The sequence below is a fragment of the Staurois parvus genome, unplaced genomic scaffold, assembly GCF_062004578.1.
Source record: "Staurois parvus isolate SC_StPar_1 unplaced genomic scaffold, SC_StPar_1.0 ptg000372l, whole genome shotgun sequence".
NCBI lineage: Eukaryota > Metazoa > Chordata > Amphibia > Anura > Ranidae > Staurois > Staurois parvus.
The window spans coordinates 3,984,115-4,128,293 of NW_028318168.1; the positions used below are offsets into that span (position 1 = coordinate 3,984,115).

The 144,179-nt window shown below is 42.4% G+C and overlaps 3 protein-coding genes across 4 annotated transcripts; 2 read left to right on the plus strand and 1 right to left on the minus strand.

Annotated features, from left to right (window-relative positions):
* Positions 1–15,982: 15,982 nt before the first annotated feature.
* SMPDL3A (sphingomyelin phosphodiesterase acid like 3A) lies at positions 15,983–73,305 on the plus strand. The gene is made up of 8 exons (XM_089685358.1): positions 15,983–16,509; positions 27,735–27,948; positions 30,082–30,226; positions 40,681–40,777; positions 43,510–43,688; positions 52,400–52,577; positions 54,952–55,076; positions 62,861–73,305. Exons 1-8 carry the CDS (start codon positions 16,413–16,415, stop codon positions 63,203–63,205), a joined length of 1,380 nt encoding a protein of 459 aa, XP_089541484.1. The 5' UTR covers positions 15,983–16,412; the 3' UTR covers positions 63,206–73,305.
* A 1,484-nt stretch (positions 73,306–74,789) lies between these two features.
* LOC149456172 (A-kinase anchor protein 7-like) lies at positions 74,790–96,311 on the minus strand. 2 transcript variants are annotated; one of them, XM_089685359.1, is made up of 6 exons: positions 96,185–96,311; positions 91,209–91,329; positions 88,053–88,186; positions 86,837–86,997; positions 82,245–82,357; positions 74,790–77,902 (listed from the first exon to the last, which is right to left on the minus strand). In XM_089685359.1, the coding sequence occupies exons 2-6, from the start codon at positions 91,290–91,292 to the stop codon at positions 77,747–77,749; spliced, it is 648 nt and encodes a 215-aa protein (XP_089541485.1). In that variant the 5' UTR covers positions 91,293–91,329; positions 96,185–96,311; the 3' UTR covers positions 74,790–77,746. The 2 variants fall into 2 exon arrangements, with proteins under 2 accessions (XP_089541485.1, XP_089541486.1); XM_089685360.1 differs by having other exon boundaries at positions 96,238–96,271.
* A 23,220-nt stretch (positions 96,312–119,531) lies between these two features.
* On the plus strand, positions 119,532–126,111 carry FABP7 (fatty acid binding protein 7). Its single transcript, XM_089685361.1, has 4 exons — positions 119,532–119,705; positions 120,001–120,173; positions 121,921–122,022; positions 125,862–126,111. Exons 1-4 carry the CDS (start codon positions 119,633–119,635, stop codon positions 125,910–125,912), a joined length of 399 nt encoding a protein of 132 aa, XP_089541487.1. The 5' UTR covers positions 119,532–119,632; the 3' UTR covers positions 125,913–126,111.
* The last annotated feature ends 18,068 nt before the right edge of the window (positions 126,112–144,179 follow it).

Consider the following 144,179-nt stretch of genomic DNA (forward strand, 5'->3'; position numbering starts at 1 on the left):
ACCTTTAACCTGTACAACCACTTTAAGTTAATGACACTGACAATGTCTCCGTGGGAGAAGATGAGTCATTATTAGTAGAGATGAGCGAATCGAAGTATCCGAAGTGGAATTCGAGTCGAATATCGGAAAAATTTCGATTCGTGCCGAATCCGAAAAACAGCCTAATTCGGACGCGCGAATCGAAATTTTTCCGAAAATGGCGGCTGACATGTGCGGCGACGGAGCGGGGATGTCGGGGAAGGCGCGCAGACAAGGCGCGCTGCCCCATAATGCATTCCTCAACGACATGTGATCGCATCAGCCAATCAGCAGCCAGCCAGCCAGCACTGTGTAATGGTCGAGGTATATATAGCGGCCATTTTGGAAATCTTCATTTGCCTGCAGTCATTGAACAGAGGCAGACCGCTCTGTACTAGGGACAGGGACAGAGTTAGGGCCACAGAAACGAGAATTGGGGACAGAGAGAAGTTACTTAGGGACAGAGAACCATTACTCAGGGACACAGACTTGTTAATGAGGGCCACAGAATCGTTATTTAGGGACAAAGAAACGCTAGTTAGGGCCACAGAATTCATACTCAGGGACAGACAGAATTGTTACTCAGTGCCAGAGAATTGTTACTTAGGGCCACAGAAACGTTATTAGGGCCACAGAATTTTTACTCAGGGACAGACAGAATTGTTACTGAGTGCCAGAGAATTGTTACTCAGGGACAGACAGAATTGTTACTGAGTGCCAGAGAATTCTTACTCAGGGCCACAGAATTCATTCTCAGGGACAGACAGAATTGTTACTCAGGGACAGACAGAATTGTTACTGAGTGCCAGAGAATTGTTACTCAGGGACAGACAGAATTGTTACTGAGTGCCAGAGAATTGTTACTCAGGGACAGACAGAATTGTTACTGAGTGCCAGAGAATTGTTACTCGCACAGACACAAAATTGTTACTTGCACAGACACAGAATTGTTACTCGCACAGACACAGAATTGTTACTCAGGGCCACAGAATTCATACTCAGGGACAGACAGAATTGTTACTGAGCGCCAGAGAATTGTTACTCAGGGACAGACAGAATTGTTACTGAGTGCCAGAGAATTGTTACTCAGGGACAGACAGAATTGTTACTGAGTGCCAGAGAATTGTTACTCAGGGACAGACAGAATTGTTACTGAGTGCCAGAGAATTGTTACTCAGGGACAGACAGAATTGTTACTGAGTGCCAGAGAATTGTTACTCGCACAGACACAAAATTGTTACTTGCACAGACACAGAATTGTTACTCGCACAGACACAGAATTGTTACTCAGGGCCACAGAATTCATACTCAGGGACAGACAGAATTGTTACTGAGTGCCAGAGAATTGTTACTCAGGGACAGACAGAATTGTTACTGAGTGCCAGAGAATTGTTACTCGCACAGACACAAAATTGTTACTTGCACAGACACAGAATTGTTACTCGCACAGACACAGAATTGTTACTCAGGGCCACAGAATTCATACTCAGGGACAGACAGAATTGTTACTGAGCGCCAGAGAATTGTTACTCAGGGACAGACAGAATTGTTACTGAGTGCCAGAGAATTGTTACTCAGGGACAGACAGAATTGTTACTGAGTGCCAGAGAATTGTTACTCAGGGACAGACAGAATTGTTACTGAGTGCCAGAGAATTGTTACTCAGGGACAGACAGAATTGTTACTGAGTGCCAGAGAATTGTTACTCGCACAGACACAAAATTGTTACTTGCACAGACACAGAATTGTTACTCGCACAGACACAGAATTGTTACTCAGGGCCACAGAATTCATACTCAGGGACAGACAGAATTGTTACTGAGTGCCAGAGAATTGTTACTCAGGGACAGACAGAATTGTTACTGAGTGCCAGAGAATTGTTACTCGCACAGACACAAAATTGTTACTTGCACAGACACAGAATTGTTACTCGCACAGACACAGAATTGTTACTCAGGGCCACAGAATTCATACTCAGGGACAGACAGAATTGTTACTGAGCGCCAGAGAATTGTTACTCAGGGACAGACAGAATTGTTACTGAGTGCCAGAGAATTGTTACTCAGGGACAGACAGAATTGTTACTGAGTGCCAGAGAATTGTTACTCAGGGACAGACAGAATTGTTACTGAGTGCCAGAGAATTGTTACTCAGGGACAGACAGAATTGTTACTGAGTGCCAGAGAATTGTTACTCGCACAGACACAAAATTGTTACTTGCACAGACACAGAATTGTTACTCGCACAGACACAGAATTGTTACTCAGGGCCACAGAATTCATACTCAGGGACAGACAGAATTGTTACTGAGTGCCAGAGAATTGTTACTCAGGGACAGACAGAATTGTTACTGAGTGCCAGAGAATTGTTACTCAGGGACAGACAGAATTGTTACTGAGTGCCAGAGAATTGTTACTCGCACAGACACAAAATTGTTACTTGCACAGACACAGAATTGTTACTCGCACAGACACAGAATTGTTACTCAGGGCCACAGAATTCATACTCAGTGACAGACAGAATTGTTACTGAGTGCCAGAGAATTGTTACTCAGGGACAGACAGAATTGTTACTGAGTGCCAGAGAATTGTTACTCAGGGACAGACAGAATTGTTACTGAGTGCCAGAGAATTGTTACTCGCACAGACACAAAATTGTTACTTGCACAGACACAGAATTGTTACTCGCACAGACACAGAATTGTTACTGAGTGCCAGAGAATTGTTACTCAGGGACAGACAGAATTGTTACTGAGTGCCAGAGAATTGTTACTCAGGGACAGACAGAATTGTTACTGAGTGCCAGAGAATTGTTACTCAGGGACAGACAGAATTGTTACTGAGTGCCAGAGAATTGTTACTCGCACAGACACAAAATTGTTACTTGCACAGACACAGAATTGTTACTCGCGCAGACACAGAATTGTTACTCAGGGCCACAGAATTCATACTCAGGGACAGACAGAATTGTTACTGAGTGCCAGAGAATTGTTACTCAGGGACAGACAGAATTGTTACTGAGTGCCAGAGAATTGTTACTCAGGGACAGACAGAATTGTTACTGAGTGCCAGAGAATTGTTACTCGCACAGACACAAAATTGTTACTTGCACAGACACAGAATTGTTACTCGCACAGACACAGAATTGTTACTCGCACAGACACAGAATTGTTACTCAGGGCCACAGAATTCATACTCAGGGACAGACAGAATTGTTACTGAGTGCCAGAGAATTGTTACTCAGGGACACCTAATCGTTGAATTAAATAGTATGTCAGACAACATGCAGAGGAGTGGCAGAGGAGGCAATGTTTTAGGAGCGAGCAGACGTGGCAGCAGAGGAAGGGGTCGAGGCAGCAGTATTCGCAGCCAGAGGCCAGTGCTCCCGGTGTCATCCAGCGGTCGTGTCTCCACCGACAACCCTGCCGTCATTGATTGGTTGGCTCGGTCGTCTTCCTCTTCCCAGGTCACCTCTGACACCTACAGCCAACGGTCGGTGGGTACGTCAGACACAACCGTTAGTTGGCATGGCCCGGGACCAAGCCCACTGAAATCACGTGTCCTCTACCTGCCCCTGTCCTTTGCTGTTCCCTCACCAAGCGAAGTATCGCATGCTGTGGGCTCAGCCCCACTGTACAGTGAGGAAGAGCTAACAGAGGGCGGTCAGGAACGGGGGGAGACATCGGCCTTTTCAGCAGCCAAGCGAACAAGTACTGGCGAGGAGAGTGGCTCGGTAGCCGGTCTAGAGACAGGTCTGTCTCCTGACCCAGACGCAGCCGAGGGGGCTAGTAGTGAGGCGGAGACCCTACTTGATGATGAGGAGGTTGATCGCACTTGGCAGCCTCGTCGTCATCAGGCAATTTCTTCCGCATCATCAGGAGAAGAGGGTGGCAGCTTGGCAGCGAGCAAAACAGTCGGTGGGTTGCCCAGGAGACAGCAGCAGGGTCGCATCAGTGTCAGTGGAGCCAAACGTCCACGGAGTAGAGCACCAGCTCCACTGCAGCCTACCACCACGGCCAGTAGTGGTGCCGGTGCGCACGGAGGAAGTAGCAGTCAGCCAGTGAAGAGTAGCGGGGGCAAAGTTTCCTACTCGGTGGTGTGGCAATTTTTCCTCAAGCCGCCCGAGGAAGTAAACGTAGCCGTATGTCGACTATGTGGCCAGAAATGCAAGCGTGGCCAGGGGGCCCATGTTGGGACTACAGCGTTGCGTCAGCATATGCAGCGTCACCATTCGGTGGCCTGGGAAAACCGTGATAAACATACGGCGGTTCTGCCTGCCCCAGCCCCCGCTCCATCACCCGCTCCGTTACTTGCTCCGTCACCCGACGTCGTCAATCGCCCTCTATCAGCCAGTCAAGGCTCCAACACCTCTGCTGAGGGGAGTTGTCGCTCATTGGCATCTTCCGCTCGTTCAGATGCTCCTTCTCCTGCTACTCCTCTTCTCGGATTCCGTCAACAGTCTTTCTTGGAATCCGTATCCAAGAGACAACAGTTTGCGAGCACGCACCCGACGGTGCAAAAGCTGAACGTCCTCCTGTCCAAGTTGCTGGTGCTGCAGTCCCTCCCTTTCCAACTGGTGGACTCAGCACCTTTCCGAGAAATGATGGCTTGTGCCGCGCCGCGGTGGAGAGTGCCAAGCCGTCATTTCTTTGCCCAAAAGGCAGTGCCAGCCCTGCATTCACATGTAGAAGAGATGGTGGGCCAGTCTTTGAGCATGTCGGTCTCTGCCAAAGTGCACGGCAGCGCCGACGTGTGGAGCTGTAACTACGGTCAGGGACAGTACATGTCATTTACGGCCCACTGGGTGAACGTGGTGCCGGCACAGCCGCACCAGCAACTTGGACAGGTCACGACGCTTTTGCCTCCACGTTTGCACGTCCTTGGTCCAGCAAGCATGTCCGCCTCTACCACCTCTTTTTCCGCCGTGTCCTCAGCCGCCACCCCCGTGCCAAGTCCCATTACCCGACCGGCATATCACATGTGCAGGGCGCAACGGTGTCACGCTGTGCTGCACCTGGTATGCCTTGGCGAACGTAGTCACACAGGGGAGGAACTGCTGAGTGTAATGAACAGAGAAATCGACAGATGGCTGTCTCCGCGCAAACTAAAAATCGGAACCATGTTGACTGACAACGGAAAGAACATGGTGTCTGCTCTGCGTCAAGGAAGGTTGTGCCATGCGCCATGCATGGCTCACGTGTTCAATCTGGTTGTCAAGCGGTTCCTAAAATCCACCATCCCACTGCAAGACATCCTTAAAATGTCACGTAAACTGTGCATGCATTTCAGCCATTCCTACACCGCAAAGAACACCCTCATTGAGCTGCAGCGGCAGAACGGAATTCCACAGCATCGCCTGATCTGCGACGTTGCAACAAGGTGGAATTCAACCCTACACATGTTAGACCGCCTTTACGAGCAGCGAAAGGCCATCACCGATTTCCTGATGTTACAAGCGGATAAAGGTACTCCCCTGTGTAACTTAGATGTCAGCCATTGGCAGCTCATGCGTGACACCTGCCGCTTGCTCAGGCCCTTTGAGGAGGCCACTCTATTCGTGAGTCGGCAGGACTATGGGATGAACGACGTCATTCCTCTGTTGCACGTCCTGGAACAAATGCTGTTAACAATGGCTGGTCAGGGTGCGGTAGACGTGGCGCACAGATCTCAACGCCACATGACCCCTGTGGGGGCAGGACAGGAAGAAGAGGAGGAGGTAGAGGAGGACATTTGTGCTCAGGAATTATTGAGTGAAATGGGTGGTTTTTCCACTCAGCGGACAGGAGTGGAGGAGCAGGAGCATCTGGTAGAGGAGGAGGAGGAGGAGACAGAGGACCCAGACGCACCGTGGCAGTATGCTGTGGAGATGGAGGCAGGGAGTCCCTCGCATTCCTTGGCACAAATGGCCCATAGCATGCTCGGTTGCTTGCGTAGCGACAGCCGAATAATAACCATCAGACAGAGGGATGACTTTTGGCTGTCCACCTTGTTGGACCCTCGCTACCGGTCCAAAATGGTGGCCTTTTTCACACCTGCTGAGAGGGAGGCCAAAATTACGTACTATAAAAACCACCTATGTAGTCAGTTGGTCTCTGCCTTTGTGCGCCAACGTCCATCCTCAGACACTGTGGGCCCTGTGCGCTCGCGTTCCGCTGGCATGGCAGCAGGGGAGGGGTGGGGTGGTAGGAGCAGTGGCAGCTCCACCAGCAGCGGCTGCCTCAGTCTGCAGTCGATGATGAGTAGCTTTCTTCACCAGCGCAGTGAGGAAACTACTAACCAGCCGCAGCAGCAGCAGCAGCATCAGGTGGACCTGGAGCAGGAGCTCAAACAACAGGCTTGGGCCTACTTGGACAGCACCCTGCCAACCGAGGTAGACAATCCCCTTGACTACTGGGCAACGAAACTTGACCTTTGGCCCCAACTAGCTGAATTTGCCCTTGAAAGGCTGTCATGCCCGGCCAGTAGCGTGGCATCGGAGCGCGTGTTTAGTGCGGCAGGAGGTATTGTAACTCCGCGGAGGACACGACTGTCCACCCAAAGTGTGGAGAGACTCACGTTTGTGAAAATGAATCAGGCGTGGATTAGTCTGGATTTCAAACCACCAGTTCCTGACACAACTGACTAAATCCGCCATGAATCATGCCTCAAACATGTGCCACTTTCAGGTCTCCTCACACTGCTGGTGTGTTTAATTTTTTGACATAGGGTGCTGGCAGATTACGGGCCTCCTATAGCTGCTGCCAGGCCCCTAATCTGCCATAGGCCCCTATATACCGCCTCCTCATGCTGCTGCTAGGTCCAGAGTCTCTCATGGGTCCCTGTACGGCCTCCCATTGCTGCTGTCTCCATCGCCACACTCTGCTGCCATGTGCCACTTTCAGGTCTCTTCACACTGCTGGTGTGTTAAATTTTTTGACATAGGGTGCAGGCAGATTACGGGCCTCACATAGCTGCTGCCAGGCCCCTAATCTGCCATGGGCCCCTATATACCGCCTCCTCATGCTGCTGCCAAGTCCAGAGTCTGTCATGGTCCCTGTACGGCCTCCCATTGCTGCTGTCTCCATCGCCACACTCTGCTGCCATGTGCCACTTTCAGGTCTCTTCACACTGCTGGTGTGTTTAATTTTTTGACATAGGGTGCAGGCAGATTACGGGCCTCACATAGCTGCTGCCAGGCCCCTAATCTGCCATGGGCCCCTATATACCGCCTCCTCATGCTGCTGCCAAGTCTAGAGTCTGTCATGGGTCCCTGTACGGCCTCCCATTGCTGCTGTCTCCATCGCCACACTCTGCTGCCATGTGCCACTTTCAGGTCTCTTCACACTGCTGGTGTGTTAAATTTTTTGACATAGGGTGCAGGCAGATTACGGGCCTCACATAGCTGCTGCCAGGCCCCTAATCTGCCATGGGCCCCTATATACCGCCTCCTCATGCTGCTGCCAAGTCCAGAGTCTGTCATGGGTCCCTGTACGGCCTCCCATTGCTGCTGTCTCCATCGCCACACTCTGCTGCCATGTGCCACTTTCAGGTCTCTTCACACTGCTGGTGTGTTAAATTTTTTGACATAGGGTGCAGGCAGATTACGGGCCTCACATAGCTGCTGCCAGGCCCCTAATCTGCCATGGGCCCCTATATACCGCCTCCTCATGCTGCTGCCAAGTCTAGAGTCTCTCATGGGTCCCTGTACGGCCTCCCATTGCTGCTGTCTCCATCGCCACACTCTGCCATGTGCCACTTTCAGGTCTCTTCACACTGCTGGTGTGTTAAATTTTTTGACATAGGGTGCAGGCAGATTACGGGCCTCACATAGCTGCTGCCAGGCCCCTAATCTGCCATGGGCCCCTATATACCGCCTCCTCATGCTGCTGCCAAGTCCAGAGTCTGTCATGGTCCCTGTACGGCCTCCCATTGCTGCTGTCTCCATCGCCACACTCTGCTGCCATGTGCCACTTTCAGGTCTCTTCACACTGCTGGTGTGTTAAATTTTTTGACATAGGGTGCAGGCAGATTACGGGCCTCACATAGCTGCTGCCAGGCCCCTAATCTGCCATGGGCCCCTATATACCGCCTCCTCATGCTGCTGCCAAGTCCAGAGTCTGTCATGGTCCCTGTACGGCCTCCCATTGCTGCTGTCTCCATCGCCACACTCTGCTGCCATGTGCCACTTTCAGGTCTCTTCACACTGCTGGTGTGTTTAATTTTTTGACATAGGGTGCAGGCAGATTACGGGCCTCACATAGCTGCTGCCAGGCCCCTAATCTGCCATGGGCCCCTATATACCGCCTCCTCATGCTGCTGCCAAGTCCAGAGTCTGTCATGGTCCCTGTACGGCCTCCCATTGCTGCTGTCTCCATCGCCACACTCTGCTGCCATGTGCCACTTTCAGGTCTCTTCACACTGCTGGTGTGTTAAATTTTTTGACATAGGGTGCAGGCAGATTACGGGCCTCACATAGCTGCTGCCAGGCCCCTAATCTGCCATGGGCCCCTATATACCGCCTCCTCATGCTGCTGCCAAGTCTAGAGTCTCTCATGGGTCCCTGTACGGCCTCCCATTGCTGCTGTCTCCATCGCCACACTCTGCCATGTGCCACTTTCAGGTCTCTTCACACTGCTGGTGTGTTAAATTTTTTGACATAGGGTGCAGGCAGATTACGGGCCTCACATAGCTGCTGCCAGGCCCCTAATCTGCCATGGGCCCCTATATACCGCCTCCTCATGCTGCTGCCAAGTCCAGAGTCTGTCATGGTCCCTGTACGGCCTCCCATTGCTGCTGTCTCCATCGCCACACTCTGCTGCCATGTGCCACTTTCAGGTCTCTTCACACTGCTGGTGTGTTTAATTTTTTGACATAGGGTGCAGGCAGATTACGGGCCTCACATAGCTGCTGCCAGGCCCCTAATCTGCCATGGGCCCCTATATACCGCCTCCTCATGCTGCTGCCAAGTCTAGAGTCTGTCATGGGTCCCTGTACGGCCTCCCATTGCTGCTGTCTCCATCGCCACACTCTGCTGCCATGTGCCACTTTCAGGTCTCTTCACACTGCTGGTGTGTTAAATTTTTTGACATAGGGTGCAGGCAGATTACGGGCCTCACATAGCTGCTGCCAGGCCCCTAATCTGCCATGGGCCCCTATATACCGCCTCCTCATGCTGCTGCCAAGTCCAGAGTCTGTCATGGTCCCTGTACGGCCTCCCATTGCTGCTGTCTCCATCGCCACACTCTGCTGCCATGTGCCACTTTCAGGTCTCTTCACACTGCTGGTGTGTTTAATTTTTTGACATAGGGTGCAGGCAGATTACGGGCCTCACATAGCTGCTGCCAGGCCCCTAATCTGCCATGGGCCCCTATATACCGCCTCCTCATGCTGCTGCCAAGTCTAGAGTCTCTCATGGGTCCCTGTACGGCCTCCCATTGCTGCTGTCTCCATCGCCACACTCTGCCATGTGCCACTTTCAGGTCTCTTCACACTGCTGGTGTGTTAAATTTTTTGACATAGGGTGCAGGCAGATTACGGGCCTCACATAGCTGCTGCCAGGCCCCTAATCTGCCATGGGCCCCTATATACCGCCTCCTCATGCTGCTGCCAAGTCCAGAGTCTGTCATGGTCCCTGTACGGCCTCCCATTGCTGCTGTCTCCATCGCCACACTCTGCTGCCATGTGCCACTTTCAGGTCTCTTCACACTGCTGGTGTGTTTAATTTTTTGACATAGGGTGCAGGCAGATTACGGGCCTCACATAGCTGCTGCCAGGCCCCTAATCTGCCATGGGCCCCTATATACCGCCTCCTCATGCTGCTGCCAAGTCTAGAGTCTGTCATGGGTCCCTGTACGGCCTCCCATTGCTGCTGTCTCCATCGCCACACTCTGCTGCCATGTGCCACTTTCAGGTCTCTTCACACTGCTGGTGTGTTAAATTTTTTGACATAGGGTGCAGGCAGATTACGGGCCTCACATAGCTGCTGCCAGGCCCCTAATCTGCCATGGGCCCCTATATACCGCCTCCTCATGCTGCTGCCAAGTCCAGAGTCTGTCATGGGTCCCTGTACGGCCTCCCATTGCTGCTGTCTCCATCGCCACACTCTGCTGCCATGTGCCACTTTCAGGTCTCTTCACACTGCTGGTGTGTTAAATTTTTTGACATAGGGTGCAGGCAGATTACGGGCCTCACATAGCTGCTGCCAGGCCCCTAATCTGCCATGGGCCCCTATATACCGCCTCCTCATGCTGCTGCCAAGTCTAGAGTCTCTCATGGGTCCCTGTACGGCCTCCCATTGCTGCTGTCTCCATCGCCACACTCTGCTGCCATGTGCCACTTTCAGGTCTCTTCACACTGCTGGTGTGTTAAATTTTTTGACATAGGGTGCAGGCAGATTACGGGCCTCACATAGCTGCTGCCAGGCCCCTAATCTGCCATAGGCCCCTATATACCGCCTCCTCATGCTGCTGCCAGGTCCAGAGTCTCTCATGGGTGCCTGTACGGCCTCCCATTGCTGCTGTCTCCATCGCCACACTCTGCCATGTGCCACTTTCAGGTCTCCTCACACTGCTGGTGTGTTGAATTTTTTGACATAGGGTGCTGGCAGATTACGGGCCTCCTATAGCTGCTGCCAGGCCCCTAATCTGCCATAGGCCCCTATATACCGCCTCCTCATGCTGCTGCCAGGTCCAGAGTCTCTCATGGGTCCCTGTACGGCCTCCCATTGCTGCTGTCTCCATCGCCACACTCTGCCATGTGCCACTTTCAGGTCTCCTCACACACTGCTGGTGTGTTCAATTTTTTGACATAGGGTGCTGGCAGATTACGGGCCTCCTATAGCTGCTGCCAGGCCCCTAATCTGCCATAGGCCCCTATATACCGCCTCCTCATGCTGCTGCCAGGTCCAGAGTCTCTCATGGGTCCCTGTACGGCCTCCCATTGCTGCTTTCTCCATCGCCACACTCTGCCATGTGCCACTTTCAGGTCTCCTCACACACTGCTGGTGTGTTGAATTTTTTGACATAGGGTGCTGGCAGATTATGGGCCTCCCATAGCTGCTGCCAGGCCCCTAATCTGCCATGGGCCCCTATATACCGCCTCCTCATGCTGCTGCCAAGTCCAGAGTCTGTCATGGGTCCCTGTACGGCCTCCCATTGCTGCTGTCTCCATCGCCACACTCTGCCATGTGCCACTTTCAGGTCTCCTCACACACTGCTGGTGTGTAGAATTTTTTGACATAGGGTGCTGGCAGATTACGGGCCTCCCATAGCTGCTGCCAGGCCCCTAATCTGCCATGGGCCCCTATATACCGCCTCCTCATGCTGCTGCCAAGTCCAGAGTCTGTCATGGGTCCCTGTACGGCCTCCCATTGCTGCTGTCTCCATCGCCACACTCTGCCATGTGCCACTTTCAGGTCTCCTCACACTGCTGGTGTGTTGAATTTTTTGACATAGGGTGCTGGCAGATTACGGGCCTCCTATAGCTGCTGCCAGGCCCCTAATCTGCCATGGGCCCCTATATACCGCCTCCTCATGCTGTGACGTTGCAACAAGGTGGAATTCAACCCTACATATGTTAGACCGCCTTTACGAACAGCAAAAGGCCATCACAGATTTCCTGAGGTTAAAAGCAGATAAAGGTACTCCCTGTGTAACTTAGATGTCAGCCATTGGCAGCTCATGCGTGACACCTGCGCTTGCTCAGGCCCTTTGAGGAGGCCACGCTATTCGTGAGTCGGCAGGACTATGGGATGAACGACGTCATTCCTCTGTTGCACGTCCTGGAACAAATGCTGTTAACAATGGCTGGTCAGGGTGCGGTAGACGTGGCGCACAGATCTCAACGCCACATGGCCCCTGTGGGGGCAGGACTGGAAGAAGAGGAGGAGGTAGAGGAGGACATTGGTGCTCAGGAATTATTGAGTGAAATGGGTGGTTTTTCCACTCAGCGGACAGGAGTGGAGGAGCAGGAGCATCTGGTAGAGGAGGAGGAAGAGGAGACAGAGGACCTAGACGCACCGTGGCAGTATGCTGTGGAGATGGAGGCAGGGAGTCCCTCGCATTCCTTGGCACAAATGGCCCATAGCATGCTCGGTTGCTTGCGTAGCGACAGCCGAATAATAACCATCAGACAGAGGGATGACTTTTGGCTGTCCACCTTGTTGGACCCTCGCTACCGTTCAAAAATGGTGGCCTTTTTCACACCTGCTGAGAGGGAGGCCAAAATAACGTACTATAAAAAACACCTATGTAGTCAGCTGGTCTCTGCCTGTCTGCGCCAACGTCCATCCTCAGACACTGTGGGCCCTGTGCGCTCGTGTTCCGCTGCCATGGCAGCAGGGGAGGGGTGGGGTGGTAGGAGCAGTGGCAGCTCCACCAGCAGCGGCTGCCTCAGTCTGCAGTCGATGATGAGTAGCTTTCTTCACCAGCGCAGTGAGGAAACTACTAACCAGCCGCAGCAGCAGCAGCAGCATCAGGTGGACCTGGAGCAGGACCTCAAACAACAGGCTTAGGCCTACTTGGACAGCACCCTGCCAACCGAGGTAGACAATCCCCTTGACTACTGGGCAACGAAACTTGACCTTTGGCCCCAACTAGCTGAATTTGCCCTTGAAAGGCTGTCATGCCCGGCCAGTAGCGTGGCATCGGAGCGCGTGTTTAGTGCGGCAGGAGGTATTGCAACTCCGCGGAGGACACGACTGTCCACCCAAAGTGTGGAGAGACTCACGTTTGTGAAAATGAATCAGGCGTGGATTAGTCTGGATTTCAAACCACCAGTTCCTGACACAACTGACTAAATCCGCCATGAATCATGCCCCAAACATGTGCCACTTTCAGGTCTCCTCACACTGCTGGTGTGTTCCATTTTTTGTCATAGGGTGCTGGCAGATTACGGGCCTCCCATAGCTGCTGCCAGGCCCCTAATCTGCCATGGGCCCCTATACCGCCTCCTCATGCTGCTGCCAAGTCCAGAGTCTCTCATGGGTCCCTGTACGGCCTCCCATTGCTGCTGCCTCCATCGCCACACTCTGCCATGTGCCACTTTCAGGTCTCCTCACACTGCTGGTGTGTTCCATTTTTTGTCATAGGGTGCTGGCAGATTACGGGCCTCCCATAGCTGCTGCCAGGCCCCTAATCTGCCATGGGCCCCTATACCGCCTCCTCATGCTGCTGCCAGGTCCAGAGTCTCTCATGGGTCCCTGTACGGCCTCCCATTGCTGCTGTCTCCATCGCCACACTCTGCCATGTGCCACTTTCAGGTCTCCTCACACTGCTGGTGGGTTCCATTTTTTGTCATAGGGTGCTGGCAGATTACGGGCCTCCCATAGCTGCTGCCAGGCCCGTAATCTGCCATGGGCCCCCGTACCGACTCCTCATGCTGCTGCCAGGCCCGTAATCTGTCATGGGCCCCTGTTGTCGCTTGTTGGCATATTCCGCTCGTTCAGATGCTCCTTCTCCTGCTACTCCTCTTCACGGATTCCGTCAGCAGTCTTTCTTGGAATCCGTTTCCAAGAGACAACAGTTTGCGAGCACGCACCCGACGGTGCAGAAGCTGAACGTCCTCCTGTCCAAGTTGCTGCTGCCAGGCTCGTAATCTGTCATGCGCCCCTGTACCGCCTCCTCATGCTGCTGCCAGGTCCAGAGTGTGTCATGGGCCCCCGTACCGACTCCTCATGCTGCTGCCAGGCCCGTAATCTGTCATGGGCCCCTGTACCGCCTCCCCATGCTGCTGCCAGGTCCAGAGTGTGTCATGGGTCCCTGTACGGCCTCCCATTGCTGCTGCCAGGCCCGTAATCTGCCATGGGCCCCTGTACCGACTCCTCATGCTGCTGCCAGGCCCGTAATCTGTCATGGGCCCCTGTACCGCCTCCTCATGCTGCTGCCAGGTCCAGAGTGTGTCATGGGTCCCTGTACGGCCTCCCATTGCTGCTGTCTCTATCGCCACACTCTGCCATGTGCCACTTTCAGGTCTCCTCACACTGCTGGTGGTTTCCATTTTTGTCATAGGGTGCTGTATGGCCTCCCATTGCTGCTGCCTCCACCGCCACACTGTGGCTCCACACTCTGGTTTTGGCCCCGTGACTGCCCAAATGAGTGAAGTGTGCGGTGATTCTAAGATCGACGGCACTCATCTGCATGTCATACTGACTGACAGTATTATTTCTCTTCCCCAGCAGACTCCAAGGGCATTTAAATTAAAGGTACAGTGTTCTGCACTAATATTAAGTCTCTCTGAAGCCTAGAAACACCCTTTTTTAAGTTAAATTCACAGCGAATTTATTCGACTCGAATCGAATATTGTCCACGAATTCGCCGAATCAGTCGAATCGAATTTTTCATTTCTTCGCTCATCTCTAATTATTAGCAACTCAGATTCAAGTATAGACAACACACAGCAAAATAGTCAGTAACTGACAGTCACTCAACTTCCTAGAGTAAGTCATTCACAGCCATTGGCACACTATGCCTTACTGGTAACAGGCAACCAGAGCTTCAGAGCAGACAAAAAGCCTTCCTGGATAGGGATGAGTGAACCAGGCCAGGTTTAGTTTGCTGGAGATTTGGTGAAACACCCAACTTAGCGGCAAGAATTGTATAGGAGAAAAAAAAACCCTAAATGGGACTTTAAAGGCATCACCAAAATTAGTAAAAATGACATCAATCATTATTGAACATAGATGAATATCAGCCATAAAACATTAAGCAGGCAGTAATTTGCAAATAAGTACAATTATATCATACAAAATTGTGTCAACATAACAGAGTTCATAAATAACATGCAGCACGTTTCAGAATAAGTCTACTCCTTCTTCAGGGTCGAGTCTCTGTGCATGAAAAATATGGCCTCTAGAAAACTTAGCGGCAAAGTCCATTGAAATCTATAAGGAGTAAAAACAAGCTATATTTTTCTGGCATTTTTTAAGACTACTGGGCAATCTATAGTTAAAAAAGTGCATAGAGGAGCTGGGCACTCTTATGGGGGAACATGCCACAATGAAAAAATAAATAACGTGGTTGGGGATGCTTTAAAGCAGCACATGAAGTTACAGAATAGTAAAGTGTGTTCCCTTTAGAATGACAGAAAAAACAGGAAAAAGAGACATGGGGTTCCCCTTAAAGTTCAAACTGGAAAATAAGATAAAGAGCTCTGAAGCAGGGGGTGCATCCCCCCAAATGCCTCAACTTGCCAGCGTAGTGTTATGATGTGTTTGTCCATGCTATTTCCGCACTGGATTGAGATTTAGTGTCATACAACACCTATATATATTTATTTTTATGAGTTGTATGTTTTATTTTATATAATAAACCTTCGGTAATGCACTAGGTATGTGCACATTCCTGTGTGCTCTTTTACAGTTGTCTACTAGATTTCCTGAACTGAGGAGGGCTGCATATGTGAAGGATATTATTCTATTGCTTTTGATGACCCAATGCACAAGCAGACTTTGAGGCAAAACTGTATGTGCTGGAAGTGTTTATGTGCTCTGTGATTTATTTGGGGGGAATGGGTAATAGGAGTACTAATGCACCCCTGTATTCATTTCCAGATATCGGGGAGCCATCTTGTTCAAAGGGTCTTTTCGTTTCCTATAAGTTTCCTATCACAAATCCTCACATCCCTTTTGGGGGACAGGAAATGAGGAAGAGACTCCCTGTCTTTCAACATTGAGACAAGGTGCCTTGCAAGGTGGGGAGGCTTAACTGCTCCCCGTTCTTCACATTGCAAGGTACAACCCCCCAAAAAAGAAGTAGTACTGACCAATGTCCATATGTAATTATGTCATCATTTCAGAAACAGAAACCAAAACAGCAAAGTGCACATGTATTTAATTTTACACAATGGAGAATATCAGGACTGTCTTGCAATATATGGGACACCTAGAAACTGGACAATGAAATGGGCTGAGTCAGATCTCTTGTGGGATGAACCAAGAGATTTTTACTTTCTGCATGGTGACAGGCTGCAATAGGTAAAAAACATGGGGACACCCTGGATTTAGGGTCAGCTGCTTTCAAATAATAATTCTTATAAAGAAATTGATTGAGCTGAACTAAACAGTATCTTTGAGAGAGAGGGAACACATCTTGGTTACTGAGGCAACAGCAGAAGCAACAACACATTAAAGGCTCGGTCTTTGCTTGAGTTCCTCATTATACCGCTTTAGGTTAACAAAAATGCCTTGCATAAACTAAATTCACCCCAGTACTTCCACTGCACACTAATGCAAATCTACATTGAGTAATTGTCTCACTTCTACCATACATGCAAGGGTTAATTTTCTGTAACTCAGGAACTTCCACAGCACACTGGGTAAACAAGGAAGTTTTCAGAGCTAGTCTTGTACAGAAGATTTCCTTGGTTTGAACCGGTCTGCAGCACAAGAACACGGGGGCTCTTGGTCTGCAGCACAAGAACATGGGGGCTCTCGGTTTCTGGCTGTTCTTTATGGCTCCTCTGGTTACTTCAGCTCTTCCAGTGAACTCCTGGAGTGACAGACAACAAGGGGTTACAGGTCAGTGACTATCTGGCTCATAGTAGCTTTGTAACATGATATACTAACCATGGAAATAAGCTGACACAAACACTCTAAGTGTATGATCCTTGCTGTATAAACCTTTACACACTGAAAGAAAGTATATTTTGCAAAACATGTATTTAAATTTGCCATGTACGTGAAGCCATTTTTAGCTGATTTTTCTTTCTTGCTTTTACTTTTATATATATATTTAGCTTTTTTATATGATATAAATAATGTAAATGGTAAAGCCTGAGTTGCAGTACCTTCAGAATACAGTGTTTGTTTCGTGTCATGTAAAATATATCCAGCGCTAGTTTATAGCAGTGTAAACTATACAGGTTAAAAGGTTGCAAAGCCATAACATACATGACTGATTGTTAACTGATTGTTAACCGAACTGCTACAGGGCGGCACAGGTGCGCAAAATCATGTATATTTATACGTGATTTTGCAGTTCCTGGTAGGGGGCACGCACCCTACCCGTGCCGCCATTCGTGGCCTTGACTGTAAATCACCAGGTGCCGGGACCCGGTGGATGACAGCCAATACTCAGTGATCGCCGAGTATCTCCAACGGGGGAGAGACTTGTGTATAAACAACACAGATCTCTCCCCTGTTAGCTCCTGCACACTGCTTTGTATGGCTCTGCATAGCAGAGCCATACAAAGCAGTGTGCTTACAGTGAAACACAGCTTCATAGTAAAACAGCACACAGTTAACCCTTTGATCGCCCCACATGTTAAACCCTTCCTGCCCAGTGCCATTAGTACAATGTCAGTACTTTTTATTAGCACTGATCACTGTATTGGTGTCACTGGGGATGTCAGTAACACCAAGTCAGTTCAGTTCCCCCCCAGTGTCAGAATGCTTGCCGCAGCCCAGCTATAAGTCGCTGATCGCCATCATTACTAGTAAAAAAAAAAATCCCAGTATATATACTGCCATTTGTAAAAGCTATAACGTTCACGTAAACCAATTAATTTACACGTATTGGAAATTTTGTTTTAGCAAAGAAATGTAGCAGAATACATTTGGCCTAAATTTATGACAAAATTTGATTTCTAAAATTTTTTTACTGGACATGTAATAATAGCAAAAAGTCAAAAATATAGTTTTTTTCTCAAAGTTGTCGGCCTTTTTTGTTTATAGCGCAAAAAATAAAAAACAAACAGGCGATCAAATGCCACTGAAAGAAAGCTCTATTTGTGGGGAAAAAAAAGGATGGAAATTTCATTTGGGTGCAGCATTGCATGATTATGCAATTGTCAAATAAAATAATGCAGCATCATATCGCAAAAAATTGCCTGGTCAGGAAGAGGGGTAAATCCTCTGGAGGGCAAGTGGTTAAACACAAACATAACGAGAGAAGGGAATGTGCCAGGGACAGTCCCAGTTTCTTTTATAACAAGTCAGCAATAGAAGCTACTGTACATCTCTTCTGCCAGGTTCCCATATCTAGTAGGGCGCAGATTTGACTATAGAAAGCCCAAGGTGATTACATACTCTACAAGAGGTTTGATGTGCAGTAGAAGAACAGGGACTGAGGCTCTTTAAGTATTATTATTATTATTATTATACACGATTTATATAGTGCCAACAGTTTGCTCAGCACTGTACAATATAACGGGAGACAATACAACAATAATACAGTTCAATACAGGAGGGTTAGGAGGGCCCTGCTCCTTGGAGTTTACAATCTAGGAGCAAGTTTAACTGGGGATTACATAAAAGGCTTGATTTACTAAAGTATATGAACAAAAGCAGGGAAACAAAACAACAAATGGGAATACCTTGAGAAAAATAAGACACTATACACACCTTTCCAGCTGCTCTTCACCCATTGCAAGTATTCAGCTATTCCAGGTGTGTGAATTAGCACTACATGCAGTGGTTGTTCCCATTGGTTCATACATCATTACAGAATATATGAGCCAATGGGAGGAACCACTGAATGCGACGCAGTAGACAGATATTTAGCTCATGGGGCCAGTCAAATATTTGCAGCAGTTGAGGGCACAGAATTTCAAGACATGAGTAGAAAGAACTGGTGAATGGCATCACAATGGTTTCAGCCTTTAATACTGACTTGGAGGCTAAGAGTAAGGCTGAAACCATTGGGGTACCATTCGCCAGTACCAAATTTCTCTGCAAGGTATCCACTGTAGAGACTGCATGTGAGGGAACTTTTGATGGAATCCCTTAAAGTGGTTGTAAAGGGAGAATATTTTTTACATGCATCTTCCCCTGCAGCCCCCCCAAATTCATATCTGTGCCCGATCATAATCCAATGATCTGCATGAAAGCCGAGGCTCTCTCGGGTCTCCTACTCCTCTTTGGCTCAGATACAGCAGCAGGAGCCATTGACTTATGGACACACAGAGCAGGACTTGGGAGTGAGTAGTTTGCTATGGGAGAACTTGGCTGGGGAAGGGGAGGGTGGACCCCAGAAAAGGAGAATTGGGACTGCTCTGTGCAAAAACATTTTTGATATTTTAATTTAAAAAACACCTAAGCCTTACAATCACTTTAAGAGAACCAATTGAGGCTAGCTTTTTGCAGAATATTCAGACCAACTGGAATTTTTTTAAGGGGAATGAACTCTCACATGATGTGACAGGTACATATACATCTCCCATTCCTATAGATTTATGATGGATACATGTAGGGCCGGTGCTTCCACTAGGCAAACTAAACCACCTAGGGTGCACTGCCACCTAGGGGAGCCTGGGCACAGCACAGGCCAGCACTATCTCTGTGTGGTACACCGCCATGTCATGATTGATCCTTCACCTGAGAGGAGGGGCGGCAGAGGGGAGAAAGAAAGGGCAGAGGAAGATGGCAGGTGTCTGGGGCCAGTGTAGCAGCTGCCGCTCCTTCCAGTGTTCCTCTCAGACTCTGCAATCTGGATGGCGGCTGCTGATCACTGTGGAGTTCAAGCCCTTCTCTTCCCATTCATCAGTGGAGGCGGTGCTGCACCTGCAGAGAAAAGTAATGTCTCTCTCTAATGTTTTGTGTATGTGTGAGTGTGACCCCGCTGGCTGGCTGGCCAACCGTCACATATGCAATGTGTCAGTGAGTGATGACATCATCAAAATCCCAAAGCCTGCTCTTTTAGTACCTGCTGGGCCTGCCAATCTGTGTCAGTCTTGGTGGTGGTGTGTTGTGTCAGATCTGTCACTGTGTGGGATCGCTCAGTTCAGGTGTTCTCTGTGTGTGTGGGCTGTGCTGCCTGCTGTCACAGCATTTTATCTCCCCCCATTGTCTGGGGAATTCCAGCCTGGGATCTGTCAGAGTGTGGATCCATCATCCTCCACTCACTGCAACTGTCACCCTGCCACTGCCAGCCACAGACATAGTCCATCCGTGACACTGATTTTGTCTTAAATATTGGTGCTGTTGGCATCTTATGCCACTTATTTTTGCAAAATTAAAATGAATGTAGCACATTTTCATGTTTTGTTGATTTAATATTTTCTACAGTTTTTTTATTTTATTTTTTTTTTTTTGGGGGGGGGGGTCGCAAGTAGCTGGTCTTGCCTAGGGCGCACAATAGTCTTACACCAGCCCTGGCTACATTTATTATGATCCCTTAGGGACAATTGGCTATAGAAGTATATTGCTCCTGATACCTCCTTTGGTCTATGGAATTCTAGCCTGGTTGCTAGCCTAAATGCTTACTTAGATTTTAACTATACTATTATGTTATAAATTATGCTGTCCTGAATATATATCTCTAATATATCTCCTGAGGAAGTGGATCATTGGTCCAAAAAATGCATAGAGAAGCTCCTCCACTGACCACTCAGACATTGATATGATGCTAATTGTATTATAATTATTATATATATTATTATACGGAATTTATATAGTGCCAACAGTTTGCGCAGCGCTTTACAATATAAAGGGAATCAGCACAATTCAAATACAATAAAATACAAGAGGGTTCAAAGGGCCTTGCTTATAACAGCTTACAATCTATTATAAATTTGTTATGTTATTTGTAGAGGTTTTGAATGTATACACACTAGACTGGAGGTATAAGATACTCATTCTTTATCTGTAATTGAAAATCACTGATATTTTATATGTTTTAGGCAGATCAACTAAAAGTAAATGAATTTTAACAATTTATTTTTCTCAAAGAATCAGTACCTAAAAAGTACCTAGTTTCTGTTCATATATTTTGGTAAAACAGGCTTAATATGTGTTTACACTATGCAGCTACAAACATTGAAAGCAGCACTGGTACTTCCAAACCTATTTTGTGAGCATAATAAGACATCAAGTTTTCTAATAAATTAGCTTTTAGTGCCAGGAGATTGGGGCTGTTAGTATTTGGTGCAGCACTCCTGGTACAGTGTGTTGCCCTAACCCTACGGCCCCCTCAAACCAACTCCCTCTTACCTTAGCATTAACCCTTCCTTATTTAAATGTAACCCCTTTTTTATATAATTTCCTCTTCTGCACCATTGTCCTTTGCACCAAAGTCTGATCCTTCCTGTGCAAAACGATGTTAGTAGCATCAAGGTCCCAACATTGGAATCTAGATCATGGTAAAACCACTATCATGAAAAACTGTGGTCTTGCTTAACATCAGTTTCATATTAGTATACACTGTATATAGCGAAAAAAGGGTTAGTGTACTACATAACTTCATATTGTTATTATTATACAGTATTTATATAGCGCCAACAGTTTGCTCAGTGCTGTACATTATAATGGGAGACAGTACATGAGACAGCACAGTAACAATACAATACAATACACAAGGGGTTCAAGGGTCCTGCTTCTTGGAGCTTGCAATCTAGGAGGGAGGGGATAGTGGTACAGGTTGGCTCTGTTGAAGAGGTTGTGTCCTCGAAACGCGTTAGCCAGTTGGTCATCCAGGGTTCCATTGTATGGACTCAGATGTTGTTTGGATCATACAACTTGTTCAGTTTGACATGCCTGTGTTATTATGTCCATTGTGAGTATGATACCTATTTTTGTTACTTTAATAAATTATTTTAAATGATAATGCACTAGGTCGGTGTGCCCTTTTTCTGTTTCTCCATTTGTGTACAGGAAGAAATAGCTGTGGGGGATGGAGTGGTGGGAAGAGCGGAGGAGATCTGCAATTAGGTGAGGTAGGCTTCTCTGAAGAGATGGGTTTTCAGGGTGCGCCTAAAGGTGAGGAGGGTAGGTGACAGTCTGATGGATTGGGGTAGTGAGTTCCAGAGGATGGGGGAAGCCCTGGAGAAGTCCTGGAGACGGGCATGGGAGGAGGAGACCAGGGAACTAGAGCGTAGGAGGTCTTGTGAGGAGCGGAGAGTACGTTTTGGATGGTATTTGGATATCAGGTCGGTGATGTAGTTTGGGGCAGAGTTATGAACAGCTTTGTACGTCAATGTTAGTAATTTGAATTTTATCCATTGGGCAGGCAGGTAATAGAACAGTAAATAATGCCTTCACGTAAAAAGACATTTCCCCAGTTACAGCAGAGTGGACAGGATTTAATTTCCTTTATGGACTGACTGTGAGGAACAACACCCACCACTGCAACCTTGATTTTATCAAGAAATCAATGCATTTGAATTGTCAGAAGTTTAAATACTTTTTTTAAAAACTTTGTATTGTAAAAGCAATGGCAGTAGAACAACCTATATATCTCTTAGATTGTAAGCTCCAAGGAGCAGGGCCCTCCTAAACCTCTTGTCTTGAACTATATTGTTGCTGTATTGTCTCCATTTATATTGTAAAGTGCTGAGCAAACTGTTGGCACTATATAACATCTGTATTATAATAATAATAATCTGCATTGGAATTTATAGACAAAACCAGTGACATTCTTATCCAATGTGCTGTCGGGAAGCCTAAATATTTATCAACATAATCAGTGTCCTAAATACATATTGTATGTCAGGCATTGCTGTATAATTTGATTCCATTGCAACCCAGACCACAATATAAGTACCTGAAAATGGCACTGGGCACATCCTTCATATAAAAAGTACAATACACATAAAAAAATGAATGTATAATTTAGGGGTTTCGAAAATGCAATTTCACATTCATATTTCTTGAGATATGAGTAATTACCTGCACTAGCTTCTGTTCAAATACCCATTCAGGTTCAGGAGAGTTAAAAATAAATGTTTCCTCTAAAGCTGGTTGGGTGTTAAGTGTGAATACTGCAAAATAAATCAGCATCTTAACTACCTTGTGCTGGTAAGAAGCCGTATCTGAAACTGAAATACCTTACCATTAAAGCTGAAGTTTATTTACTCTTTACTTTATTTTTTGGGATGCAACACCAAACACATTAGTTATGGTTATTGTTGTATATCCCATTACCTGCAGGCTGCTGCTTCTGGTAAAAATCCTCTCTCCTGTGCCTCCGTCATAGCTCATACTGCCCTGAGTGGCTGTCTTTCAGAGTTTGAATTGTTAGAATTTTAACTACTTTTTTTTTAAAACTTTGTATTGTAAAAGCAATGGCAGTAGAACAACCTATATATCTCTTAGATTGTAAGCTCCAAGGAGCAGGGCCCCCTAAACCTCTTGTATTGAACTGTATTGTTGCTGTATTGTCTCCCGTTATATTGTAAAATGCTGAGCAAACTGTTGGCGCTATATAAATCTGTATAATAATAATAATCTGAGTTGGAATTTATAGACAAAACCAGTGACATTCTTATCCAATGTGCTGTCAGGAAGCCTAAATCTTTATCAACATAATCAGTGTCCTAAATACATACTGTATGTCAGGCATTGCTGTATAATTTTGATTCCAATGCAACCCAGACCACAATATAAGTACCTGAAAATGGTATTGGGCACATCCTTCATATAAAAAGTACAATACTCATAAAAAATTAATGTATAATTTAGGGGTTTCGAAAATGAAATTTCACATTCAGATTTCTTGACATATGAGTAATTACCTGCACTAGCTTCTGTTCAAATACCCATTCAGGTTCAGGAGAGTTAAAAATAAATGTTTCCTCTAAAACTGGTTGGGTGTTAGGTGTGAATACTGCAAAATAAATCAGCATCCTAACTACCTTGTGCTGGTAAGAAGCCGTATCTGAAACTGAAATACCTTACTATTAAAGCTGACGTTTATTTACTCTTTACTTTATTTTTTGGGATGCAACACCAAACACATTAGTTATGGTTATTGATGTATATCCCATTACCTGCAGGCTGCTGCTTCTGGTAAAAATCCTCTCTCCTGTGCCTCCATCATAGCTCATACTGCCCTGAGTGGCTGTCTTTCAGAGTTTTAAAGGTTAAGTGCAGCTGCTGATAAAGAGAAACGTTGTGACATTCACTTGCCTCTTTTTGCCCTCTGTACCATTCATATTTCTCGTATTACTTTTTGGCAACAATGCAATGCATTCTATGAATGGAGAAGGAGTCGAATGACAGGATCTCCACTGTCCATTCACAGAATGAATTGCATTGTGGGATAATAGTAATAGAGGCAATATAAATGGTGGAGAGAGCAGAAGGGGGTGAGCGAGCGACACACTTTTCTCAATAGCAATGGTTGCTATTAACCTACACAGCTCCAGAAGACAGCAGCTCGAAGCAGTATCTGGCAGATCTGATGAAGGCACTGAATGGAAGATTTTCACCAGAACAGTCACCTGCAGCTAATAGGATACATACTGCTATATATAACTAATGTGCTTTGTGCTGTTTGCCAAAGCAAAAAAAAATTTCAACTTTAAATACAGAACAAACATATTTTACCAGCTGTAGGCTTTCTATAATGGCCTTTTCGCAGTCCCTCACTCTGCATAATTATTGGAAAAACTAAAGAGTATACACTGTACAATTAGATTGTTATGTGGGTTGCTTTTTATTCATAACTGTACACCTACGTACAGCTGCCTAGGTTCCTGGGGCCCAATCTGCAACCTGAGGGCCACATGTAGCCATTTGGTACTTGTTGTGTGGCTTGTAAAGGCAGTGTTCTCTAGCAGCTCCAAAATATTATGGAGGAAATTTACTAAAACTGGAAAGTGCAAAATCTTTTGCAGGTATGCATGATAGCCAATCAGCTTCTAAATTTGGCTTGTTCAATTAAGCTTTGACAATAAAACTGGAAGCTGATCGATTTCTATGCACAGCTGCACAGGATTTGGCACTCTCCAATTTTGGTAAATCAACCCCTATGTGTCCAGTCATGCCTTCTGTGGCATGTTTCCAGTCTCTAACCACCCCTGAAGCATGTTGGCACTCTGTCACTATCTCCAGTTATATGTCTGCAGTGTCTGACAGTCTACTGTAGTGTTACCTACACTGAATATTATGTGCTGCCTTTTTTGTGATAGCAGGGGCTGCAGTTGGGGTTTCCTATTTTTCATATGTTGACTATTTCTGGCCTAGAGTAAGAAATTATCCGGGAGAACAGAGCTTTCCCACCTCTTTATAGAAATAGCAATGACTATCCTGCTCTATACATCACCTGTTTTCCAGCGATTTATAGTCACACATTTATACTTTGCTACACATTTATTACTTTACTGCTACTATAATATGTGTGACTAAAGCTGGCCATATATTCTGCAATTTTCTTGTTCAATTTCCTTTAGATTTACCTTGGTTTTGGTAACTCTAAAGGAAAATTGTATAATGTATGGCCAGTCTTAGATGGAAGATCTACAAACAAAACATTTTCAGTAACAAGGATATGGAAGAATTGGTGATGAAGTCAATTGGTGATATTTTTGTCCACTAATCCAATGGCACATAGAAAGTGTGTCAACATGCAGATAGTGCTGGGAAAACATGCAAAACCAATATCAGTTGGTCAAAATGTTCTTCCCCTTTCTGAAAAGGAAGTTCCTATATTGTCAATTATTTCCCAACAAGCAGAAAAATTTATGTCTGTAACAATAAACATTATCATTGCACTATTATTTACATTTGACAGGTTTATGGAGGTCCCAGAAGACAACTATTGCTTTAAAGGGGAGCTCCAGGCTCCCCCAAAAATGTAAAAGTCAGCAGCTACAAATACTATAGTTGCTGACTTTTAATATAGGGACACTTACCTGTCCAGGGATCCATCACAGTCCTCACCCAAGTCAATTCTTCAGGTTTCTAAGCTGAACAACATCTCAACATTACTAGCCTGGTCAAACTATTTGAAATGTTTTCGTTGTTCTTAGTGGAATAGTGTCCCCATCCATACCTCCATGAAAGGCAGTTGTTACACCAGAGTGTGTATAAGAGGTTCTTGGCAGTGTTTATTGTCACTGATGTAAGAAAGGATTGGTATTAGCTCAAAACAAAATGAGAGTCTGGTGGCTATTCAAGGTCTACCTAAATACACAGCCAGTTTGCACAGATTTCTCTAGTCAACTACTCCTGACTTAACCCATTTCAGTCTTTAATTACCCCCCCCCCCATCCTCAAGACATGAAGGGTGTAGCGAGTGAGCAATCTCCAACAATTTGCTAAACCGCCTTACTACTCGCCAGTTTATTAACCACTTGCCCTCCAGAGGATTTACCCCCCCCCCCTCCCTTCCTGACCAGACCAGTTTTTTGTGATACAATTATGACAAATGTGCGGTCATACAATGTTGCACCCAAATTAAATTTATGTCCTTTTTTTCCATAAATGGAGCTTTCTTTTGGTGGTATTTGATCACCTGTGCATTTTTTATTTTTTGCACTATAAACAAACAAAGACAGAATTTTGAGAAAAAAAAACTGTTTTTTTGACTTTTTGCTATTAAACATGTCCAGTAAAAAAATAAAAAAAAATCAAATTTTGCCATAAATTTTGTCCAAAATGTATTCTGCCACAGGTCTTTGCTAAAAAAAAATCCCAATACGTGTAAATTAATTGGTTTACGTGAAAGTTAGAGCATCTACAAATGGCGGTATATATACTGGAATTTTATTTATTTTTTTATACTAGTAATGGCGGCGATCAGCAACTAATAGAGGGACTGCGGCGGGCATTCTGACACTGGGGGGAACTGACTAACTGTCACTGACATCCCCACTGATACTAATACAGTGATCAGTGCTAATAAAAAGCACTGGCACTGTACTAATGGCACTGGGCAGGAAGGAGTTAACATGTGAGGTGATCAAAGGGTTAACTGTGTGCTGTTTTACTGTGTGCTGTGTGTGTCTTTCACTGTGTCAGCACATTGCTTTGCATTGCTCTGCTATGCAGAGCAATACAAAGCAATATGCAAGAGTTGACAGGGGAAAGATCTGTATTTTTTACATACAGGTCTCTCCCCCGTCAGTGATACTCGGTGATCGCTGGGTGCCAGCGGGGAATCACCGGCCGAGACCTGGTGATCGACAGCTGGGGCCTCCAATGGCAGTGCGGGTACCTGGAAATGCAAAATCACGTATATATACATGATTTTGCACAGCCCTGTCACCCTGTAGCAGTATTTCTGCTATAGGGCAGCAGAAAAATGGTTAAATAAACCACCGTAGTCTAGGTGGCAGGTAAACCCAATCTAAGATGCTGCCCTGGACCGAGTAGGACAGTTTGTCACAGTGTGTACGTGGGAGATACTTAACTTGGATTAGAGGACATAGAGTCTTTTCCTGTGCTGCAGTGAACATTAAGCTTGCCATAGCTGTTGTGAACAGACGCGGAAGCTGCATATTAGTGCCACTTTTGGAAAACTTTTCACTGTTACAAACACTGTACACACAAGCTGAAAAAATGTAAGCTAAACTCCAGGAATTCAGCAACTTTGCAAAAAGTGCTGACATACTATGAGTTAAGTCCAATGAGTTGCATGCCAGCTCCTGGACTTTCCTCACTTATTTACTTAGAACAGGTTTATGGAGCTTGCAGAATCCAACTATTGCTTTCATTTGGTTGCTATGCCCACCCCTCTCTTCCTGCTGCCCAATCACAATAGCCTATGTATTGTGTGACCTCATTCACACAATACATAGGCTTCTGTAAATGAGAAGCAGAGGGGAGGGGCAGAGCTGCTCTGTGTGCTTCTCTCCTCTCACAGCCCTGAGTGTCTCTTACAGGAGTGCCATAAACCTGTCAGATGTAAATACTAGAAATAAGTACAGGAGGTGGCATGCACCCCACTGGACTTAACTCATAGTATGATTGCACATTTTATAAAGTGGCTGAATTCCTGGAATTTAGCTTTAAATTAATTTAGACTAGATAAACCCAGAGAAAATAGTGATAAACCTTTTCTGTATTTTTTTTTCTTTCATATTTAGGACAGTTTTGGCATATATCAGACCTTCACCTGGATTTCTCTTATCACCTCACTAAAGATCATACCAAAGTGTGTTTGTCCTCTAAGGGTGCCAACGCCTCAAACCCTGGAATTTATGGTGACTTTCTATGTGATTCGCCATATGGACTCATTTTATCAGCCATTCAGTACATAAAAGATTCAAAGGAAAAAGTTGACTTTATGATATGGACTGGGTAAGATATGGACTGGCTAATGTATCTATATCTTTTATGTGGTTTAATTATAAAGATAGCAAAGAAAAGCGTCAATAGCAGTAGTGACAACTCAGCTGCAGATGTGATGTTTCTAAAGCAGGTTAGAATTTTAAAGCTAATAATGTAAAGGGAATTTATAATGTTTCATCTATCTTTTCTTTCTTTATAATGTTCAAAATGATGAAAAATTGAATGGTATTCCTTTTATTCACCTTTTATCAAATAAAAGTAAAAGCTTGCATATGAAGACTTTATATAGCGAGGGGTTAGCATCAAATGGAAAGCCGAAGTACCACATTCAGCTCACAGAAGATACACTATTGTCAGCAGCAAAACAAAGCTCAGGTCTCTGTCTGTGCTTTATTGTATGGTTTTCACATCTCAACAGCCTAACAGACACTTTGAGCTAATAGCAAATGGTATAACATAACTTAAAGCAGAAAACAAATCTGCTCATCTAAGCACTAACTGAACACATTTTAACCGCCACTAAATCAAATATTTAGCAATTCTAATCTTTGTACAACAAAGCAAAATGTATCTTGCAGTTTAAACACAGAAGATTTCAACATCTTTTGACGTGTCTCAGCAACATTTACAAACCCTACTACAAATGCAATCAGTCTCCCAAGTTCTAAAAACATATTACCACTTGTGGGATGGTGATTAAGGAACCAACTCAACTTGAAAGTAGACTTCTTACCCATCTTTCCATGGTCTATAACACACAAAACCACATCCTGAGAGATGTATACCTTCTCTCCAGCACTTCCCAGCTTTTCCAGCACTCTTTATACCATTCAGATTCTACTACATGCTACCTCTAATTGTAAAGTTTTGGGCCATGTACCTTTAGTAGTGAGAAAAGTTTTATAAAATGTCTTCACTGGGTAGACAAAAGCACATATTGTTTAACAAATTACACAAGTCTTTTATGACCATAGACTTGAAGGATATACTCTGATCAATCTTTGAATATTTCAGTGCTGATGAAAATGTAAAATTACTCCTTGGGAGCAATATATCTTGAAGAACTGCCCTAAGAAATTTATAAACTTGGCATGGTCTCGTCTTTAAGATTTAATGGGAAATTTGGCATTATATTGTGTATTCAGATTCCAGGCCATCATAATTCACAGACTGTAAGATTCTCAGCAGACTTAACAAGTGTAAAACAAACAATAATTCCCACACCAACAAGCCTGCAACAAAACCGAATTGCCCCTGTCTAACAGTTCATGTTAAAAACAACCTAAGCCTATCCATTACTCTATGTGCTTCAGCTTGGGAGACTCTCCACATTATAGTTAGAACTGCAGTACACTGTGGTGCCTTGACACGGTCACTGCAGCTTACACATATATTTGCAAATGTGTGCAAACTAAATCCCTTTTTTTGTAACATGAACAGGGTCAATTCTGTTTTGTTGCAGGCTGACTGGTAAATGAGCTGAAAATTTTTGTTTATTTTTTACATGCGTTGCCTTTACATGTGTTCCCTGCTGCAAAGGCTAGGTATAGGTTGGGGTAGTTGCCATTTGTCTGTACTGTTGGTGAATTGGTGCATGGATGCACTGGATACCTTTATCTGCCATTGTGCTATTGCTGGGTGTCCCATGCATCCCTGTGTGTTTTAGGAGGGGTGGGCTCCATCCAGGCACACCTGCCCTTAACCTATCCATTACTCTATGTGCTCCAACTTGCAAGACTCTAAAAATTATAGAGTTAGGACTGCAGTACATTGGGGGTGCCTTGATGTGGCCACTGCAGCTTACACATATATTTGCAAATATGTGCAAATAAAACCCCTTGTTTTAACGTGAACTGTTAGAGAGGGTCAATTTTACAGGCTGGCTGGTAAGTGAGCTGGGAATTTTTGTTTGTTTTTGACATGCATTGCCTGTTCATATGTTCCTTGCTGCAAAAGCTAGTTCTAAGTTGGAGTGGTTGCCATTTGTTTGTAGACTTAACAAGTCTGCATCTATACATTTGGGAACATTACAAGAAATTATAGTTCACCAATTTACCTGATTCGTGATGGCACATACTGTATATAATTATAAAGTTAATAAACACAGATATGTAACATGTCTTATTTCCATTTTTTCTACAGGGATAGTCCCCCTCATGTTCCTGTAAATGAACTATCTACAAAAATAGTAATAGAAGTAATTAAAAACATGACAGCCACCATTCGTACACTCTTACCAGACATGCTTGTATTTCCTGCACTTGGCAACCATGACTACTGGCCACAGGTATGTTTTATATTATTAAATATAATAGAAATTTAATTCTAACACATCATGAATCGAGAACCACTAATAAATGAACTCTTCATAAAACAAAAAAATTACAAATATTTTACCTTCACAGATACAAGTACGGTATACTATATCTCTTACAGTACAAGGGTGACAGCTGTTGATTGGTTTGCAGTTTGTCAATAAAGTGCAAGGGGGGATTTTAATGCCCAACTCTGGGCTTACCTCTCCCAATCGTTCTCTGTAATATTTGCCTTTTCTGAAGTTTTCAGGCCAATAATGTGATGTCACTGGATGCTGTAAGGCTCATGATGCCCTACACTCACAGTCTGTCCTCAGTATTTCAGATTAATTGTACAGTATGTCTTTAAATCCAGAATACTGAGGACATCTTGAAGAAAAGGGAGTCCTGTGGTGGACAGCTGAGGTGAGGATTTCAGCAAGAACGATTTTAATTTCTTTACACCTACAGTGGGGCATTTGTTATTTGGGTGCAATATGGTGTGGTGACATTGGACACACAGAGTTGCAACAATGTATTGTGGGAATTGCAAAATAGTACAACAAACCAGCAGGGAGCACTCATGACAGTCAGAGCAGAGAGTCAGCAGTGAATAGGCCCAAGCTGCAGACAGCACCTGTCCAGGGGAGCAGAGTGCAGCCTGGCTGGTCCAACCCAAAGAGAGCTTGGTCAGATGTAGATATAAGACCTAAGCTTTCCCTCCTCCTCCTCATGAACCTCTCCTTGTTACTTTTGCTGTCCCTGATAGATGGGTATGCTCTCCCTACACTAGCCAACTTGCAATTGCACACCAAAATCCTGGGGCAGGGGATGAAAAAGACTGCATGACCCAAGATGGTTGCAAGGGTCACCTGGATGCAGGACAGCCAACCGGATTGCTGTCACAGGGGACCGAGGGAATCATAGAAAACCCAGTTTCTCCTGATTTCCTCCTCCAACTGCATTGCTGTTCCAGGCAAACACCACCTGCAGTGGAGAATGTAGACTGCACCTGCTTTCACTATAAATGATACAGGTACTGTATATTCATCCCAACATTCTATTGAAAATGTTGCACACAAATTATAACTCAATTTCAGGTTCCCACAAAACCTGCAGTTTTGGTATATAAGCAGGCAACCTAAATACTCCTGGGCAACAGTGTCCAATTTTGCGAAACGGAAGGGAAAGTTCCTTTCTTACCCCACTGTGCAGCTAATTCAATTCTCTAGATTATTTAGTTATTGCAACTTTGAACATTGTGGGAAAACCATCCACTCCATTTTTAATAGTTATTGATTTTCGCATTTGTACCTTATTTAGTAGGACATTTCATATTCCACAATCAACCCTTACTATGGTAAAGAACTCTTTCATAAGGTACAACTTTCAGCATAATTCCAGATAACTAACGTTTTTTAAAGGTTTCTAGCATTTGGTAATGCCAGTGATTTACTGGTAAGCCATTTTTTTTTCTTAACATGCTTATTAAATTCCAAATCATAAAATAGGATTACTCCGGTTTGAAGTCACATAGGTCATGCAAGAGAATACTTATTGTATACAGACATGATTGTCATTGTAACCACTAGATGTCACTTGAGACTATGCACATAGTATTGCAGGACCCCCTGAAAGTTCCTAGGGTCTGTCGGGCTATCTCTCTTGTGTAAATACAGTAGTGGTCTTGGATTTCAGTTTATTTGCAAATTTCCATTATGTTACACTTAACACAGATATTTTTGACACCTTACCCTGTCTGTCCATTTAATGATAGAAGCCCCTATTACCAGCCATTGCTGCAATGTTATTAAAAAATACAGTAAACGCTTCTTACCTTCTTCCTCGCAATCTTCGTTACAGTGTACACTGAGCCAACAAGATGATATTCCAGCACTTTTTTGTCAATGGAGCATGAAATAAGAGAAAACTCCAAATGTGACAGCCATAAAAGACGAACAGAGGTTTTTTCATATCCCATTCCCATCCCAAAGCTAAAAAAAATTGTGGCTGGATACCAAAAGTCACAGGAAACTTAGAAAGGGTACACAAATGGGAAACTGCATAGGGTTGTACACTCCAATAACATCCACCATACCATAACAACATAACAGCCACAAAGTAAACACATGACAAAGGTTGTAGGAAAACTTTAGACCCCATTATTGGGCTTAAATACATTTTAATTATAAGCTCCAAGGAGCAGGGCCCTCCTATCCCTCTTGTATTGAACTGTATTGTTGCTGTTTTGTCTCCTGTTATATTGTACAGCGCTGAGCAAACTGTTGGCGCTATATAAATCCTGTATAATAATAATAATAATAATTATTATTTTATAATAAGTTTCAACCTTTATTACCCAAGAGAACCAGTATTAAAGCCCAACTTTGGATAGATTAAAACCGTGCCTTGCGGTGGGGCTGTCTCTGTAATTAAGGGTTAATTGCTTGTTTTGTCTAGGGGAGAGGATAAACAGCTTACCTGATCCTCTGCTCTCCTGGCAAGCATTGCAACCCCACAATCCAGAGGTGGACTGTCCCTCGAAGTCCTCACATCCAGAGTAGGGCTATAGACCCTGCTCTGATCTTGGAGACATCAGGCCATAGACCAGTGGAGCATGGGGGTGCAGAAGTTGCAGGGATCGGTCTAATTATAGGGAAGAGTGGAGGATTGGGTAAGTATATCTCTTTTTACTGTTTCCCTAGACCAAAACAAGCAACCAACACTAACAGTAGTGGCACAGATCCACTACAACAGATAATTTTGTTATTTGCCCAGAGTTGGGCTGTAACGCTTAGCAGACCAACATGCTCATTCCAGCCATAGATGGATCCATCTATGGGCAGGCTATTTGTACCCAAGTCTTTCCATTGATCCATCTATTGGCTTGGGTACAACCAGCCTGGTGGAAATGTTTTCTTGTGATCACTGTGGGTGACTATAGCTGTTAGCAGTAATCACAGGCAGGGCTCCCCACTGGCAGAACACAATAGCTCTGTGGGAGGGATTCCCCATGAACACTGACTGTGTTGATGGGGAATTGAGCAATTTTTGTTCCTGCAACCCATGGTGGCAGGAAAGAAAATCAAGTCATCTATAACTTGCTTTAGTCACCAAGACTCAAGCAGCAATATCTTACACCAGCTAAATGACAGTTTACCCACCACTGTCCATCCACAAACAAGACATAAACAGCAAACCAGCCACACAGAGTCATTTTATATGATTGTTAAAGTAGTTGTAAAGGTAGGAGGTTTTTTTACCTTCATGCATTGTATGTATGAATGAAAAAAACCTTCTGTGTGCTGCTCTCCGCACAGCCGCCCCTAATATTCACCTTAGCCCCCTCTTGATCCAATGATGTGCACAGGAGCTTCAGCTGTCCTGGGACTCAATTACATCCAGTGAGCCAATGAGGAGAGAGCGGGGGGGGCGCACAGAGCCGTGACTCTGAGTCTGATGGAGCCAGGCTCTCCATAGCAAGCATCTTGCTATTTGGGGCACTGGTAAAGGGAGGAAGAGCAAGGAGTGCTGGTAGGGGACCCAAAAAGAAGAGGATTGAGGCTGCCCTGTGCAAAACCATTGCACAGAGCAAGTAAGTATGACATGTTTGTCATTAAAAAAAAAAAATTAAATTGAGCCTGTAATACCACATCAAATGATCCTTTAGATATTCTGATCCTATTTTCGACTGGAGATTAAATGAGTCCTATATAAAATTGTTCTGTGTATGGTCACCATGGGGGTTATTTACTAAAACTGGAGAGTTTAAAATCTGGTGCAGCTCTGCATAGAAACCAATCAGCTTCCATGTTTTAATGTCAAAGCTTAATTGAACAAGCTGACATTAGAAGCTGATTGGCTACCATGCACAGCTGCTCCAGATTCTGAGTGCACCAGTTTTAGTAAATCACCCCCACAGTCAGTTTCTTGATCAGCCACATATACAGTTGAGTAAAGTGAGGATCTACTTAAATATTCCATTGAAATAATATCTAGTCAGGTAGACCCATATGCAAAAAATGATGAAAGAGCTCAAAATGTTACTGTGTGTGGTCATCTTACATTAACTGCTGTTACCTAATGTTTGTTTTAAGGGCACTTTGCTCTTTTTCATTTACTTTTTTCACTTTGCTGTCCCCAGTACCATGGGAAGGAGGTGTTCTGTACACACTGCTGTGAGTTAGAAGTGGTAATGAGATCTTGAGGGAAAGGAACAAGGAAGATCAGTTACTTTTTTAAAATTATGCAATTATGTTGAATCCTGTTAATCCTGTTCTCTCCCTTGCCTGATATGCAATAAATTATATTGACAGAAATTTAAAGTCAGCTCCAACTTTGCCTTGGTTATAGGAATTGTATAGTAATACATTGTATGGAGACTTTATAGTGATAAGTGTGTCACAGTTATTACACCTCTCAAAATAAAAAGCAAAATGTACAATAACCATCACACTTTTTACAAATATTAAATAATATCCATCATGCCGGAAAATTTGTGCAAATAACTGATCATCAATCACCATATATGCCAGTAAACCTTAAAGTGAAACTACACTGCAACTGAACACCACAAATCAAAAACGCAATTAAATTCATTTTTAATATTCACAGCAAGCTCCCCCATCCATCCATGTCTCCAAGCTTTTTTCTGCTGAGAAATCACTTTGAAAACCACCCCCTTAGCATTTCTGGTCATAGCCATCTTAAGTAAGGGCAAAGGGGTAAAGGGTACCTGTGATTCTTTGCATCGCAGTGCGACAATATTAACTATACATGCAGAATTTGACAGGGAGCACCACTTGTTAAACTCAACCATGTAAGTTAATAGGGCTGTAAACACTTGGCTCGCACTTGCAATGCATTTCTGCATTGCAAAGTTCTCATTTAGTAATTAAAAAAAAATTAAACAACAAAAAAAAAAGGCATCAGGAGGCACCAGCGTCACCACCTGATTGCCTGCAAACCTCTTTTCACCATATAGCAGATCACAGATCCACACTTGTGGCAGTTACTGCCACAAGTGTGATGTGAGCCTAAAATAGCCCCATAAATTATGTGTATGTATATATATATATATATATATATATATATTGTAAAAAAAAATATATATATATACATATATACACTTTAAGCCCAAGGCCTCACTCATACAACTTTGCATTTTGTAAAAAATAAAAAATGTACAAATAAATTTAATAAATGTACATTTATTATTTTTTCCACTGCAGCCTGTAAAGCATTGCACCTGCGATCAGCAGATCATGGGTTCATTGGGTTCATGGGTGCCAAGATCCTGCAGACATTCAGTACAGCTGTCTGTCTGTACCCTATAAGAAGACAGTTACCGAATTGCAGGAAGTATGACTGAAGTATGAGAGCATTCATCAGCTCCCTGGTAATTAATTGAGAACTACAAGGTGTCTGCCACAGTGTAGTTCATTCATTTACAGAACTGCGGCAGACACAGCCCTCACATGGGTGTACAAATGCCCATGTGAACGATTCCTAGGGATAGGGTTGCCCCTCATCCCTTTAATACCGAACAAATATTATCTACACAGGTTCTGTCACAGGTACACAGGCTGATTAAGGCGGTAATTAAACTCACTTAGTGCCTCATCTGTATTAAATTAGCTTCAGAACCTGTGTAGTTAATATGTGTTTGGATTAAAGGGAGGAGGTGGCAACCCTACTTAAGGACACGGCACAGATTTCAACTGTCACTTCTCAATCCTTTTCCAATTTCATGCCAAGATTTGAAAACCAATCCAGCATTTCTGCCAATAAAAGTGTACAGGGGTCACACTGACCCACCTTCCCCTTCAAATATTTGACCAAAGTGAATTGAATGAACATTTTAAACTCCTTTAGTAAATAAACCTCACTGTATCATTAATGGATTGTTTTTTTCTCCATGTCGTGTTGAGTCCTGGTGATGTAAATCCATATTCCCTTATTATTAAAGTGGTAGTAAACTCTGCTTTTTGACTTGTACCTACAGGTAAGCCTATAATGAGACTTACCTATAGGTACAGTGAATGTCTCCTAAACCTGTTTAAGAGATATTCATTCATGAAGCAGTCAAGACATCACCGAAGCATGCGCACAAAGCTCTGAATTTACAGCACACTGGAGTATGCCATCCATTGACAGTGCTGTTCCATGACCATGACTCTCCAGCACATGCGCAGAAGTGACATCATTGTCGCCCGGCCATTTAAACGCCTGGAGGGCACGAACCTGGAAGGAAGACCAGGTGAAGATGGAAGCACTGACAGCAGTGACAGCACGCTGCCGGAGGGCTTTGTTTTAAGGTAAGTCTGTCATAATGTGCTAGTAGGTGGTGCATACTAGCACATTATGGCATGAACTGCCCAGGGGCCCACATTATTTTTCCAATAAAGGAGTTTACTACCACTTAAAGCCTCACCTCTTCATCATTTCAGTTGTGTCACAGCTGTGCCAACAAACTGTGCCATAAATGTATACATCAGATGACAGATAAGCCAACGTTTGTGTCCAAAAGAGGAAGGAGCAACAGTTTGTGTGTGTAGTCATTTATTTCAGCTCCCTATCAGCTTTTTTTTATTACTTTGGTTTTGGCCTCTAAATAAGTAACAAAGTTAATTTACTGTATTGTCCACAGCACGCCTGGCTGCAGTAAAAAGTGCAATGCAAATGTGAATGGAGAGCTAAGTGTCTACATCCGTTACTCTTTTAAAGTGGAACTTTACTCTCTTAATCAAAAATGACTAGTTTTATGCTGCTAGCATTAGTAAATAGATAGAAAGGTATATTTACTTCCCCCCAGCCCGGACACCAACCCCCATTGACTTCTCCATCACATCCAACAACGCCACCATCAAACCCGCCCCGCAGGCCAGAGCACTTGGTGTCATTCTGGACTCCAACCTATCCTTCCAGCCCCAAGTCCAATCTTTAACAAACTCATGCAGACTCCACCTCCACAACATCGCCAAAATACACACGTTCCTAACCCCAGAAACCACTAAACAGCTCATCCACTCCCTCATCATATCCCGACTCGACTACTGCAACTCCCTTCTCACTGGCCTGCCTCGCCGCTGGCTATCCCCGCTTCAGTCGATCCTGAATACGGCTGCCAGACTCATTCACCTTTCCAACTGCTCCATTTCCGCCAACCCCTCTGCCAATCCCTCCACTGGCTTCCGATTGCGCAACAGATCAAATTCAAAATCCTAACACTGACGTACAAAGCTGTCCACCATACTGCCCCGTACTACATCACTGACCTAATATCCAAGTACCACCCAGCACACACACTCCTCACAAGACCTCCTTCTCTCTAGTTCCCTGGTCTCTTCCTCCCATGCCTGCCTCCAGGACTTCTCCAGGGTGTCACCCATCCTCTGGAACTCCCTGCCCCAACCCATCAGATTATCACCTACTCTCCTCTCATTTAGGCGCACCCTGAAAACCCACCTCTTCAGGGAAGCCTACCCCACCCCCTGCTAACTTGCCGACCTCCTCCACTCTTCCTACCACCCCATCCCCCACAGCTATCTCCTCCTGTGCCACCATCCCCTCCCTCCTAGATTGTAAGCTCGAAAGAGCAGGGCCCTCGATCCCCTCATGTTTTGCATTGTATTGTTATTGTTCTGTCATATGTTCTGTCCCCCTTTGTAATGTACAGCGCTGAGCGAACTATTGGCTCTTTATAAATACTGTATAATAATAATAATATTTAGTTGTTTTACATTTTTTTTCTTGAGTTATTTCCTGGCTTCCCAGGCTAGGCAAATAATATCATATATCACAAGATTCTTCAGGAGGGGGAGGGGTTTTCTCAATTATGCACACCTTTCTACCTGCATGCCTGAGCTAAGGAAGAAAGGATTTGAAGAAGTAAATGCTACATGGATCATCTGTACAAAAAGAGTCAAAACCACCCCAACCTTTAACTAGCCTTTACTGTAAGGTGCATGTGGAAGGGCAACACACATCACAAACAAAAGATTTCCCAGCATACTTGCCAGCCAGCTTGCAAAACAACCAAACTGACCCTGTTTAACATTTCAAGTTAAAAACAGGGTTTTGTTTGCACACATTTGAAAATATATGCATATGCTGCTGTGCCCATGTCAAGGCTCCTCTATATACAGCAGTCCTAACTCTATAATTTTCAGAGCCTCCAAAGTTGGAGAACATATAGCATTGGATAGATTAAGGGCTGGTGTACCTGGAAAAAACCCTGTTTTTATAACTTGCTAGAAAGTGCCAAATTGGTTAATTTGCCGGCTTGCCAGTAAGTGTGCTGAAAAATTTGTTGTTTGTTTTTTACATGAATCAGGATAGCCATGGACAGAAAAGCGAAGGGGGTGTTTTTCAAAGTGGTTTCTACACAATAACGCGTGTAGACATGGATGGATTGATGCATTTGCTTTGAATATTAAAATTGAATTAAATAGCATTTTTGGTTTTTAATGCCCAATTGCAGTGTAGTTCCACAAGTATAACTATACTTGTTTAGCAGGGCTGCAATCACACGAGTGTTTAACCATGCTGCAAATCCCAACGGAAAAGACACACTATGTATGCATCTAGCCACAATCACTGCAACTAATCCCAGGCTATTTGAACAGTCAAGAATATTCAGCAGCTTGTCATTCCACTGTATGGACTTGGATGCCACAGCTATTCACACACAGCTGTCAATCCCATTCACAAGAATCAGTAACACCCCTGCAAATGCAGCCTAACATTTGTTGTGTAGTGGGGGAGTGCATCCACCATCAGACCAGCACCTGGCCAGACCTAGGGGTAGTGACCATTTATTAACAGCATACCTTGGGCATGGGGCCCTCTTGGGGAACTATCCTACTCTCCTTTGCATTTGGGGATGCCTCTGGGGTGACGCATCCTGGCTTAACAGGTAACTATTGATAGTTCTCTGTACACCTGCTTCAGGCCTTACATCAATAGACTCAGCTTTTCCCACTGGACAAAAAGTTTTGTTTCTAGAAGACAACTATACCTAAATGTTAAGAGAAGGAAAAGTCCACATCAGGAATATCCTTTAACAGTTTACAGAATCAATAGAAACAAAGATACTTAAACACATCAGCCATTGCCTATAGGTGTCTGCACTCAGCTTAAAGGAGAAGTACAGCCGATGCTCTTTTGGCTGTACTTCTCATGTGTATCACAGAAGTGCAATTCATTTTGCACTCCTATGACCCATTTTCAGCTGACAGTGGACTGAAGTCCGCTGTTGGCTGATGTCACTCAGCCTGTCCAGATTGGGGAAAGATTCCGCCTTCACAGCCGGGATCCACCTCAGAATCTGGAGCGGCACCTAGCTCAGCCTCTCAGAGAAGCACTGAGAACCTGAGCAAGCCTTCCACAGCCCAGCACTCCAGTGAGCATGTGGGGGAGGGGAGCAGAGAGTGGTGACTGAGTCCCATTCTCTACTTAGAGCGGAGAGGAGAACTCAGCTATCAGCGATCATGTGATCGCTGAGTTCTCACCCTTAAAGCCAGTGGGGGATCGATGAAGCATCGCACCGATGCTTCATCCACCTAGGTAAGTATAATGGGGGAAAAAATTAATTCCATACTTCTCTTTTAAGTTACAAACAGTCCAGGCATAGTTCAGAGTGATGTGACATGAGAGGGATCTTGAGAGGCCCATTATGCACAGAGAAGTAATTCCCAGATTCCAGAATTCCTAATTAGGGAAAAAAATAGTCCCCTAAAATTCATACAGTCCTTCAGCTTCTATTGGCATCCTCCCTAAATGGGAATCTAAACTAATAAGGTCCATCTGCCTACATGTTTTTCTGGTCTGGAGCATCCAAAGAGACAACTAGTAATCATTCTCCTCATGGAAACTAACCCAAGATGTTCTCTGCCTACCTAATATATCCTTACCCAAAGTGCCTCTCTCATAACAGAGGCATCGTTTGGAACTTAATTCTACTGACTCCTTAGTCTTCTCAGACTAACTGCTTTGGGGACAGCTAGATACCTACGAAGGCATTACAAAAGGCTACCTTTGTGCTCTTCCCTACACATACATTGAAAGGCTTTCAGCAAATGTCAATACTGACTCCTACCTGCTGCCATTACATATGGTTTCCACTTGCTTCCTTCCTTTCTGCAGCTGCTTCTACTTCCTGTGTTCCAATGAGAGGGTCTTCTTCATATAATCACATTGTTAGTCCCATTGATGCAAAAGTCACATTCAGTTTTATTTTGCCAATTTTAGAAAATCATAGCTGGCTGATAACTCAGCTACTACAATGGTTTACAAAAAACATATGAACATGTTTAGCCATTGTTATGTCATATGGTATGATTTTTTTTTAAACAAAAATACAGTTGCATTTTAATGTGTATATGATTATGTTACTGTTTTTATGAGAGATTACCTGACAGAAGGTTCTTTTTTTCTGTGCTATTAGGATCAGCTGCCTGTTTCAGGCAGTGAAATTTACACAGCAGTTGCTGAGTTTTGGAAACCCTGGCTGTGTGATGAAGCTCTCACAACTTTCCGGAAAGGTGAAACAACATTACTTGTGGTCATTTGATAGTTTCATGTCTACGTGACTTTGCCCAAGGAGGAAACACAATAGAAAAAAAGAGTACTGCAATTTCCCAATGTGACACAATGTATCTCTGAATTGTGCTTGCTTCCCCTATTTTTTTTTAATGTTTTTACTGCCACACAAAGGGGATGCATAGCAAGTAACAAAAAAAATTACCATTGAGATCTAGGACAGGGCTCAAAATTTCAAGTCCCGAGCTACTAGCCAGGCTTTAAAAGATTCTCGCCACCAGTTTCCCCACCCAACCATTACCCTGCCTCGCCCCTAATTCTGCCCCTAAACACACTCTTGTAAATTATCTCATGATATGACACTGTTACATGTTACCCACATTACATCCCGGTCCCCAGAGTCCCCCCACATTACATCAGGGTCCCCAAAGTCCCCCCACATTACATTGGGACTTCCAATGCCCCACTAAACACTCCATCATACTTAGACCATGCACCGCATACAACCATAACCCCCTATAATATTTCACTCACAAAACTACAACTCTACCAAGCATATCCTACGTTCTCTCCAACCCAGCAGTACCTCAAATGCCCCAACACCCATAATAACCACATCATCCTGAACCTGACCAAACCACCCATACATGTAGGTTTACACACCGACACATATACACACACATGTGTACACACACGTACACACACAGGCACACACACACACATGCACAGAGACACATGTACACACACAGACACATGCACACACACACATTTACAGACACACACATGTACAGACACACACACATGTACAGACACATGTACATACACACCACAGAGACACATGAACACGTACAGACACATGTACATACACATGCACAGACACATGTACATACACATGCACAGACACATGTACATACACAGACGCATACACACACACATACACACATACATACACACACAGGTACATGTACATACACACATATACACACAGATACATACACACAGATACATGTACATACACACACACACGTACATACATACACACATACACACAGACACATGTACATACACACAGACACATGCACATACACACACACACGTACGCACATACACACACAGCCCTATCAAAAGTACTTCCTTACCTTCACTCACAGAGTCGGGTACTGCACTCTAGGGAGAGGAAGATAGCACAGCACACACTCCTTGCTTTGCTATCACTGCGTTAAGCTATTGAGCAGTCTGATGGCTCCCAGTGCGAGTGACAGAGCCGGCCTGAGCTCCGAGCCTGCTCAGCAAGACGGCCCTGGGGGCACACTCGCCCCCACCATAATTTCCACTCGCCAATGCGAGCAGGCAAGTGCAAATTTCAAGGCCTGATCTAGGGTATCCTTAAAACAAAGGCTATATTTATGTAGATGCATTACATGTTAGTCGGGCCATGTTTAAACATCATCTTGTCCTGGACAGACCTATATAATCTTTTCTGTTCCTTGTGAAGTGAGTTTTTTTTTTTTAAGTAAAACTAATGCTAAATAATGCTATTATAGGCTGCATGCTGTTTCTTTTATAAAAAGAGAAATTTTTTTAAAGATGAATTCTCATGCGCATTAAAAAATTAAATACAGGTCCTTGAATTCATGTCTAAATATCCATATTGGCCTGCCTTTCTATAAAAATGTGAAGGGAATCCTTTCTTCATTCCTTGATTTACAGCTTCTCTGTTCCTGCCCTGATGAAGCCTAATTTGTGGCTATTACTAATGTTGAGTTTAGGCAGAGCTCAGATATCAGCCCTCACTGTTTCCTGAGAACGGGGTGCTGTCCAAATGTGGTGCATTGTGGTACGGAGAATAAAAAAAACATCACTCGCTCTGTTTTTTTCTGTGATAATATGCATAAGGGTTATCCATTGGAATAAAATTAGTATATAAGTAAGCTTATTATCTTGTGCTCTTGCTTCATAGAGAAAGAAGAATGAATTGTTCCCATCACTTGTATTGCAATATTTCACCAAATCACAAAGCAAATTTTACAAAAATACACATCAACACAATCATTTTAGATGTGTCGTTCTGCAGGGTTTGTAATGTTGCCCAGCAATTATTGAAACATTACATAAGGATCAACCTTGATGAATTAGCATTTTCATTAACCTGATAGCCATGGTGTGAGTATCTACACTCACACATAGTTTAAATAGGCCAGTAATATCACCTAGAAAAAAACTTGCACCAATGAAAGAAGCACCAGACCGAATTATAGGAGTCCAAATTAATTTATTGGTTTACACTAAAAAACACCTAATGCATTTGGGGGGGGCTAAAAAAACTCTTTCTTCCTCAGGGCTTCAATTAAAATAAGACCTTTGAATGGACTCAAAATGGGGCTTTCCTGTGTGAATCTATGTAGGGAAGCTAATTGCTGGATTAGGAGAGTCGCCAGGCAGCAGTATCTGCATAAGGAACCAAGATAAATATATTCATTGGAGTGACAGCAACTAAGCAGCTATATCGGTTCTATATATAGGGATCATACTGGCTTCTTTATTGGTTGAATATCTGCATACTGAAAGAGGCCCTGCTGCCCTACTTGTGCCATATCCTAATCATCATAACAGTGGCCCAGGTATTTGTGTTTATTGTCCTCTTGCCAGCCCTCCCTTGAATTTTCTTTTATTTTTAACTGTTATACGGAGATAATATCCATCTCATTTTCCTATTCTTTTTTTCCCCAATCAGGAGGATACTATTCTCAGATCTACAAGGCAAACACAGTTGGTATACCTCTAAGAATAATCAGTTTAAACACAAATCTGTATTACAGTCCCAATAAAGAGACATTCAACATTACTGACCCAGCTGATCAGTTTGCATGGCTGGAGGAGACACTGCAATTTTCTCGCCAAAATTCTGAAAAGGTAATAGACACTAGAGTGTTAATAACTGTGTTTATATTCTAAATGGCAATAACCAAAGGTAATATTTATTAGAGCAATGCTTTTAGGAACTGGTAGAAATTATATATCTATAACAAAATGGTAGATCCCCCAAAAAGTCGTTTGCACAAGCATTTCAAATATAGCGAATAAGAATAACAAAAAAAACAACAGCAAGACTTACTGCATTTCATGTGTTAGAACATCCAACTACAGGAAAATAGTTCTCCTGAAACACTATCATGTCTTTCCTGTATGCTGCTCTACTCTGTTAATGTGTTTTAGGCCAGAGACTCAGAAATTGAAGGGTCAGCAACAAGAGCCAGGTAACTAAAATGTTTCAGAAGTGGTTTAATAATGGTGGTCTTTGTAGTTCTCTCATGATATATTTACTTTGTCTTTTCCTAGAGGGATCCCACAAAGCATGCTGGTATATGCATATTCTTCACATGCTGTTGTATCATTCATAGGAAAATCTGTCATGTAGCACTGTTCTAATATGCTTCTTGCAAGTTACAGGTCTTGCCTCCTATCATTTTAGTTCACTCACCTCCTAAAAATGCTATAGTGATCTTCACTCATACAGTCAAATACATAACTGAATAATATATATGTGAACTATTTTACTTGTAATTTTGTTCACTTTTGGATAGGTGTCTTGTGATCCTTCCAGACTAAAGTCTAATTCAGAAATACAACCTGGTACAAATGCAGATGTTACCTTTAGTCAAAACTGCTTGTTATATCACTATATCCAGACATAAAGGTTATATAGTAAGCCCAACTTTTCTTTTCTTCCTTAGGCATCAATTGGAAGACCTGGGAGATAGGAGAGTTGTATTTAGCTGTACCTTTAAAGGAACAGTTAAGATTTTCATATAACTTGGAGGTAGAAGCAGCGTGAGAGTAGTGCAGGGTACAGCGACGTCATATCAAAAAGATCGAGTCCCTATGCCCTAAATGGCGAGGTGACTGTGGAGTTGATTTACTAAAACTGGAGAGTGCAAAATCTGGTGCAGCTCTGCAAAGAAACTAATCAGCTTCTAACTTGTTCGATTAAGCTTTGGCAATTAAAACCTAGAAGCTGATTGGTTTCTATGCAGAGCTGCACCAGATTTTGCACTCTCCAGTTCTCCAGTTTAGTAAATCAGTTCTTGTGTCTCTTTAAGTAAACAATTGTATTTTAAGGTATACTGGGACAATCCTTGTATCCAACATATGGGGCACAATGCTCTAAGCCAGCGGTTCTCAACCTGGGGGTCGCGACCCCTTTGGGGGTCGAACGACCATTTCCCAGGGGTCGCCTAAGACCATCGGAAAACACATATTTCCGATGGTCTTAGGAACCGAGACACCGCTGCTCTGTCTCGCGATCTGTGGGCGGGATGATATGCTGCCCCTGTAACCTGGCCACACCTCCGGGATCACTCAACAGCTCCGCCTCCTCGCCGCTGATTGGCCACCGGAACTGTAGCTCAGGAGAGGCACACAGGCGGCCAATCACCGGCGAGGAGGTGGAGCTTGGAGAGGAGGAGCCGAGCGGCAGAGCGCGCAGATCGAAGAAGATCGAGGGAGCTGCAGGAGCGAGTGAAGAGGAGAGCGGCCAGAGAAGGAAGACAGCTGACAGGTAAGTGCAAATTTTGCTTCTGCAGGCTGTAGATGGGAGAGGGAGAGAGCGAGCCCAGGCTGGAGCAGGGGTCAGCAAGGTAAGTATCATTGGTGTCAGTGGAAGGGATAGTGCCCCATCATTTGTGTCACTAATACCAACGATGGGGCACTATTCCTCCCCCCACTGACACCAACGATGGGGCACTATTCCTCCCCCCACTGACACCAACGATGGGGCACTATTCCTCCCCCCACTGACACCAATGATAGGCACTATTCCTCCCCCCACTGACACCAACGATGGGGCACTATTCCTCCCACTGACACCAACGATGGGGCACTATTCCTCCCACTGACACCAATGATGGGGCACTATTCCTCCCACTGACACCAATGATGGGGCACTATTCCTCCCACTGACACCAACGATGGGGCACTATTCCTCCCACTGACACCAACGATGGGGCACTATTCCTCCCACTGACACCAACGATGGGGCACTATTCCTCCCACTGACACCAACGATGGGGCACTATTCCTCTCACTGACACCAACGATGGGGCACTATTCCTCCCACTGACACCAACGATGGGGCACTATTCCTCCCACTGACACCAACGATGGGGCACTATTCCTCCCACTGACATCAATGATGGGGCACTATTCCTCCCACTGACACCAAGGATGGGGCACTATTCCTCCCACTGACACCAAGGATGGGGCACTATTCCTCCCACTGACACCAAGGATGGGGCACTATTCCTCCCACTGACACCAAGGATGGGGCACTATTCCTCCCACTGACACCAACGATGGGGCACTATTCCTCCCACTGACACCAACGATGGGGCACTATTCCTCCCACTGATACCAACGATGGGGCACTATTCCTCCCACTGACACCAACGATGGGGCACTATTCCTCCCACTGACACCAATGATGGGACACTATTCCTGCCACTGATACCAATGATGGGGCACTATTCCTCCCACTGACACCAATGATGGGGCACTATTCCTCCCACTGACACCAATGATGGGGCACTATTCCTCCCACTGACACCAATGATGGGACACTATTCCTCCCACTGATACCAATGATGGGGCACTATTCCTCCCACTGACACCAATGATGGGACACTATTCCTCCCACTGATACCAATGATGGGGCACTATTCCTCCCACTGACACCAACGATGGGGCACTATTCCTCCCACTGACACCAACGATGGGGCACTATTCCTCCCACTGACACCAACGATGGGGCACTATTCCTCCCACTGACACCAACGATGGGGCACTATTCCTCCCACTGACACCAACGATGGGGCACTATTCCTCCCACTGATACCAACGATGGGGCACTATTCCTCCCACTGACACCAATGATGGGGCACTATTCCTCCCACTGACACCAATGATGGGACACTATTACTCCCACTGATACCAATGATGGGACACTATTCCTCCCACTGATACCAATGATGGGGCACTATTCCTCCCACTGACACCAATGATGAGGCACTATTCCTCCCACTGACACCAACGATGGGGCACTATTCCTCCCACTGACACCAACGATGGGGCACTATTCATCCCACTGATACTAACGATGGGACACTATTCCTCCCACTGACATCAGTGATGGGGCGCTAGTCCTCCCACTGCAAAATTACAGTTCTGAAGTAGCAACGAAAATAATTTTATGGTTGGGGGTCACCACAACATGAGGAACTGTATTAAGGGGCATTAGAAAGGTTGAGAACCACTGCTCTAAGCGGTACCTTACCGCATCCGAGTATGTGGTAGGATACTGCGCAGCATTTTTTTAAAAAAACACATTTCAATTCACTAAAAAATGCTACTAAAATATGCATGAGTTATTTTATCAAGTCATGTGGTATTTTAGTAGTGAAAACCATGCGTTAATGTTTCAGCTGTCAGGCGGGTTCCCCACTGACAGCTGAATGTAAAAGAAAGAATTGCCAGCAATTAAAAAATAATTTAAAAACGGGCGTGGGTTCCCCCCCATCCATATCGAGCCCTTCAGGTCTGGTATGGATTGAGGGGAACCCCCACGCCAAAATTAAAAAAAAAAAATGGTGTGGGGTCCCCCCTAAAATCCATACCAGACCCTTATCCAAGCATGCAGCCTGGCAGGTCAGGAAAGGGGGGGACGAGCAAGCACCCCCCCCTCCTGAACCATATCATGCCACATGCCCTCAACATGGGTGGGTGCTTTGGGGCACATTGCTCCCATGTTGATGAGAACAAGGGCCTCTTCCTCACAGCCCTGGCCATTGGTTATGGGGGTCTGCAGGTGGGATCCTTATTAGAATCTGGAAGCCCCCTTTAACAAGGGGGCCCCCAGATCCCAGCCCCCCCACATGGTACCACTACCCATTCACAAAAAAAAACCTGTTGTGTGAAAAAAGACAGGAGACAGGCTTTGACAAGTCCTTTATTAAAAGAAAGAAAATAAAAGAATGTCCCCCGAAGTAGATGCAACATCCATCACGATGCCCGCCGCCGACCCGAAAAAAGAAAAAAAGGCTCCTCTCCCAACGCTGGCTCCTGGCTGTCTGACTGCTCCGCTGGCTTGACAGTTCTTAAATATGTAAGGGACAGGGCCCCTTATTGACATCACCTGTGTGACCCCGCCCCATGTGACATCTTCGACCGGGTCATGCAAGGTCAATGATGTTACATGAGGACGGGGTCACATGCGTGATGTCACTGGGTGGCCCCTCCCCTTACATATTTAAGAACTGTCAAGCCAGCGGAGCAGTCAGATGGCCAGGAGCCAGCATCAGGAGCGGAGCCTTTTTTTTTTCTTTTTTTCGGGTAGTGGCAGCGGGCACCGTGATTGACATTGGATCTACTTCGGTGGACATTCTTTTATTTTCCATCTTTTAATAAAGGACTTGTCAAAGCCTGTCTCCTGTCTTTTTTCACACTACATTTTCTTTTTTTGTGAATGGATAGAGGTACCATGTACCCCCTACTCATTCACATAGTGGGGGGGAGGGTTCTGGGGGCCTTGCTAAAGGGGCTTCCAGATTCCGATAAGCCTCCTGCCTGCAGACCCCCACAGCCACCGTTCAGGATTGTGGGGAAGAGGCCCTTGTAACCATCAACATGGGGACAAGGTGCTTTTGGGGGGAGCACCCCTGCCCCAAAGCACCCCTCCATGTTTATGGCATATGGCCTGGTATGGTTCAGGAAGGGGGAGCACTCACTTGTCCCCCCCAATTTCCTGATCTGCAGGGCTGCATGCTAGGATAAGGGTCTAGTATGGATTTAGAGGGCACCCCACACCATTTTTAATAAAATCCAAACCGGACCTCAAAGGGCTTGGTATGGATGGAGGGGACAGACCGCACATCGTTTTTTAATTGCAATTTTTTTTTATATTCAGCTGTCAGTGAGGAACCCGGCTGACAGCGGATGACTCATAGGTTGTTAGGGACTCAGCGGCCACCCATTCCTTAACAACCCATGACAGTACTGACAGATAACAGTACATACCGCAAGAATGAAACAGTGCTTAATTACTGCATGCATTTAATTATTCATTTCCTTTTGTGAATTGACTTCAAGGTCTTTTTATTTGGTATTTACAGAGCGATAGTGAATTGACATTTTCAGTATCGCATGCGATATGTGGTCATGTGACTGACTTAACTTATGCGATAAGCTTTAGTGAACTGTGTCCATTACATTTCAGTACCTAAAACTGAGCAGAGGATATTTGTGTGAGGAGCCCTCTGTACTAATAAAATACATATATTTAATTGTAAACATCCATGCAATCTCCATGTTTTCACTTGTCTCCAAAACTTACCATCAGTCTAACACTCAGTCTATCTGTTCTCCTAACCTAAATCGGTTCTTCCTCCCTGTATACAAAAATTAAAAATCAGTAGCTACAAAAACTGTAGCTTCGGACACTCACCTGTCCAAGGATCCAGCAGTGTCCTCAGCTGAGCAGGTTTCTTCACCAGTCTTTGGTCAGCGGCACTGGCATCCTAACTGTGGGCTGCCGGCTGTGACTGTTTGCGGTTTCATAGCCAGCTGCCAAGTGTGCATGTGCGAGGTATGTTGCACTTTGTGAATGACCCCTGACGTGTCCCAAAAAGCTTTGGGGGGGGTACGTCTTAGGCAATATGAGCAGAAGTGGGATCGGGTACCCAAAACCAGGTACCCGCTCCCCCCCTGCATGGCTGCTGATCACTTGTGTAATGATTTGTGGCTCCAGAACCAATAAATAGTAAATGCACATTTTTTACCTGCAAAAAAATGGAATTTTTTTAATTTTTTGTTAAAAGGTGAACTTATCCTTTAGGCCTCTTTCACACGGACATTCTGATTGGGTCTGCCTGCCTGTTTTTCAGGCGAACCCAATCGGAACTTCTATTCTCCTCCATAGAGCAGCGGTTGTAAACAAACATGTGTCCATTTATACCCACCAACATCTGATCCGTCAAACAGACAGATTGGAATCCCTTTCCCCTTTCGTCCATTGGACTATATCGGATGGCAGTCAGATAGAAACAGACAGGCGGTTCATTCTGGGCTGTCTTTAACATTGATTGAGCACTGGCCAAAAATTTTCTTGGGCCCCCCCCACACTCTGAGACATACAAAAAATAGCAGGTAGACTCAAAATCAGTTTACTGCAGCAAATCACGCAGCAATTGCAATTGGTTGTTAAAGGTTACAACACATAATTTCTGCTTGCTGACTGGTTGCTAGAGGTTACTGTACATTATTACTGCTCACTGATTGGTTGCTATAGATTACTGCTTATCATTACTGCTCACTGATTGGTTGCTAGAACTTACAGCACATCAATACCCTGATTGGTTGCTAGAGGTTACAGTGCATCATTACCACTTACTGACTGGTTGCTAGAGGTTACTGCACATCATCACTGCTAACTGATTGGTTGCAAGAGGTTACTGTACATCATTATTGCTAACTGATTGGTTGCTAGAGATTACAGTAGATTACTACTGTTCACTGACTGGTTGCTAGAGGTTACTACACTATATTAATGCTCACAGAGCAGTGGAGCAATCCCAAATAATTGAGCAAGTAAAGCAGCACAGTAGTAAACATATTACAAGAGATGGTCAGAAACTGTAGACATACTACAGGAGATAATTTGAGACTGCAGACATACTACAGGAGATGGTCAAAGACTGCAGACATACTACAGGAGAAGACCAGAAACTGCGGATGTAGTACAGGAGATGACCAGAGACTGTGGATGTTCTACAGGAGGTGACTAGAGACTGCAGATGTACTCCAGGAATTGACCAGAGATTGCAGACATAGTACAGAAGATGACTAAAGACTACAGATGTACTACAGGAGATGATCAGAGACTGCAGATTTACTACAGAAGATGATCATAGACTGTGGATGTACTACAGGAGATGACCAGAGACTGCTGATGTACTACATCAGATGATCAGTGACTGCAAATGTACTACAGGAGATAACCAGAGACCGCAGATGTACTATAGGAGATAACCAGAGGCTGCAGGGCCCCCAATTTGCATGTAGCGCAAGCTCAAGGGGCAGCTGTTATGGGCTCCAAAACAATGATTGGGCCCTGGGCAGCTGCCCCTTTTACCCACATTAAAGACAGACCTGGGTCCATTTCCATCCGACCGCTCACAGAGGAAAGCAGGCTGTGTCCGTGTCTGCTCCGCATAAGTGGAGGGGACACAGACCTGTCATCTGCTTGCTCAGTGGGGATCAGCAGACAGATCCCCCATTGAACAAGAGCATCCACTGTTGGGTCTGCCCCGTGTGAAAGGGGCCTTAATCTAAACTATCCCTTTCATGTAAACTGCTAATTACTTTGTGTGTCTCGCTTTACATGAATCCACTGTAGTTTCATGCCAGCACTGATAACTGAGGTGAATATCTAAAAAGATATGCCTTGCTTGAAACTGAGCTTGAAAAATGCATATGTGCCTAAAAGGAATGTATGGTATTTTCATTTCTTATCTGAGATCGGGGCAAAGATCAAGGCTAAGAAATGAATATGTTGAACATATTTGCATATGAATATTATATTTACACAGTTATGGCCAGTAGTTTGAGCTCTACATTCCTGTATATATGTTTACTAGTCATCTTTAAAGTATATGTATAGTTTATATACAGTATATATTACACATTACACTCTGGAAAACATGCATATTTCTCTACATTTCATCTCTTTTAAAATGCTGCAAGTACAGACAAAACTGTTAATCTGCTAGAAATCTAGCCTAAATTTCCTGTTCTATGACTGATCATTCCCTTTTACCCCATAACTACCTGCCTGCTATGGAGTTTCCATTTGAAAGAAAGACATTGTGAAGAAAAACAGCTACTGCTGTGCTTTGCAGGAAACCAGTCATGCTCTGTGACACTATTGTCATGGATGCACCCAGTATTAATATTATTATTATACAGGATTTATATAGCGCCAACAGTTTGTGCAGCGCTTTACAATATAAGGGAGACAGTACAATTACAATACATTTCAGTACAGAAGGAATAGGAGGGCCCTGCTCATGGAGTTTACAATCTAAAGGAATTAAAGGTATTAAAGGTTTATTTCTATAATAAAGATATTGTAAGCGAAAAAGATAAAACGTCAGTTTAAAAATGTATAAAAACAAAACAAGAAATAAAATTTCCCCAAAACTATTATAAAACAAACAAAACAAAAGTCTCTCTCAGCGTCTGTACAGTGAAATGTCCCTATCATTTGTAATATATTTTCCTTCTTATTCAGTGTTCAACCACACGTAAAACTTAATCCATCTTCTGCTTGGTATCAAAAATGTGTATCAAACTATTATAGTTTCCGCTTAACAAATAAAGAAATAAATTATACCATAAATAGAATAAAGTAATGTGTAGTAACCTATGGCAAACCCTCAGACTTTGTCTTCAGTGATCTGATATCAGTAATCCAAGATTAAAGTGCTTTAGTTATCACTGCATGTTCTGTTTATTTACTACTCGCATTATCACTTATTTATCAGTTTTTTTTAAATACATATAATATTGTTATTTAGGTATATATCATTGCACATGTTCCTATTGGATACCTACCATTTCTAGAAATGATACCTGCAATGCGACCCCATTTCAACGAGCGGCTGGTGGAAATCTTTCGCAATTATAGCGACATTATTGATGGCCAGTTTTATGGACATACTCACCGTGACAGTATTATGGTTGTTCTGGATAAAGGTAATTTTGTTATGGAAAGTACCCCTAATAATATTTAATTGCATTTTTTTATTTTGTTGTACAACCGCACCTTTCATTAGAACCAATTTTATGAAAAATTACAGTCTCTTTAGAAGAAGAACACAATTTTATGTAAGCTGTGCAAAAAACTTAGGAAGGATTTTTTTTTAAACAAGTAACCATATCCCGGTAAAATGGAACAAAAATTTTTCATTGGGTGAGATCTCATCATTTCTCAAAATGGCATACTGACCACTTTGTGTGCTCTCATAATTTCTCAAAATGGCATACTGACCACTTTATGTGCTCTCCTTCCAGCAGTGACAGGTCCACTCCAAGTTTGCTGCCATGTTTCCTATTGCTTCTCCTGGGCCCTGTGGTGCTCCTCTTTGACCATTGGATGGCCGCTAATGATGCACCTCCTGCACATATGCATAGAATTTACATCACCCTTGGCTACCAGGTCTATTCCCTGAATGAAAACTGAACTGTGATGTACACTGCATAGTGCACAGGAAAAGAGTAACAGCATGGGACATACACATAGGATTTACATCATCCTTGGCATTCGGCACTTTTTCTAGAGGTGATTGTAGCCGTATTAGTGCACTTGCGACAGAAACAATTGAGTACTGACATGATACTTTTTTTATTTGCACTAACATCCAATTTTGAGGACAAGGTTTCGGGGTATGTCCCCTTCTTCAAGTACTGCCTGGACCTTGAAGAAGGGGACATACCCCAAAAGCTTGTCCTCAAAATTGGATGTTAGTGCCAATAAAAAAAGTATCATGTCAGTACTCAATTGTTTCTGGCACTTTTTCTAGAATGCCAATAATAAACTGGAATATACAGAAAAATGCTAAATCATGGGAGAATGTTTTTGTTTTTTTTTTGCAAAAGAGATTTTGCATGTTTAAAAAAAAAACGAAAAAAAAAACACTATAATACTTCTCCGTGGGACTTTAGTTTAAGGTTTAGATATTGTTTTAGGGGTCTAAAAAAAGTATCATGTCAGAAACAATTGAGTACTGACATGATACTTTTTTTATTTGCACTAACATCCAATTTTGAGGACAAGGTTTCGGGGTATGTCCCCTTCTTCAAGAACTGCCTGGACCTTGAAGAAGGGGACATACCCCGAAAGCTTGTCCTCAAAATTGGATGTTAGTGCCAATAAAAAAAGTATCATGTCAGTACTCAATTGTTTCTGGCACTTTTTCTAGAATGCCAATAATAAACTGGAATATACAGAAAAATGCTAAATCATGGGAGAATGTTTTTGTTTTTTTTTTGCAAAAGAGATTTTGCATGTTTAAAAAAAAAACGAAAAAAAAAACACTATAATACTTCTCCGTGGGACTTTAGTTTAAGGTTTAGATATTGTTTTAGGGGTCTCGTGTGTCATTCCTTTGTGTATTGACAAGTGTTTTGATGCTTGCTGGTACACATTTTCAATGCATTTTTGAATTTAGAATATGGAGTTGATAGGGTTAACAGTTATTGACCAAGACTTCTTAATACCTGTAGCCAATGCATCAAAACACGCTTTGATATACTGCCATTGATGTGTATGTTGCTGCAAATTAAAATGTAGAAAAAAATGAGAAGTCGTATTCTTCAATTTGCACTGTACTGCAATGCTGAGATGGAAAAAGGCACTATTTTTATTTTGGAACAGTTAGACACGTCCATTTTAGCGCATGGCGTTAAAATGCCAGTGTAGATGGACACTATTTGTAAAAAAATCACTTTATGAATGCCTTAAGTAATCACACAGCTGTCTCCTCTTAATATTGCCTTTTAAATGGCCTCTCACAGCTGTTTGTGCTACAATAAGGAGACTCTACTGGAAAAGCATGGAAGCGCATATGACTTAGTATTAGTTGTGGCAGTTAGATGGATCTAGGAACTCCTGTAGATAAACTTTAGACACAAAATTAAATCCTGATAGATTACTTCATGCTAGCCCCTTTTGCAGGTATAGCTATGTAAGGCACTGTCTCCTCCTCGGTGGCCCTGTATTCTTGGCACTCTGCCGATATCAGAGCACTGAGTGAGTCTCTAGAGGCTGATTTGCTGACAGCCTTAAGATTTACTACTGCTGAGGAGGGAAGGAAACAACAGGAATGACACAGACTGTGCCGAGGGAACACAGAAAAGAAATGCAGGAGAGGCAACAGGACAGTGACGGGACATTGCACAGTGCATTCCTGTGTGATTCAAGGTGTGAACAGACTGTAAGCGATGTCAAAATCTATAATATTCATTTGGATAAACTTGGCTTCTAATATCTTTAAAATAAACTGCTATTTATAGCGGATCTTTTATATTTACTAATATCAATTTAAATATTGGTTGCATTCTATTTCAGAAAATCCAGTTGGATCCGTCTTTGTTGCACCAGCTGTTACACCCATTAAGTCTGCATCAGACAAGGAGTCCAATAACCCAGGATTCCGTCTTTACCAGTATGATACCAGCTGTTACACATTACTGGTGAGTCCAAATGAATACATCACATATGTTACACAAGTAAATCATAATTTTATGTAAACAATGTGACCATAAACAAACTGCATTATTTTTCTTAATAAATATGTATATATACTTGTCACATACATGGTCAGAGGCCGGAGTACTGAGAGGGCTCTCCTTGCAGCTGCATGCGGAACACCCCTGGAGGTAGGGACAGGAGATGATCGGCCCAAAGAAGCATGGGTTGCCAGCTGTAGGAGCCTGAAGATCTGAAATGATGATCACCTGAAGATGTCAGGACCAGCAGGAGTGACTGCAGAGCAGATGTTTGCCAGAAGTGACAGGTAGTACTTGACAGCAGGCAGGAAGCAGAGTCAGGAGCCAGACCAGTGGTCATGCACAGAAGGTCAATCGAGAGCAGGAGCAAGAGGCAAGATCAGGAACAGGCCAAGGTCAAACACAGGTGATCAGGCAGAAGGGAGGTCAGGAGGATAAGCTGGGGTCATGCACAGGTAATCAGGCAGAATCAGTAAAACAAGCCAGGGGTCAGAGCCAGGAGAAGAGACAAGGCAGGTCAAAGGCAATCCGGGACGGCAACAGAAAGTGCAATAATAGCAATACATGAGTACAGGAACACGGTGCTGACAATCATCCAGCAACTAATGGTCAGAATTGCTGTACTTTTAATGCGAAATGGGCACCAGAATCTATTGTGCCCTGCGGGTGCCACCACTCATGCGCTCACTATTGCGCCGTGCATGCGCCAATGTGCAGAGGAGCATGCAACCTGTGGCCATGTTGGGTATTGGCGACAGTGCCAGTTTTTCTTTGATTAGTCCCATGGCAATACGTCCCAACTGTCCTTCATTTGGAACCAAATGCCTTTGTCCCTTTTTCTTCCTCAGTTGTCCCTCTGAATTCCTCAGTTGTCCCTCTTTTTGTCCTGATGTAACTCTATAAAACATGCATTGTTTAACTATCAATTTCTTATGTAACCTTTACATTATTAACTAAGTCCTGTGGGTGGGACAAAACATGTCAGTGGCTTGGCCTGGGAGAAGCCTAGGTTGAGGCCACTTTATATTTTGTTTCAGTTCATGAGCTGCTTATAGAATGTGGCATCTTTCAACTACACTTGGTATACAAGGTTTGGATGGGCAGTATACTGTAAATGTCAGCACCCAAGTGTAGTGAGCCACCAGAATGGATTGAATGGCTGCTTGGAAATTAGTCACATATCACTTCTACTTAGAGGTACTGGGCGTTTTGCTCTCAGCCAGCCGGTTAAAAAAAAAAAAAAATATTTGCTCCACACTTTTGCAATAGATGGGGGAATTCCAACCCCCCAGCCATATTGTATTATGGCAGTGTCAATTGTCCTGTTTGGGAGAAGCTGATCATGAGACTAACTCCTCCCAAACAGTAATGGCCATACATGGATCGAAATTCACCCCGTTCCCACTGAACCAGACATACTTAGATCCATGTATAACTACCTTCAGATGCCAGGGTGGAAAGGTGTAAAAGAAAGGCAAAGTAGGTGTACCTGGGAAGGATGTCAGTTAAGTGAACCTGTTGGCTTATCATGCATGCGAGAAACACTTTATGTTGAGAAACATTTTGGGTGACATTTAGCAAAGCAAATTAGTGAACAAATGAGCAAAATCAGGCCGCCTCTTGATCAGCAAAGTCTCAATAGGTTTATAGCAGTGTTTCTCAACCTTTTTTAAGTCAAGGCACCCTTTAAAATTATGGACAGTCCCGAGACACCCTTTAAAATAATGGACAGTCTTGAGGCACCCCATTCTAGAATGGGGTGCCTCCAGACTGTCCATAATTTTAAAAGGGAACCGCATTCTAAAATGTGAAAAACTATGTGACCCCAGCACTGATGGAGAGTCAAACTAGGATGCTGTGCATACAGTTGACATCCTCCTTATCAAATGATGATGTCATTAGTTGGCAGGATGCCGACACTAGAAGGTCGTAATGGTGCACAATGATAACCGGTGGTTTTGTGTAATTAAAAGGCAGGCTTGTTCCACCGCTGGCTTGTATACAAATATTGGGCAATTTTTAGACATTTTTACAAGGCACCTCCTGAAGAAACCTCAAGGCACCCCAGGGTGTCTGGGCACCCTGGTTGAGAAAGGCTGGTTTATAGTATAGTTGTGTCATCTAGGCCTGTAATAATGGGGAGTCAAATGTAACAGACTTCCACAGGTCTGTGACAAATGTATCATTGTAGATTGTTCACACTGTAGACAATAAGGAGTACTTGCACATGGCCACCTGTGACCGTTCAGTGTAAAATTCAGCCTTATTTCCCTGCAGGTGCTGCATACAGCCACTCCATAGACATTAAAGGCTAAAGTGGATTGTACTGGGGCTTATGCCAGTACTTGTGTATGCCAAGACAGACAAGCAAAAACTCCCAGATGCAGATGAGGAATTTATGACTTTGCCCCAGTTCACACTAGAACACTGTGCAGGGAACCCTTGATTCATGCACGTTTCCCGCATCATGTTCAAAACTCATTGCCCTTGCAATCTGCAGTGGTTGTCAGTGTTAACGACACACCAAACGCGGGTCGCAAATGTACTACGTTTGCCTGCAGCGGTTTGCCTGCTACAAAACAACCATGCAACCCAGCTGTAGTATATTTCTAAAAGTAGTGCATGCACTATTTTGGTGCAATGCAGTGCACTTTGAGCCCATTCAAAATAGAATCTCATTAGATTTGCACAGGAATGTGGTGCTTTTTTTGTGCAATTCTTCTGTTATTCATGGTGTGAACCCAGGCTTACACCGAACCCTTAAAGTCATTTGTAATACAATCTATTTCACTGCCCCTGTTTAGCACAGCCGTGTGATAGAATTGACAAATGTCCCCCTCGGTATCAGTGAGTATTCACAATGTTCTACATGCTCAGTTCACAGTACAGTACAAACTCAGTTCAAAAAAGTAAATATCACTTTGGAGTGTAATAATATTTTTTTTGTGCATTAAATCAGTATGATTATTGAAAACCTTAGATAAAATTGCATTTTGGCTCATAGGTCGACATTTTATCACCAATTCCAAATGGTTCATTTTCCCAATTTCCTCATTAGAACCTCATTGTTAAAATCAGCTAAAAGTTAGCATTGTATAGGAGCAAACACCAGTGTAATAATTGAGGGAAATTGAGTTGTACATACAAATTACTGCAAAGATGGATAATATAACACAGTAATTTGCAATGCTTTCTGGCGATTGTTATAATAAAACCTTTAATCATTTAGAAAAAATCTGAATCAAAAATTTGCATTTGTAGTTTGGCAACTGGGGCTAGTGCGGTGGAACGCCTTTTCTTTTCTTCAGCATTTGGCTTTCATTTTCCAATAAGGTGCTCATATTATTATTTCAGGTACTTATATAGTGCTATCAATTTATGCAGTGCTTTACATATATATATTGTACATTCACATCAGTCCCTAACCCTCAAGGGGCGTACAATCTAAGGTCTCTAACTCACATTTATACATACACATACTAGGACCAATTTAGACAGGATTCAATTAACCTACTAGCATGTCTTTGGAGTGTGGGAGGAAACTGGAGCACCAGGAAGAAACCCATGCAGGCACAGGGAGAACATACAAACTCTATGCAGGTGGTGCCATGGTTGGGATTTGAACCAATGACCCTAGTACTGCCAGGCAGAAGTACTAACCATTTAGTCACTATGCTGCTCTATTAGGACAAAAATGGGCAAATGTTTTTTACCTTCTCTGCTGTATACTACTACTAATAAAGAGAACCCAGCAAATGCAGCAGAGTCCCAGAATTGCTTTCCTATATGTATACTGCTGTGTCTGTGATGCCATTATTCCTGGCTGACTCCTGCTTTTATAATAGTACAGTGTTGTGGTTCAGTAGTGCAGTATGGGCTTCCAACAGATGTCAAAATGATGAATATCTGATCATATTTTGAACATCCAAGGTGGAGGAGGTGGTTTATGAAGGCAACATTTACACATGTATGTGATAGTATGACCACTCTGTTGCTTTCTGATCTGGAACTACACCAAAGTCTGAGGTTGTTCAATTACAGCCAATATGGCAAAGTATTGAGCTACATCACCTGCCTGTTTTATCTGTATGCTATCTGTTAGATGAGAGAGTCCATTGCTTCTCAGCAACTGCTGTCAAGTTGTTACTCCATGCGGAGAGTTCAATACTGGTTCTAATATATAGTAGATCTATGAAGACACAGTTTCCTCTAAGTTCTTCCAAGTTTTACCCTGTGTTGAGCTCTGATGAAGGGCAAGTGGTGTTGCCCTTGAAACATATTAGCTTTTTTATATGACTTTTTAAACTACCAGGTAAAATTATCTTGGGCCTTTTTATCCAGTTTTGGCCTGGTGCTCCTTTCTGTATTTCAAGTTTGAGCTACTTGCTGAAGCCTTGCTGTTTGGGAGCTTCCACGCCAGAGCATGTTTGAAGTTTTCCTTCCTCTGTCTACACTTGGAAGTCTAAAAGTTCCTAGCACCTGGTTTAGTACATTGTTAGATGAGAGAGACAGCTTTAAAGGAAGAACATCTTTGACTCTGGGATTAGGCTTTAGTGTGAAATGCTTCACATAGGTCTCTTTCTTCATGTCATACCTATTAAATGGATATTTTACTTTTGCAGTCAGCCACTTTTCTGAACATCAAATAAACAATAGAATGTTCTGTCAGCTGATGAATAAAAACATATATTCAAGAAATAGTCTAATTCTAGGAAAATCTACAACTCTATTAAAGAACCCTATGCCATATTTATATAGTTAAAGCAGATAAAGTGGTTCTAAAGGCTGAAAGGAGAAGAAGAACCTGTGTTCAGCCAACATTGGGTTAAAGTCTGCTGTCGGCTGATGTCACTCAGCAAGTCCAGAGTCTGGAGGGATCCAGACTTTAACCCCTTCACGCCTAAGGGTAAAACAAATCCAAATGCCTAAGCACTATTTTACAACATTGACATGTGTTGGTAAAACCGTACATATCACAACTACTTTGTACATCCAGGACAAATTGGGCTTTCATTTGGTGGTAAATGGTAATGGATATCTCCTGATTTTTTTTTATTATCAAAGGAAAACTGGCCTAAAATAGTAAAAAAAAAAAATCATTTTTTTATTTAGCTGTGTGTTTCTTGTTATTACCATAACCTACCATCAAAGAACAACCCAAAATAAATTTTCCAGCTCTTGACAATCGCAGGGTACCATATATGTGTATGTTATTTGTTGTTTGTACCCGTAGTACAGCCCAGAAACAATAGTGCGCATTCTGTTTTTGTCTTTTTTTTTTTTACCTAAAACACACTGACACTGACATTAACACTAACTGACACTGATACCATTTTTTAAAAAATCCTGACCTTTGACCCTGACCTTTTGACCTTGACCTTTGCCCCTGACCTTGATCCAAACAATAACCCTGACACTGAACTAGATCAAACCTTGATCTAGGTATTTTTTCTTTATTTTTTATTTTATTTGTTAATATTTATTTATTTATTTATCTTTTTTTTTTTTAACAAACATTTTTTTTTCTCTCTATGCTAGGAGTTAGAGAGATACAATGTATCTCTCTATACATAGAGAGAGAAAAAACAAGGGGGTCAGGGTGCACAGTGACTAATCACTGTGATAGCCAATCAGGTTATCACAGCGATCATGTGACCCGGAATTGGGAGTCCCGGGTCCTGATCGTTGGAATTGGGAGTCCCGGGTCCCGATCGTTAGAACGGGACCCGGGGCTCTCAGTGACACCGTGGTCTTTGTGCTGGAAATGCGCTGTGCGGCACGCTCCAAGCACAAAGACAGGTACGCAAATATGCAGCCCCACGGAAAAAAGCCCAGTTCTGTGAGGCCGCATATTTGTGTGACGTCGGCGTTAAGGGGTTAATGTCAGGATTCATCCAGATGCCTGACCTGTGTCTGTCTCTCAGCATGCCCCCCTGGAACGCTGGAATCCTGAGCCAGCTGCTCCCGCCACCTCCCCAGCCAGAGCTCCAGTGAGCGCAGGAGGGGCAGAGCAGAGAGCAGGTGTCTGACAGTTACTGGTTCTCTGTTCACTGGTGACTGAGAACTGAGCAATCAGCAGTGATGCTGCATCCACCTAGATGCGTATGTACAGTATTTTTTATTTTTTTAAATCCCATACTTTTCTTTAAGGCTCCATGCACACTGGGCATTTTAACAACACTGGTAATGTTAGCTGTGTAAAGTCACATTAAAAACAAGAGTTTTTCAGCAGGTTTTAGCATTTTTGCATTAACGCTTAGCGGCGTTTTGCTGCTTTTATTGCATTTGAGTTTTCTAATCTACTGCGTTTTGCCACGTTTTTCATTTTTAGAGCGTTTTTACAGCTAAAAAACTCTAGAAACCCACTAGTTCTGGGTTCTTTTTCCAGCCAAAAAACATCCTAGCCAAAAAACGCTGTTTACGGTCTATGTGTGCATGGACACATAGGATAACATGCTGGGGAGTTTACTTACTGTAGAAAAAAACGTCAAAAGCCAAAAACAGCAGCTGTAAAAACATCCAGTGTGCATGAGGATTTACAGTTTTTTTTATCTTAATGCATTCTCTACATTAAGGAAAAATACCTTCTGTGATCAGCTCCCCCCCCCCCGCTCCCACTAAATACCACTGAGTGCGATCTGGACCAAGCGCTGTGCCTAAAAGTGCAGTGCTGCTCTCTCTCTCTCTCTCTCTCCTCACATGCTCAGACCAGCCTCAGGCCATTGGCTTATGCTGCTGTCAATCAAATTCTATGAGAAAGGAATGGGGGTGGGGCCGATAAGCGCTGTGTGTGTCTTTGGACGCACACAGTCTGGCTCAGGAGAGAGCCCGCATGAGTGTCTCCATAGAAAGCAGTTTGTTATAGGAGCACTCAAAAGGGAGGAGGAGTCAAGATCATGGCAGGGGCAGCTAAGTATACAATGTTTATTATTTTAATTAAAAGATTCCACCTTTGCAATCACTTGCAGACCTTCACTTATAAAATTGACTTCCTCTCATCTGCTCCTTCACCCCTCCCTCTTACACAATAGCAGGCTGTTTTTTAATGGTAGGTATTGTAAATACCACTTAATTTGGGCTGTTACCTTGATGATGTAATGCTTAGGTCTCGCTGCTTTCTGTGATACCCAAGTCACTCAGGGATGAAGTATTACAGGATCTGACAGACCTGTGGTCGCTCTGCACATGAGCAGGATCTACATGCACAGAGAAGCTGCAGGTCTCTGATAGGTCCCATATATCTGTCAGGGACCTGTGGGGTGCTTGTGCATGTGTGAAAAGGAGTTTCAAGATGGAGGCATAAGGAGAACTTTAGCAGCAAGCAAGACCGCACTGGAATCATAGACACATGGACTAGCAAGCATTTTTTTCTTCTCAGACAGAGACAGCATTTATCCAGGCAGGGTGAAGCTCCTCTTTAAAAAATGATTTAAAGCAACACTATCATTACAAGAAATATATTGCCAGGCAGAAAGAAGTTCCTGCACACACATGCAGCATGCTCCCAGCTCCACTGTATGTCGAATACCAGGCCGTTTGGTTTGGGCAGCCAAACCTTGGACTGTTGAAGCTTGCTAATTCTCATTCTAAACTCCAACACTGACCAATAGTAAGGTGTGAAAGGCAGAAAGTGGTGGGAAAGCTTCAAAACTGCCATCAGAACAGTACCAATCCACCGCTAACATTTTTTAATTTAGAGGCTTATAAAAAAAATACATTAATAATCTTGCTTTCTTTTTTTTTTTTAGGATTTATTGCATTACTATTTAAATCTCACTGATGCAAACCTAAAACAAAAGACTACATGGAAGCTGGAATATGTTATGACCAAACAGTACGGCATAAAGGATCTCAAGCCTGAAAGTTTGTATGAACTTGCCAAACAGTTTCAAAAGCCAAAAAGTATTGAATTCCAAAACTACTACAGGAATTACTTAGTAAACTTTGATACAAATGAGGGTTGTGATGAAGCATGCAAAAAGAGACAATTATGTGCAATAATGTATGTTGATGCAACCTCTTATTTCATTTGCATTGTGGATATTTCTGAACATAACACAGATGATATACTTAATTCTTTGATGACACTGTAAAAAAAATAGCAAATAGAATGGTAAATTAAATTAAACAAAAACAAACAAAAAAAAATTCTGAATCAGAATGTAGCCAAATATTTGATTTAACCCCTTGCCCTGCTGACGATTTACCCCCCTTCCTGACCAGGTAATTTTTTGTGTTACAGCGCTGTGTTACTTTAACTGGTAACGCTGCACCCAAATGAAATGTACATCCTTTTTTTTCTACGAATAGAGCTTTCTTTCGGTGGTATTTGATCGCCTGTGTTTTTTTATTTTTTGCGCTATTAAAAAAAAATATCAACAATTGTGAGAAAAATACTATATTTGTGACTTTTTGCTATTAAACATGTCCAGTAAAATAATTCAAAAAAATAAAATTTCATCATAAATTTAGGACAAAATATATTCTGCTACATGTCTTTGCTAAAAAAAATCCCAATATGTGTAAATTGATTGGTTTACGTGAAATTTATAGTGTTTACAAATGGTGGTATATATACTTGGATTTTTTTTTACATTTGTATTTTTACTAGTAATGGCGGCGATCAGCAACTTATAGTGGGACTATGGGACTGCAGCGGGCATTCTGACACTGGAGGGAACTGACTTGGTGTCTCTGACATCCCCAGTGACACCAATACAGTGATCATGCTAATAAAAAGCACTGACACTGTACTAATGGCACTGGGCAGGAACAGAAGTACTGCTAAAGTAGGCACTGGTGCGCAAAAGCACGTATATGTATGTGATTTTGCATGTCTGGGTAGGGGGCGGCTGGCAATTACTGGGTGATTACTCGCCGGCGCCCAGTGATTGCTGAGCATCTCCGATGGGGGTGGGGGGAGAACTGTTTGTAAACAAAACAGTTCTCTCCCCTGTCAGCTCCTGCACACTGCTTTGCGTGGCAGGGAGAAAAAACATACAGATCTATTAGTAAAAGCAGCAAATATTACACACATTACACATTGTTAGGCACATATTGATTGCCCCTAGATGTTGACCCTTTCCCAACTAGTGACTTTAGTACAGTGACAGTGTATAGTATTAGCACTGATCAATTTATTAATGCCACTATTGATCTCATTGTCATTTAGTCAGTTAGTGTACCTCCCAGCCAGTGTCAGCTGGCATCAGATTACCTGCCACACTATTTCACTATAAGTTGCTGATCATTGCCATTATCAGTATAGCGTCATAACCGCATAAATTCCAGTATATATACCATAGTTTGTAGACACAAAACAATTGAAATACACTTATTGGGATTTTTTTTTTTTTTACCAAAGACATGTACTAGAATACATGTTGGCCTAAATTTATGGATACATTATTTTTTTTTAATTTTTAACCACTTCAGTACTGGGCACTTTTACCCCCTTCCTGTCTAGGCCAATTTTCAGCTTTCAGCGCTCTCAAACTTTGAATGACAATTGCGCGGTCATGCAACGTTGTACCCAAACTAAATTTTTTATCATTTTGTTCACACAACTAGAGCTTTCTTTTGGTGGTATTTAATCACCACTGGGGTTTTTATTTTTTGCTAAATTAACGAAAAAAGAATACAAATTTTGAAATAAAAGCATGTTTTTTTTGTTTCTGTTCTAATTTTTTGCAAATAAACAATTGTTCTTCATAAATTTAGGCCAATATGTATTCTGTATTTTTTTGGTGAAAATAACCCAACTCAGTATTTATGATTTAGTCTGTAGGAAAGTTATAGAGTTCTCAAACTATGATATATATCTTAAAATTGATCAATCTTAAAGTATTGACGGCCAATTTAATTTCTTGAGGCCCAAAAATGTCAGTACAGTACAGATATTCCCCAACTGACCCGTTTTTGCAAAGTAGACAGTCCAAGGTATTTAGTAAAAGTCATTGTCAAGTTTTATGTTCTAATTTGTTTTGTCATAATTTTTTGGAAAATAAAGAAATTGAAAAAATTGTTTTTCACAATTTTATTTTTACATACTGTCCCCAGGGTAGTACAGCATCATCATATAACTGGTGTGGCAGTGATCAGGGACACTGACTGGTGACAAAATGAAAAAAAAAATTATTACATTTTTTCAACATTTTTCTTTCCTAAAACACCATGACCAGAGTAGTATAATGTTACCATAGTAACATTGTACTACTTTGAGGAAGTTATCAGTATTTTTTTTACACATTATGACTGCTTATAGCAAAGAATTTATTTGCTATAAGCAAACATCTAACTGAATGAAATTGATTAATTCAGGTTTTTTTGTTGTGATTAGCTGTGATTGGACACAGCTAATAACATGACACAGACTGACCAATCACAGTTAGTGACACAATTGTATTCAATGATGAAAAGGAAGCCATCCATTGTTTACAATTGTCATGTTACCTGCTGTAATTTGTCACATGGTACTGGCAATGCGCCGGGACACAGATTTGTAATCGGCTGTGTCCAAGGTACACAGCCGATGATAGATCTTGCCACAGCGCAGCCCCATGTGCAAGGCGCAATCTGGGAAGGGGCGTCATATGATGCCCACCCAGATTAACAAGAGTCCTGCTCTGTTGTCATTCTGCTATTGGCCAGGTGGGAACAGGTTTATTGGATGTTTTATAACAATATATCATTTTTTATTTTCAAAATGTTCTGTCTTTTTTCATTTATATAATAAGAAATAAAAACCCAGTGGTGATCAAATACCACCAAAAGAAAACTCTATTTGCTTGATTTAGTACAGTGCTGAATAGCAAAAAAATGCCCTGGTCATGAAGGGGGTAAAACCTTCTAGAGCTACTATTGTTAATAAAATCTTTACTGAGAGAATATGGAGGCCGCCCTATCTAGTTACTTGATAATCCAAGAGCTTTAATGGTTTCCTAGAAACAGATCTGAAACATGAATTATGTCCAGATATTCTGACTTCACTTTGACTTTCCAATCTGCATGCCTGTTACAGGTCAGTGACTCAGAAAGTACTGAAGCTGATGGCAGCTAGAAAGCTAGCATTTTTAGAACATCATTACCAACAGAAGCTTCAATATCTTTTTTGGCACAGGTTTCTTTGATCAGCTGTGAGATAATAAAATGTCCAAACCCATCTCAAATGGTTCAAAGACTACTCTGTAATGCTCCATGCCTGCTGTATCTTGCCTCTAAAGATTATATTCATGCCTTGCATTTGATGATTACTAGTAAGAATTCCACCTCTGCAGAACACAAAAACTGATACCAAGTAAAACAAATTAGAAAAGCTAGATAGTTGGGCAATGTTTATTGTGAGTAAGTGGCTATTCTAAGTTTAATTAGCCAGCTTAACGTATTCAATAAATTTTCTGTGAATACAGAATGGAGTCAGCTATGTGCATATAAACCCAAATGTTTGTAGGGGTTGGGGTAGGCAGGACCTTCCTCCATGTTTTCCCAGTTAACTAGTTGGGCACCAAGTCTGGGTCACATAAGACGACTACCCCTGGGGTGGTTTCTTCTGGGCTACGCTACCTGTAACAGGATCACTTTCACTACACATGGTCTACCTTTACTTTGTGCCATTTTCATTAATGCCCTGGGACAAAGCTGAGGTTGCTGTTGAGGAATGCTGGACCTTAAGGCAGGCATCTACTCATAGGGATGAACGTACACCATGTATACTTGTGCCATAACTGTTGTCCAGTTAACTCTGTGGTCTCTGTGTAAATGTACATCTTCCCACTGTAACTTGCAATTAGGCAGGCCATGCCAAACACTGGTCTGCAAGCTACAGGCCATGCCAAACACTGGCCACAGCCACCTGTCCAGCATTTTCCACTGATCCCAGCAGCGGAACAGAACACCACTGTGCACCTAGCGCGGGCTCAAATATGCACTTGACTTTAACTCTTGAACCTTTGTACCTCTGTACAGGATGGGGACCTCTGCAGTGCAAATCTGCTCCATTTGCTATGGGAGAGTACTGAGTAGGGAGCTCTGACATCTCCCTCGCAGCTAGAGGCAGTTCTACCTATAACAGAAACACACTATCGACAGGCTGCTCGCTGACTGTACCTATGTTGCCTATGACAACCACATGTATAGCTTGCACTGGGATGACTCTTTGTGTTGACTCTTCATACCCCAATGTGTAACATGACCCAAATATTAGACCATAGGTGTCGGTTACTTGCATTGCACCCGTGAGTAACTTCAGACCAGGCGGGAACAAAGTTTCAAAGCTCTACTTGGAAAAGTGCAAAATGAACATCTTGAAGTCCAAAATGCAAAAAAGGATTATTCTTCCTCAGACTATGTGCTATCCCAACATACCTGCAAGAGGTATAATCCATCTGTTAGAAGGCCCATCAGAGGCATTCTCTAATAGCTGGTATCTTTGGGGGCAAAACCCCAGGTGCAGAAGACCTTCTATATTATGGCAGTAGCAGGTGACATTCTTGTATTCCTCCTAGGTGTGGCTCTTCTGGTCTTCTCCCTTATGGGCTCTCTCTTAGGGGAACTCTCAGACACTCTGGGACTCTCTGTTCCGGACCACTGTCCCTCTTTTATATCACAGGCTTAGTGGGTCGGACTTCGTGATAACCCACCAAAAACTAAAGAACCAGGAAAGGCATTAACCCTTACCCTGCCCTTCGGGGCAGCATCTATCTAGAACATGCTTCAACCTGCCTACATGCTTGATCTTTGAGGTTACTTTTGGAGTGTTTTTAAAAATATTCATTTATTTTGATGGTCAGCTCCATCTAGTGGTCATAATACCATCATTTATTGATTCACTTTATCCTGTGTGAATTAAAAACATTCAACCTGGAGAGAAAATAGCTTAATAACATGTTTTTCCCCCACTGGTACAGAACAAATGTACATACAGTTTGTGTCCCCTATGTGATGAAAAAAAAATAAGTAAAAAAAAGTTTTTTTATTTAAAATATAATTACACCCAAGCACACAACACCCCTCCCCCAAAAAAATATTTTGAGGCCCCCCCACTCCCACATATATGCATGTACGAATGTAAATACACACATTGGGGTGTCTGTGCGTGAAAACATCTATTGCGGTACACATCTTTTGCAAATTTTGCGGTACATTTGCGGTAATATCGTGTGACATACAGTAAAAATTGGTATTGTCACTATTTTATTCTCTAGGGTGTCTGCTTTCAGAAAATATATCATGTTTGGGGGTTTTGTGTAATCTTCAGGCCTAAAATGATTTTTTAAACATGCGTGCAAAAATGGCTCTGGCAGCAAAAGTGTTAATGGGTGCTATGTGTGCTATCACACACTGCACCTAGTGAGGATTCCTATCAACAGGGCATGCCTTCACTCTTCGCTTCTCTCCCCCTTTCCTCAGTCTTCTTTCCAGTCATTGGTTACCAGGACCGCCGGAGTCCCAATGACACTTTGCAGGCATGCACAGCTCCACCTCCCAGCCTCCCCCAATGCTGCTGGCTTTACCCCTCTTGCTCCTATGGGCTGCAGCTGCTGCAGGGAGAGACACACAGGATTGGCTCCAGTGGGGCAACCATCCCCCTTCCCCTTCATAATTCCCCCTTGCAGGCTGCATCTCCAATGCCCCCAAAGCACTGCCGGCTTTCCTCCTCACCTTTCCCACCAGCTGCGGGACACACAGGGGGATCTTTTCATGATGGAAAGTGCAAGGGTGGTAAATATGTCATATTTACCAGCCCCTTCCTTTCCTGAATGAACATAGTGAGTGACCTATACTGATCACTCACTGTGTTCATTCATAACTGTGTTTACTATGCTTCAGTTTGTGACTGAACAGGAAACTGCTCTGTACAAAGTGCTTTCTGCTCATTCATTGTCCAGTGCAGCTGAGGCTGCAAAGAAAGGAAATTAGGAGTTTATATCCTTATTTCCTTTTTCTGTCTCAAATGTGTGACATCAGGGGGTCTGTTTAGACATCTGATATTTCACCGAACTCCCCGGACAGGGCTGTTAAACATGTAAAAAATACATAAAATTCTAAAAACTGTAAAAAAATAATAATAATTAAAAAAATAATTGAAGGAGAAGCAAGGTCAAAGTTATTTTGGCCATACTTACCCTGTGGGTCACAGGAGTGCACCATTCTGCATTCCTGTGACCCAGATTCAGCCAGCAGTGAACTGCTGGCTGACATCACAGAGATGGTCCATGCTCTGACTGGCAGCTGGCTGAAATCACCCTTGAGAGCTTAAGCCAGCCTCTTCTGCTCTCTCCACAACCCAGCACTCCAGTGAGTGGTAAAAGCACAGCACAACTGTGAGATTTTACATCTACACAACTGTGAGATTTTACATCTACACAACCTCACATGTGAACCAAAGTCCTAGGTACTCATTTACACAGGTATTCTGGCAGAGTGAGTGAGTGTTTTTAGCTGCCTGCTACTCTAATGGGTCACAGCATCTGTAAGAATCCTTTCACACAGCGAAGATCTGTTTAGTGGATCTGTTTGCTCAGCGGGGGATCTCTCCACTAATCCCTGCTGAGCAAGCTGATGACAGGTCTGTGGTCGCTCTGCTGCTGCAGAGAGGACACAGAGCAGTTTTCTCTCCTCAATAGGCGGTCGGATGAAAACTGACTCGACCCGATTCAACTGCTGGAAGGGGAATTGGATACCCATACATCTCTTTTTAACGGATTGGATGTTGGAGGGTGTAAATGGACACATATCCATTTACACCCTTTGCTCCATAAAGGAGAATGGAGGTTCCAATCAGGTTTGCCTGAAAAACGGGCAGGCGAACCTGATTTTAATGTCCATGTGAAAGGGGCCTAAGAACACAACCGCACGTCCTAATTTGACAGATTTGCAGGTGCGGGTGAGTGGCCCTGAATGCATGCTGTCATAACATGGGTCATTCCCACACCTGTCAAATCTGGGCCTGCGGCTGTGCTTGTACATCTCCATAGCATAACATAGGCAACCTGCAGACAGGCGACTCCAGGCACATAAACAAACCACTGATTCACACTGTACAGGCCACAGTGCTCAAGAGACTCTTTCATACACAGAGTTTTAGATTTATTTATTAATTCAATACAATTTGATCTTTTAGATTTAGCAATAATTTTGTTATTGTTTATGTTAAGTTATGTTGTGTTTGTGTCTGATAATATGTGTATCTTTACTGAAAATATAATTGTTATATTTTTATGCGGGGGAGGCCATGTCGGGTATGCTGTATGGAGTACCGTTATTTCTAACAGCAGCCCTGAGTGGCAAGGAGAGGTACTGGCTACTTGCAACAATAATACATAGACATCCCAGAGGGGACAGTCTAGACCAGGGGTCTCCAAACTTTCTAAACAAGTCTGTTCTTCAGACTTTAGGGGGCCGGAGTGGCCAGTGGGAGTAGAAAATGTCCCAGCGAAAGTGGGAGTACAAAAAATGTCATAAAGTTTGTAGTCAGTAGAAGGAGGAATAATGTCCAGTCATTGGTATCAATTGGCGGAATAGTGCCCCATCACTGGTATTTGTTAGCGGAATAGTGCCCCATCATTGATATTAGTGGGATGAATAATGCCCCATCATTGGTATTAGTGGGAAGAATAGTGCCCTATCATTGGTATTAGTGAGAAGAATAGTGCCCCATCATTGGTATTAGTGGGAAGAATAGTGCCCTATCATTGATATTAGTGGGATGAATAATGCCCCATCATTGGTGACAGTGGGAGGAATAATGCCCCATCATTGGTATCAGTTGGCGCAATAGTTCCCTACATTGGTATCAGTTGGCGGAATAGTGCCCCATCATTGGTATCAGTTGGCGGAATAGTGCCCCATCACTGGTATATGTTGGCGGAATAGTGCCCCATCATTGATATTAGTGGGATGAATAATGCCCCATCATTGTTGACAGTGGGAGGAATAATGCCCCATCATTGGTGACAGTGGGAGGACTAGTGTCTCATTGGAACAGTAGAAGGAATAATGTCCCTTAGTTGGTATTGGTTGGAGGAATAGTGCCCCATTATTGGTGTCAGTGGGATGAATAATGCCCCATCATTGGTATCAGTGGGAGGCATAATGCCCCATCATTGGTGAGAGTGGGAGGAATAGTGTCTCATCATTGGAACAGTAGGAGGAATAGTGTCCCTTAGTTGGTATTGGTTGGAGGAATAGCGCCCCATCATTGGTGTCAGTGGGAGGAATAGTGCCCCATCATTGGTATCAGAGGGAGGAATAGTGCCCAATCATTGGTGTCAGTGGGATGAATAGTGCCCCATCATTGGTATCAGAGGGAGGAATAGTGCCCCATCATTGGTATTAGTTGTAGGAATAGTGCCTAATTGTTTATATCAGTTGGAGGAATTGTGCTGCATCATTGGTGTCAGCAGGAGGAAAAATGTCCCATTGTTGGTGTCAGTGAGAGGAATGGTTCCCCACTGTTGATGCCAGTGTAAGAAATGGTGCCTCCTTGTTGGTGTCAGGGAGAGGAAAAGTACCCCAAGGGCCGGACAGAGGCTAGCAAAGGGTCGCATTCTACACAGTTTGGAGACAACTGCTCTAGACTCCTCTGCTCTGATGTTATCATGCACAACAGTAGAAGGTACTGCCAAGGAGAAGGGACTTCCCCTGGCATTGGATGCTCTCTATTTTCAGTGTACAAAATCATATGTAATGTAATGTTTTTTTAAGGATTGTGCTAAGGTTTATACATGTTTGTGAGACTCTTGCTTGTAGAACAGCAATCAAAATGCATTTTAAAGGTAGAAGAAAGCCCAGGCTTTCTTTAATAATGCACCTTATGCCACCCCACTGTTAACAGATTTGCTGCACCCACTGTTTGCTGACACATGGTGCGTGCCCTGTATTACTATACTACCTGAGGTGCCCAAGGGCTGCCAGCTTGCATGTGAGATGCACAAATTTACTTTAATGATATTCCCATGAAATTTATGAAATGTTTCTAATGCCCCTACACTTTTTTTTCTATTATATTTTTTTTTTAAGAAGTTAGTATTTTGGAAAAATAAGTACCATACTACATTTTATATCGATGGCCTTCAAAGGGCTAACTGTGTGCTGTTTTGCTGTGTGTGTTTTACTAGGGAAACATGTTGCTTTACAAAGCAGCATGTCAGTGCTTACAGGGGAGATCTGTATTGTTTACATACAGACCTCTCCCCTGTCACTATTCCTCGGTGATCGCTGGGTGCAGGCGGGGAATCTCCTGATTGACAGCTGTAGCCACCAATGGTGCAAAATCACATATAGGTGCCAAATGTGGCAGCGGAGGGGGGGGGGGGGGGAGGCAGGAAAGCAGAGCTTCTGCTGTTGGGTGGAACTCCGTATTAATATGACATACTTACTCCCTCATGCCCTAATGCTACCTGTAGCCTGATGATATAAGGTTTTTGCATTGTATTTAAAAGGAGAAGTAGAGGATAAGCTAAATAATTAACAAATATTACCATAATAATGAATCAATTGGTATTTCTTCCCTCCCTCCTTTTGATTTTACAGAAGTGGCACTTAGTCTGTCATATAGGTCCCAGTAATGGCCCGTTTGCTGTTTGAAAGTTTAGAGGGGGTGGTTACAACCTCAGCAATCTGCCCCCTCTTTCTGTCTCTCCTCCACTAGGAGATGTGGCCACAGACACACACCTGAACAGTAAACTAGTTCAGGCACTGGGCTATTCCTCTGCATAGAAGTGGATAAATACATAAGTAGTATGGACATGGCATCTTGAGGGGAGGGGCTGTCACCCAGATTTAAGCTATGCCCCCCCCTATATGGATGCTGTGCCTGTTGAGCTCCTTTTTGTATCCCAGCACTACACACAGTCTTGGCATAGGCAGCACAGCTCCTCTCCCTCTCCCCTTCCTCTCATACAGCTCTCGGATCAAAAATTAAGAATGTTGGTGACACTCCCGCTCTACCTCCTATATGTAACCAAACCTATGAGTAATGTTTTATAATTTCGTGTAGGTTGCTATATAAAATTGTGTTCCTACAATATAATTTTAAATAAAAAGATGTTGAGCTACCTTTTACTGTGTGAGCTTTCTTTGCATCTGTTATACACTTATATAAACACCAGTGAATATTCTAACATATCCAATAAAAATCCCATGTATATGACACAAAAATTCAACAAATCAATAAAACAAAACTCCTTTTAAAGTGTCTGTTTTATTTGTACAGTGTCCCCATATTCCACTTTTTGATATTTGAATCACCATGTGACTTCTTATAACTGTATGTTTCTTTATTGACTGTTCATCTACCACCTCTTCATCCACCATGTGATCAGTGACTCCCACCACCTTTCATATAATGCTCTCACCCTCAATCATAGACCTAATGAATATTAGGTCTGGCAGTGCTGTCTCTATAAGGGATTAATCTCTCATTCCTTTACCTATTCTCATCATTCCATGGACGATTTTCACTTCAAGTACCTCCAATATGCCAGCAACTGGTATTCTGCCAATTACATGTGTATACCCTTAACGGGGGTGGGTCTCCCCACTGATGCTCTTCAAATAAACTCAGAAAACGAGGAGAGGTCAGTTTGATTCTCTTATCCCTAGTTCACACAAGAACGCGGTGTGGAAAGCTCGCGTTCCCTGTGCATTCAAATGCACTGCAGTTTCAATCTATAGCAGGTGTCAATGTTAAGTTAATGACTCCCTAAACACAGATCGTAAATGCAGTACCTTTACTTGCACCAGATTACAGGGTACCAAAGTACCATGCCATGCAATTGCAATGCATTTCCAAAAGTTGTGCATGCATACATTTGGTGCAATGCAGTGTGCTTTGAGCCCATTCAAAATGAATGGGCTCAAATTGCACTGCACTGTATTGTGTGTAAATAGCACAGGAAAGCACAGCACATTCCTGTGCGATTCATAGTGGGAATATGGACTTACAGACAGCCTCTGCCTACACACTGTGTAGCTGCCTGCTATGTGGCAGTTCTGACATGTGAAGTTCCCAGGTAAAAATGGCTGTGCAGCATAGAATCCAGATACACAGTGTGCAGACAGATAGAAGCTGTGTAGGGGGAGAGGAGCTGTGCTGTGTGAAGTCTCGGTAGCAAGCAGATAGACCAGAGCCAAAAAGAGAAAAGGAAAAGGGGTAGATCCTGACAAGATTGTTGGCATGAGATCCAGAGAAGACTGTAGCCCGTCCAACTGTTAATTACCACTTCTCAGAGGGCTGGAAAGATTTCTGTGTGTTAGCGGCTCACAAGCAATGGGATAAGGCTAAAAAAAGTAAACCCATACTTTCAATGCTTAGGTCTGCTTCTTCTTCATACTCCACTCATAATAATGTGGAATGAATGAAACCCTGAAAAATCACACATTAGGAAAAATTAAAAAATATACTTACTGTACACTTCAGCTTCCTTGTCACTTAGGCAAGGGTGAGGTTATAGGCCTTCCAGAGAAGTTTCAAACCTCACAAGAAGATACTCATGTGCTGTGCTGCACCGCAGTCCAAGCATTGTGGCAGGCGCAGCACCTTGTAGTGCCTTGTGCGCTGTGGCATTAGAAAAAATATGCAATTGCTGTTTCTTTGTTTGATTAGACTGACTTTACTCTGTAATTCCTCCAATGCCGCTCTATGGATGCAGTAGGTTTAAAGAGCACACCGAATACTTTAGTTAACTTCTTTAATAACTTCAATCTTCTTCATATAACTGCTTACAATGGCTTGTTTCGTTTATCTTACAGTGGCTTATTTCTTTCGTATTACAGTGGTTTATTTTGTTTCATATTACAATGGGTTAATTCGGTGGATTATATCGGTGGAACTACAAGTAAACACATACAACAGATTTTACACACAGATCTACCTGCACTATTAAACAACAGAGGACCACACAATTGCATTAAATACCTATTTGGCCTTCTCTGCTTCCATAGAGCTTCTCTAACTGGAACTTTGTCTGTTTCCTCTTCTGTCTGATGAGCAAGTGACTGTAGAACAATCTAGCAGGGAGTTTTACACAGGCACAAATGTGAAACTGGCTGGGATTGGTTAAGGCTCTGTACAGTGTGAGGATGGCTGTGATTGGCTCACCTTGTACTGACTCCTAAAGGCATATTTTCCTTTTCTGCTTACACAATGAATATATAAATGTCATATAACAATCAAAGACATAAATTACAGCAATGATTCTGCTTTTGGCTTTAACTTATGCACATATACACTGTACTGAGGTTATTGGCAGGTTTGGTATACACATATATGTGAACCATATTAGCAACCTAGGACTGGTCTTAGCTGGCCAGCTACAAGCGTTACTGTATGTTACAATGTGTGGTAAAATGTAATTTTCACCAGACATTTCCCCAATGCACAGGTCTGAATAGGGCCTAAAGGACACCTTCACTAAAAGTGGAACTGACCTTTATGTGTATTACATATTGGGCAAGATTTGCTAAAACTGAAGCACTCAGAATCTGGTGTAGCTGTGCATGGTAGCCAATCAGCTTGTTCATATAAGCTTTGCCTATAAAACTTGGAAGTTGATTGGTTTCTGTGCAGATCTGCATCAGATTTTGCACCATGCAGTTTTAGTAAATAACCCCAATTATATCATAGGCTTTACTCCAAATTCAGTTTATAAACTTTGGACTGTTCGAGGCACCATTAGCAAGCTGCAGCTATAGATAAAAAAAACAAGCCCGGTAGATGTAGTTCATAGGTTTTAAAGATCTGCCACAAGATATATCAAGTTCAGTATTGAGCAGCCAACTCCTACCATCAGTTGCCTTTATGCTAGTATTTATTAAAGTAGGCTATGAAAAAATACACATTTTTAAGCTATGTTTTGTTTTCCATTTCACGTTTTATCAATAAAACATTTTACATCAAATATAATTTTGCCAATACCAAATGCCCCTCGCAATATGCACCAGCTTGTCTTTTTTATTCTCCTTGCAGCTAAAACATCAATAGTGAGAGCATGGAAGAAACCCTCTTTAACTTTACAGCAGGTCAAGCACAAAACCATGTGGTGAAATCCATGAGAAGATTCCCAGTGTCATGAACAAGGTGGATCAATCTGAGAAGGCATGGGATCCCTAGGCACAATATATACCAGTCCAGCTGACCACTCCTTCTGTTGCAGTGGTACCTACTACTGGAGATCTCTAGGTTTATTCTTTTCTTCATTCCTCTGCTTTTTAAATGGTGCTTAGAGAGCTGGGGGAGACAAAACAGCACCACACCAAACTTCCCAGTTAATGGCGGTGTGGTGGGGGGAGGGGGTCGTGTCAGCAGAAGTCTGATCATTAGAAGAGAACAGTTCCCAGCAAAGATAGAGAACTGACCACACTGTGCTCTCCTTCCTAGCGTGGTCATTATTCAATAGCAAAGCAGAGGGACTGGCAGGAACATCAGGTATGTCACACAAAAGAAGCAATACAAAGAGAACAAGATACTTTTTCATGCAAGTAAATAGTACAGCAGACACATATCAGGAATATGAATTGTTGGGTTTACATATTCTTTCATTTCTAAAAATACTAGTTGCATTTTTCCCAACGATTACAATACAAGCAACACATTTTTCTCCCTTAATAAATACTAGGGATGCACTGAAATTTCGGTGGACAAAATGTTTTGACCGAAAACAACCCTTTCGGCCGTCAACCGATATGTAAAAAAGCATCGATACAGGTGCCGAAAAAACCCCACCCCTTGCTGCCGCCCACCCCTCACTACTGCCGCTCAGTAGTTCTCAGCCTTACCTGAGAAAACCTCAAACGATCCCGGCGCTGGGCATAGAGATTAGTGAAGGAAAGATGGCCTCCACTGATCTCATCTCTATGCCCTTGGAGGACTAGAGCGATGTCACTTCCGGTTCTGGACATTTTTTTTAAAGCACTAGATCAATGCTTTTTTTTTCATCCAGTGCTTTACATTGCAGAGGAGAGACATGGGGTCCTATTGACCCCATATCTCTCCACAAAGAGGACCTGTCACTAATTATTTCTATCACAAGGGATACATGCATTTCTTGTGATAAGAATAAATGTGATTACATTTTTTTTTTAAAAGGGACAGTGCAAAAAAAATTAATTAAAACATTTTTTAAAGTGCCCCAATCCCCCCATGCTTGCACATAGTGGTGAACACATACGTAGGCCATGCCCACATATGTAAATAGTGTTCAAACCATACACATGAGGTATTGCCACGAACGTCAGAGCAAGAGCAATAATTTGCGCTCTAGACCTTCTCTGTAACTTTACACTGCTAAACTGTAGAAATTTTTACAGCATCACCCATTGAGATTTTTAAGTACCGCAGTTTCACGCCATTCCACGAGCGTGCACAATTTTAAAGCGTGACATGTTGGGTATCTATTTTATCACCGTAACATCCTCTTTCATATTTTATTAAAAAATTGTAGTATATATTGTTTTTTTATTAAAAGTGTATTTTTTTGCAAAAAATATATATTAATTTTAAAAACTGTGAATTTTGGTTTCGGTTTTCGGCCTAGTGCATTTTGAATTTTCATTTTTGGTTTCGGCACCAGAATTTTCATTTCAGTGCACCACTAATAAATGCCTAGACGTACAGCACAAGATACAATGCCATATTATGATACACCAATAAAGATGGAAGCCTCAGTGTGATAGTATCCATCAGGCTGTCTTGCCTTGCCCATTGAACAAAGATCAAGTCTGGACATGGTTTCATTTCCAAAATAATGTTTCTTGAAGGTTCTGTACAAACTTGGGTAAATGATTACTCCCTGAAAACAGATAAAAATTGGCATCATTCTATTTATCGTGAAACTATAAAACAGCCATACACATATGGAAGAGCTGAACATAGTTCTTTTAACCCCTTGGTGACTGAGGGTAAAACCAATGTTAATGCCTGAACATAATTTTGCAAATGTGTTGGTAAAACCGTACATATAATAGCAACTCCAACTATCATCCAGATGGATTATACCTTGTTTTTTTAAGAACAAATTAGGCTTTCTTTTAGTAATTGGTAACAGATATCTCCTGTTTGTTTTTCCTATCATAAGAAAACTGGCTCAAGAGAGTAAAAACATATTTTTATTAGAATTTAACTGTATATTTCTTGCTATTACCATAATTTACCACCAAAGAACAACCCAAAATAAATTCTTCTGCTCCTTATGATTGCAGAAATACCATATATGTGTATGTTGTTGTTTGTACCTTAGTAGTACGCATTTTACCTTTTTTATCCTAGTTAAAGCACACTGACACGGAAACTGATACTAGTTCAAGAATGCTTATTAAAAAAAAAAATCTACTGAACATACACTGATGGTGACTTTTGGCCCAAGCATTTGATCCTTACCTTGACCCTAACCCTAATCCTGGCACCCTCAACCCTTGATCTAGCAAGGTTTTCTTTATTTTCTTTATTTTTTTTACCCACTTGCCCTCCGAAAGATTTACCCCCTTTCCTTACCAGGCCATTTTTTGCAATATGGCGTTGTGTTACTTTAACTGATAATTGCGTGGTCATGCAACACTGTACATAAATGAAATTTATGCCATTTTTTCTCACTAATAGAGCTTTCTTTCAGTAATATTTGATCATGCTATAAACAAAAAAAAAAGACTGACAGTTTTGAAAAAAAAACAAATATGTTTGACTTTTTGGTATAAAACATATCCAATAAAAAAAGTAAAAAAATTTAATTTTGTCATAATTTAGGCCAAAATGTATTCTGCTACATGTCTTTGCTAAAGAAAATACCAGTAAGTGTATATTAATTGGTTTACGGGAAAGTTATAGCATCTACAAATGGCGGAATATATACTTGAATTTTTTTAAATTATTATTTTGTATTTTTTAATACTAGTAATGGCGGCAATCAGTTATAGTGGGACTGTGGCAGGCATTCTGACACTGGGCTTGAACTGATTAACTGCCACTGACATCTCCAGTGACACTAATACAAAGCACTGACACTGTACTAATGACACGGGGCAGGAAGGGGTTAACATCTGGTGTGATCAAGGGGTTAACTGTGTGTTAGGGAGTGATTAGACTGTGTACTGTGTTGTGTTTTACTAAGGAGACCTGCTGATTTCTATCTCTCTGCTGTGATGTCCGCCATGGGGGTTATTTACTAAAACTGGAGTGCACTAAATCTGGTACAGCGCTGCATATAAGCCAATCAGCTTTCAGTTTTTTTTTTTGTCAAAGCTTAATTGAACAAGCTGCACTTTGAAGCTGATTGGTTGCCATGCACATTTGCACCAGATTCTGAGTGCACCAGTTTTAGTAAATCTCCCCCATATGTTGGTAGCATGTTTCAATATACACAATGGGTAATTTTTTAGACACCTTTTAGTCTCTAGACAAATTAAAGTACTGAACAAAAATCCTTTCAGAATGAATAATGTTTTTGATATGGAAAGAAAATATTATTATTATTTCTATTATTATTCAGGATTTATGAAGCCAACAGTTTGCACAGCAGTTTACAATGTGAGGGCAGACAGTACAATTACAATACTATTTAATACAGAAGGAAACAGAGGGCCCTGCTTGTTAGAGCTTACATTCTATGAGGGAGGGTCAATTAATACAAACGGTAATAACTGTGGGGGATGATTGGATGGAGAAAATAAAGTACAGATATTAGGTGAGGGTAGGAAAGGCTTGTCTGAAGAGAAGGGTTTTCAGGGATCGTCTAAATGTAGACAGAGTACGGGACAGTTGGACAGACTGGGGCAGGGAATTCCATAGGATAGGAAAGACTTGGGAGAAGTCCTGGAGGCAGGCATTGGAGGAAATAACAAGGGAGCTAGAGGTCTTAGGAGGAACAAAAAAGGATGATTCGGTTGGTATTTTGAGACTAGGGAAGTGATGTAGCTGGGGCCGGGTTGTGGATGGCTTTGTAAGTTGTTAGTATTTTGAATTGAATTAATTTGGAGAGCGTAAGCCAGTGGAGGGATTGGCAGAGAGGCGTAGCAGACGCTGAGCGGTTGGTAAAATGGATGAGCCTGTAGCAGCATTCATGATGGAGTGAAGAGGGGATAGCCTATGTAAAGGAAATCCAATGAGGAGGGAGTTGCAGTAGCTAAGGTGAGAGATGACCAGGGTGTGAATTAGAAGCTTTGCGATGCCATTGGTTAGGACGGGGCATATTGTGGAGATATATTGTAGGCTGAGGCGGAAAGCTTTGGACAATGATTGGATGTGGGGCTGAAAAGATAGTTCAGAGTCCAGGATAACACCTAGCATCTTGGCATTCGGGGATGGGTTGATAGTTGTGCTTTCAATCTTGAGAGAGAAGTCAGGGGATGGGGCACGTGGGGGAGGAAATATTCTGAGGTTGGTTTTGTATAGATTGAATTTTAGGCAATGGTGTGACATCCAGGCTGATATGTTCGTTAGTAGATTAATGATGTGTGTGGGGTAGAGAGATAGATTTGCTTGTATAAATTGTATTGGAAGCCAAGGGAGGCTATCAAATGACCCAGGGAGGAGGTGTAGATTGAGAATAGGAGAAGTTCAAGAACAGAACCTTGGAGGACCCCAGCGAAGAAAGGAAGAGGAGAGGAGGAAGTGGCACTGAAGGTGCGGTGAGATAGGTAGGAAGAGAACCCTTGAAGAATACAGTCAGTAATGGAGTAGAGTTTTTTTGAGGAGGAGGGGGTGGAATAGTGTCCATGGATTTTAGCTGTAAGTAGATTGTTTGTGAGTATTAGGAGAGCAGTTTCTGAAGAGGATCAAGAAGGTTATTTTCAGTAAGATGGTCATGCAGTTGGCTGCAGACTAGGCGCTCAAGGAGTTTGGAGGAAAATGAGAGCAAGGAGATTGGCGTAGGTTGTTAGGTGGGGTCCAGTGAGGGCTTTTTAGCATGTATCTTACCTCCAGCAAATGTTTAGTCTACATTTCCTTTGGTAAGATTAACCTCCCTGGCAGTATTCCTGAGTGTAGCTCGGGGTAAAGTTTCAGTACCACAAGCGGTAACCCCGAGCTACACTCGGGCTTACCATGCGACGCTGCTCTGGGATCCCTCGATCACTTACCTTGTCCTGCGCTCCCGCGATTTCCCTCCTGCAGTGTCCCCGGCAATGTAATCCGGCGAATGCCGGCATCTGTCATCTGGGTTCCGTCCCCTGTGACGTCGGGACATACGGGGATGGAACGGTGGGAAATTTGAAAATGACAAAAAGTCACATTCACTAAAATCACATAGTAAAACATTACTGTATCAAAGCATTTCACATACATTTTGTCCCTAGTGCTTTGTCCTGTGCCCTGCCTGCATTTTTACTGTTCTTTCTGCCTGGAAACTGAGAAACGTCCATGGCGTCCAAAAAACATCCCTTTAGGTCAAAAGTGGTTTTAGACCAGCTAGAGAACAGCGATAGTAAATCAGAACCACTTGCAGAATTGAGTGATTATGATTCGTGGAGAAATTTGTCCTCAGCCACTGAAAATGATATTGCGACTTTGCTCAGTGATGTGTGAACTTGGAGCTATATTTCAAATTTCAGTGTTTTTGGTTTGATTATATTATTGAATTAAATTTATTATTATATTATTATTTTTTATGATTATTTATTAAATTATAATTTATGATTTCGTGTTTCAAGTTTTATCCTACCCGGGATGTTTACTAGACTCTTGTTTGGACAGATTTCAGTGAGTTATTCCTAAAAATTCCAGGCCTACAATAAAAAAACTACATATTTCCATGCAAAAAAATGTACCGCTTTGAGCACAGAAATATTGACATAATCATACTGCTAGGGAGGTTAAAATAAGATTAAATGGCTTATTTATCTACTTTAGTGTATTTCTTTTAATATCCTGTTGAAAATTAAAATATAAAAATACCAGCTACATCAGGGATTTCATGCCACCTTTAGCCCTAAATGACTGGTCGGCAGGTAGCTTTATCCCAGCTGTTATGACCATTCTGTTGCACTGCCCAGAAATCTATCCTCTTCTGGACTTGGAGTTGCTGTCATAGTTTTAGAACATTTAAAGGTGGTACACAAAAGAAAGGCAGGCGAATGTGGTAGAGGTGATTACGTACTGGTTAAAAAACAAACAAACTAGGATCTCTTCTTAAAAGGACTCACCTGCTCTTGTAACTCTGGAGCACTTTCCATCTTCATAAGCGTCAAATGTGGTATACAACTTCTATTTTCTATTTTAAATAACTCTTTGTCTTTGAATGTATTTTTTACAGTGTCTGTAGGTTAATGAGAGAATGCAGCAATAAAAACACATGTGCAACTATATGTTTAAAGTATCCATTTTTAGCAAAAAAATATTTATCAAAATGGTAAAATCCCCTTTAGAAGAATTAGAACATGCTGGTTAGGATGTAAATTTAGACTGGCGTGTTTCAATTAAGAGTTAGGGGGAAATTTGCTAAAACTGGTGCACTCAGAATCTGGTGCAGCTGTGCATGGTGGCTAATCATTTTCTAACTTTAGCTTGTTCAATTAAAGTGTTACTAAACCCACAACAGTAAAATCAGTCTGTATGTGCAGTAAAGCATGCTTGTTATACTCACTGTAGCACGTAAGGGACTAATCCTCTGCATTGTGTAAAAAGGCTGTTTGATCCTGTCTTCTATGCCCCTCCTCTTGTTGAAATGGCCACCTGATGCAGACTGAACCCGTGGTAACATGCGCATGCTCAGTTTGATGTGTATTGCTAGAGAGGTTTTTTTGGGAGGATACATGTGATCAGCACGGGCCCAATCAGCATTGTCCAGACAGGGGATCAGAGGTTTCACATCCTCCTAGAGCAGAAAGAAAACTCCTCCTACAAGCTTTAACCAGTGCTCAGCTGAAGTCACAAGACTGCTCTAACTGCTGATGAGAAAAGGTATTTAGTAGTTTATATTTACTAAAATAATTGCATTTCCATGTTGTATGTACTGTGGAAGACCAGATATAGTGAATGCAGGGTCCTGGGTTTAGTAACACTTTAAGCTTTGACAATAAAACCTGAAAACTGGTTGGTTTCTAGGCAGAACTGCACCAGATTTTACAGTCTCTAGCTTTAGTAAATCAACCCAAGAGTCTAGCTGCAGAAAAACTCAGAACTTGTATTGCAGAGAATGCCAACTACAAACAACCCCACGGGGAGGGCACCGCCTAGGATAACACTTACAGTTCAGTTCAGGCAGCATGGCAGCGATAAAGATGCACCAACAGCATCTGTCTTCAGAGGGCGGAAAGCAGCCTGGCTGGTCCGGTCCCAAAGAGGAGGCTACAGTAAAGGATTGTGAGTCCCTAGTCTTTCCCTACTCATCTGGAATCTTTCCCTGTCACTATCTCTTTCCCTGATAGGTGAGTGCTCTTTCTCTACAATAGATGTGCATGCCAAAACCTAGGGGCAGGGACATATAAAGACTTTGCTGACCTAAAGATGACTGCCAGATTTCATCTGGATGCAGCATAGCCAACCACACAGCTGTCTCCAGAAACATCCTCTCCAGGCGGTGGTTCTGCTCTGGTAGGGCACCACCTACAGTAGAGGAAGTGGACTGCAGCTGCCTGCAAGCTGAACTCACACAATGCAAAACAATAATATCGACTGTTAACGTTTAGTTGCGGACAGTTTATCTGTGTTTAAAAAAATACAGAAAGTGCTACATCCAGGGTCGATATCTGCAGCTAAACACACATTGAGTTTAGCTGCACATAGCTGCAATGCGTTTAGCAGCAGAAAATGACACACTTCCCCTGTTCTTCCTGAAATGTTGGTATTCCTTTCTCATGTCGGTATTCATTCTTTGCATACATGGTCTAACAATAGTTAGTACGCTTTCAAAAGTGGACACCGACATTCTGGTAATGTTGTGAAAAGTATGGGGATAGGTTCTGATTTCCTCATACATCAGGACAAAATATCCCCTAGAGGCTGGGATGTTATGGGATGTATACATCTTTGCTTCATTTGGTTCTCTCTCTGCCTCTCTATCTGCCTCAGGACCAGTTCACACCAGAATGTGGTGTGGGAAAAGTGCATTCTGTTTGCATTTTTCCACATTGAAGGTGACGGCACTGCCCTTGCGATCTGCATGCGGGTGCTAAATAATTGTCACCAGCACCCTAAACGCAGATCACAAAGCAGTGCTTTTATGGACACCAAATCACACAATTCCGTAGCACCATGCACTTTGGTGCAGTGTGTTTTTAAAAGTAGTGCTGTGCATGTGAACCGACCCTCAGTCTTCTTCTTCTCTCAAGCAGGCACACGATGCTAAGCACTACATTTTTTCTGCAAAAAAAGTCTATAATTGCTGATGCAGCTAAACACAGCTAAACTCATTTACAAAACTCAACTGTCTGCATGAACAATTTCAACTTTTTCAAATGAAGATTAGCAGTTGTCAGATACAAACACCCATGTGAATGTAGCCTAAAGATGATGGAATGGAAATATGGAGGAAAAGAAAAGGATCACATAGGAAGGGTAAACATGGAAAGAAGAGTGAAATAGTGAACAGTAAAGCAGAGGGAGACGTGGGGCATGCAACTGGATGGTGTACCACTGAATGTATGCAATAATCCCCTGGTACTGCTGAAAGCAAACAAAATATGCCCCTTTCTCTTTTTATTATAAAGCATATAATGTATAATTTTACCTTTCGATTGTATTCTAACATTAAAATTGTGCAACTACATATTATGATCACTAGATGGCAACAGAACAATGTATCTCATATTATTTAAGCTGCTGTAACTGTTCTTTGGGCATTCACTAAGAGATAAATACTGCATTAATTTTTTAGTTAAAATAACTCATGCGGTATTTATTTCAAAAGTAGTCAATTTACCAAAAAACATGCTTTATTTACCGAATGTGTTAAATATTTATGTTTTGGGATATTTAGCACTTAAATTTTGCATTATTTTTGGTGTTTTTTCACAATTTTTTTTTGCAGGCTAACATTGCACCAGTATGCACACAGCAATACTGTGAAACTGTAAACATTGTAGTGTGCTTCATTCACAAAACGATCTCCCTCTGATGAAATGTTACAATTTATTTTCATTCCTGAGCTCAGAGGAGCACATTTTTACACTGATACATTGTATACGTTCACTTTCTGGCCAGTGCAGAGTTCCTCTAATTGTTGTTTTGTACATTTCTAAAATACCACCAGCAAACACCTGGTGATAAATAATGAATGTGTGTTTTTTTTTAATAATTGACTTTAATGGTTTATCTCATGTTTTTTTTGCGGTATTTATCTCACTATTTTAACAACTGTGCTGTATTTACCTCACATTCGATATTTTACTTTGATGCACAGTGGCTAAATGGTTAGCACTTCCGCCTGGCAGTACTAGGGTCATTAGTTAGAATCCCAGCCATGGCACCTCCTGCCTGGAGTTTGCATGTTCTCCCTGTGCATGTGTGGGTTTCCTCCGGGTACTCTGGTTTCCTCCCACACTCCAAAGACATTCTGGTAGGTGAATTGGATCTTGTCTAAATTGGCCCTAGTATGTGTATGTATGAATGTGAGTTAGGGACCTTAGATTGTACACCCCTTGAGGGTTAGGGACTGATGTGAATGTACAATATATATATGTAAAGTGCTGTGTAAACTGACGGTGCTATATAAGTGCCTGAAATAAATAATAAATAAATAATGAATTGACTCATTTATTATCTCATACGATAGTTCTGAAAAATTAGTCACTTGACTTTCATATCGCATGCGGTAACCTTTAGTGAATTGACCCCTAGATGTCCTTATTTTGTTTAGCTGTGTGCACATACAAAGCAATGCTCAGAACACATTTGTGGGTTCTGGCAAATCGATACAAACCTTTAATATGCATAAAACAGCTATCTTCCTTTAGCTGCTGTGTTTTCTGTCTTTAGTGATCTATTATGCTTTGTTCACATGGGTGCTGAGGCCCATACAAAAGATGGCACCTCTCATCTCTATGGGCTCTAACTAAGCAGGCATAGCCAGTTGGGATACAGTATTGCCAAGGACGAATGCAAAGCCATGGCTTGGGGAAGGCCACTATTATCATATTAATGTATCAAGTAGGTTCAGAAGGGTGGGGGACAGCAGAAAAAAAAGATAATTTTAGGAATGTGCTGATGAGAGTAATAAAGTCCACTGGTGGCCCTTAGCTGTCGAGCCCGGGAAAGGTGCTCAGTATTTGGAGGATGGATCATTGGTTGGTTTTTGCCCGTCACCCACACATCAGGAAGAGTTGTCGGGCAAAGCCCTATATTGCCCAGAAGACAGTGTTATGTTGGGGGTCGGCTCGGCTGCTCGTTTAGGCCATGTGTGAGGCAGCCTGCCACTCGTCAACACTTTAATGATTCAGAAAATAACAGACAGAAGAAGCAGTCCTATTCAGGGGCGGACTGACCACTCATGGGGCCTCCGGGCAATAGGGGATCATGGGGCCCCTGTGTCCTTGCCCAAACTCCAAAAAGCCTATGAAAAAGGTACCAGGGGCATCTCATGGGGCCCCCTACTGACCCCGGGCCCTCGGGCAGTGCCTGAGTTTCCAAATGGTCAGTCCGCCCCTGGTCCTATTACAGGTACCTCCCAGAGTACGATTTTTGAAACAGAATGGAAAGGGGTGCAACATAGCAACAGGATACAGGGTTAAAGGTGCGCCATGGAACATAAAATCTAAATTAACACTATTTGCTGAGTTGTTTAGGGGTGAGCGCTTACCAGTAATTTCTTTAAGCTTAGCTTTTGCCGAATCCTCAGCTATCTTTGCAAAGACAACTTGATTATTAAACTCAGATACACCAAGAAACTGAAGATTCAAATCTCTTCCCTGCAGAATGTGCTCAATCTTCACCTTACACTCCAAAAGTGCATCAATCGCTCTAGGAAAAAAAAATAGAACAAATGCATGTCAGTGTAAAGCAACAGATGCATAGTTACTTTCCCTTCACTCCCTGACTACTCCATTCAGCAAAGTAAAACAAGTGATCGTTCCTCTCATGACAACACTCTTTGTAAATTGCCTTACTGGAATTGATACAGAAGCTATGCAGGGCTCCTCCTGGCCCCATTAGGAAAACAGCTGACTTGTATTTAACCAACTTTAAGCTGCTTTTGCATTCCTATAGACTTGTATGGGGAGAAGGACATTTCTTATTTGAGCAAGAGCCTACTGACTATTGAACCACCTGGCTGGCCAGACTGGTAAAAATAGGACTGGTTTGCTACGTAATTAATAAGCAAAAGATTATAAGGACAGTATTTTTTCCCCAAAAAAGGTGGCAGCCTTATCATCCACACAGGCCCTTATGTGAACCTATTGATTTTTTTCCTTTATGTTTGAAATAAAAAAATGTTGGAGTGACATGTGTTTTTAAAAAGAGCTGGATGTGTTCCTAAATGTACAAACTATAACTGAATGTTAACAATTATTAGTTATAATACCAGAGATTGTTGATCCATACTGAATACTGAATTGTCATAGGGGATTGGGTAGGATTTTTTTTCCTGTTGGAGCAAGCTGAACCAAGGTCACGGTAGACCAGGGTTTTTTTTCCTTCCTCTGGATCAACTGTGGGTATAGGGTTCCGTGTTTGGAGGTTTTCTATTATTGGCTGAACTCAATAAACTTGTGTCTTTTGCTCATAGCAAACCTATTACTTTAACTGCTGTCAATGTACGTTTCAAAATGAAAAGAGAGAAGCTAGTCCCTGTAGGCAACATACACTGATGCTATTTCAGATACCTTTACACATAAAACCTATTTCTCAACATTCAATAACAAAGGGGACACATCTGCTCTCACATCTCAAGTTAGCATGTATTTAGTCCTTCTCCAGCAAAAGCTTTATTTTTTATTTGATTTCAGTTTTTCTGGAAACAGAAATATAAATAACCATCAACAGCTTTATTTGACTACAGAATATTTCATACATACACGCTCACATCTTCTTCTCTGGTTATTTCCATCACAAAGAGCGTAAGGTGAAATGAACACTTCTTTTTCATCACTGAAGAAAATCTGTCATCCTTTCGTACACAATCTTGAAAAATCTGGATGTTTTCAAGGACCTAAGCATACAAATAAAGTGGCAGTTATCTCAGTTGTAACTTTGCATTTTCTAACTGGAAACACATTTGTTGAATGTAATGTCACTTTGTTTCTCTTGGAGTATTTCAGTCTGAAGTCAGGCCAGTTAAGTATGGTGTTCCTCAGGGCTCAATCTTGGGCCCCTTACTTTTTAGGATTTACACGTTTCCACTTGGCCAACTGCTTAGAACACATGGGCTCAATGGTCACCTCTATGCAGTACATACATACTAAACCGGATTCTACTTTGGCTGCTTCTCTCCTATCTAACTGTATTTGTGATATAAAAACTTGGATGGCCCATAATTTCCTTCAATTAAACTGTGAAAAGACTGAAGTCATGCTTATTGGCACCCCCATCAGCTGTGTAAGGCCAGTCCTGGTAGCCTATCTATCAATCACACTGTTCTTGAGTTTCAGTAAAAAATCGTGGGGAGATATCTGACGCTAGCTTAAAATTTGATTCACATGTGCAAAATTATTATTATTATTATTAATATACAGGATTTATATAGCGCCAACAGTTTGCTCAGCGCTTTACAATATAACGGGAGACAATACAGCAACAATACAGTTAAATACAAGAGGGATAGGAGGGCCCTGATCCTGGGAGCTTACAATCTAGGAATGTTGTAGGAACATCTTTTCTTCCACATGAGAAATATTGCTTGGCTGTGTCCTATGCTATCATATACTGTAGCTGAAAAGCTGATCCATACATTTGTGTTCTCCGGACTCGACTATTGCAATGCCTTACTCACTAGTGTACCTAAGTACACTATTAGTCGACTACATATATGTTCAAACTTCAGCACCCAGAATACTCACTAGGTCAGGTACAAGTGACCATATTACCCATATCCTAGAGTCCTTGCACTGGCTACTTGTCAGGTTTCACATAGACTTTAGGATCCTCTTGCTCATCTATAAGGCTCTTCATAGCTTGGCACCCCATTATCTGTATGGACTTTTATCAACTTACTCCCCTTCCTCGTAACCTCCACTCCTCAAATCTTCTTGTGCCCCCACCCCACACTCACCTACACTTGATGGGAGACACAGCCTTCTAGTGCTTTACTCCAAAAAGTCTGAAATTCACTTCCAAGGAACATCAGAGAGTCATCTTCTCTAAACTCAAATAAAATCTAAAAACTTTTTTCTTCAATAAGCTTTCACTTAATGGTCCCTTTTTTCCTTTGTTTTATCCTGTGTATTTCTTTTGTTTTCTTTGTAAAGTGCTTTGAGATGATACCTTTTAAAGGTTTAAAGTTTATTCTTATTATAATGTAAGTCATAAATGTTCTTGAAAGCATTATGATAAAGCTCTTTGTCCGAATAACCACATGTACAAAGTAAGTCTGTCAATATTAAATATGGACAGTGTTGTCACAGAAAACTCATTCTACATAGTTCACCTGTGCACCACCTTACTGTGCTCCATCCCTTTGTATGTCCCCATCAGAGGAGACACACTTTGGACACCGCTAATAACTGAAAGGTAAAAAGTAGCCTGGGGTTGGGGTTCAAAAAACAGTTTCCAGATGATTTTCTGACATTTGCAATCTCCTTGGCTGCCTCTCTACTCAGTACTTGTTACCAGTAAACTCATTCCCAATACACCTGTCACTGGGGGTGCTCAAATCAGTTTTCAACTTGGAAGAATCATCCTTAAAAATTAGGGTACTAAGTTTCACACAAGTATTTATGGATTAGATCAATGTTTAGTGCAAACTTATATTAGCTGTTAGCATATTTGTCCGAATGCTGATTGTTTAGGGCAGGGGAGTCCAACCTTTTGACTTTCCCAGGCCACATTGGAAGAAGTGGAATTGTCTTGGGCCACACATAAAATACCCTAACAATAAGGATAGCTGAGGAGCAGAAACAGTTGGGCAGATCACAAGTTAACGATCAATGATATAGATCTCCTAGATTGTAAGCTCGAAAGAGCAGGGCCCTCGATCCCCTCATGTTTTGCACTGTATTGTTATTGTTCTGTCACATGTTCTGTCCCCCTTTGTAATGTACAGCGCTGAGCGAACTATTGGCGCTTTATAAATACTGTATAATAATAATAATAATGGTACCTATCTAACAGGAAAGTTTTGGCAAGTTATTGGAACACAGTGCTGTATGCTGTTTATATCCTCAGCTACATGCAGTTTATACAGCACATCCAGTGGCCTCACATGTTAGTAAGGGGCATAGTTCATTTGAACCAGCTTGGCCCAAGCAATCTATATAAAGTGTACCAAAAGCTGGACTTCAGCTTTAATTTTTCTGGCACTTGATTATTTGCATAGTGAATTATCACCACATTCAGTAAGCCATAGTTCCCAACTGTCACTTATTTGGAAGGACTGTCCCTCTCTTGAGACCAAATCCCTCCATCCCTCGTGTGGTCTCAGTTGTCCCTCTTTTAGGTCTGATATGTACATCTCTATACAAAATGGACTATTTTACTACCGAAAATGTTATAATGCACTAACTTTTTATCCAACCTCTATATTACTGTATTTCTTATTTTGTGTGGTTTAGTCAATCATTTTCTGCATAATCAAACTTTGTGGCCCACGTAAGCAGGACTGTGGCAGGCATGTGTCCTTAGCCTGCATACGGTGTGTTTACAGCATCTTTTATAGTGTGTTAGAAAGCTGGGAGGAATGACTAAGCTAAGTGAAAATTACCATAAAAAGTAAAAATTCACACAATATAAATTCACACTCCTTTAGTAAATCAGCCTCATTATGTCAATTAGGAACAGTATGTAGCTGGCCACTTTCATCACACTTTAGTGCACAAGGTTTTTCCTGCATTAATTCTAAACAGATGCAGCATATAATCTTAAAATAAAAAGTCTCAGATGTATACCATAAGTGTGGGAATTGTCTTGTGTTTATTGTTGATGGTGCACTGCAGTGTCTGCATCCAGCACTTGTTGACTAATGCGTGGCATGTACACCACTCTAAACAAGATTGCTACATTCACTGTAGAAGATATACCTTTTCATTTGTAATGCGAAAAGAAACAAAATAATTAGCAACCAAGCGTTTCTTTCTTTTTTTTCCTCTTTGATTCGAAAGCATGTTTTGATTTTGTTTCCTTTGTCTGTTTTACTTGATTCTAAAGGGAAAAAAGAAGTTTCATTTTAGTAGAAAATACAGCATATAAATGTATTCTGTATCTTTTCTTAAACTGAGCATTGCAGGAAATTATGTTGTTTTTGTAGGGCCGAACCTCTTGAAACCTTTAGTGTACCCTTACACATGTCCCCGGGTTAAAGTGCTTCAAAATGCATTTTTTATAAAAATTTAAATAATAGGCATGCAATGGTGATGCACAGTGCGGCCCCCCTCCCTTAATTCTGGAGTCTCCTTCGGTGCGCTACGCTTCTCCTTTTCTGTGTCTGCCCCCACAGCAAGTGGTCTGATAAGGGGGCAGATGTTCAGGCTTACTCCCAAGCCAGCTAACCCCCCCCCCCCCGCTCACTGCTCAGAGCATCAGGGGTGTATTTACCACAAAGCAAACAAGGCATTTGCCTAGGGCGGCATCTTTCAGGGGGGCAGCAGCATTTTTCAGGGGGCAGTGTCACCCCCTTAACCTCCTTGGCGGTATTCCCGAGTGTAGCTCGGGGTAGAATTTCTATACCAAGAGCGGTAACCCCGAGCTACACTCGGGCTTACCATGCAGCGTTCTCTGGGGGTCCCTGCAGCACTTACCTTGTCCTTCGCTCCCACGATGGGTCCCCTGCAGTGTCCCCGTCCATCTCCTCCGGCGGATGCCGGCATCTGGCTTCCGTGTTCCGGTCCCCGTGACGTCGGAACGTTCGGGCGGCGGAACCGTCGGGAAATTTGAAATTTTTAAAAAATTACATTTTTGCTGTCATTGCTTTTTCACTGCATTTCACATACATTTTGTCCCCACTGCTTTGTCCTGTGCCCTGCCTGCATTTTGACTGTTCTTTCTGCCTGGAAACTTAGAAAAGTCCATGGCGGCCAAAAAGTGTCCCTTTACGTCAAAAGCGGTTTTAGAACAGCGATAGTAAATCAGAACCACTTGCAGAATTGAGTGATAATGATTCGTGGGGAAATTCGTCATCAGACACTGAAAACGATTTTGCGACTTTGCTCAGCGATGTGCGAATTTGCCTCTGTATTTCAAATTTCAGTGTTTTTGGTTTGATTATATTATTGAATTAAATTTATTATTATTATATTATTTTTTATGATTATTTATTAAATTATAATTTATGATTTCGTGTTTCAAGTTTTATCATATCCGGAATGTTTAATAGACTCTTGTTCGGACAGATTTTAGTAAGTTATTCCTAAAAATTACAGCCTACAATTAAAAACTACATATTTCCATGCAAAAAAATGGTACCGCTTTCAGCACAAAATTCCTGACATGATCATACCGCCAAGGAGGTTAAAGGGATGGAAGGAGAGACACAATTAGCATGGGGACCAGGTGGGATCTGATAGAGGCTGTGGGTTGCTTGATGGTGTATGCAGAGCCTGACTCTTGTTCCCAGGGATGTCCAGAGCTGTGAAGGTGAGTGTCTTCTCTCTCACCGGGGTGGGGGGGGGTTGCCAGTGTATGGGGGGAGGTGGTAGTAGAAGGCTCTCTCTGGTGGGGGGGATGGGGTGTTGTTGGTCAATGTCAAACACTCTTCGTTGGGGAGGGCGGTGTTGGTTGGTGTCAGGGTTTCTCAGGGGCGGACTGACAACTCATGGGGCCTCCGGGCAATAGGGGATCATGGGGCCCCTGTGTCCTTGGCCAAACTCAAAAAAGCCTACGAAAAAGGTACCAGGGGCATCTCATGGGGCCCCCTACTGACCCTGGGCCCTCAGGCAGTGCCTGGGTTTCCAAATGTTCAGTCTGCCCCTGGGGTCTCTCCATACGGGGGCCAATTTTTGTGTTGCCTAGGGCAGTACAAAACCTAAATACACCACTGCACAGGATATGTCTGCCAGTGGCAGGTGCCAATTGCTCCCGCTGCTGCATGAACATCCTGTTAAAAGAGAAAGACATGGGAAAAGAACTGCAGATGGTCACAGTGCTGGATCAATACAGGACTCAGGTAAGTGTTTAGGGGGATGATGGGCCACAGCAAATGGCAAAATGCAGGAAATACATTTTAGCTTTAGACCCAGTCTAGTTAAAGTGGTTGTAAAGGCTTAGGGTTTTTTACCTTCATGCATTCAATGCATGAAGGTAAAAAACCCTGTGTGCAGCAGCCCCCAGTAATACTTACCTGAGCCTCATCGCGATTCAGTGATGTGCACGAGAGCCTCGACTCTTCAGGAACTCTCCCTCCTCATTGGCTGAAACAGCAGTGGGAGCCATTGACTCTTTTGCTGTCAATCATAGCCAGTAAGCCAATGAGGGGAGAGAGGGCATGGGGGCTGAGCCTTGGCACTGTGTGTGAATGGACATGCAGTGCAGCAGCTCAGGAGCGTGCCTCTTGCTTGCTGTGGGGGTACTTGTCAGGAAGGAAAGGCCAAGAGCACCAGCGGGGGACCCGAGAAGAGAAGTATTAGGACTGCTCTGTGCAAAAGCACTGCACAGAGCAGGTAAGTGTAACATGTTTTTTTTTTTTCAAATAATTGTCTTTAATATCACTTTAACAAACAAGGACCAGAATAAATCAGATGAACCAACAGCAGGATGTTTTTATTTTTGCTTTTTTACCTCAATTCTCTTTATGATGGAGGGTAAAACAAATTCTAAAGCATTAACACAGTTTTGCAACTTTGGCATGTGTTAGTAAAACTGTACATGATGGCAGAGTGTCTGACTGGTGGTATGGTCGGCCTTTGATGCGTTTTGGGGACGTGTTCCTTTCCTCAAAGCTACAAAAAGTACTTTTATGTATGATATTTGTTGCTTACACTTTTAGTAGGGCCCTAAAAAATAGAGTGCATTTTGCTTTTCTTTTTTGCACAGCACAGCCATCCACAGCAGTGTGCTTACAGTGAAGTACCAACACACCGCCCCCTAGTAAAACACTCCTTGCACACTGTTAACCCTTTGATCGCCCCTCATGTTAACCCCTTCCTGCCCAATGCCATTAGTACAGTGTCAGTGCTTTTTTTTCCACACTGATCACTGTATTGATGTCACTAACACCAAGTCAGTTCCCCCCAGTGTCAGAATGTCCGCCGCAGTTCCGCTATAAGTCACTGATCGCCGCCATTATTATTATTAAAAAGAAAAAAAATTCCAGTATCTATACCGCCATTTGTAAACGCTATAACTTTCACGTAAACCAATTAATTTACATGTATTGGAATTTTCTTTAGCAAAGACGTCACAGAATACATTTTGGCCTACGATTATGATGAAATTTGATTTTTAACATTTTTTTACTGGGCATGTTTAACCTCTTCCCTACCACGCTAAAGACGGCTACAGCGTAGTTGTCTAGTTCTGGGATGATGTCCATAGACGCCATCCCAGAACACATCCCCTGCGCACCCCCAGCAGCGCAATCCCGGTGCCGCCGGTGATCACTGTGTCCTACGGACACATCTGATCACGTGATATGTTAAACGGCCAATCACAGCGGCCTTTTACCACATGATCAGCTGTGTCCAATGACACAGCAGATCACCAGGTAAATACAGTTGCCGGTTATTGTCACAGCGTGAGGAAAGTACTGCTGATAACTGGCAATTGTCAGAGAAGTGATCGGCACTGATGATCAGTGGCCAGCAGTGCTGCCCACCTATGCCACCCACCTGTGCCCTGCAGTGCCACCCACCTGTGGCCTGCAGTGCCACTCATCTGTGCCCATCAGTGCCACCTATCAGTGCAGCATCATCAGTGCCGCCTATCCGTGCCACCTCATCAGTGCCCATCAGTGCTGCCTATCAGTGCTGCCTCATCAACGCACATCAGTGAAGGAGAAAAATTACCTGTTTGCAAACTTTTATAACAGAAACAAATAAAAACTTTTTTCCACATTTTTTGCTCTTTTTTTGTTTATAGCGCAAAAAGAAAAACACCCAGCGGTGATTAAATACCACCAAAAGAAAGCTCTATTTGTGTGAAAAAAATTATAAAAATGTCATATGGGTACAGTGTTGCATGACCGCACAATTGTCATTCAAAGTGAGACAGCGCTGAAAGCTGAAAATTGGCCTGGGCAGGAAGGGGGTATAAGTGCCCGGAAGGCTAGTGGTTAATAGCAAAAAGTAAAAACGATTGTTTTTTTCTCAAAACTGTCGGTCTTTTTTTTTATTATGCAAAAAAATAAACAATGCACAGGCGATCAAATACCGCCAAAAGAAAGCTTGATTTGTGGGAAAAAAGGACAAATTTCATTTGGGTGCAACGTTGCATGACCGCGCAATTGTCAGTTAAAGTAACACAAAACATAGCCTGGTCAGGAAGGGAGATAAATCCTCAGGAGGCCAAGTGGTGTAGTATCAGGCTGCAACATAACAACACTGATAGTGATTGTGAATACTTCATGAATGCGCTGTATATTACTATGAAATCAGGGGCGGACTGACCATCTGGAAACTCGGGCACTGCCCGAGGGCCCGGGGTCAGTAGGGGGCCCCATGAGATGCCCCTGGTACCTTTTTCATAGGCTTTTTTGAGTTTGGGCAAGGACACAGGGGCCCCATGATCCCCTATTGCCCAGGGGCCCCATGAGTTCTCAGTCCACCCCTGTATGAAATACTACTTTTACATGCTGTGCATAATGTCCATGTTTCTCCCTCATCCATCAATGCTTACGTTGTATATGTATACCGTACATTCACTACATGTAACCTTTTCAGCCATCTCCTTTCATCATTCACCATCATCAGAGATACAAGGATACACTTCCTGTCATACACAATGGCATTTCAGCAGCAGATGACATTTAGGCGGGGCTAAACATTTGAACCAATCAGAATCGTCAGAATAGAGCTAGAACGTGGAGATAGTAACGTGCTCATGACACTCCTGAAAGCTGACCCACCTGATCACAGGATCCTCCGAGGAGTCTGTACACGTTTGGCTCTACTTACTGACCGTCCGGGCTGCAGCGACAGCAAGATGACTGCTCCGTGTGGTTCAGTGCACTGCACATGCGCAGTAGAAGCAGACGGTGGGCAATGCAGAGACTGGAGGGGAGAGATAAGGGCTGTGTAGGACAAGCAAGGCTCCATGTACACTGGGCTTAACAAAAACCTCCAGTTTCCTTAGCAAAAAAAAAATATTGGTATGGAGCGTTTTTGTATATAGTTTAGGAGAGTTTAGCATTTTTTTTGCTAGTAAGCTCCAATCAAAAACGCAAACTAGAAGGTTTTTTTTCCCCTGCCTTTAAAAGATGAGCTTAAACTATGCCTCTAATCAGTGGTGTCCAAGGTAGGTGTGGTGTGGAGTGGGTCTGCTGACACCTACCACACCGGGTGACACCAGACCCGCTGCACAAAAAGGTAAGTTGTAAAGCAAGCTGATGATCCCCTCAAGATGGATCTGATCCATCCTGCGGGGATCGTCGGATTTCTTACCTTTTTGTGGAGAGGGTCTGGTGTCACCCTGTATAGGTTGCATGCCAACGATCCCCACAGGATGGATGGGATCTGCGGATTGGGGAGCATAATGGATCCGATCCATGAAGCTCCCCAATCCGCAGATCTGATCCATCCTGCGGGGATCGTTGGAGGGGGTGTCACCAAGTGTTATTGCACCGGGTGACACCAACCCTAGGGACGCCTCTTCTTCTAATCGTCCTGATGTGCATGAACACACAGGATATCACCAGGGGCGGACTGACCATTTGGAAACTCAGGCACTGCCCGAGGGCCCGGGGTCAGTATGGGGCCCCATGAGATGCCCCTGGTACCTTTTTCATAGGCTTTTTTGAGTGTGGGCAAGGACACAGGGGCCCCATGATCCCCTATTGTCCGGGGGCCCCATGAGTTGTCAGGCCGCCCCTGGTATCACTGAGCTGCTTCTACAGACAAAACTCCTGTAGAAGCAGTGATTTTTAAGCCAGTGTGCATGGAGCCTATGGGCCAGTTCACACCACAAAAAAAACACACTCCAGATGCATTCAGTATATGTTTTTACTTACAGTTCACACCACACACAGTTCCGGTGCAGTTTTGATGCAGTTTGCCAGGCTCCAGTATGGTTCTGTGCAGAAAAACTGCAGCATGTTCTATTTTTTTTTCTGCACCAATAACTGACTGGAACTGACTGCACTGGTGTGAACCAGAGCCATTGGAATACATGGAAAACACTGTGCATGCATTTTTGATGCAGAAAAAAAGCTAATTGAACTGCATCTAGTGTGAACTAGCCCTAAGGGCCGGTTCACACTATAGAAACGCAGTCCAGATGCGTTCCAGATGCATTTTTGAATGCGTGTTTTTGACGTTTTTCGTGCCTTTTTGACGGGTTCCAGTGCGTTTTTTTATGCATTTCAGTTATTTTTTCCTCTCTTTTTCTTCAATTTAAATAGAAGTATATACGTTCCAGTGCATTGTTGGTGCATTTTTGGTGTGTTCTGGTGTGTTTTTGGTGCATTTTACTGCATTCCAGTACAGTTCTGTGCAAAAAAAATGCAGCCTGTTCTACTATTTCTTCTGCAACCAGAACGTACTGGTACTGCAAGCAATGACATTGACAACCATATAACCTACTTTCTGTGCGTTTTGGATGCAGAAAAATGTAACTGAAACGCATGTAGTGTGAACTGGTCCTAAAAGGGCAAACATTAACCACTTGCCCTCCAGAGGATTTACCCCCCCCCCTCCTGACCAGGACATTTTTTGCGTTATGGCACTGCGTTACTTTAACTGACAGTTGCGTGGTCATCCAACGCTGCACCTAAATTACATTTGCATTCTTTTTTTCCCATGAATTGAGCTTTCTTTTGGTGGTATTTGATCGCCTGTGCATTTTTCATTTTTTGCACTATTAAAAAAAAGGCCGACAATTTTGAGAAAAAAACAATATTTTTGACTTTTGCTATTAAACATGTCCAGTAAAAAAATTTAAAAAATCAAATTTCGTCATGAATTTAGGCCAAAATGTATTCTGCTACATCTTTACTAAAAAAAATAAAATAAATCCCAGTACATGTAAATTAATTGGTTTACGTGAAAGTTATAGCGTTTACAAATGGCGGTATATATATTATTTTTACTAGTAATGGCGGTGACTTATAGCAGGACTACGGCGGGCATTCTGACACTGGGGGGGAACTGACTTGGTGTCACTGACATAAAAAAAAATGCACTGACCCTGTACTAATGTCACTGGGCAGGAAGGGGTTAACATGAGGGGCATTCAAAGGGTTAACTGTGTGCTGTGTCTGTGTGCTGCACTGTAAGCACACTGCTTTGCATGGCTGTGCTGTGCACAGCCATGAAAAGCAGTGTGCAGGAGCTGACAGGAAGGAGAACGTTGGAGATTCTTGGCAATCACCTACGCTGGCGAGTAACCACCGACCAGGACCTGGTGATTGACAGCCGTGGCTGCGAACACGCATGCTCCCTATCCGGAGATGCAAAATCATGTGTGTATATATATATATATATACGTGATTTTGCTCACCCGTGCCGCCCTGTAGCAGTATTTCTTCCATAGGGCAGTCGGGAAGCGGTTTATTAAATAATTGGAATAATTGCTAGCTCTGTATACACTTGTAGGTGGTAAACATATGGCTTGTTGTTTTCATGAAATATGTTGTTATTCTGTCCAGGGACTGAACATTGCTGATTTGTTATGTTACATTCATGTTTAGTACTATAATGGTACTTGATTAATTAGACCATTAGGGATTGTGTGCATAGACATCATAATTTTGCAGGATGTTCCTGGCAGAAAGATCATGCATTAAAGCAGGGGTGCTCAACCTTTTGAAGGGCAAGGGCCACTTAAGTGATTTACTGGTCGCTGGCCACAATAAAATGAAATAGTTCAGAATTTAGAATTTTTTTTGACCAGCATAATGAACATTTTCTTCCTGCATCCGCTGAATGCCAGTGGGTGGTTTCCAGCAAATTCAAGAGAAAAATGGAGAGGATCTGTTCCTTTATATGCCGCCCCTCCTAAGTGTGAAACAGAATGTGACAGGGGGGGCCTCCAAGGGATCCTGTGAGATGGGGAAACAGCTCTCATTGTTTGAGCACTGTTTGTGTGGAAGTAAATGTTTTGACTGACATTCTGCGGTTTAGCCACAAGATGTCACTGTTTTTCTAACACAACCTCAGACTGCATAGATATTTGCATATTCATGTATATTCATGAAGAGGTGGGGTTTTGCACACAGAGTGGGAGAGAACAGGAAGGAGAGGGAGAAGCCATGTTTTGGAGCATGGTGAATAAGGAGCCCTGTGAGCTGAGAATCTGATGACATCCAGGTGTGAAAGCGTCCCTCCGTAACCAGAGCTGCAGCTAAGTGAAGCTGATGATATTGCTGCCAGGAATGCTGATGAGATTGCTGCCAGGAATGCTGATGAGAGCAGAGGAATTAAGCAACATATACTGCGAGACCGCATGCTTGTTGGAGAGACATTTGTTCTGTTCAGAGTCACCAGCAGGTACAAAGCAGACTCGGGTCGGTAAGATCGTACATGCACCTCATTTCAGTGTTGGCGCCTTAAGACTGAGTCCAGGCCTATAGTTAGTTAGGGTCTCTGTTTGTGTCAGGCCACAAGTGTTGTTATTGATTATTGGAAGGACTCCACAACTTAAAGTGACATTTCACATTGGAGAGCTGATAAAATCCCACAAACTCAAGCCAGACTGGCGTTTTGCTCAGAAGGAATACTCAGGCACGTGCTACAGGACCAGTTATGGGAGAGGGAATACTGTAGATTTGTGTAAGATTGTAAGCTGTTGTGCTGCACCGCAGGCTAGCCCATACCATACACCAATACACTGATTCCTGCTCTTTTAGGGTAATAACAGGTAAGGTGTGGCAGCTTAGTTGTGCCCGCCAGTAGGTAAATTACTACACTTTCTACCTTCATCCATCAGAAGGTGCCGTGCTGTGCAACACAAGGGTCTCAGCCTTTGGGCTGAGTGTATGTAAATTTATTATGTTTCCAGCATTTGTGGTTGTGTTTATTTGCCACATCTAAGTAAAATTCTGTTGTGGAAAATGCTGGTGTTGGGGTTGCTTTCATCGTTCGTGACTTCACTGTATCCTGGGGAGCCCACCCCGGTACACGGCTTACAACCCCTTGAGAATGGATCGCCTTTGCGATCTCTGATGCTACACTAATGGTTGGGGATGGGGGGTTTAAAAACATATCTAAATATGGGGTTTTACTGCCCACCCAAAATGTAATGGAGCCCTTACTGTCCTGAGCACCCTAAGGCTCGGCCCAGCCCCCTATCTCTTCTCATTGGCACCCATAGCTGTCTCACCCAATGAGGAGAGAGAGTCTCGGGACAGCCAAGAATCCAATGCACATCGCTGGATCGAGAGGGGTCTTAGGTGAGTACTAGGAGGGGCTGGAGTGGCTGCTGCTCAGAGAAGTTTTTTACCTTCATGCATGAAGGCAAAAAACTTTAAAGCGGAGCTCCACCCAAAAGGGGAAGTTCCGCTTTAAGCCTTTGTCCCCCGCTCCCCATTAAGGATTGGCACCTTTGGGGAGTGGGTACCCGAATTTGACAGGTACCTGCTCCCACTTCCGCTGCGATCGCCTAGGCGATCGGAAGTGGAAGTTGTCCTCCCCCCTCCCTCCCCATAGTCTTCTGGGACATGTGATAGGTCCCAGAAGACTACGGGGCCATTCACAAAGTGCAGCGTTACTCGAGCGTGCGCAGAGGGCTCCCAGCTGTGAAGCCGCAAGCTGTCACAGCCGGGTGCCCACACTAAAGATGACAACGCCAGGGAGAGAAGACAGCCGGTGAAACCAGTGGTGGTGAGGACACCGCTGGATCATGGGACAGGTAAGTGTCTGTATTTTAAAAGTCAGCAGCTGCAGAATTTGTAAACCTTTACATCCACTTTAAGGTTTGAACATGCACTACAGACACAGATTTAGCCTTTGTGATATACAACCAGTGTAATTTTGACTTCAAATTTTGATTTAGTTTAGGGCCGATTCATACTATAGAAACACAGTCCAGATGCGTTCCGGGTGCGTTTTTGCATGCATGTTTTTGGCACATTTTTGACACGTTCCAGTGCATTTTTTATGCATTCCAGTTCATTTTCCCCACTCTTTTTCTTCAATTTAAATAGGGACATGTGCGTTTTTGGTGTGTTCTGGTGTGTTTTTAATGCGTTTTACCGCATTCCAGTACAGTTCTGTGCAGAAAAAATGCAGCCTGTTCTACTTTTTTTTTCTGCAGCCGAAATGCACTGGAACTGCAAGCACTGATGTGACTTATGACATTGACAACCATATAACCTGTGCGTTTTGGATGCAGAAAAAACACAATGCATGTAGTGTGAACCAGGCTGCAGTCATAATCTTTTGACTAAAATGCCATTTTAGTTTTAGCCATATTTTAGTTATCTGAATTGTGTTAGTTTAAGTCACATTTTAGTCGACTAAAATAATGTTAATTACGTTGATTAAAATATTTTAGTCGACAAAATTAACATTGGTGTCACCTTACATTGGTGTTGAGTTTCCAGAGTGCCCTTTTACATTGGTATTCAGTAGTCAGAGTGCCCCCCCTGAATTTGTTAGTCAGTGTGCCCTTTTACATTGGTATTCAGTAGTCAGAGTGCCCCCCCTGAATTTGTTAGTCAGTGTGCCCTTTTACATTGGTATTCAGTAGTCAGATTGCCCCCCCTGAATTTGTTAGTCAGTGTGCCCTTTTACATTGGTATTCAGTAGTCAGAGTGCCCCCCCTGAATTTGTTAGTTAGTGTGCCCTTTTACATTGGTATTCAGTAGTCAGAGTGCCCCCCCTGAATTTGTTAGTCAGTGTGCCCTTTTACATTGGTATTCAGTGCACCCCATGAAATTGGTTTTCGGTGTTCATTGTGCCCCTGGTGGTCAGTGTGTCCCCTTATATTGGTGTTCATTGTGTCTCCTTTCTTTGATGGTAAGTGTGCCCCATTATTTTAGTAGTCAGTATTCTGCTTTACATTGATAGTCAGTGGGGTTGATTTACTAAAAGCAAATAGACTGTGCACTTTGAAAGTGCAGTTGCACTCCGCAAAGGGCAGTTGCTTCAGAGATTAGTAAATGAGAGGAAGCTCTGCTGACTTCCACCATCCAATCATGTGCAAGCAAAAAGTGCTGTTATTTTTATTTCCATTCCATGTGATTGGATATTCTTTACAAATTGAACCTTCAACCCATTTAACCACTTGCTGACCGCAGATAGCTGAATGACGTCTTCACTGTGGCCGGCCAGTTCTGAGTGGGCATCATATGATGTCCTCCCAGAATGCACCCTCCCACGCTCCCCCGGAAACACGCACCCGGTGATCTCCATGATTGCTGAGTCCTATGTCCAGTCAATGGTTCCATTCCTCAGATGATGTGCGTGCGCACGTAACGCGTAAGGAGGAGCCCAGACGTCGTGACTCTACGCCGCCGGAGCCATGTGGAGGCCCGGCGGCCACCTTTGATATTCACAGGGTTAGTTCACACTATACCTGGATGTTATTTTACTACTTATTGCGATTTGGATACCTTGAATGTTTACAATAAAGTTCTTTTGATAATCTACTACACTATGGGCATCCTTTCCTAAACTCCCTGAGAGGAGTACTTATTTTCAGACCCAGGCACCATACCAAGAGGTGGAAGATTTCCTGTAAACAGGCAGTTCCTTCCAGCCAGCCCCTTTGAGGAAACCTCTGGTTACCTGGATCTTGTTCTTCTTCATTGAGTCCTATCATCACACGGAAGGGAGGATTGCCCAAACTGACCAGACCTTTGAACAGACCTCTGATGAGGGATTTTATACAACGCTCATATCTTACTTATTTCTGGTGAGTGCGCATTTCTATCATTTCCCAAGGAGCACCACCAGTACCTACTAATTTCTACGATCACAGTTTCATAGACTCTATGGACATTGTTTGAATTTATTTATAGTTTTATATATGATTTTAGCGCTGCACTAATTTATATTATTTGATTTACTGCATATATTGGTTGCTTTGAATGCATAGCTGCTTTTAGGAAAAAGCGCTCACTTCATATCTTTCTGTTTGTTTTATAAAAATATATATATAAATCAATTTAAAAATAAATAAATAATTATTTAAAACAAAAAAATACAATGAGAATATTAAAAATAAAAAATCATAAATGATGCAAAATAAATATGAGAAAAAAGTAGTCCACAGAAGAATACTTTTTGGACTTTTTTTGCATATTTATTTTACATTGTTTATGATTTTTATTTTTAATATTTTTGTTGTATTTTTTGTTTAAAGTGATTATTTATTTATTTTAAAATTGATTTATATATATTTTGGTTCAGGGATTTGATATTTAATTTTTTCAGTTTGATCACGATTGTGTAGCGCAGCACTGTTACTATATGCACTATCCAACTACTATATTGTTAGCAGTCAAGAACTGTGTTGTCTCCCTTTTAATCCAAACTATTGTGATTTCAAAAATGAAATCAGTTTTCTCCTTTTATTCTCCTTTTATATAAAGGGTAGCAAGCAATATACTAAATGTTGTATAAAAGTATTGGTTTATTAGGTTCCACTCATTTTTTGTGAGATCGAATTGTAAATAAAGTTGAAGCTCTTATTATATTTTTGTGTCACAGTTTTGCTTATCTATTGTGGTAATAATTTTTGCATTACCTTAATATCAGATTTAGTAGTGGACTTCTTGTCTTCTATATACCGTATATACTCGAGTATAAGCCGAGTTTTTCAGCACATTTTTTGTGCTGAAAAACGGCCCCCTCGGCTTATACTCTAGTCAACGTCTGCCAGGGGGGGCGCGAGGCTCCGTCAAGGGGGGCGCGTACAGGGGTGGGCAGAGGGCTGCTGTCTCTTACCTGGCTCCCACGATGATCCATCCAGGAAGCGCTGCTCCTTCCGTCACTCCGGCCACTCCCTCACTCCTGCCGCTCGGCTCCGCCTCCTCACCGGTGATTGGCCGCCAGAACTGTAGCTCAGGAAAGGTACACAGGCGGCCAATCACGGGCAAGGAGGCGGAGCCGAGCGGACCCGCGAAAATCGAGTGAGGGAAAAGCCGGTAAGTGTGCAGTGCAGAGGTGCTGCTGCAACCACATATGCTGGCTGCAGCAGCACCATACTGCAACAGGGGTCAGCAAGTGTCATTGGTGTCAGTGGAAGGAATAGTGCCGCATCATTGGTGTCACTGATACTAATGATGGGGCATTATTCCTCCCACTGACACCAACGATGGGGCACTATTCCTCCCACTGACACCAATGATGGGGCACTATTCCTCCCACTGATACTAATGATGGGGCACTATTCCTCCCACTGACACCAACGATGGGGCACTATCCCTCCCACTGACACCAACGATGGGGCACTATTCCTCCCACTGACACCAACGATGGGGCACTATTCCTCCCACTGATACTAATGATGGGGCATTATTCCTCCCACTGACACCAATGATGGGGCACTATTCCTCCCACTGACACCAATGATGGGGCACTATTCCTCCCACTGACACCAATGATGGGGCACTATTCCTCCCACTGACACCAATGATGGGGCACTATTCCTCCCACTGACACCAATGATGGGGCACTATTCCTCCCACTGACACCAATGATGGGGCACTATTCCTCCCACTGATACTAATGATGGGGCACTATTCCTCCCACTGACACCAACGATGGGGCACTATTCCTCCCACTGACACCAACGATGGGGCACTATTCCTCCCACTGACACTAATGATGGGGCACTATTCCTCCCACTGACACCAATGATGGGGCACTATTCCTCCCACTGACACCAATGATGGGGCACTATTCCTCCCACTGATACCAATGATGGGGCACTATTCCTCCCACTGACACCAACGATGGGGCACTATTCCTCCCACTGATACCAACGATGGGGCACTATTCCTCCCACTGACACCAACGATGGGGCACTATTCCTCCCACTGATACTAATGATGGGGCACTATTCCTCCCACTGACACCAATGATGGGGCACTATTCCTCCCACTGACACCAATGATGGGGCACTATTCCTCCCACTGATACCAATGATGGGGCACTATTCCTCCCACTGACACCAATGATGGGGCACTATTCCTCCCACTGATACCAATGATGGGGCACTATTCCTCCCACTGATACCAATGATGGGGCACTATTCCTCCCACTGACACCAATGATGGGGCACTATTCCTCCCACTGACACCAATGATGGGACACTATTCCTCCCACTGACACCAATGATGGGGCACTATTCCTCCCACTGACACCAATGATGGGGCACTATTCCTCCCACTGACACCAATGATGGGGCACTATTCCTCCCACTGACACCAATGATGGGGCACTATTTCTCCCACTGATACTAATGATGGGGCACTATTCCTCCCACTGATACCAATGATGGGGCACTATTCCTCCCACTGACACCAATGATGGGGCACTATTCCTCCCACTGATACCAATGATGGGGCACTATTCCTCCCACTGACACCAATGATGGGGCACTATTCCTCCCACTGACACCAATGATGGGGCACTATTCCTCCCACTGATACTAATGATGGGGCACTATTCCCCCCACTGATACTAATGATGGGGCACTATTCCTCCCACTTTATTTTTTTACATTGACCAGTAGGTGCCTCATTTCCCACCCTCGGCTTATACTCGAGTCAATAGTTTTTCCCAGTTTTTTGTGGTAAAATGAGGTACCTCGGCTTATATTCGGGTCGGCTTATACTCGAGTATACAGTCATGGCCGAAATTGTTGGCACCCTTGATATTTTTCCTGAAAATCAAGTATTTCACACAAAAAAGGTATTGCATTAACACATGTTTTGCTATACACATGTTTATTCCCTTTGTATGTATTGGAACAAATATAAAACAGAGGCAGAAAAGCAAATATGACATAATGTCACACAAAACCCCAAAAATGGGCTGGACAAAAGTATTGGCACCCTTAACTTAATATTTGGTTGCACACCCTTTGGAAAACATAACTGAAATCAGTCGCTTCCTATAACCATCAATAAGCTTCTGACACCTCTCACCCGGAATTTTGGACCACTCTTCCTTTGCAAACAGCTCCAGGTCTCTCTTATTGGAAGGACACCTTTTCCCAACAGCAATTTTAAGATCTCTCCACAGGTGTTCAATGGGATTTAGATCTGGGCTCATTGCTGGCCACTTCAGAACTCTCCAGCGCTTCTTTGCCATCCATTTCTGAGTGCTTTTTGACGTATGTTTGGGGTCATTGTCCTGCTGGAAGACCCAGGATCTTGGACGCAAACCCAGCTTTCTGACACTGGGCCCTACAGTGCGACCCAAAATCCTTTGGTAATCCTCAGATTTCATGATGCCTTGCACACAGTCAAGGCACCCAGTGCCAGAGGCAGCAAAACAACCCCAAAACATCATTGAACCTCCACCATATTTTACCGTAGGTACTGTGTTTTGTTCTTTGTAGGCCTCATTCCGTTTTCGGTAAACAGTAGAATGATGTGCTTTACCGAAAAGCTCTATCTTGGTCTCATCTGTCCACAAGACGTTTTCCCAGAAGGCTTTTGGCTTACTCAAGTACATTTTGGCAAACTGTAGTCTTGCTTTTTTATGTCTCTGTGTCAGCAGTGGGGTCCTCCTGGGTCTCCTGCCATAGCGTTTCATTTCATTTAAATGTCGACGGATAGTTCGCGCTGACACTGATGCTCCCTGAGCCTGCAGGACAGCTTGAATGTCTTTGGAACATGTTTGGGGCTGCTTATCCACCATCCGGACTATTCTGCGTTGCAATCTTTCATCAATTTTCCTCATCCGTCCACGACCAGGGAGATTAGCTACAGTGCCATGGGTTGCAAACTTCTTGATAATGTTGCGCACTGTGGACAAAGGCAAATCTAGTTCTCTGGAGATGGACTTGTAACCTTGAGATTGTTGATATTTTGCCACAATTTTGGTTCTCAGGTCCTCAGACAGTTCTCGTCTCCTCTTTCTGTTGTCCATGCTTAGTGTGGCACAGACAGACACACAATGCAAAGGTTAAGTGAACGTCTCTCCTTTTTATCTGCTTTCAGGTGTGATTTCTATATTGCCCACACCTGTTACTTGCCCCAGGTGAGTTTACAGGAGCATCACATGCTTGTAACATTCTTATTTATCCGCAGTTGTGAAAGGGTGCCAATACTTTTGTCCAGCCCATTTTTGGAGGTTTGTGTGACATTATGTCGAATTTGCTTTCTTTCCTCCCTTTTTTTGTTTTGTCCCAATACACACAAAGGGAATAAACATGTGTATAGCAAAACATGTGTTAATGCAATACGTTTCGTGAGAAATACATGATTTCCTGGAGAAATATCAAGGGTGCCAACAATTTCGGCCATGACTGTATATGGTAGCTAAGAAGAGCACTTCTTATTTCCTTCAGTAAAATGTAAAAGACCTCAGCAGTATATGTATTGTGTGTACTGCTGTCTGGATTCATCCTTTAGACTAAGGAATAAAGCAGCTCATTGTTCCTCCTGATGGCCATGCCAACAATTGGATTACATTCAGAAACCTGCTCTCGCTCTATTATTTAATCACCAGCCATTCTCCTCTCGCTTAGCATCGCCTCTAACGAGGAGAACGAACTGCAATAACCTCATCGCTCTGCATATTAACTAGATTGCTTGGCAGAAATCATCGCTAGGCTCATGAGCGTTAATGAGCGATTGCTTTCAGTAGCACAACACTGTATTGTGAAGCTTTTTCAAAACATATTTGTAATGTTACCACATTTGATGTTCATTTTATATACTGCTTTATTTCCCAGTGCCCAATGTAACATATTTCAGACCAACTTTCTTTTGTGAATGCCATAGATAGGCAGATCAGTCGCACACTGTGATATCTTCTCATCCATATCACAGTGTGAATTTCTGTGGGGGAACAAAAGAGAAAAAAAACAGTTAAAATATTTGCTTGTGATTAATGAGCCCCTTTTACTGGCATGTGCTCATTATCATTTGCTTTTTAACCCGTACATAGCCCAGTTATTACATAAGAAGATCAAAATCTGTTGCTCCACTAGAGACACATACTACATGGACTACTCTTAGATTGTAAGCAGGGCCCTCCTAACCCTCTTGTACTGAACTGTATTGTTGCTGTATTGTCTCCCTTTATATTGTAAAGCACAAACTACTGGCGCTGTATAAATACTGTAAAATGGTGAATCAATAAGGGCTTTTTGTGTATCGGGGACTGTTTGGATGGACTTCGTCCATATTCTCTCCAATATTTTCAGACAAAGTGCCACCTGCCTTCTAGCGAACTGTTTTGCTATCATCAAATCATGTCTTTTATCACTAGCAAACTTAAATTACTAACGGAACCCTGTATGCTCACCCCTCTCAAGGTCTCCTGTGGGGCTACGGGGACGGTGAAAGGTCATCTGTCTAATATACAGTCAGGTCCATAAATATTGGGACACTGACACAATTCTAACATTTTTGGCTCTATACACCACCACAATGATTTTGAAATAAAACGAACAAGATGTGCTTTAACTGCAGACTGTCAGCTTTAATTTGAGGGTATTTACATCCAAATCAGGTGAACGGTGTAGGAATTACAACAGTTTGCATATGTGCCTCCCACTTGTTAAGGGACCAAAAGTAATGGGACAATTGGCTTCTCAGCTGTTCCATGGCCAGGAGTGTGTTATTCCCTCATTATCCCAATTACAATGAGCAGATAAAGTGTGCTATTTGTATTTGGAATCTGTTGCTGTCAACTCTCAAGATGAGATCCAAAGAGCTGTTACTATCAGTAAAGCAAGCCATCATTAGGCTGAAAAAACAAAACAAACCTATCAGAGAGATAGCAAAAACATTAGGCATGGCCAAAACAACTGTTTGGAACATTCTTAAAAAGAAGGAACGCACCGGTGAGCTCAGCAACACCAAAAGACCCGGAAGACCACGGAAAACAACTGTGGTGGATGACCGAAGAATTCTTTCCCTGGTGAAGAAAACACCCTTCACAACTGTTGGCCAGATCAAGAACACTCTCCAGGAGGTAGGTGTATGTGTGTCAAAGTCAACAATCAAGAGAAGACTTCACCAGAGTGAACACAGAGGGTTCACCACAAGATGTAAACCATTGGTAAGCCTCAAAAACAGGAAGGCCAGATTAGAGTTTGCCAAACGACATCTAAAAAAGCCTTCACAGTTCTGGAACAACATCCTATGGACAGATGAGACCAAGATCAACTTGTACCAGAGTGATGGGAAGAGAAGAGTATGGAGAAGGAAAGGAACTGCTCATGATCCTAAGCATACCACCTCATCAGTGAAGCATGGTGGTGGTAGTGTCATGGCGTGGGCATGTATGGCTGCCAATAGAACTGGTTCTCTTGTATTTATTGATGATGTGACTGCTGACAAAAGCAGCTGGATGAATTCTGAAGTGTTTCGGGCAATATTATCTGCTCATATTCAGCCAAATGCTTCAGAACTCATTGGACGCCGCTTCACAGTGCAGATGGACAATGACCCAAAGCATACTGCAAAAGCAACCAAAGAGTTTTTTAAGGGAAAGAAGTGGAATGTTATGCAATGGCCAAGTCAATCACCTGACCTGAATCCGATTGAGCATGCATTTCACTTGCTGAAGACAAAACTGAAGGGAAAATGCCCCAAGAACAAGCAGGAACTGAAGACAGTTGCAGTAGAGGCCTGACAGAGCATCACCAGGGATGAAACACAGCGTCTGGTGATGTCTATGCATTCCAGACTTCAGGCTGTAATTGACTGCAAAGAATTTGCAACCAAGTATGAAAGTTTGATTTATGACTATTATTCTGTCCCATTACTTTTGGTCCCTTAACAAGTGGGAGGCACATATGCAAACTGTTGTAATTCCTACACCGTTCACCTGATTTGGATGTAAATACCCTCAAATTAAAGCTGACAGTCTGCAGTTAAAGCACATCTTGTTCGTTTCATTTCAAATCCATTGTGGTGGTGTATAGAGCCAAAAATGTTAGAATTGTGTCGATGTCCCAATATTTATGGACCTGACTGTATATGCTTCCCTTGTTGATCCAGATATTAAGCTCTCTTATATGGTACATTGGCAAAGGGATTTAAATATTTCCCTGGAGCTGGACACTTGGCGGAATACGGCTAATGCTGTATCTAAAATCTCGTTTAACACTACCAGGGGCGGACTGACAACTCATGGGGCCCCTGGGCAATAGGAGATCATGGGACCCCTGTGCCCTTGGCCAAACTCAAAAAAGCCTGTGAAAAAGGTACCAGCGGCATCTCATGGGGCCCCCTATTGACCCCGGCCCTCAGGCAGTGCCTGAGTTTTCCAAATGGTCAGTCCCCTGAACACTACACTCATTGACTCTAACTACAAAAAGCTTCTTCGGTGGTATCTGGCGCCTACACGTCTTGCTAAAATGTACCCTTCTGTGTCACCCAGCTGTTTTCGACATTGTGGACAAGAGGGTACTATGCTTCACATATGGTGGAAATGCCCTGTAGTGACTAGGTTTTGGATCCGTTTATTTAATTTCCTTTATTCGGTAATGGGGGTTAATATTCATCGATCCCCTGAAATAGCTCTATTTCATTTATTGCCCACTGATATTCCTAAGAAATCGGTTACATTGATTCTTTATATCCTGTTGGCGGCAGAATTACGATACCCAAACATTGGAAACAGTCAGCAATCTCGCTGAAATTAGTCAAACCGAAACGTAATTGGATTATAATTAATGATAAACTTACTAGTATACTTAACAACAATACTTCTAAATTTGAGAGCACTTTTCTGCTATTTAATGGACTCTTGGCTGGCCCTCTCTCTTATTTCTTTTCTGGGTTTTATTCTTTATTTTCTTCTTCAGTTCTTTCCTCATTTTTCGGTCTCTCTATTTTTGTCTACTACTTTATTGATATTATTCATACTACCTTGTTTATGGAGCAATTTGCTCATAATTGATCAAACTTTGCTTGTGCTACCAGTGTATTCCTCATTACACTTTATTGGTCGATGTTGTTATGTTGCTACAGATTGTACTTGAATTTACTGTTTTATTGCTTATGTTCTGCAACTCGTCATGTTGGTGGGTTGCATCTCCTGTCTTTCTGTATAATGTTTCTAAAAATCCTTAATAAATATAATGAAATATAAATCCTGTATAATAATAATAATAATACATGCTAAAAGATTAAACTCTTGTTGGAAATCCTCCCAACTAAATATATTAAAGCAGAACTTCCCCTAAAAGGTGGGAAACCAACTGTGATTCCGAAAGGCTTCACTGCCAGCTTCCCTTAGTTAACCACTTGCCCTCCAGAGGATTTACCCCCCCCCCCCCAATCCCCCTTTCTGACCAGCCCATTTTTTGTGATACGGCGCTGTGTTACCTTAACTGACAATTGTGCACTGCGCCCAAATGAAATTTATGTCCTTTTTTCCCATAAATGTAGCTTTCTTTGGTGGTATTTGATCGCCTGTGCGGTTTTTATTTTTTGCGCTATAAACAAAAAAAGACTGACAATTTTGAAAAAAATGACAATATTTTTGACTTTTTACTATAAAACATATCCAGTAAAACAATTTAAAAAATAAAATTTCATCATAAAGTTAGGTCAAAATGTATTCTGCTACATGTCTTTGCTAAAAAAAAATCCCAATACAGTATGTGTAAATTAATTGGTTTACATGAAAGTTATAGCATCTACAAATGGCGGTATATATACTGGGATTTTTTTCTTAAACTAGTAATGGAGGCAATCAGCGACTTAGAGTGGGACTGCGGCAAGCATTCTGACATTGGGGGAGGACTGATTAACTGCCACTGACATCCCCAGAGACACTAATACAGTAATTATTGCTAATAAAATGCACTGACACTGTACGAATGACACTGGGCAGGAAGAGGTTGACATCTGGGGCGATCAAAGGGTTAACTGTGTGCTGTTTTACTATTTTGTCTGTGTGTGCTTTTCAGTATTAGCACGCTGCTTTGTATTGCTCTGCTATGAAGAGCAATACAAAGCAGCGTGCTGGTGCTGACAGGGGAGATATCTGTAATGTTTACATACAGACCTCTCCTCTGTCACTGTTCTTCGGCAATCGCTGGGTGCCAGCGGAGAATCTTCGACCCGGGACCCAGTGATTGACAGCTCTAGCTACCAAAGGCGGCGTGTGTAGGGCGACACGTGCGCCCCCTACCCAGAAATACAAAATCACATATATATATACATGATTTTGCACAGCCTTGCCATCCTGTAGCAGTACTTCTGCTATAGGGCGGTCGGGAAGCGGTTAAGATCCTGGCTCCTGGACCCAAAGCTAATTGAATAATCCCTGGACCGGTAAGTGTCCTTGGTTTGTAGCTGCTAACTTTTAATTATTTAGGGGGGGGGACTGGAGAAATGATTTATACACAAATGTTTTGACAGTAAGGTGACAGCCAATAGAATGAGATTAACCTCCCTAGCGGTATGATTCTTTCCGATTTTTGGTGCTGAAAGCGGTACCATTATTTTGCATGGAAATATGTAGTTTTTTATTGTAGGCTGTAATATTTAGGAATAACTCGCTGAAATCTGTCTAGAGTCTAGTAAACATCCCGGGGATGATAAAATTTTAAACACAAAATCATAAATTATAATTTAATAAATAATCATAAAAAATAATAATATAATATTAATACATTTAATTCAATAATATAATCAAACCAAAAACACTGAAATTTGAAATAGAACGCCAAGTTCGCACATCGCTGAGTCAAAGTCGCAGAATCGTTTTCAGTGTCTGATGACGAATTTCCCCACAAATCATTATCACTCAATTCTGCAAGTGGTTCTGATTTACTATCGCTGTTCTCTAGCTGATCTAAACCGCTTTTGACCTAAAGGGACACTTTTTGGACGCCATGGACGTTTCTCAGTTTCCAGGCAGAAAGAACAGACAAAATGCAGGCAGGGCACAGGACAAAGCACTAGGGACAAAATGTATGTGAAATTGGTTGAGACAGCAATGTTTTACTATGTAAAATGTAAAAAAAAAAAATGACATTTTTTAAAATTTTTACATTTCCCGCCGCCGGCGGCGCCCGTACGTCCCGACGTCACAGGGACAGGACACAGAAGCCGGAGGAGATGGCCGGGGACGCTGCAGGGGACACATCGCGGGAGCGCAGGGTAAGGTAAGGGAAGAACAAATGCCAGAGCAGCGCCGCATGGTAAGCCCGTGTGTAGCTCGGGGTTACCGCTTTTGGTACTGAAATGTTACCCTGAGCTACACTCGGGAATACCGCCAGGGAGGTTAAATTGTCAGTGTAGTTTAGTCCTTAGAAAGATCATACCCAATATACCTAGGGTTACATTCTGGTAAAGTGACAGTTATTTGCAGTTGAGTCCAATGAAATATGAAAATTACAATCACCTGACTGAAAAAGGTCCTTTAGGCTAGTGTTAAAGTGGAACTAAACCCTCCTTCAGCCAAGGAAGCTGCCTTCTTAGTCTCTGATCTTCAACTGTCATGGTGCTGCACATGTGATCAGTTATAACACCAGCTGTTTGATGGTCTGACAGTTTGGTTGAGAACACAAGCAAATGTGACAGTTACATTACCAGGACGTGCCAGGAATGTAATTGCTTTTTGTTAAATTGATGGGTTTAGTTCCGCTTTATAGCGGACCTAAAGTTCTGTTGTTGACTGCGAGCAAGCAGGTTTTTTATTGCAGAACAGACATGCAATGTCTGTTCTGCAATAAAATACACTTGCTTGCCTGTTCAGAGCATCTCCTGGCAAGTAAACTGAGCTGCACATGTGCAGCTCAGTGTACAGTGGCCAGCTCAATCCCTGTGTGCTGGAATGATGGCCTCAGTGACATCATCCCTTGCTGGCCAATGAAGATGGCTATAAACCTGTGCACAGAAAAAGGTGCCAGCGCAGATGGGGGATGTAACGCTACTTTAACCACTTGCTAACCACGCTATAGCTGAATGACTGCTACAGCACAGTTGTCCAGTTCTGGTAGGACATCTTATAACGTCTTCCTAGAACGCGCTCCTCCCACGCAGTGGTGCGCACCCAGCGATATCCGTGATCGCTGTGTCCTACATACACAGGTGATCACGTGATGAGGTAAAAGGCCAATCACAGCGGCATTTTACCACGTGATCTGCTGTGTCCAATGACTTAATTTAAATGACAACTTTGGGCTAAAAAAAATCCCTTGCCCCCCAACCTTGCAATGGTTAAAATTTTGTTAATTCTAGGGGTAGAGGAAGGGGCTGTATTACTTACCTTACCTCTGGCTCTTGCAAGCTCCTATGCTCTCCGTCTCTCCCTGAAGCCCCAGGCTGTGGGTGGACCCTTGGCGTCAAGCACATTGGAAGACTATTGGTCCTGCATTGTATGTAGAGGAGGCAAAAGTGCAAATCTGACCTGGAGTGCTTTTGAGAGGATGCTGCAGGGACCGGCCACAAAGGATAAAGGTAAGTATTACTCCTTATTAGACCTATGGGGTATTGTACCTATGGGGTGGGTAGAGTCGGGCTTTAGTTAATGATTAACCGCCTCCCGCCAGCCATATAGTACAATGATGGGCGCAAGGCGGTTCTCTCGTTCTGGGAGGACATCATATGATGTTGTCCCATTCTAACCGCGAATGTGCGGCTCTGGGAGTGCGCAGCATGGTGATCGGCGATGCACTGTGTCCCTCGGACACAGAGGATCACCGGTCAAAGGAAAGAGCTGAAGATGTCGGCTCAGTCATGTGATCAGCTGTGTCCAATCACAGCTGATCGCATGTAAATAGGGAAATGCCGTTTATCGGCATTTCTCTCCTCACGAGCTGTCACGCTGACAGCTCGAGAGGAGAGGAGAGCTGGTAATTGGCATTCCTCGGAGGGGACATGTGCACTGATCATCAGGCCAGCTCCAGCAGTGCCACCTGTCAGTGTCCATCAGTACCAGCTGTCAGTGCTCATCCATGCCACCTGCCAGTGCCCATCAGTGCCACATCAATGCCACATTTCAGTGCTTACCAGTGCACATCAATGCCACATATCAGTGCCTACCAGTGCACATCAATGCCACATGTCAGTGCCCATCTGGGCTGCCTTTCAGTGTCGCCCATCAGTGCCAGTCAATGCCACCTATCAATGCCAGTCAGTGCCACCTATCAGTGCTGCCAATCAGCGCCACCTATCAGTGCCAGTCAGTGTCACCTATCAGTGCCAGTCAGTGCCGCCTATCAGTGTGCATCCGTGCCGCCTTTCAGTGCCCATCAGTGCCGCCTATCAGTGCCACCTATCAATGCCAGTCAGTGCCGCCTATCAGTGTCATATATGAGTGCTGCCTTTCAGTGCCCATCAGTCATGCCTGTCAATGCCCATCAGTGCCACCTACCAGTGCCTCCTCATCAGTGCCCATCAGTGCCACCATTCAGTGTCCATCAGTGCAGCCTATCAGTGCCCATCACTGCAACCTCATTAGCGCACATCAGTGAAGGAGAAAAATCACAAAAACTAACTAACAAAAACTATGAAAAACTTTTTTTTTTTCAAAATTTTAAGTGGTTTTTGGTTTGTTTAAGAAAAAATAAAAAACCCAGAGGTGACTAAATACCACCAAAATAAAGCTCTATCTGTCACAAAAAAAATGATAAAAATTTCATATGGGTACAGTGTTGCATGACCGCGCAATTGTCAATTAAAGTGTGACAGCGCTGAAAGCTGGAAATTGGCCTGGGCAGGAAGGGGGTATAAGTGCCCTGTAAGCTAGTGGTTAAAGAGCTGCATGAATTTGGGTCTTTTATATATGCCTGGAGTTTAGCATTAGCCTTGGTTCACACCGGTGCGATTTGTCTTGCTATTTGACAGGTTCAAATCGCATGACAGGTCGCACCCTATTGCCGGCAATGGTGTGTTTCGCACTGATTTTGAAAATGGTTCCTGCGTGATTTTCGGTGATTTCAGGTGCGACTTGCATAGACATCTCTGAATAAAGTAGCACAAATGTCAGGCAAGTCGCATCTGAAACCGCACTGACCTGCAGCTTTGAAATCGCGCTACTTCAAGTGAACTAGTACCATTTCTAGATTGTAAGCTGGAAAGAGCAGGGCCCTTGAACCTCTCATGTATTGTTTGTTACTGTATTGTCTCATGTACTGTCCCCCACTATAATGTACAGCGCTGAGCAAACCTTTTAGTGCTATATAAATACTGTATAATAATAATAATAATTTCAAAGTCACATTCATTGTGAACCAGTGCTTAAATTCTATATCAGTATCCAAACATATGATTTTAATACTGTATATTTAAAAGTTTATATAGCAGGTAATATAGCTTTTAGGGCCGGCTCACACTATAGAAAAGCAGCCCAGATGCATTCCAGATGCGTTTCTGCATACACGTTTTTGACGCATTTTTTAAACGTTTTTGGCACGTCCTGGTGCGTTTTTTATGCTTTCCGGTTCATTTTTTCCCATCTTTTTCTTCAATTTAAATAGGACCATGTACTTTCCAGTGCATTCTTTGTACGTTTTGGTACGTTCCAGTGCGTTCCGGTGTGTTTTTTATGTATTTTACCGCGTTCCAGTACAGTTCTGTGCAGGAAAAATGAGAGCCTGTTCTACTTTTTTTTTCTGCAACCGGAACACATTGGTTGTGTTGTGAAAAGTCCAAATATTTAGAAAAAAATAGTGTTTGTTTTTATAAAATTTTGCAAATAATCTTTTTTCATAAATCTTGGCCAAAATGTATTCAGCTATCTTTTTAGTAAAAAAAAATTAACCAAATTAGTTTATAACCAAAAATTATAATTAAAAAAATGTTTTTTACATTTTTATTTTATTTTTTTATACTATTATTTATGGTTTTTTTGTTATTTTTTAACGTACCGTCACCCTAGCAGTACAGTGTCACCCTGGTAACACTGTACTACTTGTGGGAGTTGATGAAGATTTTTTTTCTTTTTTTACACAGATTGCTTTTACACTCATAAAGGCTACAAAATCAATAATTTCTCCTTCTCTCGGGCTGCATTCTTGCAGCCATTGAGAAATACTGTGAGAGCTGTGATTGGTCACAGCTTGTCACGTGGTACAAGGCTGTTGTGAATAGCCTTGTACCATGTGACCTCTGTGATCATTCACAGATTTCACACTGAGTAAGCAATGATGTCGGGAAGTGACATCTTGTTTACTACTATTCATGTGATCACTGATTGGCCAATCAGTGATCACATGAATTGGGACCTCACATAGAGGTCCTGTACAGCGGGCACCAGGTTGTGGTGCTGCGCGCTCCCAGGGAGCACGCACAGGCAGTGCATGCGGGGGCCGTTTATAAACGGCCACCCGATTTGGCACTGCTCCCGTCCACCAGTTTATGTACATGGGCCAGACGGGAAGTGGTTAATGTAAGTGTGATTGTTAGAAACAGTATAATTGTGTACTCTGCAGAAGTGGCAATAATGACAGGTATTCATGCAGGTGCTAGTCTAATTTGCAATAGGCTATACACAATATCAATCTACTTATTATCAGCAGCCAAATATACAGAATGTGCATATGGTAAATCATTAGTCTGCACAGAATGTTAAATACACTATATTCAAAAAAATGAGTAGCAAGCGTGCCCTTGAAGACGTGCATGTGCACGAAACGCGTTGGTTTGAGCCTTACGTGCTGACGTCACGCCGCCGCGGACAGAGCTCAGAGCGGCGGCCATTTTGGTATGCTTTTATGAATTTAATTCTTTGCTGTATCCACATGGATTGCTTTTAATTATTTATAATACATACTACACTATATTGCCATACCTTTGGCTCCTGTGGTGGGCTTCTCCCCTTAGGAGGATCCTTTGCTGGTTTTGCATAGCCCTGACCCTGAAGAAGTCCAGTCCCTATTTATGTCTTCCTGAGACCCCCCATAAGGATCAGCTTTAATGATATTACACAAGTAGCGTTCTTGTGTGTGCACACTCATATAAGGTGGTAGATTCCTGTTTTGGATCATGAGCACTCTTTGGCATCCTAGCTGGCATTGCTGCACCTTGTAGTTCCACGAACACCGGGCATTGCTGTGACCTGTAGTGCCACGGACTAGGTATAATCACCATTATTGCTAAATAAGCACACATATATCACATGACACCTCTGTGACCTGCAGTGCCACAGACTATCCACTATTTATATTCAGAATTTTAGAGTTGTTGTATTATTATTTATTTCAGGTACTTTATATAGCGCCGTCTTTTTACGCAGCGCTTTACATATATATATTGTACATTCACACCAGTCCCTAACCCTCAAGGGGCGTACAATCTAAGGTCCCTAACTCACATTCATACATACACATACCAGGGCCAATTTAGACAGGATCCAATTAACCTACCAGCATGTCTTTGGAGTGTGGGAGGAAACCCACGCAGGCACAGGGAGAACATGCAAACTCCAGGCAGGTGGTGCCGTGGTTGGGAATCAAACCAATGACCTTAGTACTGCCAGGCAGAAGTGCTAACCATTTAGCCACTGTGCTGCCCTTATGATTCTATGTGATCTGAGATGTTTTCACTGGAATATTGTATGAACACTTCTATTCACATAAGCACTTTATGATTGCATTTGTCACTTACGCTTTAGCACTGCACTTACATTTGAATATCAAAAAATTACTGTTTAACACACTCATTACAATTTTTTTTTATTTATTATTTATCCCCTAATCAAGAGGATGGTCAAATGTATTATAAGATGTAAATGAGTGTATTCAATCCCTTTAATTTGTATAAGTATGATCACATATGTGTTTTGCAATCTTGTGCTTAACTTAATTCTAAACTTTTCTGTTCTGCTTTCAGTTTGAATTGTAAAGGTAACATGCACCCTGCATTCAAATACAAAGTTTTTATAAAATGAGGCAAAATACTTATTACACCTTGTGCTGACTTTTTTTTTAGGTACGTATGTATGTAAAAAGATAAAATGTAACTTTTCTCCCCTAAAATGACCTCTTTTGAAATGAGTTCAAGGGCTGCGAGCCAAGCATTTAATTTCCTGACCCTTTGTGTGAGCTTGGAGTATTATCCATGCCACGCCTCTTGCCAGGCTATTGGTCTTTGAAGATGGGTAGGGTTGGACCCCTTTCTTCTAACAAAGGTCCAGCCTCCATCACCAGTTTCAAGTCTCCCAATAAGTAGGGCTGCCATGTAAAGTAAGACAGAGCATCTCCTAGGCAAGGAAAAAAAGCCATTTAAACCTTACACTGTGCTCTCTATTACATACTCGCTGCTAAAATGGTAGATACTTTCTGTGCCACCTGGAAGCTGGTTGACAGCCAGAACTTTGATGAGTACATGAAAGCCCTAGGTATGTGTTCTTCCTCTAATCTGCAGATTTGTACAGCATCTGCTCTAGATAATGGAGACTACGTGCAGTGAGCATCAAGCCAGCCTTTTGTAACTTGCCTTCTATTAACCACCTGCAGACTGCACTCATGAACTTAGTTGGCAGATAGTAGATACTTCTGTTGATATGCAGGCGAATAATTTAACCGCAGGAGAACTTTTACCTAAATATGTAAATGGCTAAACATTTGCTTCCTAGATTGCATCTATACAATTATTTCCACAAGTCTGACTGCTTACCTTTCTGTTCTCTGCAGGAGTTGGCTTTGCTACCAGACAGGTTGGCAACGTGACCAAACCCACCGTCATCATTAGCCAAGAAGGTGACAAAGTGGTGATCAGGACCCAGAGTACATTCAAGAACACAGAGATCAGCTTCAAGCTGGGGGAAGAATTTGATGAAGCCACAGCTGATGACAGGAACTGTAAGGTGAGAGCAGCACAGAGAATGGAGGATCTTATACCAGATAAATTTGAGAAGGGGATGGGGGACACAAAGTAGCTTCCTTTATGTGTGTTGAAGCTTGAAAGCAAAAGTAGATATGACTGTCTTTTCCTATTGTATTTTAAATAAATAGCCAGTTGAAAGTATATGCATTTTAGGTGCTTTACTATGTTTTTTCCAAGCTACTTTGCTGTGCATATTTGACTATAGATCTAGTCAGGTTGCTTTTATTACTGCATGACCAAGAAACACACGTCTAAAATATACAGTATGTATTTTTTTTTACTTTATAAACTGTTGTCAAGTTATTCCTAGGGAACTGAATTAGCATTTAAATGTCATCAGTTAAGCATTTGGAAATTTGAATTTGATAAAACATACTGTTGGGATTTTACAAAGTTTTACAAAACATAATTTATATCAGAATGCACCATGTAGAAGTGAGAATGTATATTAAATGTTTTCAGCTCCTGTTACAAAATGTAGATTGATTCAAACTATTGGTTTCATTTGATAACTGCTGTCCATTTAGTAGAAAGGATTGTTTTAGCTGTCAGTCTAGTTCCACTGTTATATTATTTTATTTGAGAATGCTAATTATCTAATCAATAGAAATCATACAATAGTGGGTAGGGATTATTTACCAAACTTGAGAGTAAAATTAACTGGGCTGTATGGAAAACTGTTTGCAGATAATTGTTCTGCCTCAGATGGGCAATGGGGGAGATTTACTAAAACTGGAGTGCTCAGAACCTGGTGCAGCTGTGCATGGTAGCCAATCAGCTTCTAACTTAGTTTTCTCAATTAGGCTCTGACAATAAAACGTGGAAGCTGATAGGTTTCTATGCAAAGCTGCACCAGATTTTGTACTCTCCCCCAATGTGTATCTGTATTATTCCTGGTCATATAATTTGTTCTAACTTATCTGTACAATCTAAATCATTTCTGTAGACTATTAATACATTTGCTGAGAGCTAATCATTGTTAACAGGGTAAATTTACTAAAGGAATTGAGCCTCTGTAGCAAAGTGTATGTTCACTTGGCTTAGTAAATATGGTAAAGCTGTGTTTACTTTCAATACCAAGATATGTGCTAGGGAAATTAAAAAAAATATGGATTTTTACGTTCATGTGATTAGATGATTGAAGTGAGCCCAGCTTCACCTCACTAATGTAGTTGAACATTTCCATTCAAAGTGAACAATAAAGTAACTGCAAATGTTATACTTACTTGCTCTGTGCAATGCCGTTGCACAGGGCGTCCCTGAACCTCTTCTTCTGGGATTTCCTGCTGGTGATCTTGGCTCCTCCTTTTCTGCATGTGCCACCATAGCAAGCCACTTACTATGGAGGCACATGTGCAGGCTGAAATCTGACCTGGATTGTGTGCATCCATGGACACACGCAGCACAGCTCGGCCCCGGCTCCCTTCTCACAGGATTTGACTGACAGCAGCAGGAGCCAATGGCTTTCAGTAAAGCCCAAGAATACAGGAAAAAGGGAGAGCGGGTCTATGCACAGGGACAGCAGTGGATTGAGAGTGGTGTCAGGTAAGCGTTTAGAGGTGGGGTGAAGGCAGTATAACATATTTTTTACCTTTTTGCCTTTAGAACCACTTTAACAGCCTCTATTCCTTTAGGAAATCATCACTATTATCTCTTAATTACAGCCTACTGTAAACTAAACTTTAGATTGTTCCTACATTTTGGTAACTGTTATCTCTTCTTAACAGTCTACTGTAACACTGGAAGGAGATAAATTAGTCCATGTACAGAAGTGGGATGGCAAAGAAACAAAATTTGTAAGAGAAATAAAGGATGGCAAAATGGTTATGGTGAGTAAATAAAATAACAGAAGCTGGTAATGCCTCTGAAATCTGATTAGGTCCTCTTTAATAAAAAGTCATCATTTGGAAAAAAAATTTGATAAGACCTGGATATCCAAGGTCATATGCCAACTTTCAGTGTGCCATGTGAATTTTCCCACTGTAAGTATGCAAATACAGACTTTCTGAAACACATAGAAAATAAGCATGCTTTGGCCCGTATCCTATGTGACTATTCCCAAGCCTTCCAATAGGTTGCTGAGCCTTCCTATACATTGTGCTGTTGCAAATGGTGAAGCATTCTTTTACTCTAACCTACAGGACGTCATTATTTGCATATACATTTTGGAGGATTCCTGGCATGCTCAGGGAGATCAGAGAGAACAACCTATGTTACATAATCTACCATTTCATGCCAATAGTATTTTATCATATTTTTCTAATGACTGGTTAGAAGAAAAAATGGATGAAATAAATCAACATACAAGAGAAGGCTGCAGAGTTGTTCTCTCTGGTTCTTTGAAGCACCCCAGCAACATTCAATGTGGGCAACCTATTTTATTTTTGCCTTTGGTGAGTTGTCTTTTGTCAGCCTATTAAGAAGTAATATGGAAGTAATATGGAAAAATTCCATGGATGGGTATTGGTATGGGTATATAGGTGCCGGGAGCCCCCCAAGCTAACCACCTATAAGGGGTAGAAAATGTGGTTTCATGTTAATTTTGGGAAAATTCTTTAACAAACTGGTGTGACATATATATATATATATATATATATATATTCTATTTAGAAAAATATATATATATATATATATATTCTATTTAGAATAATATATATATATATATATATATATATACCGGTATATATATATATATATATATATATATATATAATGTTCAATTAAAATATTGTCATATTAACCAAGCATTTCTCAAGTTTCCTTTTTCTGCAAAACATATTTTACAATTAATTAATTGTTAAGATTATAAAAAACGATTTTAACATAGTGTGAGTAGAAAAGTGGGTTAATCAGTCCAATGTCAATCCAGTGGATTTTTCATCAGTGATTTCAAGATGTCTGGGATCCCATGGAAATCCTGAAAAGAGCATTTCCCACTTAGACCAAAAATCTGATTAGGCCAATAATTTAAATCTATCTCTTTAGAAGCTTAGCCTTTATGAAGTTGATTGGATACATACAGACTTTTGAATTGCAGAGGGTCTGGTGATTCCTAGACTTTAGAGTAAATCTCCTTACTTAAACCTAAATGAGTTAATCACTAGCTCAGTAATTATGTCAAAGCCATCTGTGTTGAAATAAGATATACTGATGTGATCTATACATTACCACCGCCAGTTCTTCTTAGATTAAACCAAAATCCAATTATTTAGCAGCTGAAGAGATGTCTTAAGTTGTATGACACTTTGCTTCATGTAGAACTTCAGGTAACCACAGAAGTGTATAGATTATTACAGAGTTTAATTTTAGAAGCTTTGGATAGTGCTGAATGACTAGTTACTCCTCACCTAAGCTTGCTTGGGGTTTTCTGTATCTGCTGAGCCACAGATTTTACTTGTTTAGAAGCATAAAATTAAACTCCTTGTATCCTTTGGGATACATTGATTTCAATGTATTTAACATAAGACAGCTGTAAAGAAGGAATTTGTTTGCTCTGCCGTTCTTCTTAGGCTTCTAAAGCTCATCACACACATTACAATCTGATTATACAAACTCCTTTAGACCTACTAACAAGTATGTAGTACAAGGGCCTGTCTGATTGGATACAAATTGATTGGATAGTTAAGGTAGGTTCTGATGTTATATAGGTTTACACGGGTTGTATATAAGTATGGTGAGTCCAAAAGATTATTATTTCTGTTATGTACCTTAATGAAAAGAAGTAACTATATACAGTAAAGAAAAGAAGCCTTGCATTAAATCAGATAGAAGCATGCTTTCCTGAAGGATTAATTGTGCATAATAATACACAGCAGCCTTCCTCAAACAGAGTTCTTCGGAACCCTGCTGTTTCTCCAGAGGTTGCTGCAGTGTTCCGTGAGGCTGACTGATCCCTTGCTTACAATGACCACCAATTCAAAGCAATATTATACCGATAACTAAAAACGTAACATATTGCAGCTTACTAATCATTAAATGTGGTGGCTGCATTAGTTTTCCTTTGTTAGTCTTTTTTCCTCTCTGTTTTCACCTGGTGACCTGGCCAGTAACACACCTCCTGTCAGGGGCGGACTGACAACTCATGGCACCCCTGTGCCCTTGCCCAAACCCAAAAAAGCCTATGAAAAAGCCAATGAAAGGTACCAGGGGCATCTCATGGGGCCCCCTACTGAGCCCGGGCCCTTGGGCAGTGCCTGAGTGCTCAAATGGTCAGTCCTCCCCTGCCTCCTGTATTAAAGTGTCACTGCTCTGGATTAAGGAGTACAGGAGGCACAGTACAGGGGACACATTTGGACAGCAGCATTGTCAGTCTGGGGAAGGGGGCTTTTTTTCTCAAAGAATAGGTGCAGGAACTTCCCCATTCCAGGCCTCTGTCCAGCTTTGTCCCTGTGTTCCACCCCTTACCTACCTCCCAGTACCGCCCTTTCAGAGAATACAGAACCAAGTATTGATTTGTATGGAATTTGTAATAAAAAGAAAAGCAGTAAAATAATCCCCCGCAGCCAGCAAAAATAGTTCCTCCCCCCAGCAGAAATGGACTACCTGCAATAAAATACTCTCCCAGCAGCAATAGTCCCCTGGCAGTATCAACAGGTCTCCCCACAGCCAGCATCAATAGACCCTCCAGCAGGTAGCAATGATGGCCCCCTCCCTCAACAGTAGATCTCTCCTAGCAATAGTTGACCCCACAGCAACATAAGACACCCCAGCAACAATAGATCCCCCACTATCAACAATAGACCTCCCTAGCATCAATAAACACCCCTCACTGCAAAAATAGATCCCCTCCAGTGACATTAGATCCCACAGCAGCCAGCATCAATGGACCCTGCAGTACACCCCACCACCCCTTCCCATTACATACATTTAGTGCTGGAGGTGCTGGAACTGCATTCCCCTGGATTCCTGCTGAAAAAAAGCCCTGACTAGTAGATTTAGATACACTAACAAATTGAAGCCAAACTCGAGCTAAGATTTTATAATCAATTACAGCAAACAGTTTTTGCTTTTGGGATAAAAAGTTTAGATAAATAAAAGCTGATCATCGCAAGCACCCCTGCTAGAGTTAGATGGTTTGTCTCATCCCTGTAACTGATACACACTGCTAGAGAGCTTGTGCTTTTGATTTACTGGCTGGGTCACTAGATGACAATAGAAGAAAGAAAGCCTAAAAAAGAAAACTAATACAGCCATCACATCTAAGAATTGGTAAGCTAAAATATAATACATTTGCTTTTGGTTTTAATACCACTTTAGTGTTAAATAGTTTGTCTCATCCCTGTTACGGATACTTTCTGCTGGAGAACTTGTTCTTTTGAAAAACAGACTTACTTTCTGTTTCTTTTCAGAACATTATTTTTATTACATGTTTAATTTTGTTGTGATTACTGGAAACAATTTTGTTTTAAAGAATATGGGGGTTTAAATACACCCCTTTCTTTACTTAAAACTGTCTAAGAAACTACTGATCATGCTAATATGCCATGAGCTGTAGGTATAATCATCTTTCCTTATTGGGGGGTTACCTAAGACCAGAAAACTATTGCAAGATTTCTTCCACTGTAAGAAAAAAAAAAGGTTGAGAAACGTTGATATGGTGAATACCTGTTTATATAAAAAATGTATAAGAATATAAATAAATATGTCCTTTTTGAAATTCTTTCCGCAGACTCTTACTTTTGGTGATATTGTCTCTGTTCGTCAGTATGAGAAGGCATAGACTGGAAATTGTATTCTGCCCATCATCCACAGAAGCGTTATTCCCCTTGCATGAACTGAACATGCCGCATCTTAACAACCATTTTTATACCCAAAACCATTCCATGTATTTCTGATCTGTGTACACTACCAAATTGACAACTTTGTATTTTCACTGAAGATGAAACTGTAACAGCTTTTTATTAAAAATATAAAAATGATATTTTTATGTATTGTGCTTGCTCTTTTTCTATAATTTTGGTTTGTCTGTTATACTGTGCTTAGTTTTAGTGGTTGTATGGATTGGGCTGGGAATGCAAGGAGGATACTCCAGGCACAAAACCTTCACTTAAACATATTGCTCAGTAGCCATAAATGATATACATGCACTTTTGTGTGTACCAAATGCCTTTACAAATACGGATATTACCTTGTAAAAGTAGCAGTGACATCATCACAGTGCTGCACATAGTCTGTGCAGAGAGCAAAGCTGTAGGAGGGGTCCAGCAGACCCCAGCCACTACAAGCTGCCTACAGAAAACTACAGGAGGGGGAGGAGACAGGACCAGTTACCCTGCACAAGGAGAGAGTGCAGCAGTGACTGGTCTTTGTTATAGAAATCTCCTGGACAAGTTTTACGCTGAATTTCTGCTCAGATCTGGAAGAAATACGGAAAGCACACCAAAATACAAGTAAGAATACACATGTATCTTGTATTTTGATGATATTTGCCTTTCCTGGAATTCAGCGTTAAAGTTATACACACCTTTCCCTTTCTCCCTGTTCACTTACCTGAGTGCTGAGCTACAATCCATGTGGTCTGTGTTATTGCTTGCACAGGACTAAGGAGTTTCTCCATCCTGTTTGACTGTACTCAGGGCTGTGATTGACTGCTTATATGCTGAACAATGCATTACTGAAGGAAAGGGAAAATGGTCACATGTGCCTCTATCCCTGTAAGTACTGAGTATTTTTAAGAACTCCAGAGGGTGATTGAAAAAGCAAGGGATATATCACACGATGAAGGTAAATATCAGTGGAAATGAGAAAAGGCGATCCACTACCTATTGCAAAAAGCAGTCACTAGTGTAAAGTAGCCACTAGCGAACAATTAAAAGCCAAATTCCTTTTTCTCTAAACTGTTGACATATTAAATCTAATTTTGTACTTGGTAACTACATCGTAACTGCTCACCATATACACCTTGAATTATATATTTGTTTATCACAGGTACTTACTGTATATAGCGCTGTCAATTTACGCAGTCATTTACATATACATATATGGGCAGAACAGTGGCTAAATGGTTAGCACTTCCGCCTGGCAGCATTAGGGTCGTAGGTTCGAATCCCAACCACGGCACTACCTGCCTGGAGTTTGCCTGTTCTCCCTGTGCCTGCGTGGGTTTCCTCCCACACTCCAAAGCGGGGTGGACTGACAACTCATGGGGCCCCTGGGCAATAGGGGATCATGGGGCCTCTGTGTCCTTGCCCAAACTCAAAAAAGCCTATCAAAAAGGTACCAGGGGCATCTCATGGGGCCCCCTACTGACCCTGGGCCCTCAAGCAGTGCCCGAGTGCTCAAATGGTCAGTCCGCCCCTGCTCCAAAGACATGCTGGTAGGTGAATTGGTTCCTGTCTAAATTGGCCCTAGTATGTGTATGTATAAATGTGAGTTAGGGACTTTAGATTGTATGCCCCTTGAGGGTTACAGACTGATGTGAATGTACAATATATATATGTAAAGTGCTGTGTAAATTGAAGGCGCTATATAAGTACCGGAAATAAATAAATAATATACAGTATATTGCAGGGGTGAACTGACAACTCATGGGGCCCCCAGGCAATAGGGGATCATGGGGCCCCTGTGTCCTTGCCCAAACTCAAAAAAGCCTATGAAAAAGGTACTAGGGCAGTGCCCGAGTTTCCAAATGGTCAGTCCGCCCCTGGTATATTGTTAATTCACATCAGTCTCTAACCCTCCAGGAGTGTACAGTTGGAGGTCCGTAACTCAAATTCATACATACACGATAATAGGTATAAATAACAGAAGGATCAAGATAATATAGAACATTTCTTCTTCCTAATATTTGCCATTGAATGTTTTTTCTTTCTTTTTTTTTTTTTACTTTGTTGTTTTGTTTCTGTTCCTCGGGGTGTTGCCCCGTTTTCATTATTTTGGTCGGTATTTGGTGCCTTTTTCAAGCAACTGCATCCAGGTATATTTGCATAACCAAAGTCACACATGTCAAATTTAGCGGTCATGGAATAGGAAATGGATCAAATGGAACAAAAAAAAAAACATCCACTTTAATAAGGTGTATTCCAGCATTGCATCTAAAGCCGCACAGAGATAGATCGAATCTCGGCCGGTTCATCCAGACCAGCTGAGATTCGATCCATCTATGGGCAGGTTGGTTGTACTAAAGTTGATCCATCGATCAATGTTTGTACAACCAGTCTGTCATATTTTTTGTATGCAATTACAGCCGATGGCTATAGTAATCATTAATCATTGTGTTCTGCAGTTACAATTCCCCTCCAGCAGAACACAAAAATGCTGAGGGAAGGAAATTAGCTATTTTCTTTCCTGCAACCCATGATTGCAGAAAAGAAAATCTCATCATCTATGGCTTGCCTTAGCCTTTTTTCAGGTTACAATGGCAAGCCTCATTAGTGGGAGCACAGACTTTAAGAAAACACTATTGTTCAGCAAAATGGTGAATGGTTATTATTGCAAGTAGTGTGCTTACAGCCATAGCAGCCCACATGGCTGTTCTGTTACTTGGGTTGGGAAGGGGGCCCCATTAGGGAGGCTGTTGAGGCAAACTATGAAGTCTCTAGGAGCAATTATCAGGATCATAGATTCCACTGTGCAGTAAAGAGCATGTGTTTATTTGTCTTAGGCCTCATTCACATTTACCCAGCTCTTCTGAACATCTTTTCTCCTAGCAGGAGAAGAGCGGAGTAAAAATTGTGCCTAAAGCCACGTTTTGCAAATGTGTTTAGGCAGGTCAAGCTTTTGAACATTCATTCATTTTATTGGCCGTAATAATAATTTATTCTGGCCATTGAAATAAAGGAACGGTCAAGCACTAGACGAGCATAGTGTTTAGGCATGTTTTGACATGTTTAGGCACATTTAGGTGCGTTGGGTGTTTTTCCAGCCAAAATGCTCCTCTCCTGAATGAGCAAGTGAAAAAAGTCAAAGTCCCTTATAAGTGGAGTTTTTGACTCCCAGTGTGCATGAGGCCTTAGCAGTGTAGATTGACAGCCCCAAGAACTCAAAAAGAAGTAGATCTTTTCGTAAAAAAGTGATTAGCATGTGAACTTTTATAGAATGTTAAGAGGATCTTCACCTGTTCCTCTCCATGATTCTTTTTTTCTTCCCCAGCTTACCGAGTGGTGTGTTGAATACTTTTCAGATACTCACCCACCAAGAGGATCCAGTGTTTTCCCGCTTAGATCTTCTCATCTTCTGCCACTACTCGGACCAGTGCTGACATTTTGTTTATGATGTCATTGAGAGACCCAACGATTTTTCTAGGTTCTGATGGCACGCCCCCCCTAATGATGCAGTGCTGGGCACTCTTACCTCCTCTTTTGTAAATGAAGGGTTATGCCTCCTGGGATATGTGACATGCATATCTCAGAAGGCATAGGCAGCACAGTGTACATCTTTATTAAAAAAAAAAAAGTTAAAGTGTCACTAAACCCACATCATAAAAAACTAAAAATAAATGTGATATTACATGTTGTTCATACTCACTCAGTCACTATGAGATTTGTTTTCTGTATTCCGCAAAAAAAACTGGTTGATCCTTCTGCTCTCCATCTCCACCTTCTGTTCGTGTCCCCAATTCATTTGGGGATTTTGCAGCTCTAGAGGCAACTGTGCACATGCTCAGTTTTCAGTGAGTTTCTATGCTGAGCATTTCTTCCCTATCACATATGAGCAGCCCATGTGATTATAGAGTTACACATGTGGCCATATACACAGTGGTAAATGACAGCCCCTCCCTTCCGCCTCCATGCCCAATAACCAGCTAAATACAGTGTGTGGAGGTGTGTGTATTACATCTTGATTGATAGAGGCTTCACCTCCCTGTTATTCTAATACGCAGGCTGGAGGGGCATAACACAGCCTGCGACTGGCAGAAATCCACCCTCACCATGTTATTTCCACAAAATAATAAAGATTTGATTTCAAATATATATTTCTATGACAATGTAAAAATGTTTATTGATATTAACTATTTATTTTTACTTTGTACCCCAAAGGCTATTTTGTTTTATTTTGAACATGTGATCAGCAGCAGAGGACTAGATGCTCCTCCTGTCACTGTTTCCCTGCAGACAGGCTGGGAAGGAGCTGGGTTATGTGACAGCTGTATATCTATTAAGAAAAAGGTACTTAGATGTTTTTTCTATTAACTGCTTCCCGTCCGCCCTATAGCAAATATACTGCTATAGGGCGGCACGGGTGCGCAAAATCATGTATATATACGTGACTTTGCATTTCCATGCAGGGGGCACATGCATGCCCTACCCGTGCCACCATTCTCAGCCATGGCAGTTAAACACCTGGTCCCGACTGGTAAATACTTGCCGGTGAATGCTGAGCCTCTCCGACGGGGGGGAGAACAGTTCTCCTCCCTGTCAGCTCATGCACATTGCTTTGCATAGCTGTGCACAGCACAGCTATGCAAAGCAGTGTGCTTACAGTGAAGCACTAACACACAGCCCTCTAGTAAAACAGCACACAGTTAACCCTTTGATCACCCCACATGTTAACCCCTGAAGGATGGGTGAAGAGGAGAGGAGTACTTAGAGAGGGCGAAGATCCGCTTTATAGAAGTATCAGTAGAAATGAAATGATAACAAGCTAATAGAATACCATATTTTACTTCAGCAGTCATTCCTACAGAGAAGTAGTAGGAAGAAATTTTTACTACACTGCTTAGAATTTCATCTCTGGAGGTACCCAAGCATTATAGAAGCTAACACTTGCTTGTAAAGGTCAGCAATAATTTTTTACCTTATGATCCTGCATTATTTTAGAGGATTCAATTAGAGATCAATACATCTAATGCATAATGCATAATGACCCTTGGGTGTTTTGATATTTAAATTTTGAATTAAAGGAAAGAGTTGAATAGACAGTATGCAACAGAGACCATTTTCAATGTATGTAAGATCAAACCGTGCAAATCCCCAATCAACTGAAGTCACAAAGCTGCAAGTATATAAGAGGATATCGTCTCTTAAAAGGCTAATTCAAATGGATACTGTGCTAGGTGAACCCTTAAACTTTATGAGCACTATGGAGACCTTCACACCTCTGAAAAGTGATTAAAAATTGAAAATAAAATGCTGTAATAGTTAAACTAAATAAGTGTGTACATATGTCCTATAAAGACCTTCACCCCTCTGAAGTTGATCAAAATTTTAAAAAAATTGATTGAATAAACTGAGTGAGTACAGTAAGCATAAATACATGTAAGAAACCATGATATGTGGTCAAATTAACCTAAAATATCATGCATTATCTATTAGCCCTATGAAGACCCTCACACCTCTGAAGTGTGATTGAGGCTAAGGATAGGTCAGATCTCAATGTGCAAAAAATTCACCTCAAATAATCATAAAGGTTAGTAGAAAAATGTCAAAAACAATAACAAAAAGTCCATATAGAAATAAACCATAGTGCATATGTATGAGAAGAAAATTCCACAATCAATGGTATTATTGTAGACAATGCTGTAAGTGCAAATGTAGATAAAACTTGCTTCAACTGGTCACCAGAGTGCACACCACCACCAAAGTAACGAATGGAGGCTTACCAGAAAATGGAGACCCCTTAATTGCAGGGGGTCCCAACCCGCTTTATAATATAGAGAACTGGCAGACTTCCTGTATCACACCCCAAAACATGGAACTCCAACTTGAAAGAAAAAAGCTGTAGAACAATTAAAAGCATTCACATGAACCATATCCAACATGGCCAACAGCACAATAACGTCAGAGGAAGGCTCTGCATGACATGTTTTGTCATCAAAATATGTCCTCTAGGGGCTATTTTACATGCTGTTAGTTTCAGATCTACACATCCGAAAGGACTCCATTTTTGGGACATGTTAATCCAGGACTGGTCATTGAGTCCTGGTCTTACACAATCCAGCAGTTAAAGTGGCAGCAAACTGGGTGGTTTTAGTCATAATGTGCTAGTATGCACTACTTATGACAGACTTACCTAAAACCAAAGCCCCCCAGTGGTGTGCTTCATTTCAATGGACTGCTTTACCCACAGAACTGCAGGGAAAGTTGTCCCTGACCTTAATTTTGAAATGCACAACACTATAAACTCCTTGCATTGCCAATGTATGGGGGTACCCCTAAAGAGCAGAGCACTTGTCTGCGTGTCAGGAATGAGCATGATTTCACGTGCGTTCCGCGACACACAGTAACATGAACCAAGCCTTAGATAGGGGTGCCTCATGACTGAAAATACTTTTCAAGGGCACCCAGACTGGAAAAAGGTTGAGAAACACTGCCTTCACCACATGCCACCCAGCCACTGTAGAAATACAGCGGCAGGGCGGCATGGCTGGGCAAAACCACGTTTTAAAATGTGTGTTTGCAAAACAGGTAGGGGGCGCGCGAGGCATGCCACCGCCCTACCTCTCCCACTGATCACGGCCGCGGATGTCTGTTGCCGGGTCACAGCTGTTCGTTACCGGCTGTGTCCCGCCGATTAGCAGCAATCACTGAGCAGGGCTGCAGTACCTCTGCTTTCTGTCAGCTCCCTGTCATCTCCTGACATGCTGAGCAGGAGAGAAGAGTTTATCTCTCCCGATCAGCATGTCCTCCTTGCAGTACACACCCCCGTCCCCTAGTAAAACACTCCCCTCACACAGTTAACCCTTTCAGGAAATAAAAAAGTTAACCCCTTCCTCCCCAGTGCCATTAGTACAGTGTCAGTGTTTTTTTTTTTTGCACTGCTCACTGTATTGGTGTCACTGGGGATGTCAGTGACCCTAAGTCAGTTCCCCCCCAGTGTCAGAATGTCCGCCGCAGTCCTGCCAAAAGTCGCTGATCGCTGCCATAAGTCACTGATCGCCGCCATTATCAGTCGCCGCCATTTAAAATCCCAGTATCTTTCCCGCCATTTGTAAACGCTATAACTTTCACATAAACCAATTAATTTACACGTATTGGGGTTTTGTTTTAGCAAAGACATGTCGCAGAATGCATTTTGGCTGAAATTCATGATGAAATTTGATTTTTACATTTTTTTTACTGGACATGTTTTATAGCAAAAAGTCCAAAATATTGTTTTTTTTCTCAAAATTGTCAGCCTTTTTTTTTTAATAACGCAAAAAATAAAAAACGCACAGGCGATCAAATACCACCGAAAGAAAGCTCTATTTGTGTGAAACAAAGGACATAAATTTAATTTATGTACCGTATTGCATGACCACGCAATTGTCCGTTAAACTACCACAGCGCTGTATAGCAAAAAAATGGCGTAAATTGCAGTATCTATACCATAGTTTGTAGACGCTATAACTTTCACACAAAGCAATCAATATACACTTATTTGGATTTTTTTTACCAAAACCATGTAACAGAATACATTTTGGCTCAAATTTATAACCAACTTTGAGTTTACTATATATTTTTTATAGCTGAAATAAAAAATATAATTTTTCTTAAACATTTTTGGTCTTTTTTTTGTTTATAGCGTGAAAAATAAAAAGCGCACAGGTGATCAAATACCACTGAAAGAAAGCTCTATTTGTGTGAAAAAAGGACGTAAATTTCGTTTTGCAGCATTGCATGACCGCGCAATTATTAGTTGAATTAGTGCAGCGCCGAGTAGCAAAAAGAGGCCTGGTCATTAAGGGGGGTAAATCCTCAGGAGGGCAAGTGGTTAAAGTGACACTAAATTCTTGTAATACAAAAAAAAAAATCAATTTAACGTTTGTAACAGTTTGCTCAGCGCTTTACAATATAACGGGAGACAATACAGCAATAATACAGTTCAATACAAGAGGGTTAGGAGGGCCCTGCTCCTTGGAGCTTACAATCTAAGAGGGAGGGGCTGGTGGTACAAAAGGTAATAACTGTGGGGGACGAACTGCTGGGAGAAATAGAAGATTTGGTCATTAGCTGAAGGCAGGATAGGCTTCCGTGAAGAGACAGGTTTTCAGAGATCACCTAAAAGTGGGCAAAGTAGGCAATAAATTGGGGTAGAGCGTTCCAGAGGATGGGGGAGGCTCTGGAGAAGTCCTGGAGACGAGCATGGGAGGAGGAGACAAGGGAGCTAGAGAACAGGAGGTCGTGTGAGGGGCGCAGAGTACGGTTTGGGTGATATTTGGAGACAAATTGGTGACGTAATTTGGGCAGAGTTATAAATGGCTTTATATGTTATTGTTAATGTTTTGAATTTTATTTGTTGGGCAGTGGGAAGCCAGTGGAGGGATTGGCAGAGAGGGGTGGTAGATATGGAACAGTTAGTAAGATAGATGAGTCTGACAGCAGCATTCATGATAGACTGAAGAGGGGATAGACTGCGATTAGGTAGGCCAATGAGGAGGGAGTTACAATAGTCAAGGTGAGAGATAACCAGGGAGTGAATAAGTTGCTTAGTGGTTTCCGAGGTTAGGAACGGGCGTATCTTGGAGATGGAGGTGAAGTCTACAAGATTTGGACAGTGATAGGATTTGGGGCTGAAAGGACAGATGGGAGTCTAGGATTACACCTAGTACCCTGGCATGAGGGGAGGGACTGATGGTTGTATTATTGATCTTAATGGAGAAGTCAGGGGAGGAGGCATGGGCTGGAGGGAATAGTATGAGCTCTGTTTTGGAAAGATTTAGTTTGCGGAAGTGGAGTGACATCCATGCTGATATGTCACTTAGCAGGTTAGTGATGCGAGAGGAACCTCTGGAGTCTCCACATCTTTACTACATGTGTCCCCACACCCTTCCCGTTTAGAATTACAACTACATCCTAAAGGGGACACTCAGCAAAAACCACAATGACTCAGGAGCCGCTGTCAGTCACTGCTGTGGAGAAGGTGGAAAGTCATGGCTGTGGTGCATGTGCGGTGCAGGGAGTAATTAGGCAATTATAATTCTAAATGGGAGTGCGCACTTATTAGAGGCTCCAGTGGGAGTTCACAGATCCCAGAAGGCACAGGGGGCACCCACATACCTGGAGTGGGAATGCATAGCTGGGGGGGCAGTATAAGTAGGAAGCTTATAGGAGCAAAATGATTAAAACAACAGCAAGAGATTGTAAGTTCTGTTATTAGCAGTTAATTCAGCTAAAAGAAATTTGACTTAAACCATTTGAACTCTGAAAATTTTTATCCCCTTCATAAGCAGGCCATTTTCTGCTATACTGCACTGTGCTACTTTAACTGGCAATTGCATGGTCATGCAACACTGTACCCAAATTAAACTCATATCATTTTTTCGCACAAATAGAGCTTTCTTTTGGTGGTATTTGATCACCACTGTGTTTTTTTTAAATTTATTATAAAAACCAAGACAATTTAAAAAAAAAGTTTCTATTTTCTATTACAAAACATATCCGATAACAAATTTAAAAAAATCAAATATCTTCATAAATTTAAGTCAAAATGTATTCTGCTATATATCTTTGGTAAAAAAAAAATCACAATAAGTATATATTCATTGGTTTGTGTAAAAATTATAGAATCTACAAACAATGCTATTTTTTATAGTAGTAATTGGGGTGATCAGTGACTTATAATGGGACTGAGATTATGTGGTGGGCAATCTGGCACTAACTGATGCTGGATGGGAACTGACTAAATGACACTGACATTTCCAGTGACACTAATACAGTGGTCAGTGCTGACACTATACACTTGCACTGTACTAATTACACTGGCTTGGAAGGGATTCACATCTAGGTGCAGTCAATGGGTTAACTGTTGCACATATCATTTATTTGGCATATTGGATCCCTCAAGTGTGGATTTCATGGGGGACTGAGTGTTGTGCACTTATATATATGTTATAGTACAACATATATATGTTATTACATTCACTTATATTTTTGTATTTCAATTAGATTTTTGGAAGTATTTATCACATTAGTTTGATGTTTAGCGCTACACTGTGTTTATTATTTGTCACTTACACTTATTGGGTATAAGTTTAGTGCTAGCAGCTTTAGGGTTAGGGCTCCATTTAAGCGCAGGAGGATCCTCTTCATATTTGTATTGTTGCTGTATTGTCTCCCGTTATATTGTAAAGCGCTGAGCAAACAATTAGTGCTATAGAAATCCTTTATAATAATAATAATAAAAAATTGTTTAAATAATAAAAAAAGTGGTTAAAAAACTAAACAAAATCTGAATCATTGTCAAACAACTTCTAAACAACTGTAAGCTCGAAAGAGCAGGGCCCTTTTGAACCCCTCATGTATTGTATTGATACTGTATTGTCTCATGTTCTGTCTCCCACTATAATGTACAGCGCTGAGCAAACCTTTTAGCACTATTTAACCATTAGCCGCCCGGCCAATGGCCGTTTGGCGGCTTCAAAAGTGTCTCTGCACTCCGGGTGCACGCCATTTGGCGTGCTCCCGCACATGCGCAGTTTGCGCTAATGCAGAGCGGCGCAGCAGTGCGATCTGTCACCGGCCGTGCACCTCGGACACGGCCGATGACAGATCCGAGTACCGGCTCCCGTTGCTGGTACCATGTGACCTGCTGTGACCAATCACAGCAGGTCACATGACAGTTGTATACAATGGATGGCTTCATTCATGATGCCATCCATTGTATACTAGTGCCTAGCTGTGAATGGTCACAGCTAATCACATGCACATGTCATGTGATTAGCTGTGACCAAATCACAGCTAAGCACAAAAAAAAAAAAAAAGCTGAATGAATCGATTTCATTCAGGTAAATGCTTGCTTATAGCAAAGTAATTCTTTGCTATAAGCAAATTGTGTAAAAAAAAAAAAATAAATAAAAAAATACTGATCACTTCCCCAAAGTAGTACAATGTTACTATGGTAACATTGTACTACTTTGGTCATAGTAAAATATGAAAAAAAAATTTAAAAAAATAAAAAAAAATGTAATAAAAAATTAAATATAATAAAAAAAAAAAAATATATATATATATATTTTTTTTTTTCATACTGTCACCAGTCAGTGTCCCTGTTCACCGCCATGCCAGTTATATGATGACGCTGTACTGCACTGGTGACAGTATGTAAAAAAAAAATAGTGAAAATAATTTTTTAAATTTTTTCATTTTCCGAAAAATTATGACAAAAAAATACAACTTCAAAAAACTCGCCATGCCTCTTATGAAGTACGTCGGACTGTCTACTCTGCAAAAAGGGGTCATTTGGGGGATATCTGTACTATTCTGACATTCTTGGACCTCAAGATATTAGATTGGCTGTCAGTACTTCAGGATTGATCAATATTCAGATCTATACCATAGTTTGTGAACTCTATAACTTTCCTACAAACTAAAAAATACATCCTAATTTGGGTTATTTTCACCAAAGACATGTAGCAGAATACATCTCGGCCTAAATTTATGAAGAACAATTATTTATTTGTAAACTTTTATAACAGAAACAAAGAAAAATGTGTTTTTTTTCCAAAATTTTTGGTCTTTTTTTGTTAATTTAGCAAAAAATAAAAACCCCAGCGGTGATTAAATACCACCAAAAGAAAGCTATAGTTGTGTGAAGAAAATGATAAAATTTTAGTTTGGGTACAGTGTTGTATGACCGCGCAATTGTCATTCAAAGTGTGAGAGCGCTGAAACCTGAAAAATGGCCTGGGCAGGAAGGTGTAAAATTGCACGGTATTGAAACGATTAAATACTGTACTGTATAATAATAACTTCTTTCAGGGCTGATTCACATAAGTTAAGCGCAAAGGTTTCTGTTTTCTATGGCATAACTTTTATTTTTACCATTACCTGTGTTAAACACCACCATGACATCAAACTAGTAAATATAGCATTTCTTTTCAATGTGTTCATTGCAGGGGAATGCCTTGATTCCAGAGGGCTTGATAGAAATGAGTTCTACGCTGAGATGAAGCTTTACCGCCAACTGCCTCCCAGTATCCCAGTGCCCCTAATGAGCGGAATGAACGCAAGTAACCTCCCATGATTTCGTGAGCATACAAATAGGGTGAATTAGTCTTTTCAGTGACACGTTATGAGGTCATTACTTTGCTTTTTCATAGGCAGAGCTCAGCTGAGAAACCACTGAAGTATGTTTGCTTGTTCATCTGTTGCTGGGCTCAGGATAGTTTGTGTGTGAGAAGGTTGGACATAGCTTCGAATTCCCACAGTTTGAAGTGAACATGTTACAAATCTTGCTGCCTGACCTCTTGGCATGCATGACTTCCCCCATCCATCTTAGAAGGGGGCATTGTTCTCCACAGAATACCAACAAGGCAGTTCTACTCACACACTGGGCTTCACTATGGCAAGCATCCATAGTGGAAACACCAGACATCCTCGCTCACCGTGCCTGCTGTGCATAGAAAAACGATTCTCTTTAATGAGTTCACTAGCGGAGATTTCCAAGCTTAAAGTGTAATCTATCATCCCCAAATAATAAAAATGCATGTGAAAGTCCTCACATGTATGAATACGTTGCAAAGTATGGCACATTTGCATGTTCATTACTGTGAAGATGAATTAACGTCATGTGTTGTGATTATTTATTTTTTATTTATTTTAATATATATGAAATCTATAAATGTATTAATTTACAAACACAACCCAACAAAAGAACAGGAGGGAGATCCCCCAAAACGCAGGACATTAAAGCACACTCAAGAAGAAATACTGTGATAAAATATAACAAAATCTTATTACAATGTGTTAAAAGACACACAATTAACCACTTCAGTACTGGGCACTTTTACCCCCTTCCTGCCCAGACCAATTTTCAGTGTTGTCACACTTTGAATGACAATTGTGCAGTCATGCAACACTGTACCCATAAACATTTTTTATCATTTTTTTCACACAAATAGAGCTTTCTTTTAGTGGTATTTAATCAACACTGAGTTATTATTATTATTATTATACAGGATTTATATAGCGCCAACAGTTTGCTCAGCGCTTTACAATACAACAGGAGACAATACAGCAACAATACAGTTCTAAGTTTTTATTTTTTGCAAAATATACAAAAAATCCCAAAACCTTTAAAAATAAAACCCACGTTTTTCTTTGTTTCTATTATAAAATTTTGCAAACAACCTTTCTTCATAAATTTAGCTCAAAATGTATTCTACTATATTTCTTTGATGAAAATACCCCAAGTTAGTGTATATTATTTAGTCTGCAGGAAAGTTATAGAGTCCACAAACCATGGTATATACATCTGACAATCGATCAATCAATGTACTGACGGCCAATCTCATTTCTTGAGGCCCGAAAATGCCAGGATAGTACAAAGACCCCCCAAATGACCCATTCTTGGAAAATAATCCAAGGTTTTTAGTAAGAGGCATGGTGAATTTTTTTAAGTAATTTTTTGTTACAATTTTTTGGAAAAAGAAGAAATTAAAAAAAAAAAATCACAATTTTTTTTCTTTGTACATATTGTCACCAGTATACAGTATAACAGGTGTGGGGGTGATCAGAAACACTGACTGGTGACAGTATGTAAAAAAAATAAAAATAATACTTTTATTTTTTCACATTTTTCTGTTTTTTTTAATTACATTATTTTTACTTTTTTTTATTATTTTTTTTTTTATTCAACACACTGTGACCAAAGCAATACAATGTTAGCATTGTAAAATGAACTACTTTGGGCAAGTGATCAGGATTTTTTTTTGTTTACACACATTATGATTGCTAATACCAATGTATTTAATTGATATTTGCATCTATTGTAAAACTGATTCATTGGGTGATTGGGCAAAGCTCCATGATACAGATGGGCTGTGATTGGCCCTGTCTGTACCATGTAACTGCTTTGAACAATCACAGCTAACAACGCAATTGTATACAATGGATGGCATGACAGGAAGCCATCCATTGTACACATGTGTCATGTGCGCTTCTGCTATTGGTCACAGCGGTCACATGATACTGGCAACGGGCCGTGTAGTAATCTGTCATCAGCTGTGTCCCGTAGACACAGCCAGTGACAGATCATGGCGATGCACAGCCCCGCGGCCACGTGAATGGCCCCTTCTGATAGGATGTCATATGATGTCCACTCAGAAGGTTGAGTGTCCCGCCCAGCCGTCAATCTGCTATAGGCCAGGCAGGAAGGTGTTAAGTCATTAATAAAAAACAGAAGCAAAATGATTTTATATTACATGGCTACATTGTTTCAAATGATCCAGCATAATCAGCTTATTGAATATAAGATGTCCTCTTTTTCCCACTGGAAACCCAACAAAAGAAATCATTTTTCTTGGTGCCTTGCTTTTTAGACCTGTTCTTGGGATTATTTGAGGTGCTTATTCAGAAAATTGCATTGGCTAGACTGCATCAGCTCTAGTTTCTTAGATATGCTCAAATTTATATAATTTTTTAGTCAGTTGTTGAAAAGTACTTGCTGATTATAAATATTATTATAATACAGGATTTATATACCGCCAACAGTTTATGCAGCGCTTTACAACATAAGGGAAGGCAGTACAATTACAATACAAATTATTGTGACCTCAAGACAACCATTCATATTAGACATCCTACAAATGTGTATGAGCTGAAGCAGTTTTGAAAAAGGGATGGTCAAAAATGTCACCTAAACGTTGTGCAAATCTGATTTAGAGCTACTGAAAGTGCTTGCTTTAAGCAGTGGCTTCCCGAGGCAGGTGCGGGGGCGCGGTCTGCACCGGGTGACACCGATCGCACGGGGTGACACCGGACCCGCTCCACAAAAAGGTAAGCTGTAAAGCAAGCCAACGATCCCCGCAGGATGGATCCGATGCAGGGATCGTTGACATGCAACCTATATGGGGTGACACCGGACCCACTCCAAGAAAGGTAAGTTGTAAAGAAAGCTGACGATCCCCACAGGATGGATCAGATCTGCGGATTGAGCATAATGGATCGGAGCGGTTTATCCGCTCCGTGAGGACGTCGATGACGAAACGCGTAGGGCGGAGCTTGATTGATGTGACGTCATTATGTTTTTGGCTGCCAGCTACTGCGCATGTGCTGAGTAGCCAGGCTCGTTTATGTGATTGCTGTTATGCTGTTGATGCTGGTGTCGGCTGGGACACCTCTTGAGTAAGTGCAATGAGTACCTAATAAAGGAATTGGTTTTTATAATATTGCACCATGAAGTCTTTCTGTTTCTCTCGAGTGCTTGGCATTTCCCCCCATGGATACGTTTGAAGGTGGTCCTTTATCTATTGGAGAAGTGGATTTTCGATTAACTTCATCCTGTTATTTCGATTGATGAGGATCGGTGTGTTGCAGAGTTTCCGTTTCTGAAGATATATTTATGGATGATCTGCCATTATATTATCAAGGTTTTTTGGTGAAATTTTTCATATTTAGACACTTTTTTTTGCACAAAAGTTTTTTGCACTTAAAAGTTTTTTTTTATATTTTTTTGTGGTATTGGCATATATATATTTTTTTCTGGACTGATGATTTGATGATTTCTTTATATACATTTATATATTGATACACATTTACTAGCGCAAATTATTTATTTATTGGTAGTTTTGAATGACACCTGATTGCCCTCTCCCTTGTAGGCCCAGGGGGTACTCACACTACCCTGTTCCTGTAGATGTAAGGGTGAAGCTGCTTTCAGGCCTTACACTGGGCTGGTTTCTTCCCATGCTGACAGGTTGGCCTTCCTAGTAGACTATAGAACAGTGGAGGTCTCTCTTTCCAGCTCCCAGCATGTAGGTACCAGGGGCGGACTGACAACTCATGGGGACCCTGGGCAATAGGGGATCATGGGGCCCCTGTGTCCTTGCCCAAACTCAAAAAAGCCTATGAAAAAGGTACCAGGGGCATCTCATGGGACCACCTACTGACCCAAGGCCCTCGGGCAGCGTCTGAGTTTCCAAATGGTCAGTCCGCCCCTGAGGTAGACCTACCTCCTCCAGGGCCCCCTTCCAGGCTCCACACCAGCAGCACTTCCTCACTCCCTCTTCCACCTGACTCCCCTGCTGGCTAGGCACTCTTATATTTATGGGATGACCACCCACACTCCCAAAAATATGCCGATCAGCCCTTCCTCACCTCCGCCCACTGTCTTCTAAAAACGACCCCAAGTCCCTAGAGCAGTAGAGAGGTACTAGAGGACTGACCTGTAGAGCCCTCCAGCCCTAACCTAAAGTAACCTTGCTGACTCACACCCAGGCTTCTAGCAAGTCTTTAGCTTTACACAAAAACAAATCAACACTAGAGGGCGTTACACATATATGTTGAAAATATATCTTTTACTAGACTTTTTTCTTGCAAGAAAAAATTAGGACCTGAATAAAAGTTTATAACTCTATCAATATCTGGATGGGCTAACTATAGGGACAAGAGGGCTGACAGAGTCAATCATTTCAAATGATCAAAAAAATATAGACACAATAAAGAGACCAAATGATTTGTTCAAATTCTGAAGGATGTATCTGCAGGTCCAACAGCTGATTTGCACATTATCTGTTACTATAGCAGCAAATGAAGAGAAGGCCACATGACCCTTTCTATTCAGCCTGGAAGAAATTCCCCAGTCCCTATTATGTAACCTATTCCTATACCTTAACATTACCCATACAGTTAACCCTTACACTTCCGTACATCTGTTTTTCAGAAGCAAGCAGGGATCTAGGAATGTTTTTCTAATCACTGAGTTCCAATGGGGCAGATAAGGTGTGGTAGGGAGAAATAGAGACCACTGAACTCCTGAGCCAGGATACGGAGAGTGATATTTCCAGAAAAACATCATAGAAAGCTGAGCGAGCGATGGGAGAGGAATATTTCCAGATATATGTCACTACTAATCCAGGGATGGGAGAATGATGCTTGCATGGACATGCCACTGTTGAGCCAGGGATGAGAGAGTGGTATTTCCGGGGACATGTCAATGCTGAGCCAGGGATGGGAGAATGGTGTTTCCAGGAACATGTAGCTGCTGAGCCAGGAGTAGGAGAATTACCTTTTCAGGCACATGTCACTGCTGAGCCAGGCATGGGGGAGTGGCCTTTCCAGGGACATGTCACTGCTGAGCCAGGGATGGGAGAGTAACCTTTTCAGGGACATATAAATGCTTAATCAGGGATGGGAGAATGACTTTTCTAGGGACATGCCACTGCTGAACCAGAGATGGGAGACTGACATTTCTTGGAAAATGTCACAGCTTAGCCTGGGATGAGAGAGGGATGTTTTCATGGATTTTTTTTTGCTGAAGTGTGGATAGGAGAGTAATATTCCCAGAAATATGTCACTACTAAGATAAATATGAGAGAGTGATGTTTCCAGGGACATGTCACTGTTGAGGCAGGAATAAGAGCCAGGGATGGGAGAATGGTGTTTCCAGGAACATGTAGCTGCTGAGCCAGGAGTAGGAGAATTACCTTTTCAGGCACATGTCACTGCTGAGCCAGGCATAGGGGAGTGGCCTTTCCAGGGACATGTCACTGCTGAGCCAGGGATGGGAGAGTAACCTTTTCAGGGACATATAAATGTTTAATCAGGGATGGGAGAATGACTTTTCTAGGGACATGCCACTGCTGAACCAGAGATGGGAGACTGACATTTCTTGGAAAATGTCACAGCTTAGCCTGGGATGAGAGAGGGATGTTTTCATGGATGTTTTTTTTGCTGAATTGTGGATAGGAGAGTAATATTCCCAGAAATATGGCACTACTTAGCTAAAGATGAGAGAGTGATGTTTCCAGGGACATATCACTGTTGAGGCAGGAATAAGAGAAAGATCATTTAAAGGCTTATGCAGGGGCGGACTGACAACTCATGGGGCCCCTGGGCAATAGGGGATCATGGGGCCCCTGTGTCCTTGCCCAAACTAAAAAAAGCCTATGAAAAAGGTACCAGGGGCATCTCATGGGGCCCCTTACTGACCCTGGGCCCTCGGGCATTGCCCGAGTTTCCAAATGGTCAGTCCGCCCCTGGGCTTATGTCATTGTTGGATCAGAGATGGGATAATGATATGTTTAGGGATATGTCACTGCTGAGCCAGGAATGAAAGAGTTACTGTACATTTTCTGCTGACTTTGAGCATGGTATTTCCAAAAACATGTCCCTTCTGACTCAAAGATAAA

Excerpts from the sequence above, each read along its gene's own strand:
- SMPDL3A (XM_089685358.1), top strand. The coding sequence starts at position 16,413 with ATGGGGGCTCTCGGTTTCTGGCTGTTCTTTATGGCTCCTCTGGTTACT. Across the intron at positions 16,510-27,734 it reads CAGACAACAAGGGGTTACAG|GACAGTTTTGGCATATATCA; the intron begins GTCAGTGACTAT and ends TTTCATATTTAG. Across the intron at positions 40,778-43,509 it reads TCTCACAACTTTCCGGAAAG|GAGGATACTATTCTCAGATC; the intron begins GTGAAACAACAT and ends TTCCCCAATCAG.
- LOC149456172 (XM_089685359.1), bottom strand. The coding sequence starts at position 91,292 with ATGCTTTCGAATCAAAGAGGAAAAAAAAGAAAGAAACGCTTGGTTGCT. Across the intron at positions 86,998-88,052 it reads AGAGAAGAAGATGTGAGCGT|AGCGATTGATGCACTTTTGG; the intron begins GTATGTATGAAA and ends TTTTTTTCCTAG. Across the intron at positions 82,358-86,836 it reads TAAGCTTAAAGAAATTACTG|ACACTGTAAAAAATACATTC; the intron begins GTAAGCGCTCAC and ends ATTAACCTACAG.
- FABP7 (XM_089685361.1), top strand. The coding sequence starts at position 119,633 with ATGGTAGATACTTTCTGTGCCACCTGGAAGCTGGTTGACAGCCAGAAC. Across the intron at positions 119,706-120,000 it reads TGAGTACATGAAAGCCCTAG|GAGTTGGCTTTGCTACCAGA; the intron begins GTATGTGTTCTT and ends TGTTCTCTGCAG. Across the intron at positions 122,023-125,861 it reads AGGATGGCAAAATGGTTATG|ACTCTTACTTTTGGTGATAT; the intron begins GTGAGTAAATAA and ends TTCTTTCCGCAG.